The sequence below is a fragment of the Hevea brasiliensis genome, chromosome 5 (assembly GCF_030052815.1).
Source record: "Hevea brasiliensis isolate MT/VB/25A 57/8 chromosome 5, ASM3005281v1, whole genome shotgun sequence".
Classification (NCBI taxonomy): domain Eukaryota; kingdom Viridiplantae; phylum Streptophyta; class Magnoliopsida; order Malpighiales; family Euphorbiaceae; genus Hevea; species Hevea brasiliensis.
This window is the reverse complement of record NC_079497.1, coordinates 71,166,005-71,310,183: the sequence shown is the minus strand read 5'-3', so window position 1 is coordinate 71,310,183 and position 144,179 is coordinate 71,166,005. Positions and strand designations below refer to the sequence as shown.

Below are 144,179 nucleotides of genomic sequence, written 5' to 3'. Positions count from 1 at the left end.
GATTCTAGGGTAGTCTTCAGAGAGCCCTAGGAACTAGATTGAACTTCGATCAGATTCCATCCACGCATGCATGGCCAGTCTGAGAGGGTAATTCAGATTTTGGAGGACATGCTACGAGCTTGTGTAATTGAGTTTGAGGGCAGTTGGGATACACACTTGCCTTTGATTGAGTTTGCTTACAACAACAGCTACCAATCAAGCATTGGGATGCCTCTATATGAAGCTTTGTCTAGCAGAAAATGTAGAACCCCATTGTGTTGGGATGATGTGGGTGAAAGAAAGATGATTGGACCCAAAATTGTTCAGCAAAATGAGGAGAAGATCAAGGTGATCCGAGATCGACTTAAGACTGCATCGGACCATCAAAAGTCCTATATTGATTTGAAAAGAAGAGATATCGAGTATGGAGTGGGTGAGAAAGTATTTCTCAAAGTTTCTCCTTGGAAGAGAATTATGAGATTCGGCAGAAAGGGGAAACTGAGTCCTCGTTTCATTGGGCCATATGAGATTCTAGAAAGAGTGGGTCCTTTGGCATATCGGTTGGCACTACCTCCAGAGTTGGAAAAGATACATAATGTCTTCCATGCGTCTATGTTGGTATCGATCAGACCCATCTCATGTACTACCAGTAGAGAAAATTGAAGTAAATCCAGACCTCACATATGAAGAAGAACCCATAAAGATTCTGGCTTATGAGGTGAAGCAGCTACGAAACAAGCAGATACCGTTGGTAAAAGTGTTGTGGAACCATCATTCGGGCTAGGAGGCAACTTGAGAACGAGAAGAGGACATGAGGAGACAACACCCACAGCTGTTCAGAGATTAGTACCAGATAAAATTTCAAGACGAAATTTATTTTAAGTGGGGGAGAATTGTAACACCCCCGTTTGCATAGCCTGGTAGATTTCACTGTTCCGGTGACTGTTGTCGGTCCGGACAATTAAGGGGATTAGAACCACACTTAAGACAACTAGATAAACCATAAACACAAATAATTAGTAATGTTGAATTAGTTAAGTATAAATAACAAAAACAGAACATAAGAGGTTAAACGAGCCGAGAGTCACAGCGATGGGTGACCTCCTCAGGAATGACTGCGAAGCCATTTTAAACTCAAATTTCGAACCGTAAAAAGTGACGCTGCAGTCCTTAGGACCCTTATAAACACAGTGGAAAAGAGAAAATCAAGAAAAAGAACTGTTAAGCCAGTCAAATAATTAGGTTAGGGAGTCGGAAGAAATATGGAATTACTTGCAAACCGAGATGAACCGGCGAGGGGCAATTTGGTCAATTGACCCCGAGAGCTGACTCCTGACCTAACTGTCAAATAAAATAGGAGAAAAGAAAATTTCAGAATCGAGAATTAAATTAAAGAACAAATAGAAAAAAAAGAAAAAAAAAAAGAGAAAAATGAAAAAGTAAAAAGGGTGATGACATCATGCATGATGCCATAAAAGGTATAATTAATAAATTAATTAATTAGGTTTTTGTGGTCTTCCATAAGTCAAAATGCATAAAGAAAAGAAAAGAAAAAAAAAAATTTAACTAGTTATCTTCTTCTTCTCCCAATTGCCGCCCCATCTTCCTCCATAAACTCCCATGAAAATCCTTCATCTAAGCTTACATCTAAGCTTAAATTCCTTCACCCAATTTACATAACTCCCCTAAAAACCTCACTAGACCTTGCAATCTCAACTTAAGAATAAGAAAGAAAGAAGAAAGAAAGAGAACAATTGAAGATTTGGTGTTTAAGTTGAGGTTAGTTTGTTAACTTGTCATTTTTCCATTTTAAATGCATATGTGATGGTTGAAATGAGCTTAGAATTAATGAAATGAAATGAAAATATGGGGCAAGGACCATTATTGCATTTTCAGCCAGCTTGAAGGGGGCCATGATTTGCATGAATTTAATGGTTTTGAATGAGTTATGGACCTCCTTTAGTTGAATGATTATAGTTGGGAACTTTGAAATTACTAATGGTAATTAAGTAGTGAGATTAGGGTTTGGAGGCCTAGGGTTTTGAGGCAAATTTTGGAGAAATGCATAAATGATGACTTTGACCTATTGTGAAGTGAAAAATGGTCAATAATGACCAAAGGAGATGTGTGGGAATTGTGAGAATGAAAGTCAAATTCGTAGGGTAAATGGTCATGCTGCTAGCAGCATGACCATGCCAACTTTGAAGGACCAAAACGGAAATTTTACAAGCCCAATTGATATTCCACCAATTGGGGATGAAAATAGACATAAAATGACACAATTTTCGTTGAGGAACCATGCCCAAAAACTGACCAAAACCTAGTGAACCAATTGACCAAAGTTGGTTAAGAGCAGTCTGCCACTGCACAAACTGACCAAATGAACAATAATTGTTCATTTGGTCATAACTCGAGCTAGGCAGGTCAAAATGATCTAAAATTTTACTAGTAATTAGAAAGATATAGATCTAAAACTTTCATGAAGAACACCAACCCAAATTATGCCATTAACCTAATCAATTATTGAGCAAAGTTGAGTTACTGAACCTGCAAAACTACAGAATTGCCATTTGAACAGTAAAGTTTCAATGGCTATAACTCTCTCTAGAAAACTCCAATTTAGGAGAATCTTGAACCGATGGAAACCTAAGACATACTAGAACATTTCGTATGAAGGTAATTAGACCAAATTACGGACTTAACTTGATCAAATTATTGAACGAAGTTGGATCAAAAATCTGCCAGAAACAAAATTTGTAGCATGAACAGTGCACGTGAACAGTAACTGTATTTTGGCTATAACTTGAGCTACAAAACTCCAATTGGGGTGATTCAAAAAGGAGAATAAACTTAAGACAATGGGGAACATTTTCCATGAAGAAAGTTTTGCCAAATTCCAAGAATAAAGTGACCAATGGAACAGTGCAACTTAGGACTCCAAAACTGAAATTTACCAAATTTGCCTAAAAGACTTAGGATTGAGTAAACAACCAAAACCAACAAGTTAAGTGACCAAAATGTGGTATGTGGGTGAAGTTGGAGTTCCCATACCTATTAAGCCTTAGAAAGTCAATTATTTGACTTGAATAGTGTAGTGAATAGTAACCCAAAACACAAAAATTTCGAGAATGTCGAATTTAACACGTTAGAACTAGGTAAATGTGAAGCTAAATTTATTTTGGGATTTATGTTAAGTTCTAGTACTAAAATATTGTAAAATTGTGTGTTTCAGTTGAAAAGAATACCGGGAAAAAACCCGAGGAACCGAGTCAAGGCCAAGAGGCGACTCGCTTGAGGTTTGTACACAACATCACTACGCTTTAAAATTCATTGATAAAGTGAATGAAATATGTATTTTACTTTTGCTTTGAATTGTTGAAAGTTTATTTGTGACATTATTTATGATGTTTTGATTTAAACAGTGAAAGTTATTATGTATATTTGAAATAACAATGTTTAGCAAATTGTTAAGATAAGTTTTGAAACCACAGTGTCATAACCATATATTTGAACACCTCACTAGCATGACTAGTGGGGGTAATCAGTTTCGAATTTTGATTCCTTCTCTGGAGAAGTGTTGAGGTGTGCCAGTGGAAGAGGATGTGAATGGATATCTATATATTTGAGCTAGCTAGCCTTGTGATGTGATTTCTCTTTAGCCTCTGGCTATTGAGATTCTATTTGTTTCGAATGGCATGATTTAATTGTGGGTTTTATGAAATGTGTTTTGATACTTTGAAATGAACTTGGTTTGCATTTAAAATCTCATAATGCATGATTTGTACTTAATTCTCATGTTCAGCCAAATTTTTGAATAAATGTGATTTAAATTTTGCATAAAGATTATTTTAGTATGTTGTGCACCACTGAGTCCTAGTACTCAGCGATAGCTTCTATTGCTGTCGCAGATACAGAGACCAGAAGAGCAGCAGACTGAGCTGCTAAGGATTGAGGATCTTCCTGCTTTGAAGCTATCGGGTATAATTTATACCCTAATTGTAAATATTTCTTTTGATATATGTATTGCATATAAATGTATGGACATGTAAATGGGTCTTGAGCAGCTTGTACAAAAATTTGTATGAAGTTTGTAATAAAGTTTAGTTTGTGTTTCTTTTGATATAAATTTGTAAGGATGCATATAAATTGTTTTATCTTTAATGAAATATAAGTGGAACTATTTTATTTAAATTGAATGAAATGTATTGCTAGTATTTTGAGGATTATTGAATTTTGAACTTGAGAAATTGATTGAAATGGATTGAGTTTGATTGTGAAATTGAAGTAGTTGTTGAGAAAAATTTTTAGAAGTGCTTTTTACAGGTATTTGAAGAACTGTTTTCTCAAAATAAAGAGGGAACTCTGTCAAAATTTTTATAAAATTTGCGGAAAAATAAAATGGACTAAAAATATTAACTAGATTTACTTTTAATCATATGTTTGAAATACCTATTAGAAAATGCTCACCACTTAACAAAAGTAAGGAAATTGTTTTAAAATCCCTTGTAGGGTACTTAATGAGTTATCGATAGGTGAAGTGCAGTAGTTCATTAGGTATTCTACGGGATCATGTTATGCCTTACAGAGGGGTAAGGTGTGACAAATGGACCACATACATCACTATGTATTAGCTCCAAAATATTTTCAGCTCTTAGTTCTTGTCCAACAAAGGGTGATCTAGTGTAGGAGGGGGGCGTGAGGTGAAATATCATCCATTAGAATTATATAAAATGCACCAGGTAATGCCCAGGAAAGATGGTGGAGTCATAATGGTCTCACTTAAGTACCACCTCCTTAGACAACATTTCCTAGACATGCACTTCATACAATCCTAATAGAATCAAACCACTAGTAAGTACCGTCTTCCCATAACACTACCATAGTACTAAGGATTTATGTCATGAAGGCATAGATAGACAGAAGGCGCCACTCGGGTAATAACCGGGACATATTTAGTATTTCTTCCGAGGGTCATGGATGGCAACTTGCTCCTTATAGAGTTTCCACAACCGTTATTACCATAGCCCAATGTCTAGGTTCGGGATAGTGGGTACGTAAGGGGAAGGTGTTAGGCACCCCTTACGCCTAGTCTAACCTCGTTGATTCGAGTGCCAGTCCTCTACTAATGTTTCTAGAAGTCTTGTTTATTATTCCTTTATTAAACTTTATCCTAAAAAATGCAATTCTAATCTTACACACGCAAGTAATTCACAAAAGGGTTGTTGTTTACACACAATTTTCATGCACAAGTAATTCCTATCTATGGGGTTGTTAATTATTTAAATGATATTTACCAGATGACTAAAATTAATTTATTATTGGGAATTTAATTTACAAACAAATTCAATTTCGAATAACCCTACGTTTCTGTTTAATCTAATTAATTAATTTTCACCAAGTTACCTTAAGGATAATTGAACTAAGTTAATTATGTACATGTGTAATTTATTCTAATATCACATAAGGCCTAAACAATCACAACCTAATAAAGATTTCTATCATGCAAATTTATTTTATAATTACCAAGTATTAAATTAAATTTATTTTACATGCTAATGTTAGTTTAATTTACATACAAGATTAATTTTAATTTACAAAGTATTTTTAATTTATAAAGTATTTATTTAAATTAATTACATGCAAAAGTCAGTTAAATTAAAAACAAAGTTAATTTTAATTTACCAAATAAAAATTCTATTATTACTATAATTTCATGGCAATGGTTATTCGAGGAGTTTAGAGCTACTTACCTGTTGATAAATGCAGTTGCCATTGGGGCAAGCTACCCTTAAAAAAATATCTTCTCTTCTAGTGTAGCAATGATATCCCTGGCTTACTTCCGTTTAGCTCCACATAAGCTCCACGCAAATGTCCTCTTTGGTACTTACCTTAGGGCTACTTACCAATTTTGTTTGTAATAAAAAATAAAGAAACTAAAGAAAATAAAAGAAATAAAGAAAATATTAATAACAATTTACATTGGATTCTAAGTCTAGTTTCCTAAAGGGTTAAGATTTCTGATTAGTTACAACTACCTAATGGTCTAAGTTTTCTAACATGATCCAAACACTTCATAACACTACTTGAATTAAAAGAATATAGAAAAATAGATTAAATATCAATTAAAACCTAAGAAAATACAAGAACATACATAAATATACAATTTCCAAATTCTGATAGATTAATAGTAGCAAGAAATCTGATTTTTTAAAAATAATTAGACATGCCTAAAAATCATAAAAAATTTTACAAAACACAGCCTACATATCATACAAGAACATAAAATTTATAAATCAAACAAAACCCTAGCTGAATGGTCTACATAAATCGTAACTTTTGTAAGTGACAGAATCATACTACTTTTTTGTAAAATTCATAACTCATTAATCATAATAGATATGAATGCAAAGCCAATTGGAAAAGATTCATAAGATTCTGAAATTAATTTTAGGCACTAGATTTACACAAAAATATTAAGAAATAAGGGAGATATGGGCTCCACAAGTTGGGTATCCTGCAAATCAGATTTTACAGGAGCCCTAACTTCAAATAGCCATAACTTATAAAATATTAAAGCTTTTCTAGTGATTCTTGAGCCTAAAATTAATAGAATTTCGTATATAATATGAATATAATTTTTAAAATTTTTACAAATTCAGAAAATAATGAAAAATAATAAAAATATGAGAGACAGAAAACTGAACATTTACAGAGTTGTGTATCCCTTCATTAAACATGATTACATGATCTATATGAACATATAAAATAAATTAAAAACAAGAAACATAGAATTAAACATCACATGGCATAGATCTTGAAAACAAAATAAAAGAACTAACATTTAAGAAATATCGCTAGAAAAAAAAAAAAAGAAGAACTAAAAGAATTTTGGCTATTCCTCTCTTTAATTTTTTTTTTTTTTGTCTTCTCTTCCACCTTTTTTTTTTTCTCTTTTTCCCTCCTCTTTTTTTTTCCCCTTCCTTCCTTTTTTTTTCCCTTTTTTTTTTATCAGTGGGGTATTTATAGGGTTTTCGGAGAGAGGTGTGATAGGGTTTGGAGTCCTAGCGTGATAAAGTTAAGATAACTTAAACAACTAAGATTGCAGAATTTGGGTGAGACTGAAATATGGATGAGGTGTTTCAACCAATGGGAAGAGAAGAAAAGGGGAAGGCACCAATAGGGAGTAAGGAAGAGGTGTGGTAGAGTTTGAAGTCCTAGTGTGATAAGGTTCAGATAACTTAAACAACTAGGATCGAGGAATTTGGGTGAGACTGGGATGTGGGTGAGGTGTTCTAACTAATAGAAAGATAGGGATAGAGAAAAAGATATTTTCTTATTTTAATTTTCAAAAAATAAATTAAATAGGTCTTATTTAAAATTTCTAACTAGGCTTTCTTAGGCCCATGGTGCCCAATTAAACTCAATTAGGTCCATTTAAGAACTACCTATATTAAATTTAAACAAAACAAAATTTTATTTAAATTAAATTAATTTTCCAAAAAGCATATTATTATTATTATTATTATTTTTTAAAGATCATGCCACGGAATTAATAATTCAGTTCCATGCCTTCAATTATATCTTACAGTCATACAATTTTTCATCATCGGGTTTCCCACGGCCTCAATGCACATACTCATCACAAAATAAGGGTCTACATCTAGTCATTTTGCCTTGAAGGCAGGATTGACAAGTTGGAGAAGGTTTAGAACCCAATGAGGATAAAATCCCCATTTTCTCCAGCTTTGTAATCCTATCTTCTGCAACATGACCTAATCTTAAGTGCCAAATATATTTTGAACTTGAGTTGATTTTCATCATGGCATTACATTCATTTAGATTGCTTGCATTAGATTTGTATTTAACATTATTATCTAAATAATAAAGTCCATCATGCATATAACTCGAGCCAACATATTTATTTCTAAAATAAATGTTGCAAACATTATTTATGAACTGAAATTCATAGCCATTTCTAGTCAAACTAGATATAGAAATAATTTTCTTAAAAGCATTGGGTACATGCAAAACATTATTTAAATACAAAACATGTCCATTCATGTATAAAGATTTAGATCCTATGGCTAAAGTTTCAACAGTTGAGCCATTGCCAATCTAGAGTCTAATATCTCGTGACTGTAAGCTGCTACTACTTACTAGTTCCTGCATATCAAAAGTAATGTGAGAACTAGCACCAGTATCTAAAACCCAAGCTGTAGATGAACTATGCGTATCATCATAATCTAAATAACAAGACACATACATACCTTCTGAAGGTCTATTCTTCTTGTCCTTCAGAGAAGCAAGATACTCTAGGCAGTTCCTTTTCCAGTGCCCATTCTTCTGGCAATGGAAACACTTTCCCTTGCCTTTGTCAGCTTCGTTCTTGCCCTTTTGTTTGGCTATCTTCTTAAAAGGTCTAGGAATTTGAGGTTTCTTATTCTTATTACCCTTCTTCTTTTTGGACTTTCCAACAGAAGAATAAGATGCAATCAATGTAACATCCTCACTATAGCAATTTCGTACATTCTACTGTTCTAGTGACCGGTGTTGGTTTGGACAGCTAGAACATCTGGAAAAATATTTAGACTAGAGTGAGGAGTCATAAATAACTCAAATATTAATAAGAAAAATTAAGGAAAAATTTTAGAAATAAAATACAACCAAGTTAAATGAGTCAGTGCCCTAGCGATGGGTAACCTAGTGGGAAGTTGCGGTCTTCGCAGCTAGGAGCCCTAAACCCAGGGGAAAATTCATGAAATAATTTTTGGGACTCCAGAGAAGAGTCATTGAGGTTTCTATGGTATTAGAATGCCAAAAAAAGGCTTAGAAAAATTTTTCAATCAGTATAGACGATTTTGGCTCAATAAGCCAAACAGAGGGCATTTTGGTCATTTCGTCTTCAGAAATGATTTTTGACCAACTTGTCCAATTAATTAAATAATTATTATGACATAAAATGTGAATAAATATTGTTAAAAATTGAATTGAAAATGAGTAGAAAAGAAAAAGGAAAGAAAATGGATTAAATAGGAATTTTGACATCATTATGATGTCATTAAAAACCCTCCACCAATCATATTGCAACACACACCTTATAAACTAATTAAAAAGGAATAAAATGATTTAAAATGAAAAACAACAATCTGTTATCCATCACCTTCCAGCCGAAACACACCTCCCTCTCTCTTCCTCCATTAAAGCATCACCCAAGTTCCATTTCTCACTCAACTACACAATAAAACCTCATAACCTCTTCATGAAAAATTGATCTTACACCTTGGGCAAGTTAGAGGCAGCAATTTGAAGAGGAAAAAGTGAAGGAAAAATTGAAGTTACCTAAGGGAAAATTTTGCTCACAAGGTTAGTTCCATATCTCTTCCTTTTCTCTTTAAAATTGATGTTAGCAGTATGAAATGAGTTAGAAATTTAAAGAATTGAAAGAATATGTTGAGGAATTAAAAGCCATAAATTTCGGTAGCCAAGAGAGGGTAAGGGTTTTGATGATTTACTTATAATTAAACTTGTGTATTGATGTCAATTGATGTGTATATATGGATTGGAGTTGGGGATTTTAGGAGTTGCATGAGATTGAGACTTTGATTAATTAGGGTTTGTGATGAATTGAAGCTTATTATATTTTAATGTTAAGTGGAGTTTTAATGGTAAATTAGTGACCATTTAGCTTAGTATAATGAGGAATTGAAGTAAATTGTAGCTTTGGTTTTGAGGTTGGTTGTGTTGCCTTGAGTGCCCTGCAGGTCTGGATGTGAGTCCCGCAAGTTTGGGCATCTATAACTTGAGTTGTGTAGGTTCAATTTATGCAAGGCCAATTGAACATGAAATTAGACACATAATGGCACAACTTTGATGAAGGAAACCTATCCAGAAAACAAACTTAGGATGCCCTAAAAAATTGACCAAATCTAGGTAACACTAATTCTGCTTGGGCAAAATGACCAAATGAACAGTGTTTATTCATTTGGTCATAACTCAGTGTAGAAAGGTCCAATTGTCCTGAAATTTATATCAATGGAAAGCTGAGGCAATTTAGAACAACTTTCATGTGCAACACAAACTCAAATTTGAAGGAGCAGAAGCATGAAAAACACAAGTTTAGATCATTAAAATTCAAAATTTTTCATCTAGGGTCACATACATCATGCAAGATTTATTTTTATCTATTTGATTTCAATGATAAACAGCATATTAAAACTCTTTTAATATATTTTTGGATCTACATTTGCCATTTAAGATTTTAGAATTAACAGATTAATCCATTAGATCAAGAACAAGTGCACTAACCTTTTGATGCACTGCAGTGTGTTTGGCACCTTTGGGATGCGTCTTTAGGACACCAGATGTTGTCCCTCTAGCTTGTCTACACCAAGATCACCTATGACAGCCCTTGAACAGCTTCTAAAGCTTTTTCTATGAATTAGGAAATCAAGTTTTGCCTTTTGAGAGATTACAGATGTAAACAGAACACTAGAAACAATTTCTAGTATTTTTAATTTAAGAGACTGTTTGCTAATCTCTTTGAATTGATGAGTGATGAAGATGAAGAGGGGAGAGGGCAGCCAAGGGTGGTGGCACAAAGAGAGAATGGCAGGTTGTGTATTTTGTTCTTTCATCCTTACGCTTATATAGCTAGGTCACCACTTAAAACCCTTACCACATGTCACCTTCTGATTGGCTCTAGGTTTTAATTGACCCAATCACATTGTGCCAAGTGTCAAACCAATATTTAATCTTGACTTTAATCATCTTACATGATTAAAAGACATTTGGTAAGCTTATGTGTAGTGCCATGTGTCACCATCTCATGGTGACACATGTCACCCTGTGAAATGACCAAAATACCCCTGTGTCTTAATTTTAAGTTCTTAACCCAAAATAATTATTTCTCTTCTTCTAATCAATTTATATCAAATATAAATTAATTAATTAATCTCTATTAATTAATTTCTCATTAATTAAATTCATATTTAAACACTTTAAATATAAATTTAACTTATACTATACATCCAATAACCTAGATTTGGTTTCAAACCATGCTAAGGACTTTACAATCTAATTACAAACCAAACCTATTTAATTAATCAATTAAACTCTTTAATTAATTAATTAAATCATATTTAATTTGGTGATTACTGTGCATGTGTGTGACTTACTAAGCTCATCACTAATTGCCAATGAAACTTGATATCAACTGTTAATATCATCAAAACCCTTTCTTACCATAAATAATTTCTCTAAATCATTTTATGCACCTCATTGACTATGGTTAACACCTAGCATAGCATGCCATAGCCACCCAATTAGTAATAAGGTTTACCTTAAATGAACCTATAATCATATGTTACCATGCACTAGAATCTCTTTGTTACAAAATCTCAATTCGAGCTGGAGTCATGATTTATGTCAAACCCTATCTGCTATGAATATTATATTCTCTTTTAATTCTAGTTCTTGATTAAAAAGATTTTTCTCATCAGAAACTCTTTTCTGATTAAATCTATCTGTTTTGGCCAGGAACTTGAAACATTAAGAATAATTAAATAAACATAGGATTTTATCCCTATTTACTTAAAGGAATAAATTCCACCTTAATTAACACCTACCTCCATATATAACTAGTAAGAGCCAACACATGCCCATATACCCATACACAGTACAAGTATGAAAGCAGTATCAAACTCAAACCACCTATATACAAGATAACTGTGCTATCTCAGGTCTAAAGATTATATGCATTGATATAATTTATGACAATACATTGATAAGAGTAAACTCCATGTGCTTGTTATAAATGTCACTGGTTTGACCTACTTATCATGTATAATTGCCTATCATGTTTGTTATATGTCATGAGACTCACCATTCCATCTTATTTATATCTCATATAAATAACTTGGGAACAAACATTAATATAATCTTTCTGGATAAGTCATGTCTTTATAGTGAAGTATCCTCGATTGTGAACCTATTTATGATACTTTGTGCTAGAAATACTGTCACTCATATTCGTAACAACTTAAGAACAGAATTTCTAATAAAATATCAATGGGTCTTTTCTATTACACATAAATATATTATATAAATGTAAAAGTGAAAATGCCTTTTATTAATAAAACATGTACAAGATACATACTAAATGATATACTCTAGGGCATACTACTAACAATCTCCCACTAGCACTAGAGCCATTCATTAAAATACCTTAGACCCATCTTCTCATGATATTGGTCTAAATGTGCTTGTGACAAAAGCTTAGTGAATGGATTAGCTAGATTTTCAACTGATGCTATTTTCTGCATGGCTATATCACTTGCCCAACTATTTCTCTAACAATGTGGTAGCGCCTTTCTATGTGTTTGGATTTCTAGTGAGACCGGGTTCTCTTATATCCAAACAGCTTCTTTTATAGCATTTTATGCAGCAATATACTCAGCCTCTGTAGTGGAATCTGTAGTCGTACTCTGTTTGGAACTCTTCCAACTGACTGCACCTCCATTACAAATGAACACATATCCAGAGGTAGACTTTCTATCATCGATATCTGATTGGAAATCAGAATCAGTATAACCATCCAATTGCAAGTCTCTTCCTCCATATGTCAAGAATAAATCCTTAGTTCTTCTCAAGTACTTAAGGATATTCTTGACAGCTATCCAGTGTTCCAAACCTAGATTGGATTGATACCTGCTAGTTAAACTAACAGCATATTCTATATCTGGCTTAGTACACAACATTGCATACATCAAACTTCCAATAGCCAAAGCATATGGAATCTTGGCCATTTTATCTCTTTCTTCAGGTGTCTTTAGAGACATCTCTTTAGAAAGATGGATACCATGTCTCACTGATAACAATCCTCTCTTGGAATCAAGCATGTTAAACCTTTTTAACACCTTTTCCAAGTATAGACTTTGGGATAAACCAATTATTCTTTTTGCTCTATCTCTATAGCTGCGATTCCCAAGAATATAGGTTGCCTCCCCTAAGTCTTTCATGGAGAATGTATTTGACAACCATACCTTTATAGTTGTTAACATACCTGTGTCATTACTCATCAACAGTATGTCATCCACATATAAGACAAGGAAAGTTATTGCACTGTCACTAACCTTCTTATATACACATGGCTCATCCTTATTTTTGATACAACCAAATGATTTAATGGCTTCATCAAAACGGATGTTCCAATTCCTCGAAGGTTGTTTCAACCCATAAATGGATCACTTTAGCTTGCACACTTTGGAACCATCTTGGGATTCAAAACCCCTAGGTTGTTCCATGAAAATGTTTTCTTTAATGTATCCATTGAGAAAAGCTATTTTGACATCCATCTGCCAAATCACATAATCATAGTATGAAACTATTGCTAATAGAATCCTAATTGATTTAAGCATGGCAATAGGCGAGAATGTCTCCTCATAATCGATTCCTTGCCTTTGGCGAAACCCTTTCGCTACTAGCCTTACTTTATAGGTCTCTACCTTTCCATTAGAACCAATTTTCTTCTTGAAAACCCATTTGTTCTCTATAAGTATAATACCTTCAGGTGGGTCAACAAGATCCCAAACTTGATTCTTATACATGGAATCAATCTCGGATTTCATAGTATCAATCCATTTTGAATAGCCTATATCTGATATAGCTTCTTCATAGGTAAGTGGATCATCTCCATGATCTACTTCTTCATGAGTAGACAACTCTTGTTCTTCTTCATGAAGTAAACCATATCTCACTGGTGGGTGAGATACCCTGGTTGTTCTACAAGGAATAGCTGTAGATGTTTCATCAATAGGTGTAGGTTGACTAGATGGATTTATATCCATCTGATCTATTGGTTGGTTAGAATTCTCTAATTCCAACTCTATTTGCCTTCCTTTGCCTCCTTCTTCAACAAACTGTTGTTCAAGAAATGTGGCATCTCTACTTATCACAACCTTTTGTGATGTAGGCAAATAATATCCAAAACTATCTTTTGGATATTCAACAAATCGACCCTTTTCTGATCTGGTTTCCAATTTATCAGTGTTCAGCTTTTTAATATAAGCTGGACAACCCCAAATCTTAACATGCTTAAGACTTAGTTTTCTTCTATGCCATATCTCATAAGGTGTGAAAGATACTGATTTTGTTGGAATCCTATTCAGAATATACAAAGCTGATTCTAATGTAAATCTCCAAAAGGAGATTGGAATATCAGTATAGCTCATCATAATATGTACCCTATCCAATAAGGTACGATTTCCCCTTTCAGATATACCATTCGGCTGTGGTGTTCTTAGAGGAGTTAGCTGGGAAATAATGCCATGCTCTCTCAAGTATTCATCAAATTCAGTACTTAAGTATTCACCTCCACGATCTGATCGAAGAGCTTTAATACTTTTTCCTATTTGATTTTCTACTTCAAATTTAAATTCTTTGAACTTCTCAAAGGATTCATGTTTGTATTTCATCAAATACAAACACCCAAACCTTGATTTATCATCAAAGGTAATAAAGTAATAAAAATCGCCTCTAGCCATTTCTCTAAATAGACCACATACATCACTATGTATTAGTTCCTAAAGATTTTCAACTCTTAGTCCTTGTCCAATAAAGGGTGATCTAGTCATTTTGCCCTGAAGGCAGGATTCACAAATTGGAGTAGGCTCAGAGACCAATGAGGATAAAATCCCCATTTTCTCCAGTTTTGCAATCCTATCTTCTGCAACATGACCTAATCTTAAGTGCCAAATATATTTTGAACTTGAGTTGATTTTCATCATGGCATTGCATTCTTTTAGATTGTTATACTCTGGGTAGTTCCCTTTCCAGTGCCCATCCTGCTGGCAGTGGAAACACTTTCCTTTTCCTTTGTCAGCTTTGATATTTGTTTTTCTGTTTGGCTATCTTCTTGGAAGATCCTGGAACTTGAGGTTTCTTTTTCTAATTGCCCTTATTCTTATTGGACTTTCCAGCAGAAGAAGATGCAATCAAAGCTACCTCTTCTCCTTTATTGCCCGGCATAGTCTTTTGGGCAATAACCAGCATGTCGAGTAAACCAGTTAAGGTGCACTCCTATTTAGTCATATGGAAATTTGTCACAAAATTCCCAAATGTCTCAGGTAGGGACTGAAGGATCAAATCCGCCTACAGTTGGAAATCCATATTAAAGTCATGATGTTCCAGCTACTCAATTAGCCGAATCATCTTATGGACATGATCCCCATTCTGTCCCTCAGGCATCCTCAAGTAGAATAGCTGCCTAGATATGCATTCCTACTGTATTCACCATACAACTCTTGTAGGTGAAGAAGGATTTCACTCGCACTCTGTATGTTCTCATGATGCTTATGTAACTCATTACTCATAAAAGCAAGCATGTAACACTTAGCTCTCATATCATGCTCCTTCCACTTGTCTAAAGTTTCATGTTCCTCTTGAGTGGCCTCCGGAGGTAAGGGACCAGGAACATTTGAGTCTAGAACATATCCTATATGTTCAAGGTTCAAGACAAGTTTCAAATTTCTTAGCCAATCAGATAAATTAGGTCCTGTCAACCTATTGTGATCAAGTATGCTTGCAAGGATACTGGATGGTGGTGGTTGTTCTGTGCTCATTATTATCAAAAAATTAACTATAGAAAATAACCAGATTAATTAGTAAATATATCATGTAATTAACTAAAATGATTATCGTCTTTTAATCAAATTGGTCCTCCCACTAACTTAGCGAATCCTACACTTCTAAAGTAGAAAATAGAAATCCTAGTTGGATGGATTTCTAGTGGGTGATTGAATTCTTATAACCCTATTGATCATCCTTAGGTACATCCATTATTGGAATAACAATAAATTATAAGTGAGCAACTCCTTGCCCATCACATCTCATGTGAGGTTCAATCCTTTACCTAGCCCCTAATGCTTAAAATCTCAGGCACATCCATTATTGACTTATCGTGCATTAGTTAAGTTGATCCCATTGAGCCAGTAAATATGCAAATAATTTTAATGTGCTCAGGCACATCCATTATGTAACACCCTCTCGGTAGTAACTCCGTACATTCTACTGTTCCAGTGACCGGTGTCGGTTCGGACAGCTAGAACGTCCAGAAAAATATTTAAACTAAAGTCAGGAACCATAATTAACTCAAATATTAATAAGAAAAATTTAGTAAAAATTTTTGAAATAAAATACAACCAAGTTAAACGAGCCGGTGCCCAAGCGATGGGTAACCAGAGGGAAGTTGCGGTTCTCGCAACGAGGAGCCCTAGACCCGAGGAAAAATTCATAAAATAATTTTTGGGACTCCAGAGAAGGGTCATTGAGGTTCCTATGGCATTAGAATGCCAAGAAAATATTTAGAAAATTTTTTCAATCGGTACAGACAATTTTGACCCGTTAAGCCAAACGGAGGGCATTTTGGTCATTTCGCCTTCAGAGACGATTTTTGGCTGACTTGTCCAGTTAAGTAAATAATTATTATGACACAAAATGTGAATAAACATTACTAAAAATTAAATTAAAAAATGAGTAGAGATGAAAAGAAAAGAAAATGAAAGAAAATACCTAATAATGACATCATATGATGTCATTAAAAACCTATCCACCAATCACAATTTGTTAAACTCATTAAAAGAGATAAAAGTGACCAAAAATTTGAAAAACCAATCTGCATCTTCAACCTTTGGGCAGCCTAAAAAACGTTGAGAGAGAGAGAGAGAAGAGGTTCCACCATTAAAGCTCCCTTAAGCTTCATTTCCCACTTCAAACCCCCTCTAAACCTTGTCCTCCCTTCACTAAAAATTTCCCTTACCACTATAGCAAGACTTGGGCAGAAATTAGAAGAAGAGAAAGTGGAAGAAAGTGAGGTGTGAACAAGATTAGAAAATCACCAAAGAGGTTAGTGCCATAACCTTTGCTTTTACATCTTTCTAATCATGAATTTGAGCTAAGTTAAGTTAAAAATTTGACAAAAATTGAATTAATGAAGCATGGTTATATTCCATGAAGTTTTGGCAGCCTTGACATGAGTTAGGGTTAGGAGAAATCTTTGGTTTAAAGTGACATATTGCTGCCCCTCTTATAAATTATATGATTAGTATAGCAAATTAGGAGTGGGATGCATGAATTAGAGGCTTGGTCAATTAGGGTTAGGGTTTTGGAGAGAAACTTGGACCTTGTTTAGGTAATGGTGAATGAACATTTTAATGGTCAATTAGTGACCATTTGAGGCAAGTTAATCATAATTTGAAGTGAGCTAATGCATGGCAAAGTGAATGTGCAGTCGCCTAGAGACAAGAAAGAATGAGGTGTGATTCCACTTCACTTAGACAGCCATAACTTTGGCTGTGTAGGTTCAATTGGTGTTTGGCCAATTGGACATGAAACTAGACTTATAATGGCACATTTTTTTCTGAAGAAACCATGCCCAAAAGACCAAAGCAAGAGGACCAAAAGTTGGCCCCAATCCGGATACCCTGCAAACTGATTCTGCAGAATGACCAAATGAACAGTGGTCATAACTCACTGTAGATATGGTCAATTGACCTAAAATTTTTACAGCAACAAGTTAAGACATAGAAAAAAAACTTTCCTGAAGAAACCTACCCCAAATTATGACCAGAACCTATCCAACAAGGCAGTGGCAGTCACTGTTCATGGTACTGTAGATTTGGTAAATTCTGCAGAATTGAAATCCGGCCAGCTGTGGTTTTTGGACCATATCTGGAGCTACAAAACTCCAAATGGAGTGATTCAAAAAAGGAAATTCAACTAGACAAAATAAGGAACAACTTTCATGTTTACCATTTCCTCAAATTCCCACTGCAACAGGACCCAATAGAACAGTAAATTTGGGTCACAAAAACTAAAAATTCTGCCCTCTTGGTTTTAGATTTGGAAATGGATTTTGTGGTTAATTCCAACAAGTTTTAAATGTAAAATGTGGTACATTGGGAGTGCTAAAACCAATATACCTATTTTCTATCAAAAAGTCAACATTTTTGTTGACCAATGAGGTGAATAGTGACACCAAAACTTGAAATTCAAAATTTGAAATTAGAAATTCATCTAGGGGACTTTAAATTGCAATTGGCAATTAATACTAGCAAATGTAAAACTCAAAATGTGGGATCTTGGTGTAATTAGAATTAATATATCCACTAAGTATGAAAAAGTCAACATTTTGGTTGACTAGTAAGGTGAATAGTAATCAAAATGATTAGTAAATTAAGATGAAAACCTAGAACCAATTCTAAGCTTAAATGCTTAGAATTGTATGACAAATGTAGACTATGCATCCTAGTCAAAATTGTTAAAAAGAAATTAAGGCCATAAATTAGAAATCCATGAAATATTCATGGATTACTTGAAACATGAAAAATAAGTCACCTAATTGATGTGAATAGATAGTTAGGGCTTATATGCCCATCACAAGTGAAATTCATAAAATATTAATAACTCAACTTGAAATATAAAATTTGTAATTACATAAGTAGATTCTTGAATGTATAAATGAGAAAAGGGAAAATGTTCTGAATACAATGGTACGTGTGAACCATTGTTTAGAATTGTGATCAATATGAATAACATAATGAATGAATAAATGAACCATATTAATGTATGAATGAGACATTAGTTCTCATTATTGTAGAAAGGAGAAGTATTTTGAGTACAATGGTATAAAAAGGATAATTGATGTGAATTGTGATCATATAAATGATCAAATGAATGTATGAATTATAATTGAAATTTATTATGAAATAATGAAGTCATAAAACACAATATATTAATGTTTAATGATATTATGTACCCTTGTATTGCCTAGACATGTGTGTCAGATTGGATAGTTTGGCATGCCAATATGATATTGTTTTAGCAGTACTGCAAAAGGCTTTATGCCTGTATTTATGGCTTTGTGGCCGCATTCATGGCTTTATGCCCGCATTCATGGCATTATGCCAACATTCATGGCTTTTATGCCTGATTATGTGTATCATGGCTTTTTAGCCATACTGACTGCATACGTGGTTGACGTTCTACGTCCCATGGTATGACGGCCCGAGGCACCGCGGTGTCCAGTGCCAACGACCCGTTATCTAGTTTAGTCAGCCTATCGTAGGTTACTTGGGCAGTGTAATTTATTGAAATAAATTAAGACCATTAGTAATTAAAAATATTAGAAATCAAATAAATGAGTTAATAAGACTTCAAAAGAATTAGTTAGAATTATGAAATGATCCAAACCACATAAAAAAAAATTATTAAGTAAAATGATAAAAGAGTTGCAAAAATAGGTATAACTTAACTAAATATTTTAAATGTGCTTTCTATTGCCATATGAATATAAACTGAGTATTTTTATTAATTCTGTATATTGTACATTATCACTGTGAATTTAGGAATTAAACGCTTCCAAAGCAGAACAAATTAGAACAAAATATAATTAATATTAGACACATTGTATAAAATTAAATTGATTCTTAAATATTCAAATTATGCTTCATTCTTTCTTTATTGGTATATTATTTTCTTGTTCTATTATTGCACCACTAAGCAGCAATGCTTAGCGCGATGGATTTGTTTACTCGCGCAGGTACTTTGACTAAGATTTTTGGAGTCCAGATCTGCAGAAGTGCCTGAAGTAATCAAGGTTGTCACCTCCTTAGCAATGCATGTAGATAGGGCCCATATAGATCATATTTTGTATTTAGTATAAAATGCTAGATATTGTATTATAATGTAGATTATGAGCAGGTAATTAATAGAAATGTAATGTAATTTAATAAATTAGCTTTTTCATATGTAATTAATTTATATATCATATAAATTATGAAATTATGTAAATTAAAGAAATTTGAAAATTTTACTTATGTGATTTGAGCATGAATGAGATTGTATGGATTCGAAGACAGATTTGAAATATATAGATAATGCATGGACATGAATATGAAATTGAGATATATGAATGAGATGGTTATGAAAATAATTGATGAGATTTTATTTGTAAAATATTATTGAAACTTTCAAACAGGTAAATAGTAAAATACGTCAACTGGTAATAAAAAAGGGGAAACTTCGCTGGTTTCTCTTTCGAAACATAATTAATATTAAAATATAACGAGATCAAAATATGAAAGGAATAAAGTAAGATAAGATAGGGTGCTCCGGCACCGAATGTAGCACACTTTGCTCGGCTACACTGTAGTCGGGTGAGGGGTGTTACACATTATTGGCCACCAAACCATTTACATATTTACAACATCTCATGCTTAACAATTATTCTTAAGAAAATCTCTTAAATTAATTACATCATATGCAACTAGCCAGGATTCCATATGCTTCAACTATTGGAAGTTTAATGTATGCAATATTGTGTACTAGGCCGGATATCGCATATGTTGTTACTTTCACTAGTAAGTATCAATCCAATCCAGGTTTGGAACACTGGATAACTGTCAAGTGATGTCCCAAAATATGTCCAAGAGGGGGGGGGGGTGAATTGGACTTTAAAAACAATTTTCGGTTCTTGCTCAAAACCTTTGAAAATTGCAGCTAGGTTCAACTAAATTAACTAATGTGAAAAATGAACAATATAGCTCTATTGACAAGTTGACTCAAGGTTAAGCTGTATGCAATCAGTATACTGATATAACAGACTATATAAGCATTCAGTAAATATATCAGTAATCTGAATACGTTTTTAATACAGCAACCAGAGCAGTATACCAAATATTCCAACTGACAGCAAATCAAACAACATGCAGATTAAATCAGATATCAGCAGTTTTACCAGTAAAAGCAGATTTAGCAGTAAACTAATTTTCTCAGTTAACAGCAAGATCAACAGCATATGATATCAATTTTCAAATCAGCAAAAGCATATCAATCATAAAGCTAAATTGCATAAATGTAAAGAGCAAGGGTTGAGAAAATGAACACTGGAATTTTTATAGTGGTTCGGCTTTAACTAGCCTACATCCACTCTCTCAAAGATCCCACTTTGAGTCTTCACTCCACTATTCTTCTCTTTTCAAGGCAAGAGACAAAGCCCTTTACAAATCTTCTCAACAAAGCTTTTACAAGTAGCTTCACACTTCTACCAAGTGTTATCCCAAACACTTATCACAACCAAGCTTCAATAGGTGCTTGAATGACCTCTCACAAATGATAATAATGTGTTTAAAAACTCACTCTCACTCAATTACAACAGAATCTGTAAAGAAGAGTTGAGTAAATAAGCCAATGATGAGCAATAAATCACTTTGAGCACTTTGAATGAAAGCTTTAAAGATTTTTGAACAGTAGAGGGACTTTCATTAAGTGCAAAATGGCCAAAGGAAGGTGTATTTATAGCTTTGGAACGTTTTTTACCGTTGCAGAACTCATTTGAACGTTACAGATACGAATTTCAAGAAAATAACCATTATTTTGTCGTTTTCTGCGATGTTGTGGAGAGTTGAAATAGTTAGCGTACTTGAGAAAATAGCAAACCAGTTAGCATACCAAAATAAGTAGCAAACCAGTTAGCATACCAGGAAAACTTTTCTGCATAACTTTCAAAACTATAAAACTTCACACCAAATCATAGTTAAACATTTTTTAGGCCAATAATAATGATGTTTCAAAGAAAAAATCATTTGAGGGATTGAAAATAAGGATCATTGACTTTTACTCCTCAATTCTTTTCACAAGTAATCCTAAGAAATAAAACTAACTCTAATACTATATGTACCTTCAATTCTGATTTTCAATGTAGCCTTGGAAGGTAACCTTTTCTTCTTTTATCTCTTTTGCTTCGTCTTGTGTTATCCTTAGAATGTCATCCTTTCTTCATAAGCACGAATCCATCATGAAATCCTTTTGTCCTTTTTCTTTGAGATACACAACACTTAAAACAATGTTAGTTTGATTCTAGTTGAGTTTTGGTATCATCAAAATCTATGCTCCTTTGAGCTTGTGGGGTCAACAATCTCCCCCTTTTTGATGATGACAAAACTCAATTGAATCACCATGTAAATGTAAGTAAGTGTGAGTATGTGTATGAATGTGTATGTGAGAATAACTCCCCCTATGTATGTGCTTATATCAACAATTAATCACAAATAACTCCCCCTTAATAATTTCAATAAAATATTCATAAGCATTTTCTTAAAGAGTCAAGTGTGACTAAATATACTAACTAAATATGCACAATATACACACTAATCACAAACTGTATATATCATTCACAAGTGATATCAACAATATGCACATCATAAAATTATATCAACAATATACTATTCACAAACTATATCAACCATGAGTAATCACAAACTATATCAACCATAAGTAATATCAACAAGATTACTCATTCATTACTTTTCTCCCCCTTTTTGTCAGCATCAAAAGAATATGGGAGAAATCATGCATGTGTGAATAAGTCAAAATTCAGTTTAGGTGCAGTGAATAAACAGTCAAAATAGTAACTGATATAGCAAACTAATTTAAAGTTCAGAAAAACCAAAAGTAGCAGACTAAGTAGCAAACTAACAGACAGACTGTTAGACAAAATTCAATTAAAATTCAGTTCATCCTTTCAGCCTAGAACTTCTTTTGATTGGTTTTGGAGCACCCATTTTCAGCTTTTTGGGCTTAACAGGTTTGTCACTCAAGGTTTGAAGAATTGCAGCAGCCAATTCAGTCCCGGGTGTCAAAGGAACAATAGGCCCAGCTGCTAACTCAGTAGTACCAGACTCAGCTGCAGACTTTTTGCCAGTTTTAGTCTTTTTGCCAGTGGGTTTACCAGTTTCCTCTTTCTGCTTATGCCTTTGTTCTTGTTGAGCTGTTTTGCCCTTTCCTTTGCAGAGCAGCAGGAGGCGTGTGTCTCGTGTTACCTCAGACTCTGAGTCACTCATGTCTTTCCCACTACCATCTTTGCTGCCTCCATTACCATTCTTATCATCAGATTCATCTTCATCTTTTTCTGCTTCAGCTTCTTCCTCTTCTTCCTTTTCTTCCTCTTTCTCTTATTCTTCTTCAGTTTCTTTCTCTTCCTCTTCTTCTGTTTCTTCTTCCTCTTCCTCTTCTGTTTCTTCTTCTTCTTCTGTTTCTTTCTCTTTCTCCTTTTCTTTCAATTTCTCGGCTAGAGGAACAGAACCAGTAGCAAACTTACTGGTTTCTCCAAATTTCGATGGTTGAGATACCCAAATGGACTTTGATTTTAAACAACTCTTCAACAATCTTGTACATCAACATCAAAGATCCATCAACTTTAGAGTCTAGAGCATTCATAAGAATAGTTTGAAAACTTCTAAATTTTTGTAGCTCTCCAAGTTCCATTTCAACAAATTCTCTCAAGTTATTTACTTCCTCCAGAATACCTTCAAGATTGAAAGTACCACTTGCACTATCTTTGGAGCTAGCACCTTGCTCAAATCTAAGCTTTCTACCATCATCATCTTTTTGCAAGCTAGTGATTGGGATCATATTGGTCCTAAGTTTCTCAGTTTCCAAAGGTATCCCAAAGTCTCTAAATAGACCATTTAGAAGATGAGCATAGGGTAGCTTATAGGGTGGCTTCCATTTCATGATTTGTTTCAGCATAAAATAGGCAAGATTAAACTCAATTTGGTTCACTATATGCCAAATTATGCAGAGGTCAAGGGTACTCAAATAGTTGGGACTGCCGGTTCTAGGATTCAACACATAAATGATAAAACTATGAAGAATTTTAATGTGTTGATGAGCATGGGTAATGCTAGTCTTATCCTTCACTTCTCCTTTAAACACTTCACCCTCAAAATCTCGTTTGTTAAATCCACCAACAGCAAAAACATCTTTGTGGGAGCAGATTTTGTTCCCACTGTTTGGAATTCCTAGGGCTTTAGCTAATCTAGCTACTGTCACTTCATAAATTGTCCCTTTCATTTTTACTTTAAAAGACTCATCTTTGTCAGAATCATCAACCCTCAAATTTTTATAGAATTCTTGCACTAAGTCCACATACACTCCTTGATGTCGTAACACGCTTTATCCCATTTTTGATACTCAAACAAAGATTGCAAAGGAACGGAAATTTCAACAAAAGCAGCCGTTGAATGTACCTTGGCTCATGAATAGCCCTCTCCATATGCACAACTGGAGCTTTTGAAATCTTTTTCTTTTTGGTTCCCTTTTCTTGGACTGGCTCGCTTGTTCTTTTCTTGGTTGTTTCTTTTGGTTTACCAATTACCAGAGGAGCATCCTTTTGTGGAGGTGGTGACGCAGGGATACTTGTGTCAGTTGAGTTTGATGATGAGTATGTGGTGATTTTGGCTTTCCCTTTTCCTTTGTCTCGTGCCATAACCAATCTTAGAAACAAATTAGGCCGAAATGACAGAGAGAACTGAGATTATAAATTCAGTGATGTGAGCAGCCAATATATATATATTTATATATATAATCAATTTAAGCATATCAACATCCATTTTTCACAACAGAGCGCAATAAAAAAATTAGAACAGACAGCAAGAAAAAAAAATATTCGAGTTCTTATGAATCCATGGCAGTCGATTTATTATTATATACCATATTTCACGAAATGTTAATGCCCGAAAAAAAATTAACAACTGAGCGCTAAAACAGAACAAACAGGCGAGAGCAAATCAAGCAGAATAAAAAAAATTATCAGCATATTACGAAAGCAGAACAAACAGGCATAGAAGAATATGAAACACGATTCCATTAAAAGTTTAGACTTTATACCTGAAATATACTGAAACAGAGTGTGCGAATCGACAAAGAAAAATAACCAACAACAAATGATTTCTTTCGGCAGATTCAGTGAAATAAAGGAAACGAAAAATTTCAGGGATTTTCTTTCTGTAAATAATCGATTTAATCGATTCACTGCCAAAGGGTTTCGGAAGTATTTGAGAACGATGAAGGGAGACGATGGCTTGGAATGGTGCGACCGAAATGGGTTTGCAAGTGGAGAGAGAAATGCAGCCGTTCGGGTTCTGAGATACGAAACGACGGAAAGAGGAGTTTTGAATTTTAAAAACTGAAAAGACACAACTGTAGGTTTTTGCAGGGAATAGGTAGCGTGTAGGAGAGGAGAGACGGCGAGAAGACTGATGGTTCAGAAGAAAAATTGAATCCCGCGCAAATCAAAGTGTTAAAAAGTCCATTTTGCCCTTAAATGCTTAATGATGCAATACTTTAAGTAGAGGGGTATTTAAGTCATATGGGCTTTAAGCATGCAGAATAGGCGCTTCGGGAAAAAATAATTTTAGAGTTTTAGAGCAATCAGACCTAACTTCCAGTTTGCCAACGAAAAAGTAGGAGCAGTGGTAAAGCGTTTAGCAAACAAGAAAATTAGCAAACGGATTAGTATGCCACTGAGAGCAAATTCTGCAGATTACTGTTCATATCTGATATAATCCAGAATTTTTCAAATTGCACCAAAAATATCAGAATGCATTTTCAACACTGCAAATCAACATATATCACTTCATTTTCATATGGAAACATGAGAATACATCAAAACTTAATCAAAAGCATCAATCATACCAAGTTCTCTTCTTATTTTGCAAAAAATTTCCTCACTAAGTGGCTTTGTGAAAATGTCAGCAAGCTGTTTTTCAGAAGGGACAAATTCGATTTGAATATCACCATTTTGAACATGATCCCTAATAAAATGATGTCTAATTTCAATATGCTTGCTTCTAGAGTGTTGAACAGGATTTTTTGATAGGTTTATAGCACTAGTATTGTCACATCTTATGGGAATGTGATCAAATTTAATTTCAAAGTCTTCAAGCTGTTGTTTCATCCACAAAATCTGTGCAACACAACTTCCACCGCAATATATTCACCTGCAGTAGAAAGTGCAACAGAGGTTTGCTTTTTACTGTGCCATGAAACTAATGCATGACCTAGAAATTGACAAGTTCCAGAAGTGCTTTTTCTGTCTAATCTACTACCAGCAAAATCTGAATCACTATAACTAATAAGATCAAATGATTCACATTTGGGATACCACAAGCCAATATTGTGAGTGCCAATAAGGTATTTAAAAATTCTCTTAACTGCTACAAAATGAGATTCTTTTGGACATGACTGAAATCTTGCACATAAACATACACTAAAATGAATATCTGGTCTAGATGCTGTTAAGTAGAGTAAAGAACCAATCATACCTCTATAAAATTTGTTATCTACCTCTTTACCTTTTTCATCTTTCTCTAATTTAATTGTTGAGCTCATGGGAGTTCCAATACTCTTCATATCCTCCATTTTGAACTTCTTTAACATATCCTTTATGTACTTGGACTGATTTATAAAAATTCCATCTTTCATTTGCTTAATTTGCAATCCAAGGAAGAAAGTAAGTTCACCCATCATACTCATTTCAAATTCACTTTTCATCATGTTGGAAAATTTCTTACAAAGAGAATGGTTAGTAGCACCAAAAATAATATCATCTACATAAATTTGCACAATAAGCATGTCTTTTCCAATTTTCTTAATGAAAAGAGTAGTATCCACTTTTCCTCTTTTAAATTCATTTTGAAGCAAGAATTTACTAAGTCTCTCATACAATGCTCTAGGAGCTTGCTTTAAACCATAGAGAGCTTTAGTAAGCTTGTAAACATGATTTGGAAAGTGAGGGTCTTCAAAACCAGGAGGTTGAGCTACATAAACTTCTTCATCAATGTATCCATTTAAAAATACACTTTTAACATCCATTTGATAAAGCATGAAATTCTTAAAACATGCAAATGCACACAACATTCTAATAGCTTCAATTCTAGCAACCGGAGCAAAGGTTTCATCAAAATCAATACCTTCCTCTTGGTTGTATCCTTGAGCTACTAGTCTAGCTTTATTTCTAACTACATGTCCTTTTTCATCCATCTTATTCCTAAATACCCATTTAGTTCCAATAACAGTGTGCTTTTTAGGTTTAGGAACAAGTTTCCAAACTTTGTTTCTTTCAAACTGATTTAATTCCTCTTGCATAGCAAAAAGCCAATTTTCATCATTTTGAGCATCATCATATGTTTGGGGTTCAAATTGAGAAACAAAAGCAACATTACCAAAATATCTTCTAAGTTGAGCTCTTGTCATCATTCTTTGTGATGGACTATCAAGAATGTCATCTTTGGCATGATTTCTATGGTATCTCCATTCTTGTGGAATATCTTGATGTTGAGGTTCCTCAATTTGTAGTTCTTCCACATTTGGTTGGGAGTCTTCTTGAATTTCAATATTTGTGGAGCAAGGGAGTTCTTCTTCTTTGTCATTTTGATCATCCTCCACTTGTTCTTTTGATCCAAGCTCATCATTATTCGAATTCTTTGAATTTTGAATCTGCTCAAATTCATCATCACAAGAATCTTTCCTTTGCAAGGAAGTGTTAGCATCATCAAAAAGTATATGCATTGATTCTTCCATGGTCAATGTTTTTCTATTGAAGATCCTATATGCTTTGCTATTTGTTGAATACCCTAGAAATATTCCTTCACAAGATTTAGCATCAAATTTCTTGAGATTGCTGTCTTTGTTATTCAAAATGTAACATTTGCAACCAAAGACATGAAAGTATGCAATATTGGGTTTTCTTCCTTTCCAAAGTTCATAAGGAGTTTTCTTTAAAATAGCTCTAATGGAAACTCTGTTTAAAATGTAGCATGCTGTATTTACAGCTTCTGCCCAGAAATATTTTGGTAAACTGTTTTCATTCAGCATTGTTCTTGCCATTTCTTGCAAAGATCTATTTTTCCTTTCAACAACTCCATTTTGTTGTGGAGTTCTAGGAGCTGAAAATGTATGATAAATACCATTTTGAGAGCAGAAATTTTCAAACAAATTATTCTCAAATTCTTTTCCATGATCACTCCTTAAAGATGTAATGCAATATCCTTTTTCATTTTGAGTTCTTTTGCAAAAAGCTTCAAATATATCAAAGGTTTCATCTTTATGAGCAAGAAAGAAAGTCCATGTGAATCTTGAAAAATCATCAACAATTACAAATGCATATGCCTTGCCTCCTAGACTTCTAGGTGTGATTGGACCAAAAAGATCAAGATGCAACAATTCCAATGGTCTAGACGTAGTTACAACATTTTTTGATTTAAAAGATGATTTTGTATGCTTACCAAGTGCACAAGCTTTGCATTGAAATTCTTTCTCAAATCTTAACTTTGGAAGTCCTCTAACAAGGTTCTTTCTAGAAAGTTTAGCAAGTGTACTCATGCTAGCATGTCCTAATTTTCTATGCCATAACCATGCACTATCATCTGAAGTCATAAAATATGTTTCACAATTTTCTTCAAGACTTGTTAAATCAAGTAAGTAAATATTATCTATTCTAGCACCAGCAAACATAACATTATTTCCATGAATCTCACAATGTGTAGACGTAAAAATGACTTTAAAACCATTATCACAAAGTTGACTAACACTTAAAAGATTATACTTTAACCCTTGAACTAATGCAACATTCTCAATGCAAGGATTTTTACCAATAGTTCCACATCCAACAATTTTAGCTTTGCTTTTATCACCAAATTTCACATAACCTTCTTCTTTCAAGGTAAGAGAGGAAAACTTGCCTTTATTTCCTGTCATGTGCCTAGAGCAGCCACTATCAATGTACCAATGTTCTGTTTCCAGCATACTCCTTAGGCATACCTGAAATCAGTTAACTGTTCTTAGGTACCCAAGCAACTTTGGGTCCTTGAATGTTAGTAACATTAGGTAGGGTTCCTTTAGGCACCCATACTTTCTTTGCCTTAAAGGTTCCTTTCCTAATAGGACAAGCATTAATCATATGACCTCTATGATTACAATAAAAGCATGTAATACTCGGTTGAGAAAAGGATGTAGCTTTAACAAAAAATTGTTTGTATTTTCCATACTTCATAAATCCATCATATCCAATTCCAGATTTTTCATTTGTAAATCTTTGATTCCCAAGAAGTATATCAAGTGTTTCTTTTCCTTTTGTAAATTTAGATAAATCTCTTGTCAAAGATTCAACTTTTTCCTCAAGAATTCTGTTTTTCTCAAGAAGTTGTTCACATACTTCTTTTGATCTTTGAAGCTCATCATTAACTTCCTTAAATAATTTCATTTGAGATTTATAAAATTCATTTTCCTTTGAAACCATACTCAATGAAATATTTTCTGATCTTAAAGCACAATTTTCATGAACTAAAATTTTGCATTTCTTTTTAAAAGTTCTATACTTATCATATGTCTTCACAAATGCAAGTTCTAATTCATCAACATTAGAAAGTTCAAGATTTACCTCATTTTCACTATCTTCGATGTGTGAGCTTTCACCTTTTTCTTCAATTGCCATCATACAAGTGTTTGCAGCCTCTTTGTCACTTGTTTCATCATTTGATGAAGAATCACTGTCACTCCAAGTTGCTGCCATTGCCTTTTTGCTTTTGTCCTTTCTAAACTTATTTTTCTTCTTCAATGTAGGACATTTTGGCTTAATGTGGCCTGGTTTGTTACACTCATAACAAACTATTTCACTTGAATGATTTGGAGTCTTTGGAGCATATTTCTTTGTGAACTTCTTGTATTTGCTTCCACCTTTTCTAAATGCTCTTTTGAATCTTTTGACTATCATAGCCATATCTTCATCATCATCACTTGAAGCACTTGAATCATCACTTGAATTAGCTTTAAGAGCAACATTTTTCTTTTTCTCATCTACTTTTTTCGATATGAAAGCTATCCCTTTCTTTTTCTTTTGATCACCTTCATTCTCATCTTTCTTATAAATCATCTCATGTGCAATGAGAGAACCAATCAGCTCATCATAGGTGTATTTTCTGAAATCCTTGGTGTCTTGAATAACAGTAGTCTTTGCTTCCCATGTCTTTGGAAGAGACCTCAGAATTTTCTTTACAAGTTCTTGTTCTTCAAATCTCTTTCCAAGAGCTTTAAGTAGATTTACAAGGTCTGTAAATCTGGTACTCATCTCAGCAATAGTTTCACCAGGTTTCATCTCAAATAATTCATAATCACGGATGAGGAGGTTTGCCTTTGACTCTTTTACCACATCAGTTCCTTCATATGTGACTTCTAGTTTGTCCCATATCTCTTTTGCAGTTTGACATCCTGAAACACGATTATACTCATTAATATCAAGAGCACAATGAAGAATATTAATAGCCTTGGCATTTGTAGAAATTTTCTTTGGCATTTGTAGAAATTTTCTTCCAATCATTATCATCAAATTCAACTTCAGCTTTAGGAATTTGTACAGTTCCTTCACTGGTTTTATAAGGAATATAAGGACCATCTTTAACTATTCTCCAAGCATAAATGTCAACAGATTGTATAAAGTTTCTCATTCTAGTTTTCCAAAAGGAGTAATTTGTGCCATTAAAAAGTGGTAGTCTAGTGATGGAATAACCTTCACTAAGAGCGGAGTATACAGTGAGAATTTCTAGATGAACTAGCCATGTGTGTGGATCACTCTAAGGGGTTTAATCCTCAAGCAAGAGAGACAGGCTCTGATACCAAATTGATGTCCCAAAATATGTCCAAGAGGGGGGGTGAATTGGACTTTAAAAACAATTTTCGGTTCTTGCTCAAAACCTTTGAAAATTGCAGCTAGGTTCAACTAAATTAACTAATGTGAAAAATGAACAATATAGCTCTATTGACAAGTTGACTCAAGGTTAAGCTGTATGCAATCGATATCTTGATATAACGAACTATATAAGCATTGATAAATATATCGATGTCTGAATACGTTTTTAATACAAAGAACTTGAGCGAGATACCAAATATTCCAAGCGGCGACAAATCAAACAACATGCGATTAAATCGGATATCGCGATTTTACGATAAGCGATTTAGCGATAAACTAATTTTCTCAGTTAACAGCAAGATCAACAGCATATGATATCAATTTTCAAATCAGCAAAAGCATATCAATCATAAAGCTAAATTGCATAAATGTAAAGAGCAAGGGTTGAGAAAATGAACACTGGAATTTTTATAGTGGTTCGGCTTTAACTAGCCTACATCCACTCTCTCAAAGATCCCACTTTGAGTCTTCACTCCACTATTCTTCTCTTTTCAAGGAAAGAGACAAAGCCCTTTACAAATCTTCTCAGCAAAGCTTTTACAAGTAGCTTCACACTTCTACCAAGTGTTATCCCAAACACTTATCACAACCAAGCTTCAATAGGTGCTTGAATGACCTCTCACAAATGATAATAATGTGTTTAAAAACTCACTCTCACTCAATTACAACAGAATCTGTAAAGAAGAGTTGAGTAAATAAGCCAATGATGAGCAATAAATCACTTTGAGCACTTTGAATGAAAGCTTTAAATATTTTTGAACAGTAGAGGGACTTTCATTAAGTGCAAAATGGCCAAAGGAAGGTGTATTTATAGCTTTGGAACGTTTTTTACCGTTGCAAAACTCATTTGAACGTTACAGATATGAATTTCAAGAAAATAGCCGTTATTTTGTCGTTTTCTGCAATGTTGTGCAGAGTTGAAACAGTTAGCGTACTTGAGAAAATAGCAAACCAGTTAGCATACCAAAATAAGTAGCAAACCAGTTAGCATACCAGGAAAACTTTTCTGCATAACTTTCAAAACTATAAAACTTCACACCAAATCATAGTTAAACATTTTTTAGGCCAATAATAATGATGTTTCAAAGAAAAAATCATTTGAGGGATTGAAAATAAGGATCATTGACTTTTACTCCTCAATTCTTTTCACAAGTAATCCTAAGAAATAAAACTAACTCTAATACTATATGTACCTTCAATTCTGATTTTCAATGTAGCCTTGGAAGGTAACCTTTTCTTCTTTTATCTCTTTTGCTTCGTCTTGTGTTATCCTTAGAATGTCATCCTTTCTTCATAAGCACGAATCCATCATGAAATCCTTTTGTCCTTTTTCTTTGAGATACACAACACTTAAAACAATGTTAGTTTGATTCTAGTTGAGTTTTGGTATCATCAAAATCTATGCTCCTTTGAGCTTGTGGGGTCAACATCAAGAATATCCTTAAATACTTGAGAAGAACTAAGGATTTATTCTTTATATATGGAGGTGGAGACTTGCAATTGGATGGTTATACTGATTTTGGTTTTCAATCAGATATCGATGATAGAAAGTCGACCTCTGGATATGTGTTCATTTGTAATGGAGATGCAGTCAGTTGGAAGAGTTCCAAACAGAGTACGACTGTAGATTCCACTATCGAGGCTGAGTATAATGCTACATTAGATGCTGCAAAGGAAGCTATTTGGATAAAGAAGTTTGTGATAGAACTTGCAATAGTTCCTTCCATTGAGTCAGCAGCTCCATTACACTATAACAACAATGGAGCAATCATACAGGATAAGGAACCCAGGTCTCACCAGAAATCCAAACACATAGAAAGGCGCTATCACATTATCAGAGAAATAGTTAGACGATGCGATGTAGCCACACAGAAAATAGCATCAGTTGAAAATCCAGCTGATCCATTCACTAAGCCTATGTCACATATTCAGCTAGACCGATATCTTGAGAAGATGGGTATGAGATATTGTAATGAATGGCTCTAGTGTTAGTGGGAGATTGTTAGTAGTATGCCCTAGAGCATATCATTTAGTATGTATCTTGTACATGTTTTTATTAATAAAAGGCATTTTCACTTTTCTGTTTACATAATATATTTATGTGTAATATAAAAGGTCCATTGATATTTTATTAGAAATATTATTCTTAAGTTGTTAAGAATATGAGTGACAGTATCTCTAGCATAAAGTATTATAAATAAGTTCACAATCGAGGATACTTCATAATAAGGACATGACTTATCCAGAAAGATTGCATTCATGTTTGTTCCCAAGTTATTTATATGAGATATAAATAAGATGGAATGGTGAGTCTCATGCCATATGACAAACATGATAGGCACTTATACAGGATAAGTAGGTCGAACCAGTGACACTTATGACAAGTACATGGAGTTTACTCTTGTCAATGTATTGTCATAAATCATATCAGTGCATATAATCTTTAGACCTGAGATAGCACAGTTATCTTGTATATAGGTGGTTTGAGTTTGATACTGCTTTCATACTTGTACTGTGTATGGGTATATGGGCATGTGTTGGCTCCTACTAGTTATATATGGAGGTAGGTGTTGATAAAGATGGAATCTGTTTCTCTAAGTAAATAGGAATAAAATCCTATGTCCATTAATTGTTCTTGATGTTTCAAGTTCCTGGCCAGGACAGATAGATTTAATCAGAAAAGAGTTTCTGATGAGAAAATCTTTTAATTAAGAACTGGAATTAAAAGAGAACATAATATTTATAGCAAATGGGGTTTGACATAAACCATGACTCCAACTTGAGTTGGGATTTTGTAACAGAGAGATTCTAGTGCATGGTAACATATGATTATAGGTTCATTTAAGGTAAACCTTATTACTAATTGGGTGGCCATGGCATGCTATGCTAGGTGTTAACCATGGTCTATGAGGTGCATAAAATGATTTAGAGAAATCATTTATGGTAAGAAAGAGTTCTGATGATGTTAAGAGTTGATATCATATCCCATTGCCAATTAGTGATGAGCCTAGTAAGTCACACACATACACAAGTAATCACCAAATTAAATATGATTTAATTAAATAATTAAAGAGTTTAATTGATTAATTAAATAGGTTTGGTTTGCAATTAGATTGCAAAGTCCCTAGCATGACTTGAAACCAAATCTAGATGATTGGATGTATAATATAAGTTAAATTTATATTTAAAGTGTTTAAATATGAATTTAATTAATGAGAAATTAATTAATAAAGATTAATTAATTGATTTATATTTGATATAATTGATTAGAAGAAGAGAAATAATTATTTTAGATTGAGAACTCAAAATTAAGACACAGGGGCATTTTGGTCATTTCACAGGGTGACATGTGGCACCATGAGATGGTGACACATGGCACTACACATAAGCTTGCCAAATGTCTTTTAATCATGTAAGATGATTAAAATTAAGATTAAATATAGGTTTGACACTTGGCACAATGTGATTGGGTCAATTAAACCTAGAACTAATCAGAAGGTGACATGTGGCAAGGGTTTTAAGTGATGACCTGACCATATAAGTGTTGTTATGAAAGAACAAATAACATAAGCTACTGCCTCTTCTTTGTGCCGCCACTTTGAAAGGCTTCTCCCTTCTCTTCTTCTTCATCTCTCATATATTCCAAGAGATTAGCAAATAATCTCTTGTTTAAAAATACTAGAAATCATTTCTAGTGTTCTGTTTACATCTTTAATCTTTCAAAAGGCAAAACTTGATTTTCTAATTCATAGAAAAAGCTTTAGAAGCTGTTCAAGGGTTGCCATAGGTGAACTTGGTGTGGACAAGCTAGATGGACAACATCTGGTGTCCTAAAGATGAATCCCAAAGGCATAAATACACTGCAGTGCATCAAGAGGTTAGTGTATTTGTTCTTGATCTAATCTAGGGTTCTAAAATTAATCTGATTAATTCTAAAATCATAAATAGCAAATATAGATCCAAAAACATATTAAAAGTATTTTAATATGTTATTTATAATTGAAATCAAATAGATAAAAATAAATCTTGCATGATGCATGTGACCCTAGGTGAAAATTTTTGAATTCAATGGTATAAACTTGTGTTTTTCATGCTTTCGCTCCTTCAATTGGTATCAGAGCCACTTTATTTGCCATTTAGATTGTTCATTATATAATTTAATTATGTATTTTGATCATGAGATGATTTATCCATTGCTGGTTGCAATAGATGTGTGGCGGCATGCTTGATGAACTCCAACATGGTGCGCAAGGTTTGGCCTTCATGGGTGGCGCACGGTTTGGCTTTTTAATTCTACAATTGTTATATGATCTAAGGCCTATCCTATGACTAATTAAAGTGTTTAATTAGTAGTTTTAATCACATAATTAAATTTTGATTCAAATTAGAATTTTTAAAGTTGTTTGAATCATTTTTAAATCTGAATTTTTAAAGTGGTTTGAATCATATTTAAATCTGAATTTTTAAAACTTGTTTAAATGTGATTCAAATCTAACTTTTAAAAATTGTTTAAATGTGATTCAAATCTGAATTTTTAAGGTTGTTTGAATGTAATTCAAATCTAAATTTTTAAATTTGTTTGAATGTGATTCAAATATGAATTTTTAAATTTGTTTGAATCATATTCAAATCTAGATTTTTAAATTGAATATGAGATATTCAATTTAATTTAAGTATGTATGTTTTATTTAATTGTTAAATAGTGATATGAATGATGGATGATCATGGACTATAAAAGACCAATGTGATTGGATTTATTCTTTTATGTTTCTTTGGAATTGTAATTTAAAATAATTTATTTTAATTTATTTTGGGCATGTATTATTAAGGTTCTAATAATTTTTGGGTTGTAATTTCATTTATTTAATTCTTGTAAATTCGCCTTGGTATGCCAAGGATTACTATGTAATTGGATTGCAAGAAGATCAAGGAGGTCAAGAGCATTGATGGGACCAGTGGGAGGAATTCAATATCAAGTATTGATTATGTACTCCTTCAGCAACAATTGTAATATGAATGAATGAAATGCACCTAGGAATGCCCTGATTCAATTCTTGGTGGCTCAGAATTGAATCCCTTAGAAAGTCCATTATCATACCATATTTACTGTTTATCCATAAATGCATGAGATGCATGTGAATGTATGCAAGTATATGATATATGCATGCTAAATGGATAATGTGCAAAGTGAGACCTTAATAGTAATTAGGATGACCATAAAATCTTCCAAACAAATGATTAAGTTGAAAATGATATAATTAAAGTAATTATAACATGGGCCCTCCATTGAGGCAATTATTTTAAGAAATTTTAAATAGTTGCATATGATGTAATTAATTTAAGAGATTTTCTTAAGAATAATTGTTAAGCATGAGATGTTGTAAATATGTAAATGGTTTGGTGGCCAATATTGGATGTACCTGAGGACATTAAAATTATTTGCATAATTACTGGCTTAATGGGATCAACTTAACTAATGCAGGATAAGTCAATAATGGATATACCTAAGATTTTGAGCATTAGGGGCTAGGTAAAGGATTGAACCTTACATGAGATGTGATAGGCAAGGAGTTGCTCACTTATAGTTTATTGTAATTCCAGTAATGGATGTACCTAAAGATGATCAATAGAATTATAAGAATTCAATCACCCACTAGAAATCCATCCAACTAGGATTTCCATTTTCTACTTTGGAAGTGTAGGATTCGCTAAGTTAGTGGGAGGACCAATTTGATTAAAAGACCATAATCATTTTGGTTAAATACATAATACATTTACTAATTAATCTAGTTATTTTCTGCAGTTAATTTTCTGATAATAATGAGCACAGAGCAACCACCACCATCCAATATCCTTGCAAGCATACTTGATCGCAATAGGTAGACAGGACCTAATTTGTATGATTGGCTAAGAAATTTGAAACTTATCCTGAACCTTGAACATATAGGATATATTCTAGACTCAAATGTTCCTGGTCCCTTACCTCCAGAGGCCACCCAAGAGGAACATGAAACTTTGGACAAGTAGAAGGAGCATGATATGAGAGCTAAGTGTTACATGCTTGCTTCCATGATTAATGAGTTACAGAAGCAGCATGAGAACATGCAGAGTGCGAGTGAGATCCTCCTTCACCTACAAGAGTTGTATGGTGAGCACAGCAGGAATGCTAGGTATGAGATATCTAGGCAGCTGTTTCGCATGAGGATGTCTGAGGGACAGAATATTGGGGATCATGTCCACAAGATGATTCGGCTAATTGAGCAGCTGGAACATCTTGACTTTAACTTGAATTTCCAACTCCAGGCGGATTTGATCATTTAGTCCCTTCCTGAGTCTTTTGGGAATTTTGTGACAAATTTCCATATGACTAAACAGGAATGCACCTTGGCTGAGTAATGGTTTACTCAACATGCTAGTTATTGCCCAAAAGAATATGCTGGGCAATAAAGGAAAAGAGGTAGCTTTGATTGCATCTTCTTCTACTGGAAAGTCCAACAAGAAGAAGGGCAATAAGAAAAAGAAATCTCAGATTCCTTGTCCTTCCAAGAAAATAGCTAAACAGAAAGGGAAGACTAAAGTTGATGGAGGCAAAAGAAAGTATTTCTACTGCCAGAAGGATGGGCACTGGAAGAGGAACTGCCCATAGTATCTTGCTTCTCTGAAGGACAAGAAGGATAAACCTTCTGAAGGTATGTCTGTATCTTGTTATTTAGATTCTGATGATACTCATAGTTCATCTACAGCTTGGGTTTTAGATACTGGTGCCAGTTCTCACATTTCTCATGGTATGCAGAAACTAGCAAATATTAGCAGCTTGCGTTCTCAAGATGATAGAGTCCGGATTGGCAATGGCTCAATTGTTGAAACTTTAGCCATAGGATCTAAATCTTTTTACATGTTTGGACATGTTTGATGTTTGGATGATATTTTATATGTACCTAATGCTTTTAAGAACATCATTTCTATATCTAGTTTGACTAGAAATGGCTATGAATTTCAGTTCACAGATGATGTTTGCAATATTTATTTTGGAAATAAATATATTGGTTCGGGTTATATGAATGATGGTCTTTATTATTTGGATAATAATGACAAATACAAAATGAATGCAAGTGATCTAAATGAATGCAATGCGGTGGTGAAAACCAACTTAAGTTCAAAATATATTTAGCACTTAAGGTTATGTCATGTTGTAGAAGATAGGATTGCAAAATTGAAGAAAATGGGGATTCTATTCTCATTGGGCTCTGAGCTTACTCCAACTTGTGAATCTTGCCTTCAGGGAAAAATGACTAGATCACCCTTTGTTGGACAAGGGCTAAGGGCTAAAAATATTTTGGAGCTAATACATAGTGATGTATGTGGTCCATTTAAGGAAATGGCTAGAGGCGGCTTTCATTATTTTATTACCTTTACTGATGATAAATCAAGGTTTGAGTATTTGTATTTGATGAAATATAAACACGAATCCTTTGAAAACTTCAAAGAATTTAAATCTCAAGTAGAAAATCAAACAGGAAAGAGTATTAAAGCTCTTCGATCAGATCGTGGAGGTGAATATTTGAGTACTGAATTTGATGAATACTTGAGAGAGCACGGCATTGTTGTCACACCGTACTCCCCCATAAGATATAACATGATCCCGTAGTACACCTAATGAATTACCGTACTTCGCCTATTGATAACCCATTAGATATACTACAAGGGATTTTAAAACAATTTTCATGAAATTTAAATCATCGATTAAAATCTAGTGTTATAAAATTTTTTCTAAATTTCGGCAAAGTGCTAGCTGTGTTTTGAGAAAACAGTTCATCAAACCTGAAAAGGAAAACACTCCCAATATGTTTTCTCAAATACAACTCCAATAACTTCATTTCAACTCACAATTCAAATCTCAATAATCAAATCAATTCATTTTCAAACCAATCTCATCATAAAGAACATTTCATTGATTACAAGACTCAACATTTATATCACAATAATTTACATTTAATTACATACCAAAATATTTTACAAGAGTTTTTATACAACTGCTCAAATAATTTACATACATATTATTATATGCATATATCAAAACCTGTGTATATGGGTATACCTGGAGCTGATTTGAATGTATCTTCAAAGAAGCTTACTCAACTGCTCTATGTTCATTTCACCTGCGACAGCATACAAAGCTATCACTGAGTGTTGAACTCAGTGGTGCACAACTATAATTTAAAACATAGTACAATATGCCTTAACAAAAGTTACAGCAAATAATTTGGAAATCTGGATGCTCATCAAATTCCAAAAATAAAATTATTCATTGCAAATAACATAAATCATTTGTATGAAATGACTTTGATTATGAAATTCAATTTATCAAATCACAACCAAACATTTAAGGTAATTCCAACAAAATCAATTATACATAAATCATAATTGAAATCACCATTCTTTACTATTCAAAAACCATTCTTTATCTCAAAAACCATTCTTTATCTCACTAACTATGCAAGACTAATCCGAAAGGGCAATCTTCGGGGTGATTCTAACTCCCTATGGTCGGGGAGGTCGAATCATCGTGCACAGTATACATCATAATAATGAATCTTCCAAAAGGGCCATAACATAAAACTTATATCTAACCTCTAATAAGAGAAGAATCTAAGCCTGTGCACATATCATGGTAATCAAAACACAACTAACTCCATTGTCTTCTTAACAAATGAGAGACAGGTAATAACCTAGCCAAACATCTATAGTGAGAAATAAGAAAATATCACAATCCTTTTAGTGAGCATAAATCACAATACAATTCGATTCAAAGTCAATTCCAATATCCAATAATTTTTATGCTCATCACAATTCAAATCATAAATTTGTATTTTTCCATGCAAATTGCCCATCACAATTCAAAACATGTTCTATCACAATTTTCCAATATATAATTTATTCAATTCACAACAATGCTTAACACTTGTTGAAATACCATTTCATAAAGCTAAATTCATACATACTATAACAATTTCAATAATCATTGAATTAAATCCAATGCTTGTTACACATAATTCATAAGAAAAATATGTAATACCCTCCCGGTAGCAACTCCGTACATTCTACTGTTCCGGTGACCAGTGTCGGTCCGGACAGCTAGAATATCCGGAAAAATATTTAAACTAAAGTGAGGAACCATAATTAACTTAAATATTAATAAGAAAAATTTAGGAAAAATTTTAGAAATAAAATACAACCAAATTAAACGAGCCGGTGCCCTAGCGATGGGTAACCCAGAGGGAAGTTGCGGTTCTCGCAACTAGGAGCCCTAGACCCGGGGAAAAATTCATAAAATAATTTTTGGGACTCCAGAGAAGAGTCATTGAGGTCCCTATGGCATTAGAATGCCAAGAAAATATTTAGAAAAATTTTTCAATCGGTACAGACAATTTTGACCCGTTAAGCCAAATGGAGGGCATTTTGGTCATTTCGCCTTCAGAGGTGATTTTTGGCCAACTTGTCCAGTTAAGTAAATAATTATTATGACATAAAATTGAAGGAACGGAAGCGTGAAAAACACAATATTATACCATTGAATTCAAAAATTTTCACCTAGGGTCACATGCACCATGCAAGATTTATTTTTATCTATTTGATTTCAATGATAAACAACATATTAAAACTCTTTTAATATGTTTTTGGATCTGTATTTGCCATTTAAGATTTTAAAATTAATCAGATTAATTTTAGAACCCTAGATTAAATCAAGAACGATTACACTAACCTCTTGATGTGCCGCAGCGTGTTCATGCCTTTGAGATTCGTCTTCGTGACACCGGATGTTGTCCCTCTAGCTTGTCCACACCAAGAACACCTATGGCAGCCCTTGAACAGCTTCTAAAGCCTTTTCTATTAATTAGAAATTCAAGTTCTGCCTTTTAAGAGATTAGAGATGCAAACAGGACACTAGAAACAATTTCTAGTGTTCTTAATTCAAGAGATTGATGGCTAATCTCTTTGAATTGATGAGAGATGAAGAGAAATAGCTGGAGAGGCTCAAAGTGGCGTGACAATTGAGAGGAGAGGCTGCTGGTTGTGTTTTCTTTTCATAACCCCACTTAAATAGCTAGGTTAACACATTAAACCCTAGCCACATGTCACCTTTGATTAGCTCTAGGTTTAAGTGACCCAATCACATTGTGCCAAGTGTCAAACCTATATTTAATCTTGATTTTAATCATCTTACATGATTAAAAATATTTGGCAAGCTTATGTGTTATGCCATGTGTCACCATCTCATGGTGCCACGTGTCACACTGCAAAATGACCAAAATGCCCTCGTGTCTTAATTTTGAGTTCTTAACCCAAAATAATTATTTTCTTCTTCTAATTAATTTATATCAAATATAAATTAATTAATTAATCTCTATTAATTAATTTCTCATCAATTAAATTCATATTTAAACACTTTAAATATAAATTTAATTTATACTACACATCCAATAATCTAGATTTGGTTTCAAGTCATGCTAGGACTTTGCAATTTTATTGCAACCAAATCTATTTAATTAAACAATTAAACTCTTTAATTAATTAATTAAATCATATAAAAAAAGGTGATAACTTTTTTATTTGTGTTACTTAATAGTCTAATCACTAAATGGCAATGAGACATGATATCAACTCTTAATATCATCGAACTCTTTCTTACCATAAATGATTTCTCTAAATCATTTTATGAACCTCATAGACCATGGTTAACACCTAGCATAGCATGCCATGGCCACCCAATTAGTAATAAGATTTACCTTAAATGAACCTATAATCATATGTTACCATGCACTAGAATCTCTCTGTTACAAAATCCCAACTCAAGCTGGAGTCATGGTTTATGTCAAACTCCATTTGCTATGAATATTATGTTCTCTTTTAATTCCAGTTCTTGATTAAAAGATTTTTCTCATCAGAAACTCTATTCTGAATAAATCTATATGTCCTCCCAAGGAACTTGAAACATCAAGAACAATTAAATGAACATAGTATTTTATATCTATTTACTTAGAGTAACAGATTACTTCTTGATCAACACCTACCTCCATATATAACTAGCAGAGCCAACACATGCCCATATACCCATACATAGTACAAGTATGAAAGCGAGATCAAACTCAAACTACCTATATACAAGATAACTGTATATCTCGTGTCTAAAGATTATATGCATCGATATGATTTATGACAAAACATTGACAAGAGTAAACTCCATGTGCTTGTCATAAGTGTCACTTGTTCGGCCTACTTATCATTTATAAGTGCCTATCATGTTTGTTATATGGCATGAGACTCACCATTCCATCTTATTTATATCTCATATAAATAACTTGGGAACAAACATGAATACAATCTTTCTGGATAAGTCATGTCCTTATTATGAAGTATCCTCGATTGTGAACCTATTTATGATACTTTGTGCTAGAAATATTGTCACTCATATTCTTAACAACTTAAGAATAATATTTCTAACAAAATATCAATGGACCTTTTCTATTACACATAAATATATTAAGTAAACTAAAAGTGGAAATGCCTTTATTATTAATAATATGTACAAGATACATACTAAATGATATGCTCTAGGGCATACTACTAACAATCTCCCACTAGCACTAGAGCCATTCATTACAATATCTTAGACCTATCTTCTCAAGATGTCGGTCTAACTGAGTCTGTGACATAGGCTTAGTGAATGGATCAGCTGAATTTTTCAGCTGATGCTATTTTCTGCATGGCTACATCGCCTCGCCCAACTATTTCTCTGATAATGTGGTAGCGCCTTTCTATGTGTTTGGATTTCTGGTGAGACCTTGGTTCCTTAGCTCAGATGATCGCTCCATTATTGTCACAATGTAGTGGAACTGCTGACTCAATGGAAGGAACTACTGTAAGTTCTGTCACGAACTTTTTTATCCAAACGACTTCTTTTACAAAGATTCGATGCAAGAATATACTCACCTCGGTAGTGGAATCTACAGTCGTGCTCTGTTTGGAACTCTTCCAACTGACTGCACCTCCATTACAAATGAACACATATCCAGAGGTAGACTTTCTATCTTCGATATCTGATTGGAAATCAGAATCAGTATAACCATCCAATTGCAACTCTCCACCTCCATAAATCAAGAAAAAAATCCTTAGTTCTTCTCAAGTACTTAAGGATATTCTTGTGACTATCGATGTTTCAAACTGGATTGGATTGATACCGCTAGTCAAACTAACAGCATATGCGATATCCGGCCTAGTACACAACATTGCATACATTAAACTTCCAATAGCCGAAGCATATAGAATCCTGGCCATCTTATCTCTTTCTTCAGGTGTCTTTGGAGACATCTCTTTAGAAAGGTGGATACCATGTCTCACTGGTAACAATCCTCTCTTGGAATCAAGCATGTTAAACCTCTTTAACACCTTTTCCAAGTATAGACTTTGGGATAAACTAATTATTCTTTTCGCTCTATTTCTATAGATGCGAATCCCAAGAATATAGGTTGCCTCCCCTAAGTCTTTCATGGAGAATGTATTTGACAACCATACCTTTATAGTCGTCAACATACCTGTGTCATTACCTATCAACAGTATGTCATCCACATATAAGACAAGGAAAGTGATAGCACTGTCACTAACCTTCTTATATACACATGGCTCATCCTCATTTTTGATAAAACCAAAAGATTTAATGGCTTCATCAAAACGGATGTTCCAACTCCTCGAAGCTTGTTTCAACCCATAAATGGATCGCTTTAGCTTGCATACCTTGGAACCATCTTGGGATTCAAATCCCTTAGGTTGTTCCATGAAAATGTTTTCTTCAATGTATCCGTTGAGAAAAACTGTTTTGACATCCATCTGCCAAATCTCATAATCATAGTATGCAGCTATTGCTAATAAAATCCTAATTGATTTAAGCATGGCAACAAAGCAGAAAGTCTCCTCATAGTCTATTCCTTGCCTTTGGCGAAACCCTTTCGCTACTAGCCTTGCCTTATAGGTCTCTACCTTTCCATCAGAACCAATTTTCTTCTTGAAAACCCATTTGTTCCCTATAGGTACAATACCTTCAGGTGGGTCAACAAGATCCCAAATTTGATTCTTATACATGGAATCAATCTCGGATTTCATAGCATCAATCCATTTTGAAGAGTCTATATCTAATATAGCTTCTTCATAGGTAAGTGGATCATCTCCATGATCTACTTCTTCATGAGTAGACAACTCTTGTTCTTCTTCATGAAGAAAACCATATCTCACCGTGGGTGAGATACCCGGTTGTTCTACGAGGAACAGTGTAGATGTTTCATCAATGGGTATAGGTTGACTAGATGGATCTATATCCATCCGATGCATTGGTTGGTCGAATTCTCCAATTCTAACTCTATTTGCCTTCCTTTGCCTCCTTCTTGAACAAACTGTTGTTCAAGAAATGTGGCATCTCTACTTATCACAACCTTTGTGAAGTAGGCAAATAAAAATAATATCCAAAACTATCTTTTGGATATCCAACAAATCGACCTTTTCTCGATCTGGTCTCCAATTTATCGTTGTTCACTTTTGATATAAGTGGACAACCCCAAATCTTAACATGCTTAAGACTTGATTTTCTTCCATGCCATATCTCATAAGGTGTGGAAGAAACGATTTTGATGGAATCCTATTCGAATATATAAAGTGATTCTAATGCAAATCCCCAAAAGGAGATTGGCATATCAAGATAGCTCATCATACTACGTACCATATCCAATAGGGTACGATTTCTCCTTCGATACACCATTCACCGTGGCGTTCTGGAGGAGTCAGCTGAGAAACAATGCCATGCTCTCTCAAGTATTCATCAAATTCAGTACTCAAATATTCACCTCCACGATCTGATCGAAGAGCTTTAATATTTTTTCCTGTTTGATTTTCTACTTCAGATTTAAATTCTTTGAACTTTTCAAAGGATTCATGTTTGTATTTCATCAAATACAAATACCCAAACCTTGATTTATCATCAGTAAAGGTAATAAAATAATGAAAGCCCCCTCTAGCCATTTCTTTAAACGGACCACATACATCACTATGTATTAGTTCCAAAATATTTTCAGCTCTTAGCCCTTGTCCAACAAAGGGTGATCTAGTCATTTTGCCCTGAAGGCAAGATTCACAAGTTGGAGTAGGCTCAGAGCCCAATGAGGATAGAATCCCCATTTTCTCCAATTTTGCAATCCTATCTTCTGCAACATGACCTAACCTTAAGTGCCAAGTATATTTTGAACTTGAGTTGGTTTTCACCATGGCATTGCTTTCATTTAGATTGCTACACTCTGGCCAGTGGAAACACTTTCTTACTGGCAATGGAAACACTTTCCTGTTGGCAGTGGAAACACTTTCCTTTGCCTCCATCAGCTTTAGTCTTCCTTTTCTGTTTAGCTATTTTCTTGGAAGGACCAGGAATCTGAGGTTTCTTTTTCTTATTGCCTTTCTTCTTGTTGGACTTTCCAGCAGAAGAAGATGCAACCAAATCTACCTCTTTTACTTTATTGCCCAGCATATTCTTTTGGGCAATAACTAGCATGTTGAGTAATTCAGCTAAGGTGCATTCCTGTTTAGTCATATGGAAATTTGTCACAAAATTCCCAAAAGACTCAGGAAGGGACTGAAGGATCAAATCCGTTTGTAGTTGGAAATCCATGTTGAAGTCAAGATGTTCCAACTGCTCAATCAGCCGAATCATCTTGTGGACATGATCCCCAACATTCTGTCCCTCAGACATCCTCATACGGAATAACTGTTTAGATATCTCATACCTAGCATTCCTGCTGTGCTCACCATACAACTCTTGTAGGTGAAGGAGGATCTCACTAGCACTCTGCATGTTCTCATGTTGCTTCTGTAACTCATTACTCATGGAAGCAAGCATGTAACACTTAGCTCTCATATCATGCTCCTTCCACTTGTCCAAAGTATCATGTTCCTCTTGTGTGGCCTCTGGAGGTAAGGGACCAGGAACATTTGAATCTAGAACATATCTTATATGTTCAAGGTTCAAGACAAGTTTCAAATTTCTTAGCCAATCATACAGATTAGGTCCTGTCAACCTGTTGTGATCAAGTATGCTTGCAAGGATATTGGATGGTGGTGGTTGTTCTGTGCTCATTATTATCAGAAAATTAACTGCAGAAAATAACCAGATTAATTAGTAAATGTATCATGTATTTAACCAAAATGATTATGGTCTTTTAATCAAATTGGTCCTCCCACTAACTTAGCGAATCCTACACTTCCAAAGTAGAAAACGGAAATCCTAGTTGGATGGATTTCTAGTGGGTGATTGAATTCTTATAATTCTATTGATCATCCTCAGGTACATCCATTATTGGAATTACAATAAACTATAAGTGAGCAACTCCTTGCCCATCACATCTCATGTGAGGTTCAATCCTTTTACTAGCCCCTAATGCTCAAAATCTCAGGTACATCCAATATTGACTTATCTTGCATTAGTTAAGTTGATCCCATTGAGCCAGTAATTATGCAAATAATTTTAATGTCCTCAGGTACATCCAATATTGGCCACCAAACCATTTACATATTTACAACATCTCATGCTTAACAATTATTCTTAAGAAAATCTCTTAAATTAATTGCATCTCATGCAACTATTTAAAATTTCTTAAAATAATTGCCCCAATGGAGGGCTTATGTTATAATTACTTTAATTATAGCATTTCCAACTTAATCATTTGTTTGGAAGATTTTATAGCCATCCTAATTACTATTAAGGTCTCACTTTGCACATTATCCATTTAGCATGCATATATCATATAATTGCATACATTCCCATACATCTCATGCATTCATGGATAAGCAGTAAATATGGTATGATCATGGACTTTCTAAGGGATTCAATTCTGAGCCACCAAGAATTGAATCAGGGCATTCCTAGGTGCATTTCATTCATTCATTTTACAAGAGTTGCTGAAGGAGTACATAATCAACACTTGATATTGAATTCCTCCCACTGGTCCCACCAATGCTCTTGACCTCCTTGAACTTCTTGCAATCCAATATTACATAGTAATCCTTGGCATACCAAGGCGAATTTACAAGAACTTAAATAAATGAAATTACAACCCAAAAATATTACAAACTTAATAATACATGCCCAAAATAAATTAAAATAAATTAATTAATTTACAATCCCAAAGAAACATAAAAGAAATAAATCCAATCACATTGGTCTTTTATAGTCCATGATCATCCATCATGCATATCACTATTTAACAATTAAATAAAACATACATTCTTAAATTAAATTGAATATCTCATATTCAACTTAAAATTCCAGATTTGAATATGATTCAAATAAATTTAAAAATTCAGATTTGAATCTCATTCAAACAAATTTAAAAATTCAGATTTGAATCACATTCAAACAACTTCAAAAATTCAGATTTGAATCACATTCAAAAATTTTTTAAAAAATCAGATTTGAATCACATTCAAATATTTTTTATAAAATCAGATCTGAATTTTATTGAATCAATTTTAAAAAATCAGATTTAAATATGATTCAAACAACTTTAAAAATTCAGATTTGAATCTCATTCAAACAACTTTTAAAATTCAGATTTGAATCACATTCAAACATTTTTTAAATTCTGATTTGAATCATAATTTAATTGTGTGATTAAAACAACTAATTAAACACTTTAATTAGTCAAAGAATAGGCCTTAGATCATACAACAATTGCAGAATTAAAAGCCAAACCTTGAATCACCCATGGAACCATTGTTGCCGCCACCAATGGTGGCTTCTCCATGTGTGATGCCACATCTCATGATCCAACCAGCAATGAATCTCTTGATCTCATGATCAAACACACAATTAAATTATATTATCAACAATCTAAATGGCAAATATAGTGGCTCTGATACCAATTGAAGGAACGGAAGCGTGAAAAACACAATATTATACCATTGAATTCAAAAATTTTCACCTAGGGTCACATGCACCATGCAAGATTTATTTTTATCTATTTGATTTCAATGATAAACAACATATTAAAACTCTTTTAATATGTTTTTGGATCTGTATTTGCCATTTAAGATTTTAAAATTAATCAGATTAATTTTAGAACCCTAGATTAAATCAAGAACGATTACACTAACCTCTTGATGTGCTGCAGCGTGTCTGCGCCTTTGAGATTCGTCTTCAGGACACCAGATGTTGTCCCTCTAGCTTGTCCACACCAAGAACACCTATGGCAGCCCTTGAACAGCTTCTAAAGCCTTTTCTATTAATTAGAAATTCAAGTTCTGCCTTTTAAGAGATTAGAGATGCAAACAGGACACTAGAAACAATTTCTAGTGTTCTTAATTCAAGAGATTGATGGCTAATCTCTTTGAATTGATGAGAGATGAAGAGAAATAGCTGGAGAGGCTCAAAGTGGCGTGAAAATTGAGAGGAGAGGCTGCTGGTTGTGTTTTCTTTTCATAACCCCACTTAAATAGCTAGGTTAACACATTAAACCCTAGCCACATGTCACCTTTTGATTAGCTCTAGGTTTAAGTGACCCAATCACATTGTGCCAAGTGTCAAACCTATATTTAATCTTGATTTTAATCATCTTACATGATTAAAAATATTTGGCAAGCTTATGTGTTATGCCATGTGTCACCATCTCATGGTGCCACGTGTCACACTGCAAAATGACCAAAATGCCTCGTGTCTTAATTTTGAGTTCTTAACCCAAAATAATTATTTTCTTCTTCTAATTAATTTATATCAAATATAAATTAATTAATTAATCTCTATTAATTAATTTCTCATCAATTAAATTCATATTTAAACACTTTAAATATAAATTTAATTTATACTACACATCCAATAATCTAGATTTGGTTTCAATTCATGCTAGGGACTTTGCAATTTTATTGCAAACCAAATCTATTTAATTAATTAATTAAATCATATTTAAATAGGTGATAACTTGTGTATGTGTGTGACTTACTAGGCTCATCACTAATTGGCAATGAGACATGATATCAACTCTTAATATCATCAGAACTCTTTCTTACCATAAATGATTTCTCTAAATCATTTTATGAACCTCATAGACCATGGTTAACACCTAGCATAGCATGCAATGGCCACCCAATTAGTAATAAGATTTACCTTAAATGAACCTATAATCATATGTTACCATGCACTAGAATCTCTCTGCATACAAAATCCCAACTCAAGCCGAGTCATGGTTTATGTCAAACTCCATTTGCTATGAATATTATGTTCTCTTTTAATTCCAGTTCTTGATTAAAAGATTTTTCTCATCGTAAACTCTTTTCTCAATAAATCTATCTGTCCTGGCCAGGAACTTGAAACATCAAGAACAATTAAATGAACATAGGATTTTATCTCTATTTACTTAGAGGAACAGATTCCTTCTTGATCAACACCTACCTCCATATATAACTAGCAGGAGCCAACACATGCCCATATACCCATACATAGTACAAGTATGAAAGCAGTATCAAACTCAAACTACCTATATACAAGATAACTGTGATATCTCAGGTCTAAAGATTATATGCACTGATATGATTTATGACAAAACATTGACAAGAGTAAACTCCATGTGCTTGTCATAAGTGTCACTGGTTCGGCCTACTTATCATTTATAAGTGCCTATCATGTTTGTTATATGGCATGAGACTCACCATTCCATCTTATTTATATCTCATATAAATAACTTGGGAACAAACATGAATACAATCTTTCTGGATAAGTCATGTCCTTATTATGAAGTATCCTCGATTGTGAACCTATTTATGATACTTTGTGCTAGAAATATTGTCACTCATATTCTTAACAACTTAAGAATAATATTTTTAACAAAATATCAATGGACCTTTTCTATTACACATAAATATATTATGTAAACGGAAAAGTGGAAATGCCTTTTATTATTAAAAATATGTACAAGATACATACTAAATGATATGCTCTAGGGCATACTACTAACAAAAATATGAATAAACATTACTAAAAATTAAATTGAAAATGAGTAGTGATGAAAGGAAAAAAAAAATCAAAATAAAGCAAATTATGACATATGATGATGTCATTTAAAAAGCTACCACCAATCACATTTAAACAAACATTTAACTAACTAATAAAAAGAGATAAATATGACCAAAACAATTAAAAAAAACCAGCTGCCTTCTTCCTCCCAAACCAGCCGAAACCCATGCCTAGCCAAACCTCCATTGATTTTGCAACCGAAGCTTCATTTCTCCCTTTGTTTCACTACTAAACCCTAAACCCCTTTCATTAAAACTTGTCCACTCATCTTGGGAAAGTGTTTGGCAGCCTAGAAGAGGAAAGAAAGTGAAGTTTGAGCTTGGAAAATTCTGCCCTACAAGAGGTTAGTGCACCTATATACTTAAAACTCTTTATTTCCATGTTAGGGACTTGAATTTAGTATGAAATTGTAAATTAAATGGATTAAAACTCATGTCTATGTGTACCATAAATTTCGGTAGCCCTAAGGAAGGAATGAGTCTGATTGTTTTAATGGACTTAGAATGAATTAGAGATTATGGTTAAGGTGTATATACACATATATGATGAATGAAAGTGTTTAACTAGGTGAATGGGTGAATTGAAATGGGAAATTAGGGTTTTGGGAGTGAAAAATTAGACTTGGCTTATGAAATGATTAATGGACATTCTAATGGTCAATTAGTGACCATTTGAGGCAAGTTAATCATAATTTGAAGTGAACTAAAGTGTTACAAACCCAATTGGTAGGCTGCCTAGTGACAGCAGCAATGAGGCTGTGAGTCCAGCCTGTTTGGACTGCTATATCTTTGGCTGTGTAGGTCCAATTGGTTTTTGGCCAATTGGAAATGAAACTAGACTTATAATGGCACAATTTTTCTGAAGAAACCATGTCCAAAAGACCAAAGCAAGTGGACCAAAAATTGGCCCCAATCCGGATACCCTGCAAACAGGTTCTGCAGAATGACCAAATGAACAGTAACTTTTCATTTGGCCATAAATCACTGTAGATATGGTCAATTGACCTGAAATTTTTACAGAAACAAGTTAAGACATAGAAAAACAACTTTCATGAAGAAACCTACCCCAAATTATGACCAGAACCTATCCAATAAGGCAGTGGCAGTCACTGTTTATTGTACTGTAGATTTGGTAAATTCTGCAGTTTTATAATCCGGCCAGCTGTGGTTTTTGGACCATATCTAGAGCTAAAAAACTCCAAATGGAGTGATTCAAAAAACGAAATTCAACTAGACAAAGAAAGGAACAACTTTCATGTTTACCATTTCCTCAAATTTTCACTGTAACAGTCACCAATGGAACAGTAAAGTTGGGTTACAAAAACTGAAAATTCTGCTTCCCTTGGTTTAAACTTAGAAATGGTATTAATGCTTAATGCCAACAAGTTTTGAATGCAAAATGTGGTATGTTGGGAGTGTCAAAACCAATGTACCTATTTTCTATCAAAAAGTCAACATTTTTGTTGACCAATAAGGTGAATAGTGACACCAAAACTTGAAATTCAAAAATTAAAGAATTTAAAAGTATCAAATGCCCTAGTATACCTAACAAGATTGGTTTGGATAGTTTGGCATGCCAATAGGGTTCAGTTAGCAGTACTGCACATGGCATTATACCATTCTGTGATTTTATGACTTTTGGCCATTTTGATATTGTGTTGAGACTTGGCTTCGTGCCTAATATTATTTACAGCTTGTTATGTGACACCCTGTACCCGTGTACAGTATACCCGAGTAAGTAATGTCACACGGTGTACCGGCACACTCTAATATACCATAATTAATTTTCATCATAACTTTGAATATAACTTGTAAAATATAACTCATTTAAGTCATTTATTGAAGTCATAATTTATTTGAGGTTCCGAAAATTTTAAAGAAAATCCGGCACAGTACCGGCTAAAAATGGAGAAAACAGTTCTTCGGAACCTGTGAAAAACACTTCCAATAAACAAATTCATTCATTCTCAACTCCAATATCATCACAAAACTCAATATCAAGATCTCAACATTTCAATTTCAATTCTCAATCATCCATCACATGTGATGATCACATATAAATCATAAATAACCATTTACTTTTCCATTCACAAATACAATTTTCATAATTTACATAAACCTCAATATACATTACACTAGTTTAATTACATATGAGAAAATCAAAATTTAGTTACAAAATGTCAAAATGACACCTAGTGTCCTACCAATGCACTGCAGAAGTTGAGGTGACACGGACATCGTGCGAGTCGCAGGATGGACTCACCGATCACGTGGTCTACTGGGCTCACGATCTGTATCTCCAGTACCTACGCGTGGCAAAAGCAACGCGCTAAGCAATAATGCTTAGTAGTGCGATAATATAATAAAAGAAAATAGCAAGAAAATAAATGTGTATAGAATGTGTATGCTTTCTTTGTTTGGTGTTGGTATATTCATTATTTTATTAACTTTGTTCACTTTTATTCATTTGGTTGCCCCAAGTAACCTACACTAGACGATCGATCGATAACGGGTAACCGCACTGGTACCTAGTACTCGTGCCACACCATCGGTCACATATGCATCTCCAGGTAATGAGCAACTAACAAGTCAGAATAATATCAGGCACAAGGCCAAATCTCAATAAAAAGTCAGAATGACTAAAAGCCATAAAATCACAGAATGGCATATCGCCATGTGCAGTACTGCTAACTGAACCCTATTAGCATGCCAAACTATCCAAACCAATCATGTTAGGTATACTAGGGCATTTGAAACTTTTAAATTCTTCAATTTGTGCATTTCAAGTTTTGATGTCACTATTCACCTCATTGGTCAACAAAAATGTTGACTTTTGGATAGAAAATAGGTGTATTGGTTTTAACACCCCAAACATACCACATTTTGTATTTAAAACTTGTTGGAATTGATTGTCATTTCCATTTCTCAACTTAATTCTAAGAGGGCAGAAATTTCAGGTTTTGAGACCCAACTTTACTGTTCCATTGGGCCCTGTTGCAGTGGGAATTTGAGGAAATGACAAACATGAAAGTTGTTTATTATTTTGTCTAGTTGAATTTCATTTTTTGAATCACTCCATTTGGAGTTTTATAGCTTCATATATGGCTCAAAAACCACAGCTGGCCGGATTGCCAATCTGCAGAGTTGACCATATCTATAGTAACATGAACGGTGACTGTGATTGCATTTTTGAATTGGTTCTAGCCATAATTTGGGGTAGGTTTCTGCATGAAAGTTGTTTGTCTATGTCTTAACTTGTTGCTGTAAAAATTTCAGGTCAATTGACCAAATCTATAGTGAGTTATGGCCAAATGAACAGTTACTGTTAATTTGGTCATTCTGCAGAAATAGTTCCAGGGTATCCGGATTGGGACCAAGTTTTGGTCCTCTTGCTTTGGTCTTTTGGGCATGGTTTCTTTAGAAAAAATGTGCCATTATAAGCCTAGTTTCATGTCCAATTGGCCAAACACCAATTGGACCAACAAAGCCAAAGTTATGGCTGTGTAATTGGACTGAAATTTCAGTCCATTGCTGCTGTCCTAGGGCAGCTTACACCTTCACTTTGCCATACTATTTCTCAGTCCAAATTGTGGTCAACTTACCTAAAATGGTCACTAATTGACCATTAAAATGTCCTCTAACAATTTCCTAAGCCAAATCAATTTTTCACTACTCAAAACCCTAATTCCCATATGAGTTTTCACAAATTCCTTACTTAACTCTTTCTTTCTTTGTATATGTATAAGTATGCACTTTAAACATAAGCTCTAGTTCACTCTAAGTCCATCAAACCAATCAAAATAATTCCTTCACAAGGGCTGTCGAAATTCATAGTATGTATACACAAAATTCTTGTTCATTTTAGTTACAAATCTTACTCAATTTAAGTTACAAATCACAAAAATAAAGAGTTTTAAGTATCTAATGCACTAACCTTGAATAGGGCAGATTTTTCCCAACTCTAAACTTCACTTTCCTTCACTTTCTAGGCTGCCAAAAGGTTGTTTAAGGTGTGGGGTAAAATTTTAATGAAGAGAGGTTAGGGTTTTGTGGTGAAACAAAGTAGAAATCAAGCTTGAGAAGTGAGGTTTAATGGAGGTTGAGAGAGGGAGAGAGAGGCTGCCGTTTGATGAAGGAAGAAGAACATAATTTTTGTTTCAATTTTGCCTCATTTTGCCTTTTTAATGAAATTGCTTGATTGTCATTGGTGGAGAGAAAGTTTAATGACATCATGTGATGTCAAAAGTCCCTTTTTTTTATTTTTCTTTTCTTTTCTTTTCTACTTGATTTTAATTCAATTTTTAGTAATGTTTATCCATATTTTATGTCATATTAATTATTTACTCAACTGGACAAGTCGGCCAAAAATCACCTCTGAAGGCGAAATGACCAAAATGCCCTCCATTTGGCTGAACGGGTCAAAATTATCTGTACCGATTGAAAAATTTTTCTAAATATTTTCTTGGCATTCTAATGCCATAGGAACCTCAATGACCCTTCTCTGGAGTCCCAATAATTATTTTATAATTTTTTCCCCGGGTCTAGGGCTCCTCGTTGCGAGAACCGTAACTTCCATCTGGTTACCCATCGCTAGGGCACCGGCTCGTTTAACTTGTTTGTATTTTATTTCTAAAATTTTTACTAAATTTTTCTTATCAATATTTGAGTTAATTATGGTTCCTCACTTTAGTTTAAATATTTTTCCGGACATTCTAGTCGTCTGACCGACACCTGGCCACCGAATAAAGAGGATGTACGGAGTAGTTACCGGGAGGGTGTTACAACTCTTCCCCTCTAATTTAAATTTCGTCCTCGAAATTTACCTAAAGCAAAAAGTTGAGGGAACTGTTGCCTCATTGTTTCTTCACTTTCTCAAGTTGCCTCCTCGGTGTTGTGGTGCCTCCAAAGCACTTTCACCAGTGGAATCTGCTTGTTCCTTAATTCTTTTACTTCCCGAGCTAGGATCCGTAGAGGTTCTTCTTCATATGTGAAATCCGGTTGTATTTCAATTTCTTCCCTGGAGATGACATGTGAAGGATCTGAGCGGTATCTTCTACGCATGGACACGTGGAACACATTGTGGATCTTGTCCAGCTCTGGTGGTAAAGCTAGCCTATAGGCCACTGGACCCACACGTTCAATGACTTCATATGGGCCAATGAACCTAGGGCTTAACTTACCTTTCCTTCCAAACCTCAATACTTTCTTCCACGGTGACACCTTGAGGAACACTTTGTCGCCAACTCCATATTCTATTTCTTTTCTCTTCAGGTCGGCATAAGATTTACATCCGAGGCAACCTTCAAGTTGGCTTTGATTAGTTTCACTTTCTCCTCGATCTGTTTCACTGTGTCCGCCCTACCAGCTTGTTCGCCCAATTCGGCAAAGACACCTGAGTTCTACATTTTCTCCCATACAAAGGCTTCATATGGGGCCATTTGGATGCTAGCTTGGTAGCTATTGTTGTATGCAAATTCTGCCAGTGGGAGGTATCTATCCCAGCTTCCCTCAAACTCAATGACACAACTCCTCAGCATATCCTCAAGGACCTGACAAGTATTTCACGTTATTGTTATCATTTTAATTCAATATTTGTATCAATTTCATTGGTTTCAATTATTTACCTGGATTACTCTTTCTGATTGCCCATCCGTCTGAGGATGAAAAGCTGTGCTGAAATGGAGTTGTGTACCCAAGGACTCATGCAACTTCTTCCAAAATCTCGATGTGAACCTTGGGTCTCGATCAGATATGATGGAAAGTGGAATTCCATGCGATCTAACTATCTCATCGATATACAATTACGCTAACTTCTCTAGTGAGTAGTCGGTCTAATCGGCAGAAAGTGTGTCGACTTCACAATCTATCAACTATCACCCATGTCGCATCATGTTTCTTCCTGGTGAGTGGTAAAACACTTTCAAAATCCATGGTGAACCGATGCCATTTCCATTTAGGTATGCGTATAGGCTGTAGCAAACCTGATGGAACTTGATGTTCTACCTTGACTTGCTGACATGTCAAGCATTTAGTCACATAGTCAGCTATGTCCTTCTTCATACCAGGCCACCAATACTGAAGCTTCAGATCATGATACATCTTTGTACTTCCTGGGTGCATAGCATATACACTGGTGTGTGCCTCTTTTAGAATACTGGTCTTCAATTCCCCATCATCTGGTACACACAGTCTTACTTTGTAATACAGACACCCATCTGCTTTCACCTCATAATCAGTTGCTTTTCCCTCTGAGATTTTGCTCATAATAGCCATTAGCTTCTTATCTGCCTTTTGCCCATCTAAAATCTGCTGTAGCAGGTTTGGCCTCACCTGCAACTCAGCAAAAATAGCTCCATCTAGAATCAAAGTTAGACGGGCATTCAATGATCTCAAGGCTGTCATGGATTTTCTACTCAAAGCATCAGCAACTACATTTGCCTTCCCAGGATAGTAGTCAATTACACAATCATAGTCCTTCAAGAACTCAATCCATCGCCTCTGTCTAAGGTTGAGCTCCTTCTGGGTTGGCAAGTATTTCAGGCTTTTGTGGTCTGTGTAAATGTAGCACTTTTCACCATACAAGTAGTGCCTCTATATCTTCAGTGCGAAGATAATTGCTGCAAGCTCTAGATCATGGGTAGGGTAGTTCTGTTCATGTGGCCTTAGCTGCCTGGAAGCATAAGCGACCACCTTTCCCTCTTGCATCAATACACACCCTAACCCATTATGAGAAGCATCACTATAGACCACGAAGTCCTTTCTTGACACTGGCTGTGTTAACACTGGTGCCTCAGTCAACATAGCCTTCAACTTCTCAAAACTGGTCTGACACTTGTCATTCCAGTCAAATCTAACATTCTTGTGTAACAACTTGGTCATTGGAGCAGCTATTAAGGAAAATCCCTTTACAAATCTTCTGTAATACCCAGCTAGCCCCAAGAAGCTTCTGACCTCAGTTGTATTCCTGGGAGGCTTCCATTCCATCACTGCTTCTATTTTCTTAGGATCCACCCTAATCCCATCGGCTGACACTATGTGTCCAAGGAATGCAATTTCATTCAGCCAAAAGTCACACTTGGACAACTTAGCATACAGCTCCTTTTCTCTCAGGGTTTGCAGAACAATCCTCAAATGCTCATCATGTTCTTCACTGGTCTTGGAATACACTAAAATATCGTCAATAAAGACCACTACGAACCGATCTAGGTATGGATGGAAGATACGGTTCATAAGGTCCATGAATGCCGCTGGTGCATTTGTTAAGCCAAAGGGCATCACCAGAAACTCATAATGCTCATACCGGGTCCTGAATGCAGCCTTGGGCACATCTACATCCTTCACCCTCAGCTGATGATACCCTGATCTGAGATCAATCTTAGAAAATACTCCTGCTCCCTTCAACTGATCAAACAGATCATCAATTCTAGGCAACGGATATTTGTTCTTCACAGTCACTTTGTTTAACTGCCGGTAATCAATGCAAAGCCTTAAAGTCCCATCCTTCTTTTTCACAAACAGCACTGGAGCTCCCCATGGTGACACACTGGGGCGTATAAACCCCTTATCAAGCAACTCTTGCAACTGAGTTTTCAACTCCCTCAATTCAGTGGGTGCCATCCTATAAGGAGCAATGGAAATGGGTGCTGTACCCGGCAGTGTCTCAATAGCAAATTCAACTTCCCTTTCTGGTGGCAAACCAGGCAACTCTTCCGAAAATACCTCTGGGAAGTCTCTAACTGTGGGTATATTACTCAGGTTTAGCTTAGCCTGCCTAGTATCCACCACATGTGCTAGGTAGGCTTCACAGCCTTTTCTCATCATTCATCTTGCAACTGTGGCTAAGATGACATTGGACAAGAAATCTGTCCTTTCACCCACAACTGTAATCTCATTACCCTCAGGAGTTTTCAGAGAAATTCTCTTTAATTTGCAATCAACTTTTGCCTGATGACGTGACAACCAGTCCATTCCCAAAATCACGTCAAACTCGTGGAAGGGTAACTCAATCAGGTCGGCCAAGAATTCATACCCCTGAATCCTTAACGGGCAACCCTTGTACACTTTGTTCACTACCACACTGTGACCCAATGGATTAGTGACCAGAATGTCTTGGTCACTCTCCCCTACCAGTATCCCCCTTTCTACGGGTAGGTTGATGCAAATGTATGAGTGAGTGGATCCTGGATCCACCAATGCATGCACAGGAGTATTGTAGAGGGAGAACGTACCCCTGATGACGTCCGGGGCATCTTGCTGCTCCTGAGCTCTCAAGGCATAATTTCTGGCAGGTGGTCTGTTATCTGGCCTCTCTGCTGGCTCAGATGCAGGCCTCTGTGATGGTCCCACCGCTGCCGGACTTACTGCATTTTCTACCTCTACGTAGTGCGGAGCGTGTCCGCTCGCTTGTGTTGGAGCGATTGTAGTAGTTCTGCGTGGCGGTTCCTCACCGATGCTCATCGACCCACATCTCAAACAGCACCGCTACTCCAACATTCCCCCTTGTGCCATTTCAGACAGTGTGGACATGCAGAAGATGTTGGGGCTGGTTCCCTGAACCCCATCCCTGGAGAGCTGCCCACTGATGGTGTGGACTGACCTCTCCTAGGGGTGAACTATGGCCTGGGCCCCTCAGACTGACCCTGACCATGTGGCTGACCTAAACTCTGTGCAGGTGGACCTCTGAACTTCTTCCCAGGTGCAGGAGATGAGCTAGACTGACCCGGGCCCCTCTTCTGCTGTCTCTCCCTTCTGGTCTGCTCACTTATTCTTACTTTTTCAACCCGTATTGCAGCTTCCACTAACTTGCTAAATTCTGTGATTCCCAAGGTAGTGAGCTGGATCTTGATGTTGTCATTTAGTCCCTCTTCAAATCTCTTACACCTTTCAGCTTCATTAGGGACTATATCCCTTCCGTAGCGGCTTAATCGGACAAATTCCTTCTCATACTCGCCATCGATAGTGTCTCTACCTCGGGTTAATGAACTCTCTTCTTCTCTCTTCCAGTATACAAGACTACATATTTCTTCTTGAACTCGGAGAGAAAGAAGTCCCAAGTTACAGCTTCTGGCTGCACTTCACTGGACACCGTGTCCCACCACTCATAAGCATCATCTTACAACAAAGATATGGCAGCCTCTAGGTTTTGCTCTGGGGTGCAGTGGAGTTGTTTTAGAACTCTGCCTGTTCTGTTCAACCAATTCTCGGCTGCCACAGAATCATCTTCTCTCTTGCCATAGAAATCCACTACCCCAAACTTTCTTAACCTTTACAGGTGTGATTTCTGCTGTGGAGCTGGTGGTGGTGGTGGTGCTGGCATTACCCCGGCCATTTGTCTAAAGAAATCGGCCATTTGCTGAAACATGGCCTGTGGAGGCTGAGCAGGCTCTGCTTGAGCTGGTGGAGTAGGTTCTCCCCTACCCCCAGTCTCAGCTGCTGCAGGTGGAGCATGACTCTCCACTTGCTCCTCGACTGCTCTCTGAGATGAAGGATCCATATCCTATTCAAAATAAGAAAGACAAACAGATCTGCATTAGTGTCACCACGACTCTTACAAATGCAATGCATGGTATGGACTCAATCTAGGACCAAAAACGCCTAAACCGTGCTCTGATACCACTAAATGTGACACCCCGTACCTGTGTACAGTATACCCGAGTAAGTAATGTCACACGGTGTACCGGCACACTCTAATATACCATAATTAATTTTCATCATAACTTTGAATATAACTTGTAAAATATAACTCATTGAAGTCATTTATTGAAATCATAATTTATTTGAGGTTCCGAAAATTTTAAAGAAAATCCGGCAGAGTACCGGCTAAAAATGGAGAAAACAGTTCTTCGGAACTTGTGAAAAACACTTCCAATAAACAAATTCATTCATTCTCAACTCCAATATCATCACAAAACTCAATATCAAGATCTCAACATTTCAATTTCAATTCTCAATCATCCATCACATGTGATGATCACATATAAATCATAAATAACCATTTACTTTTCCATTCACAAATATAATTTTCATAATTTACATAAACCTCAATATACATTACACAAGTTTAATTACATATGAGAAAATCAAAATTAAGTTACAAAATGTCAAAATGACACCTAGTGTCCTACCAATGCACTGCAGAAGTTGAGGTGACACGGACACTGTGCAGAGCTGCAGGATGGACTCACCCAGTCTGTGGTCTACTGGGCTCACGATCTGTATCTCCAGTACCTACGCGTGGCAAAAGCAACGCGCTAAGCAATAATGCTTAGTGGTGCAATAATATAATAAAAGAAAATAGCAAGAAAATAAATGTGTATAGAATGTGTATGCTTTCTTTGTTTGGTGTTGGTATATTCATTATTTCATTAACTTTGTTCACTTTTATTCATTTGGTTGCCCTAAGTAACCTACACTAGACGACTGGACTGGATAACGGGTAAACTGGCACTGGGTACCTATTACCTCGGGCCGTCACACCATCGGTCACATATGCATCTCCGGCAGGCAACGTAATGTAACAACAAGCTGTAAATAATATCAGGTACAAGGCCAAATCTCAATACAAAGTCAGAATGGCTAAAAGCCATGAAATCACAGAATGGCATATCGCCATGTGCAGTACTGCTAACTGAACCCTATTGGCATGCCAAACTATCCAAACCAATCATGTTAGGTATACTAGGGCATTTGAAAGTTTTAAATTCTTCAATTTGTGCATTTCAAGTTTTGATGTCACTATTCACCTCATTGGTCAACAAAAATGTTGACTTTTGGATAGAAAATAGGTGTATTGGTTTTAACACCCCAAACATACCACATTTTGTATTTAAAACTTGTTGGAATTGATTGCCATTTCCATTTCTCAACTTAATTCTAAGAGGGTAGAAATTTCAGGTTTTGAGACCCAACTTTACTGTTCCATTGGGCCCTGTTGCAGTGGGAATTTGAGGAAATGACAAACATGAAAGTTGTTTCTTATTTTTTCTATTTGAATTTCCTTTTTTGAATCACTCCATTTGGACTTTTGTAGCTTCATATATGGCTCAAAAACCATAGCTGGCCGGATTGCCAATCTGCAGAATTGACCATATCTGCAGTAACATGAACAGTGACTGTGATTGCATTTTTGAATTGGTTCTGGCCATAATTTGGGGTAGGTTTCTTCATGAAAGTTGTTTGTCTATGTCTTAACTTGTTGCTGTAAAACTTTCAGGTCAATTGACCAAATCTACAGTGAGTTATGGCCAAATGAACAGTTACTATTCATTTGGTCATTCTGCAGAAATAGTTGCAGGGTATCCGGATTGGGGCTAAGTTTTGGTCCTCTTGCTTTGGTCTTTTGGGCATGGTTTCTTCAGCAAAAATGTGCCATTATAAGACTAGTTTCATGTCCAATTGGCCAAACACCAATTGGACCAACACAGCCAAAGTTATGGCTGTGTAATTGGACTGAAATTTCAGTCCATTGCTGCTGTCCTAGGGCAGCTTACACCTTCACTTTGCCATACTATTTCTCAGTCCAAATTGTGGTCAACTTACCTAAAATGGTCACTAATTGACCATTAAAATGTCCTCTAACAATTTCCTAAGCCAAATCAATTTTTCACTACTCAAAACCCTAATTCCCATATGAGTTTTCACAAATTCCTTACTTAACTCTTTCTTTCTTTGTATATGTATAAGTATGCACTTTAAACATAAGCTCTAGTTCACTCTAAGTCCATCAAACCAATCAAAATAATTCCTTCACAAGGGCTGCCAAAATTTCATAGTATGTATACACAAAATTCTTGTTCATTTTAGTTACAAATCTTACTCAATTTAAGTTACAAATCACAAAAATAAAGAGTTTTAAATATCTAATGCACTAACCTTGAATAGGGCAGATTTTTCCCAACTCTAAACTTCACTTTCCTTCACTTTCTAGGCTGCCAAAAGGTTGTTTAAGGTGTGGGGTAAAATTTTAATGAAGAGAGGTTAGGGTTTTGTGGTGAAACAAAGTAGAAATCAAGCTTGAGAAGTGAGGTTTAATGGAGGTTGAGAGAGGGAGAGAGAGGCTGCCGTTTGATGAAGGAAGAAGAACAGAATTTTTGTTTCAATTTTGCCTCATTTTCCCTTTTTAATGAAATTGCTTGATTGTCATTGGTGGAGAGAAAGTTTAATGACATCATGTGATGTCAAAAGTCCCATTTTTTTCATTTTTCTTTTCTTTTCTTTTCTACTTGATTTCAATTCAATTTTTAGTAATGTTTATCCATATTTTATGTCATATTAATTATTTACTCAACTGGACAAGTCGGCCAAAAATCACCTCTGAAGGCGAAATGACCAAAATGCCCTCCATTTGGCTGAACGGGTCAAAATTGTCTGTACCGATTGAAAAATTTTTCTAAATATTTTCTTGGCATTCTAATGCCATAGGAACCTCAATGACCCTTCTCTGGAGTCCCAATAATTATTTTATAATTTTCCCCCGGGTCTAGGGCTCCTCGTTGCGAGAACCGCAACTTCCCTCTAGTTACCCATCGCTAGGGCACCGGCTCGTTTAACTTGTTTGTATTTTATTTCTAAAATTTTTACTAAATTTTTCTTATCAATATTTGAATTAATTATGGTTCCTCACTTTAGTTTAAATATTTTTCCGGACATTCTAGCTATCCGGACCGACACCGGTCACCGGAACAGTAGGATGTACGGAGTAGTTACCGGGAGGGTGTTACATGTTAGCTGTTCTGATGCACACCGGGAGATACATATGTGACCGATGGTGTGACGGCCCGAGGTACTTAATACCCAGTGCCAGTTTACCCGCTTATCCAGTCCATTCATCCAGTATAGGTTACTTGGGCAACCAAATGAATGAAAGTGGACAAAGTTAACGAAATAAATGGATATACAAATACAAAACAAATAAGACATATACATTCAATGCATATTTATTTCTATTATTTCTTTCTATTTTATTATTGCACCACTAAGCATCATTGCTTAGCGCATTGCTTTTGCCACGCGTAGGTTCTGGAGATACTGATCGTGAGCCCAGTAGACCGCAGACTGGGTGAGTCCATCCTGCAGCTCTGCATAGTGTCCGTGTCACCTCACCCTCCACAGTGCATTGGTAGGACACTAGGTTTCATTTTGGTATTTTATAACTAACTTTTATTTTTTTCATGTGTAAATGAACTTATGGATGTATTTTGATGTTCATGTAAATAATGAGAATTGTGTTTGTGAATGGAAAAGTGAATGATTATCACATGAGACGAATGATTGAGAAATGAAATTGAAAAATGTTGAGATTTTGATATTGGAGTTTGGGATTGATTGAATATGAATATTGGAAGTGTTTTTCACAGGTTCCGAAGAACTGTTTTCTCCATTTTTAGCCGATACTCTGCCGGATTTTCTTTAAAATCTTCAGAACCTCAATAAATTATAATTTTGAAAAATGGCTCAAAGATATTATATTTCACAAGTTATATTCAAAAGCATGATAAAAGTTAATTAAGGTATAATAGAGTGTGCCGGTACACCGTGTGACATTGCTTACTAGGGTATACTGTACACGGGTAAGGGGTGTCACATTTAGTGGTATCAGAGCACGGTTTAGGCATTTCTGGGCCTAGATTGAGTCCATACCATGCATTGCATTTGTAAGAGTCGAGGTGGCACTAATGCATATCTGTTTATCTTTGTTATTTTGAATAGGATATGGACCCTACATCTCAGAGGGCAGTTGAGGAGGAAGTGGAGAGTCATGCTCCACCTGCAGCAGCTGAGACTGAGGGTAGGGGAGAACCTACTCCGCCAGCTCAAGCAGAGCCTACTCAGCCTCCACAGGCCATGTTCCAACAAATGGTCGAATTCTTCAGACAAATGGCTGGGATAATGCCAGCAGCAGCACCACCACCACCACCTCCACAACTAAAATCACACCTGGAAAATTTGAGAAAATTTGGAGCAGTGGACTTCTTCGGCAAGAGAGAAGATGATTCTGTTGCAGTTGAAAATTGGTTGAACAGAACAGGCAGAGTTCTAAAACAACTCCACTGCACCCCAGAGCAAAACTTAGAAGCTGCCATATCTCTTTTGCAAGATGATGCATATGAGTGGTGGGATACGGTGTCCAGTGAAGTACAGCCAGAAGCTATAACTTGGGACTTCTTCCTCTCCGAATTTAAGAAGAAATATGTGGGTACTGTATACCTAGAAAAGAGAAGAAGGGAATTCATTAACCTAAGGCAGAGACAGCTGTCAGTGGCCGAGTATGAGAAGGAATTCGTTAGATTAAGCCGCTAAGGAAGGGAGATAGTCCCTAATGAAGCTGAAAGGTGTAAGAGATTTGAAGAGGGACTAAATGACAACATAAAGATCCAGCTCACTGCCCTGGGAATCACAGAATTTAACAAGTTAGTGGAAGCTGTAATAAAGGTTGAAAAAGTAAGAATCAGTGAGCAGACCAGAAGGGATAGACAGCAGAAGAGGGGCCCGGGTCAGTCTAGTTCATCTCCTGCACCTGGGAAGAGGTTCTAGGGTCCATCTGCACAGAGTTTAGGCCAGCCACAAGGTCAGGGTCAGTCTCAGGGGCCCAGGCCACAGTTTACCCCTAGGAGAGGTCAGTCCACACCATCAGTGGGCAGCTCTCCAGGGATGGGGTTCAGGGGACCAGCCCCAGCATCTTCTGCATGTCCACACTATTTGAAATGGCATAAGGGGGAGTGTTGGAGAGTGGCGGTGCCTGCAGGTGTGGGTCAACAGAGCATCGATTGAAGAAGCATCCACGCTTGAGCTCTGACTACTCCAACACAAGCGACAGACCTACTCTGCACCACGGAGGGTAGAAAATCGGCAAATCGAGGTGTGGGACCATCACGAGGCACTATGCGAGCCAGCAGAGAGGCTTGACAGTAGACCACCTGCAAGAGCTTATGCCATTAGAGCTCAGGAGGAGCAAGATGCCCCGGACGTCATCAGGGGTACGTTCTCCCTCTACAATACATCTGTGCATGCATTGGTGGATCCAGGATCCACTCATTCATACATCTGCATCAACCTACCCGTAGAAAGGGGGATACTAGTAGGGGAGAGTGACCAAGACATTCGGTCACTAATCCACCGAGCCACATGTAGTGGTGAACAAAGTATACAAGGGTTGCCCGTTAGGGATTGAGGTATGAATTTTTGGCGGATCGATTGAGTTGCCCTTCCACGAGTTTGACGTGATTTTGGGAATGGGTGGTTGTCACGTCATCGTGCAATAGTTGATTGCAAATTGAAGAGAATTTCTTTGAAAACTTGGAGGGTAATGAGATCACGATTGTGGGGAAAGGGCGATTTTACGTCAATGTTATCTCAACCACAGTTGCAAGAAGAATGATGAGAAAAGGCTGTGAAGCCTACCTAGCACATGTGGTGGATACTAGGCAGGCTAAGCCAAACCTGAGTGATATACCCACAGTAAGAGACTTCCCAGAGGTATTTCCTGAAGAGTTGCCTGGTTTACCACCAGAAAGGGAAGTTGAATTTGCTATTGAGACACTGCCGGGTACAGCACCCATTTCCATTGCTCCTTATAGGATGGCACCCACTGAATTGAAGGAGTTGAAAACTCAGTTGCAAGAGTTACTTGATAAGGGGTTCATACGCCCCAGTGTATCACCGTGGGGAGCTCCAGTGCTGTTTGTAAAGAAAAAGGATGGGACTTTGAGGCTATGCATCGATTCTGTGATTGAATAAAGTGACTGTGAAGAACAAATATCCGTTGCCTAGAATAGATGATTTGTTTGATAAGTTGAAGGGAGCAGGAGTATTTTCTAAAATTGATCTCAGATCAGGGTATCATCAGTTGAGGGTGAAGGATGTAGATGTGCCAAAGACTGCATTCAGGACCCGATATGGGCATTATGAGTTCCTGGTAATGCCCTTTGGCCTAACAAATGCACCAGCGGCATTCATGGACCTTATGAACCGTATCTTTCATCCATACCTAGATCGGTTCGTAGTGGTCTTTATTGATGATATTTTGGTGTATTCCAAGACCAGTGAAGAACATGATGAGCATTTGAGGATTGTTCTGCAAACCCTGAGAGAAAAGAAGCTGTATGATAAGTTGTCCAAGTGTGACTTTTAGTTGAATGAGATTGCATTCCTTGGACACATAGTGTCAGCTGATGGGATTAGGGTGGATCCCAAGAAAATAGAAGCAGTGATGGAATGGAAGCCTCTCAGAAATACAACTGAGGTCAGAAGCTTCTTGGGGCTAGCTGGGTATTACAGAAGATTTGTGAAAGGATTTTCCTTAATAGCCGCTCCAATGACCAAGTTGTTACACAAGAATGTCAGATTTGACTGGAATGACAAGTGTCAGAGCAGTTTTGAGAAGTTGAAGGCTATGTTGACAGAGGCACCAGTGTTAACACAGCCAGTGTCAGGAAAGGACTTTGTGGTCTATAGTGATACCTCTCATAATGGGTTAGGGTGTGTATTGATGCAAGAGGGGAAGGTGGTCGCTTATGCTTCCAGGCAGCTAAGGCCACATGAACAAAATTACCCTACCCATGATCTAGAGCTTGTAGCAATTATCTTCGCACTGAAGATATGGAGGCATTACTTGTATAGTGAAAAGTGCTACATTTACACAGACCACAAAAGTCTGAAATACTTGCCAACCCAGAAGCAGCTCAACCTTAGACAGAGGCGATGGATTGAGTTCCTGAAAGACTATGATTGTGTAATTGACTACCATCCTGGGAAGGCAAATGTAGTTGCTGATGCTTTGAGCAGAAAATCCATGACAACTTTGAGATCATTGAATACCCGTCTAACTTTGATTCGAGATGGAGCTATTTTGGCTGAGTTGCAAGTGAGGCCAACCTTGTTACAGCAGATTTTAGATGGGCAGAAGGTAGATGAAAAGCTAATGGCTATTATGAGCAAAATCTCAGAGGGAAAAGCAACTGACTATGAGGTGAAAGCCGATGGGTGTCTGTATTACAAAGGAAGACTGTGTGTACCAGATAATGGGGAATTGAAGGCCAATATTCTAAAAGAGGCACACATCAGTGTATATGCTATGCACCCAGGAAGTACAAAGATGTATCATTATCTGAAGCTTCAGTATTGGTGGCCTGGTATGAAGAAAGACATAGCTGACTATGTGACTAAATGCTTGACATGTCAGCAAGTCAAGGCAGAACATCAAGTTCCATCGGGTTTGCTCTGACCTATCGCATACGAATGGAAATGGGATCGGGTCACCATGGATTTTGTAAGTGGTCTACCTCTCACCCGGAAGAAACATGATGCAGTATGGGTGATAGTTGATAGATTGACAAGTCAGCACACTTTCTGCCAGTTAGTACTGACTACTCACTGAAAAAGTTAGCAGAATTGTATATCAGTGAGATAGTTAGACTGCATGGAATTCCACTTTCCATCATATCTGATCAAGACCCAAGGTTCACATCGAGATTTTGGAAGAAGTTGCATGAGTCCTTGGGTACACAACTCCATTTCAAAGACAAAGATTCCATCCTCAGACCGATGGGCAATCCGAAAGAGTAATCCAGGTAAACAATTGAACCAATTGAATTAATACAAATAGTGAACTAAAATGATAACAATAACATGAAATATATGTCGAGTCCTTGAGGATATCTTTGAGGAGTTGTGTCATTGAGTTTGAGGAAGTTGGGATAGATACCTCCCATCGCGTAATTTGCATACAACAATAGCTACCAAGCTAGTATCCAAATGGCCCCATATGAAGCAATCGTATGGGAGAAAATGTAGAACTCAGGTGTCTTTGGACTAAATTGGGCGAAGACAAGCGGTGGGGCGGACACAGTGAAACAGACTGAGGAGAAAGTGAAACTAATCATAGCCAATCTAAAGGTTGCCTCAGACAGACAGAAATCTTATGCCGACCTGAAGAGAAAAGAAATAGAATATGTGGTTGTCGACAAAGTGTTCCTTAAGGTGTCACCATGGAAGAAGGTATTGAGGTTTGGAAGAAAAAGTAAATTAAGCCCTAGGTTCATTGGCCCATATGAAGTCATTGAACGTGTGGGTCAAGTGGCCTATAGGCTAGCTTTACCACCAGAGCTGGACAAGATCCACAATGTGTTTCACGTGTCCATACTCAGAAGATATGTTATCTCCAGTGGCCTTGATATGTTATCTCCAGGGAAGAAATTGAAATACAGCCGGATTTGACATATGAAGAAGAACCTCTACGGATCCTGGCTCGGGAAGTGAAAGAGTTGAGAAATAAGCAGATTCCACTGGTGAAAGTGCTTTGGAGGCACCACAACACCGAGCAGGCAACTTGGGAAAGTGAAGAGACGATGAGGCAACAGTTCCCTCAACTGTTTACATCAGGTAAATTTCGAGGACGAAATTTTAATTAGAGGGGAAGAGTTGTAACACCCTCCCGGTAGCAACTCCGTACATTCTACTGTTCCGGTGACCAGTGTCGGTCCGGACAGCTAGAACGTCCGGAAAAATATTTAAACTAAAGTGAGGAACCATAATTAACTTAAATATTAATAAGAAAAATTTAGGAAAAATTTTAGAAATAAAATACAACCAAGTTAAACGAGCCGGTGCCCTAGCGATGGGTAACCCATAGGAAAGTTGCGGTTCTCGCAACTAGGAGCCCTAGACCCGGGGAAAAATTCATAAAATAATTTTTGGGACTCCAGAGAAGGGTCATTGAGGTCCCTATGGCATTAGAATGCCAAGAAAATATTTAGAAAAATTTTTCAATCAGTACAGACAATTTTGACCCGTTAAGCCAAACGGAGGGCATTTTGGTCATTTCGCCTTTAGAGGTTATTTTTGGCCGACTTGTCCAGTTAAGTAAATAATTATTATGACATAAAATATGAATAAACATTACTAAAAATTAAATTGAAAATGAGTAGTGATGAAAGGAAAAGAAAAATCAAAATAAAGCAAATTATGACATATGATGATGTCATTTAAAAAGCTACCACCAATCACATTTAAACAAACATTTAACTAACTAATAAAAAGAGATAAATATGACCAAAACAATTAAAAAAAACCAGCTGCCTTCTTCCTCCCAAACCAGCCGAAACCCATGCCTAGCCAAACCTCCATTGATTTTGCAACCAAAGCTTCATTTCTCCCTTTGTTTCACTACTAAACCCTAAACCCCATTCATTAAAACTTGTCCACTCATCTTGGGAAAGTGTTTGGCAGCCTAGAAGAGGAAAGAAAGTGAAGTTTGAGCTTGGAAAATTCTGCCCTACAAGAGGTTAGTGCACTTATATACTTAAAACTCTTTATTTCCATTTTAGGGACTTGAATTTAGTATGAAATTGTAAATTAAACGGATTAAAACTCATTTGTATGTGTATCATAAATTTTGGCAGCCCTAAGGAAGGAATGAGTCTGATTGTTTTAATGGACTTAGAATGAATTAGAGATTATGGTTAAGGTGTATATACACATATATGATGAATGAAAATGTTTAACTAGGTGTATGGGTGAATTGAAATGGGAAATTAGGGTTTTGGGAGTGAAAAATTGGACTTGGCTTATGAAATGATTAATGGACATTCTAATGGTCAATTAGTGACCATTTGAGGCAAGTTAATCATAATTTGAAGTGAACTAAAGTGTTACAAACCCAATTGGTAGGCTGCCTAGTGACAGCAGCAATGAGGCTGTGAGTCCAGCCTGTTTGGACTGCTATATCTTTGGCTATGTAGGTCCAATTGGTGTTTGGCCAATTGGAAATGAAACTAGACTTATAATGGCACAATTTTGCTGAAGAAACTATGTCCAAAAGACCAAAGCAAGTGGGCCAAAAATTGGCCCCAATCCGGATACCCTGCAAACAGGTTCTGCAGAATGACCAAATGAATAGTAACTGTTCATTTGGCCATAACTCACTGTAGATATGGTCAATTGACCTGATATTTTTACAGCAACAAGTTAAGACATAGACAAACAACTTTCATGAAGAAACCTACCCCAAATTATGACCAGAACCTATCCAACAAGGCAGTGGCGATCCTTTGTTTATTATCGTAGATTTGGTAAGTGCAGAGTTTTACAATCCGGCCAGCTGTGGTTTTTGGACCATATCTGGAGCTACAAAACTCCAAATGGAGTGATTCAAAAAAAAAAAAAATCAACTAGACCAAATAAGGAACAACTTTCATGTTTACCATTTCCTCAAATTTTCACTATAACAGTCACCAATGGAACAGTAAAGTCGGGTTACAAAAACAGAAAATTATGCTTTCCTTGGTTTAAACTTAGAAATGGTATTAGTGCTTAATGCCAACAAGTTTTGAATGCAAAATGTGGTATGTTGGGAGTGTCAAAACCAATGTACCTATTTTCTATCAAAAAGTCAATATTTTTGTTGACCAATGAGGTGAATAGTGACACCAAAACTTGAAATTCAAAAATTGAAGAATTTAAAAGTATCAAATGCCCTAGTATACCTAACAAGATTGGTTTAGATAGTTTGGCATGCCAATAGGGTTCAGTTAGCAGTACTGCACATGGCATTATGCCATTCTGTGATTTTATGGCTTTTAGCCATTTTGATATTGTGTTGAGACTTGGCCTCGTGCCTAATATTATTTCTGACTTGTTAGTTACGATGCACACCGGGAGATACATATGTGACCGATGGTGTGACGGCCCGAGGTACTTGATACCCAGTGCCAGTTTACCCGCTTATCCAGTCCAGTCGTCCAGTATAGGTTACTTGGACAACCAAATGATTGAAAGTGGACAAAGTTAATGAAATAAATGGATATACAAATACAAAACAAATAAGACATATACATTCAATGCATATTTATTTCTATTATTTCTTTCTATTTTATTATTGCACCACTAAGCATCATTGCTTATCGTGTTGCTTTTGCCACGCGTAGGTTCTGGAGATACTGATCGTGAGCCCAGTAGACCGCAGACTGGGTGAGTCCATCCTGCAGCTCTGCATAGTGTCCGTGTCACCTCACCCTCCACAGTGCATTGGTAGGACACTAGTTTTCATTTTGGTATTTTATAACTAACTTTTATTTTTTTCATGTGTAAATGAACTTATGGATGTATTTTGATGTTCATGTAAATAATGAGAATTGTGTTTGTGAATAGAAAAGTGAATGTTTATCTGTGATTTATACATGATTATCACATGAGACGAATGATTGAGAAATGAAATTGAAAAATGTTGAGATTTTGATATTGGAGTTTGGGATTGATTGAATATGAATATTGGAAGTGTTTTTCACAGGTTCCGAAGAACTGTTTTCTCCATTTTTAGCTGGTACTCTGCCGGATTTTCTTTAAAATCTTCGGAACCTCAATAACTTATAATTTTGAAAAATGGCTCAAAGATATTATATTTCACAAGTTATATTCAAAAGCATGATAAAAGTTAATTAAGGTATAATAGAGTGTACCGGTACACCGTTTGAAATTGCTTACTCGGGTATACTGTACACGGGTAAGGGGTGTCACAAAATATGTCATTTAATCATATGAAATATTCAGAACAAAATCAGTTAAAAACTAGTTGTGCACAAACCTGATTTGAGTCGCCCCTAGGCCTTAACTCAATGTTCCTTATGCTTCCCAATATCCTTTTCAACTGAAACACACAATTTAAAGTGTTTCAGTACTCAATGAATTTATTTCTAATAATAAAATTCAATATTTAAATTTTCTTGGTACTATTCCCTTCAATTCATTTCATTAGTCAACCTATAATGTTGACCCTTGATGCACTCTAAGTGAGTCAATTCTAATATTACCAATATGTCACATTTTATCGCCCTTTAGTTTTGGTATATGTTACCAATTTCATTTCCAAGTGCATTGCATTTTATTGTAATTTACCGAATTTCTGTGTACTATTTTTACCTAGCTGGACGACCTAGTTCCCTCAGTTTTTGGGTTTCGATCCAAACTACAAACTTGTAGGTCTATGTCTTATTGCACGCGGGGCAAAATTTCAGGTCATTCTGAGTTGTGTAGACCAAGATATGGTCAATTTACTAATGCTGGACAGAATGAACTAAAATGATAGGCTTAGGTCATTTTTAGGTCATTTTCACTTTGGCCAATTTCGGTACCCAAACTTGTGCAAGCTATTTGGCTTGGTTCTAGCCATTTTTGGGCTTTGGTGTCTTCATAAGAATTGTAGATCTATATCTAAACTATTCATGGTAAAAATTTCAGTTCAATTGGACCTGTTTTGAGTGAGTTATAGTCATGCTAAAAGCTACTGTTCATATGGTCAAAAATTCTGGCCTGCACTTACCTATTCCGGATTTGGTCAATTCTTATGTCACTTTGTGGATAGATTTTAGGTAGGCTTCCTTCATGAAAGTTGGCACATTTTGTGCCTAGTTTCACCTGCAATTGGTCTCATACCAATTGAAATCACACACTGAAGGTTCTAACCTAAAACATACACTGCCCTACTACACATTTTTTATCACATACTAATTACACATTCTATACTTACCAAGCTAACCCTTTCATGCCAATTCTGGTTTGTACCATACAATTAACATACTTAACAACACATTTTGGTCATTTTGGACAGCTTGTAACCATTCTCAATATACATACTATAACACAGAATTTTTCCAAAGTCCATTTACACAATTTAACCACATGAACATACCCCATTTACATATCCAATTCCAAACTATTATACACATATACATGCTGCCACCATAACTAACATAATTCAATAAACCAAACCATAAAACAACACATTTCAACTATACTTTAAAGTTGCCGAATTACACATCTCCTTCAAATAGCTTCCAAGCTTCCAAAACCAAGTGCACTATCACACATACATTTAGTATACATTATCTAAATTATTTCTATACACTTAAACACCTATACCAACATCTTAAGCAACCATTTACAAGTGAAAAAAAAAACAACAAATAGTAAGTTTCCATGGCTACTGAAATGTTGTACCACCATTACTCCATCAAACTTCAAAATTTCTTCCACAAAACAACTCCCTACAATATCCACTCAAAGTTTAATGAAGCAAGATTGAAAAATACACATTTTCCTCTTTTGGACTTCTTCAAAACTCCACCAAAACTTATCTTTATTGCTCCTAGTATGCTGCCCAAGGTATGGTGGTCAAGTTTAATGAAGGGAGCTAGTGTAAAGGATGGCTAAATCAATGGTGGACTTAAGCTTTATGGTGGACGGCCATGGGAGAACTTGGGAGAGCTTGGGTTAGGCTGGTTCTCCACATGAGGTTGAAGATGAATTTTTAACATTCCAAGTGTCCCTTTAGGTTTCCAAAGGCTGAAGTTAGTGGAGCACTATTAAAACTTATAATGGTTATTTATTTAAAGTTTCCAATTTTTGCAATTTGGCCACCACACTTTCACAATTTACATAATGTATCTCATTTTAAATTTTCATGACATTTTCCAAGTCTAATATCATTTATTTTTAATGGAAATTTAGGTTAAAAGGCAACTTGGGATGTTAAATGACCACAATACCCCTATTCAGGTTGCATTCCCGATTTTTCGGTAACACCAAGTTTTGTCATTTTCTCGATTTCTCGTTTTTCTTTGTACTAATTAATTAATTTTTCTTTGATATTTATAATGACATTTATACTTCAATAAGTCTTTAATTATGTCTCAAAACTAAATTTCGAGGGTTCCCTGCAGTCTTGGGGTCGGCTATTACCTGCGCCGTAACTTTTCCTTGCGGTCACCCATCGTTGCAGTGTGGCTTGTTTAACTTAGTTTCATTTTGTTGCTATTATTTTTTCTTTGTTTTTCTTGTATTTTCTTTTCTTCTATTTGATTATTTTATGTCTCCTCACTAACAATTAAATGTAGTTCTAGGCATCCTAGCTATCCGGACCTACACTAGTCACCTGAACAGTAGAATGCACTACCGAACATAGGGGTGTTACAATTCTCCCCCCCTTAAAATAAATTTCATCCGCGAAATTTTACCCAATAGCCATCTTACAATATTCACACATTTATTTTCTCCTTTCTATATGATCGTATAATCTTCTTTCCTCTGAATTTGTGTAAGACTTTTAATAATCTAATATAACATTTACTTTGTTTATACAGCACTAATCTTTTCTTACTATCGTTCTGTCTAATATTTCGATTCATGTTCCCTTCTTGAATGACCATTATGGTCATATTAGAATTACTTATCTAATCATGGGTCCTTTGACCATTCTAGTCAATAATCTTACTCACATTCCAACTATTCAAATTTTTACTTCCACAACTCTTTTATCTATTAATATTCTATAACTTTGTAACACCCTCACTGTAGCAATTCCGCACATTCTACTGTTCCGTGACCAATGTCGGTCCGGACAGCTAGAACGTATGGAAAAATATTTAGACTAGAGTGAAGAGTCATAAATAACTCAAATATTAATAAGAAAATTTTAGGAAAAATTTTAGAAATAAAATACAACCAAGTTAAATGAGCTGGTGCCCTAGCGATGGGTAACCCAGTGGGAAGTTGCAGTTCTTGCAACTAGGACCTAGACCCGAGAGAAAATTCATAAAATAATTTTTGGGACTCTAGAGAAGAGTAATTGAGGTTTCTGTGGCATTCAAATGCCAAGAAAAGGCTTAGAAAATTTTTTCAATCAGTACATACAATTTTAGTCTGTTAAGCCAAACGGCGGGCATTTCGGTCATTTCGCCTTCAAAGGTGATTTTTGGCCGACTTGTCCAGTTAAGTAATTAATTATTATGACACAAAATATGAATAAATATTGCAAAAAATTAAATTGAAATTGAGTAGAAAAGAAAAGAAAAAGTAAATGGAATTAAATTAGATTTATGACATAGGATGACATCATTAAAAAGCTCTCCACCAATCCCCATGAGTCAACCATTTAATAAACAAATAAAAAAGAGATAAATGAGTGAAAAAAAAATGAAAAATCTATCTTCTTCTCTAGCATTCTCCCGTCCAACCCTCTTTTTCTCCATTTCCTCTCAAATTCTTTCATTTTCCTATCATTAAAACACCAATTCAAGCTTCCAAATCATTACCTTCCTTCACAAAAATAGTTGGTAGCCCTGATAAACCTCTAGAGCCAGCCATAAAACCCAAGGAAAGTGGGAAGAAAAGTGAAAGGAAAATCTGGTTGGCAGCCCCAAAGAGGTGAATCAAGTGTTGGGTTGATTGAAGGTTTCTTGGAGCTAGAAGAATAAGGTTAGTGCTAGAAATTCTCTTGGAATTTAAAATTTATGCAAGTTGGTTTAGGGTTTGCTCAAATATGGAATTTTGTGTTGTGACTTGAATTTGATGATGTTGAGGTTGATTATTAACTATTAGAAGTGCTATAAATGTGAATTGAAGTTTGGAAGTTGGGTGGAATTGAAAATTGGGAGTGCTTCTCTTATGCAAGAAATTCAGACCTATGAGTCTAGGGTATTGTTTGACCTATAACTGAAGTTGTGTAACTCCAATTGGTATAAGGCCAATTGGAGGTCAAACTAGACTCAAAATGCCCCATTTTTCATGAAGAAACTCTGCCCAAATTCTGTCCATAAGTTGACCAATTTGCTGGTCCAATCCGGATATTAAAACACTGAACCCAGAAAAATGACCAAATGAACAGCACATGTACATTTGGCCATAACTCTCTTTAGACAGGTCCAAATGACCTGAATTTTATACATTGGAAAGCTTAGACATAGTAATACAACTTTCATTGAGAACACCAAGCCCAGAAATGCTTCTAACCTAATGAAATTGTTGACTCAAATTAGGACACCAAACTGACGTGAACCATTCTTGTGACACCCCTTACCCGTGTACAGTATACCCGAGTAAGTAATGCCACACGGTGTACCGGCACATTCTAATATACCTTAATTAATTTATATCATGCTTGTGAATATAATTTATGAAATATAATTTATTTTAGCCATTTATCAAAAGTATTATTTATTTGAGGTTCCGAAAATTTTATAGAAAATCCGGCGGAGTACCGGCTAAAAATGGAGAAAACAGTTCTTCGGAACCTGTTAAAAAACACTTCCAAATAATTTTCAAACAATCCCAACTTTAATTCATCAATAGAATCTCAATATCAAAATCTCAACATTTTTTTTTTTTTTTCAGTTTCAGTTCTCAATCATCATTTCTCAGGGTTCTCATATATAAACAACAATTAAATACTCAAATTACTTCCATACATAACCATAAATCTTTATTATTTACATGAACCTCAAAATACATTACATAAATCCAAATACATATGAGAAAATAAAAATTTAATTACGAAATGACAAAATGATACCTAGTGCCCTACCAATGCACTGCAGGTAGTGAGGTGACACGGACACTGTGCAGAGCTGCAGGATGAACTCACTCAGTCTGCGGTCTACTGGGCTCACGATCTGTATCTCCAGAACCTACGCGTGGCAAAAGCAACGTGCTAAGCAATAATACTTAGTGGTGCAATAATAAAATAAAAGAAATAGCAAGAAAATAGATATGTGGTGAATGTATATGTTTCATTTGTTTTGAATTAGTATATCATTAACTTTATACACTTTTATTCATTTGGTTGCCCAAGTAACCTACACTAGATGACTGGACTGGATAACGGGTAAACTGGCACTGGGTATCTAGAACCTCGGGCCGTCACACCATCAGTCACATATGCATCTCCCGATGTGCAACAGAACAGCTACCAAGCTGTAAATAATCTCAGGCACAAGGCCAAATCTCAATGCAGGGTCAGAATGACGAAAAGCCATAAAATCACAGAATGGCATATTGCCATGTGCAGTACTGCTAACTGAACCCTATTGGCATGTCAAACTATCCAAACCAATCTTGTTAGGTATACTAGGGCATTTGAAACTTTTAAATTCTTCAATTTGTGAATTTCAAGTTTTGGTGTTATTATTCACCTCATTGGGCAACAAAAATGTTGACTTTTGGATAGAAAATATGTACATTGACTTTGGCACTCCCAACATACCACATTTGGCATTCAAAACTTGTTGGCATTAAGCATTTACACCATTTCAAAGTTTAAACCAAGCGAAGCAGAAATTTCAGTTTTTGTAACTCAATTTTACTGTTCCATTGGACATTGTTGCTGTGGGATTTTGAGGAAATGGCAAACATGAAAGTTGTTCCTTATTTTGTCTAGTTGAATTTCCTTTTTTGAATCACTCCATTTGGAGTTTTGTAGCTCCAGATATGGCTCAAAAACCACAGCTGGCCGGATTGCCAATCTGCAGAATTGACCATATCTACAGTAACATGAATAGTGAATGTGATTGCATTTTTGAATTTGTTCTGGCCATAATTTGGGGTAGCTTTCTTCATGAAAGTTGTTTGTCTATGTCTTAACTTGTTGCTGTAAAAATTACAGGTAAATTGACCATTTCTACATTGAGTTATGGCCACTGTTCATTTGGTCATTCTGCAGAATTGGCTTGCAGGGTACCCGGATTGGGGCCAACTTTTGGTCCTCTTGCTTTGGTCTTTTGGGCATGGTTTCTTCAGAAAAAACGTGCCATTATAGTTCTAGTTTCATGTCCAATTGGGCAAACACCAATTGGACCAACACAGCCCAAGTTATGGCAGTCCAAGTGGACTGAAATTTCAGTCACCCTGCTGCTGTCCTAGGGCAGCCTACACATTCACTTTGCCATGCTATATTTCACTCCAAATTGTGGTCAACTTACCTAAAATGGTCACTAATTGACCATTAAAATGTTCTCTAACAATTTCCTCAGCCAAGTCAAATTTTCACTTCTCAAAACCCTAGTTTTCATTATAAGTTTTCACAATATACTTTAATTACTAACTCATTCACTATATATGTGTATATATACCTTAAACATCATCTTAAGTCCACTCTAATTCCATTAAAAACAATCAAAGTCATCCTTCCTTAGGGCTGCCGAAATTCATGTACACATACACATGAGTTTTTGTCCATTTGAATTACAATTTCTTAGTAAACTCAAGTCCCTAATCATGAAATTAATGAGTTTTAGGGATATAGTTGCACTAACCGTTAAGTGGCAGAATTTTTCCCAAGCTTAACTTCACTTTCCTTCTTCTTCTTGGCTGCCAAAAGCTTCCCCAAGAGATATGGTCAAGTTTTAATGAAAGGGGTTTAGGGTTTAGTGGTGTAACAAAGGGAGAAAGGGAGCTTGCTTGAAGCTTTAATGGAGGTTGGGATAGGTCAAGGGTTTTGGCTGGTTGGGAGGATGAGGGTGGCTGCTGTGTTTTTTTACTTATTTTGGTCTTCATTTATCTCTTTTATTAGTTAATGAATTAGTTGTTTGATTGCAATTGGTGGTGGCTTTTAATGACATCACCTTATGTCATAATTAAGCCTTTTTTTTCTCATTTTCTTTTCTTTCCTTCACTACTCATTTTCAATTTAATTTCTAATAATGTTTATTCATATTTTATGTCATATTAATTATTTACTCAACTGGACAAGTCGGCCAAAACTCACCTCTGAAGGCGAAATGACCAAAATGCCCTCCGTTTGGCTTAACGGGTCAAAATTATCTGTACCGATTGAAAAATTTTTCTAAATATTTTCTTGGCATTCTAATGCCATAGGAACCTCAATGACCCTTCTCTAGAGTCCCAAAAATTATTTTATAATTTTCCCCTGGGTCTAGGGCTCCTAGTTGCGAGAACCGCAATTTCCCTCTGGGTTACCCCTCGCTATGGCACCGGCTCGTTTAATTTGGTTGTATTTTAATTCTAAAATTTTTACTAAATTTTTCTTATCAATATTTGAGTTGATTATGGTTCTTCACTTTAGTTTAAATATTTTTCCGGACATTCTAGCTGTCCGGACCGACACTGGTCACCAGAACAATAAGATGTACGGAGTAGTTACCGGGAGGGTGTTACAACTCTTCCCCTCTAATTTAAATTTCGTCCTCGAAATTTACCTGATGCAAACAGTTGTGGGAACTGTTGCCTCATTGTCTCTTCACTTTCCCAAGTTGCCTCTTTTGTGTTGTGGTGCCTCCAAAGCACTTTCACCAGTGGAATCTGTTTGTTCCTCAATTCTTTTACTTCCCGAGCCAGGATCCGTAGAGGTTCTTCTTCATATGTCAAATCCGGTTGTATTTCAATTTCTTCCCTGGAGATGACATGTGAAGGATCTGAGCGGTATCTTCTGAGCATGGATACGTGAAACACATTGTGAATCTTGTCCAGCTCTGGTGGTAAAGCTAGCCTATAGGCCACTGGACCCACACGTTCGATGATTTCATATGGGCCAATGAACCTAGGGCTCAACTTACCTTTCCTTCCAAACTTCAATACCTTCTTCCATGGTGACACATTGAGGAACACTTTGTCGCCAACCACATATTCTATTTCTTTTCTCTTCAAGTCGGCATAAGATTTCTGTCTGTCCGAGGCAACCTTCAGATTAGCTTTGATCAATTTTACTTTGTCCTCAGTCTGTTTCACCAGGTCTGGCCTTACCAGTTTATCTTCGCCCAATTCAGTCCAGCACATTGGAGTTCTACATTTTCTTCCATACAGTGCTTCATATGGGGCCATTTGAATGCTAGCCTGGAAGCTATTGTTATATGCAAATTCTGCCAGTGGGAGGTATCTATCCCAACTTCCCTCAAATTCAATGACACAACTCCTCAGCATATCCTCAAGGACCTGACATATATTTCATGTTATTGTTATCATTTCAGTTCAATATTTGTATTAATTCAATTGGTTCAATTGTTTACCTGGATTACTCTTTCTGATTGCCCATCCGTCTGAGGATGGAAAGCTGTGCTGAAGTGGAGTTGTGTACCCAAGGACTCATGCAACTTCTTCCAAATTCTCGATGTGAACCTTGGGTCTCGATTAGATATGATGGAAAGTGAAATTTCATGCAGTCTAACTATCTCACTGATATACAATTCTGCTAACTTTTCCAGTGAGTAGTCAGTCCTAACTGGCAGAAAGTGTGCTGACTTCGTCAATCGGTCCACTATCACCCATGCTGCATCATGTTTCTTCCGGGTGAGAGGTAGACCACTTACAAAATCCATGGTGACCCGATCCTATTTCCATTCAGGTATGCGTATAGGCTGTAGCAATCCTGATGGAACTTGATGTTCTGCCTTGACTTGCTGACATGTCAAGCATTTAGTCACGTAGTCAGTTATGTCCTTCTTCATACCAGGCCACCAATACTGAAGCTTCAGATCATGATACATTTTTGTACTTCCTGGGTGCATAGCATATACACTGGTGTGTGCCTCTTTTAGAATACTAGCCTTCAATTCCCCATCATCTGGTACACATAGTATTCTTTTATAATATAGACACCCATCTGCCTTCGCCTCATAGTCAGTTGCTTTTCCTTCAGGGATTTTGCTCATAATAGCCATTAACTTTTCATCTGCCTTTTGTCCATCTAAAATCTGCTGTAGCAGGTTTGGCCTCACTTACAACTCAGCCAAAATCGCTCCATCTCGAATCAAAGTTAGACGGGCATTCAATGATCTTAAAGCTGTGATGAAATTCTGCTCAATGCATCAGCAACTACATTTGCCTTCCCAGGATGGTAGTCAATTACACAATCATAGTCTTTCAGGAACTCAATCCATCGTCTCTGTCTAAGGTTGAGCTCCTTCTGGGTTGGCAAGTATTTTAGGCTTTTGTGGTCTGTGTAAATGTAGCACTTTTCACCATACAAGTAATGCCTCCATATCTTCAGTGCGAAGATAATTGCTGCAAGCTCTAGATAATGGGTAGGGTAGTTCTGTTCATGTGGCCTTAGCTGTCTGGAAGCATAAGCGATCACCTTCCCCTCTTGCATCAATACACACCCTAACCCATTATGTGAGGCATCACTATAGACCACAAAGTCCTTTCGACACTTGGTGTGCTGCTGGTGCCTCTGTCAACATAGCCTTCAATTTCTCAAAACTGGTATGACACTTCTCATTCCAGTCAAATCTGACATTCTTGTGTAACAACTTGGTCATTGGAGCAGCTATTAGGGAAAATGCCTTCACAAATCTTCTGTAATACCCAGCTAGCCCCAAGAAGCTTCTGACCTCAGTTGTATTTCTGGGAGGCTTCCATTCCATCACTGCTTCTATTTTCTTGGGATCCACCCTAATCCCATCAGCTGACACTATGTGTCCAAGGAATGCAATCTCATTCAGCCAAAAGTCACACTTGGATAACTTAGCATACAGCTTCTTTTCTCTCAGGGTTTGCAGAACAATCCTCAAATGTTCATCATGTTCTTCACTGGTCTTGCAATACACCAGAATATCATCAATAAAGACCACTACGAACCGATCTAAGTGTGATGGAAGATACAGTTCATAAGGTCCATGAATGCTGCTGGTGCATTTGTTAGGCCAAAGGGCATCACTAGAAACTCATAATGCCCATATCGGGTCCTGAATGCAGTCTTTGGCACATCTGCATCCTTCACCCTCAACTGATGATACCCTGATCTGAGATCAATCTTAGAAAATACTCCTGCTCCCTTCAGCTGATCAAACAGATCATCAATTCTAGGCAATGGATATTTGTTCTTCACAGTCACTTTATTCAACTGCTGGTAATCAATGCAAAGCCTCAAAGTCCCATCCTTCTTTTTCACAACAAGACCGAGCTCCCCATGGTGACACACTGGGGCATATGAACCCCTTATCAAGCAACTCTTGCAACTGAGTTTTCAACTCCCTCAATTCAGTGGGTGCCATCGTATAAGGAGCAATGGAAATAGGTGCTGTACCCGGCAGTGTCTCAATAGCAAATTCAACTTCCCTTTCTGGTGGCAAACCAGGCAATTCTTCAATAAATACCTCTGGGAAGTCTCTCACTATGGGTATATTACTCAGGTTTGGCTTAGCCTGCCTAGTATCCACCACATGTGCTAGGTAGGCTTCACAGCCTTTTCTTATCATTCTTCTTGCAACTGTGGCTGAGATGACATTGGATAAGAAATCCGTCCTTTCACCCACAACTGTAATCTCATTACCCTCAGGAGTTTTCAGAGAAATTCTCTTCAATTTGCAATCAACAATTGCCTGATGACGTGACAACTAGTCCATTCCCAAAATCACGTCAAACTCGTGGAAGGGAAACTCAATCAGGTCTGCCAAGAAATCATACCCCTGAATCCTTAACGGGCAACCCTTGTATACCTTATTCACCACTACACTGTGGCCCAATGGATTAGTGACCAGAATGTCTTGGTCACTCTCCCCTATTAGTATCCCCCTTTCTACGGGTAAGTTGATGCAAATGTAGGAATGAGTGGATCCTGGATCCACCAATGCATGCACAGGTGTAGTGTAGAGGGAGAACGTACCCCTGATGACGTCCGAGGCATCTTGCTCCTCCTGAGCTCTCAGGGCATAATTTCTGGCAGGTGGTCTGTTATCTGGCCTCTCTGCTGGCTCGGATGCAGGCCTCTGTGATGGTCCCACTACGTCAGATCTGCCAGATTTTCTACCTCTTTGTGGTGCAGGAGCAGGTCTTTCTACTTGTGTTGGAGCAGCTGTAGTAGTTCTGCGTGGACAGTTCTTCAATTGATGCTCTGTTGACCCACATCTCAAGCAGGCACCAGTCACTCTCCAACACTCCCCCTTGTGCCATTTCAGACAGTGTGGACATGCAGAAGATGTTGGGGCTGGTCCCCTGAACCCCATCCCTGTAGAGCTGCCCACTGATGGTGTGGACTGACCTCTCCTAGGGGTGAACTGTGGCCTGGCCCCCTGAGACTGACCCTGACCTTGTAGCTGACCCGAACTTTGTGTAGATGGACCTCTGAACTTCTTCCCAGGTGCAGGAGATGAGCTAGACTGACCCGGGCCCCTCTTCTGCTATCTCTCCCTTTTGGTCTGCTCACTTATTCTTACTTTTTCAACCCTTATTGCAGCTTCCACTAACTTGCTAAATTCTGTGATTCCCAAGGCAGTGAGCTGGATCTTGATGTTATCATTTAGTCCCTCTTCAAATCTCTTGCACCTTTCAACTTCATTAGGGACTATCTCCCTTCCGTAGCGGCTTAATCGGACAAATTCCTTTTCATACTCGGCCACTGATAGCTGTCTCTGCCTCAGGTTAATGAACTCTCTTCTTCTCTCTTCCAGGTATACAGTACCCACATATTTCTTCTTGAACTCAGAGAGAAAGAAGTCCCAAGTTATAGCTTCTAGCTGCACTTCATCTGACACGAGATCCCACCATTCGTAGGCATCATCTTGCAATGGGATATGGCGGCCTCCAAGTTTTGCTCGAGTGCAAGTGGAGTTGTTTTAAAACTCTGCTCTGCTTCAACCAATTCTCGGCAACAGAATCATCTTCTCTCTTCAAAAAGTCCACGCTCCAAACTTTCTTAGCCTTTCAGTGTGATTTACTGCTGTGGAGGTGGTGGTGGTGGTGGTCGCATTACTCGGCCATTTGTCTAAAGAAATCGGCCATTTCTTTGGAACATGGCTCTGTGGAGGTGGCGAGCTCTGCTTGAGCTGGCGGAGCAGGTTCTCCCATGCCCCCAGTCTCAGCTGCTGCAGGTGGAGCATGACTCTCCACTTCCTCCTCGACTGCTCTTTGAGATGAAGGATCCATATCCTATTGAAAATAAGAAAAACAAACAGATCTGCATTAGTGTCACCTTGACTCTTACAAATGCAATGCATGGTATGGACTCAATCTAGGCCCAAAAACGCCTAAACCGTGCTCTGATACCACTAAATGTGACACCCCTTACCCGTGTACAGTATACCCGAGTAAGTAATGCCACACCGTGTACCGGCACATTCTAATATACCTTAATTAATTTATATCATGCTTGTGAATATAATTTATGAAATATAATTTATTTTAGCCATTTATCAAAAGTATTATTTATTTGAAGTTCCAAAAATTTTATAGCAAATCCGGCAGAGTACCGGCTAAAAATGGAGAAAACAGTTCTTCGGAACCTGTTAAAAAACACTTCCAAATAATTTCCAAACAATCCCAACTTCAATTCATCAACAGAATCTCAATATCAAAATCTCAACATTTTTTTTTTTTTCAGTTTCAATTCTCAATCATCATTTCTCAGGGTTCTCATATATAAACAACAATTAAATACTCAAATTACTTCCATACATAACCATAAATCTTTATTATTTACATGAACCTCAAAATACATTACATAAATCCAAATACATATGAGAAAATAAAAATTTAATTACAAAATGACAAAATGACACCTAGTGCCCTACCAATGCACTGCAGGTAGTGAGGTGACACGGACACTGTGCAGAGCTGCAGGATGAACTCACTCAGTCTGCGGTCTACTGGGCTCACGATCTGTATCTCCAGAACCTACGCGTGGCAAAAGCAATGCGCTAAGCAATAATGCTTAGTGGTGCAATAATAAAATAAAAGAAATAGCAAGAAAATAGATATGTGGTGAATATATATGTTTCATTTGTTTTGAATTTGTATATCATTAACTTTATACACTTTTATTCATTTGGTTGCCCAAGTAACCTACACTAGATGACTGGACTGGATAATGGGTAAACTGGCACTAGGTATCTAGTACCTCGGGCCGTCACACCATCGGTCACATATGCATCTCCCGGTGTGCAACACAACAGCTACCAAGCTGTAAATAATCTCAGGCACAAGGCCAAATCTCAATGCAGGGTCAGAATGGCTAAAAGCCATAAAATCACAGAATGGCATATTGCCATGTGCAGTACTGCTAACTGAACACTATTGGCATGCCAAACTATCCAAACCAATCTTGTTAGGTATACTAGGGCATTTGAAACTTTTAAATTCTTCAATTTGTGAAATTCAAGTTTTGGTGTTACTATTCACCTCATTGGTCAACAAAAATGCTGACTTTTGGATAGAAAATATGTACATTGACTTTGGCACTCCCAACATACCACATTTGGCATTCAAAACTTGTTGGCATTAAGCATTTACACCATTTCAAAGTTTAAACCAAGGGAAGCAGAAATTTCAGTTTTTGTAACTCAATTTTACTGTTCCATTGGACACTGTTGCTGTGGGATTTTGAGGAAATGGCAAACATGAAAGTTGTTCCTTATTTTGTCTAGTTGAATTTCCTTTTTTGAATCACTCCATTTGGAGTTTTGTAGCTCCAGATATGGCTCAAAAACCACAGCTGGCGGGATTGCCAATCTGCAGAATTGACCATATCTCTGATAACATGAGCAGTGTTGTGATTGCATTTTTGAATTGGTTCTGGCCATAATTTGGGGTAGCTTTCTTCATGAAAGTTGTTTGTCTATGTCTTAACTTGTTGCTGTAAACATTTCAGGTAAATTGACCATTTCTACAGTGAGTTATGGCCAAATGAACAGTTACTGTTCATTTGGTCATTCTGCAGAATTGGCTTGCAGGGTACCCGGATTGGGGCCAACTTTTGGTCCTCTTGCTTTGGTCTTTTGGGCATGGTTTCTTCAGAAAAAATGTGCCATTATAAGTCTAGTTTCATGTCCAATTGGCCAAACACCAATTGGACCAACACAGCCCAAGTTATGGCAGTCCAAGTGGACTGAAATTTGATCACCTACTCTTTGTCCTAGGGCAGCCTACACATTCACTTTGCCATGCTATATTTCACTCCAAATTGTGGTCAACTTACCTAAAATGGTCACTAATTGACCATTAAAATGTTCTCTAACAATTTCCTCAGCCAAGTCAAATTTTCACTTCTCAAAACCCTAGTTTTCATTATAAGTTTTCACAATATACTTTAATTACTAACTCATTCACTATACATGTGTATATATACCTTAAACATCATCTTAAGTCCACTCTAATTCCATTAAAAACAATCAAAGTCATCCTTCCTTAGGGCTGCCGAAATTCATATACACATACACATGAGTTTTTGTCCATTTGAATTACAATTTCTTAGCAAACTCAAGTCCCTAATCATGAAATTAATGAGTTTTAGGGATATAGTTGCACTAACCGTTAAGTGGCAGAATTTTTCCCAAGCTTAACTTCACTTTCCTTCTTCTTCTTGGCTGCCAAAAGCTTCCCCAAGAGATATGGTCAAGTTTTAATGAAAGGGGTTTAGGGTTTAGTGGTGTAACAAAGGGAGAAAGGGAGCTTGCTTGAAGCTTTAATGGAGGTTGGGATAGGTCAAGGGTTTCGGCTGGTTGGGAGGATGAGGGTGGCTGCTGTGTTTTTTTACTTATTTTGGTCTTCATTTATCTCTTTTATTAGTTAATGAATTAGTTGTTTGATTGCAATTGGTGGTGGCTTTTAATGACATCACCTTATGTCATAATTAAGCCTTTTTTTTCTCATTTTCTTTTCTTTCCTTCACTACTCATTTTCAATTTAATTTCTAATAATGTTTATTCATATTTTATGTCATATTAATTATTTACACAACTGGACAAGTCGGCCAAAAATCACCTCTGAAGGCGAAATGACCAAAATGCCCTCCGTTTGGCTTAACGGGTCAAAATTGTCTGTACCGATTGAAAATTTTTTCTAAATATTTTCTTGGCATTCTAATGCCATAGGAACCTCAATGACCCTTCTCTGGAGTCCCAAAAATTATTTTATAATTTTTCCCCCGGGTCTAGGGCTCTTAGTTGCGAGAACCGCAACTTTCCTCTGGGTTACCCCTCGCTAGGGCACCGGCTCGTTTAATTTGGTTGTATTTTAATTCTAAAATTTTTACTAAATTTTTCTTATCAATATTTGAGTTGATTATGGTTCTTCACTTTAGTTTAAATATTTTTCCGGACATTCTAGCTGTCCGGACTGACACTGGTCACCGGAACAGTAAGATGTACGGAGTAGTTACCGGGAGGGTGTTACAATTCTGCCCAGAATTTTCTGGACATAGACTACCCGACTAGTTTTGGGAAAATAGCCTTAACTTGGCCTATAAAAATTTAAATGCAATGAAACCAATGGAAAATTTTTTATAAGAAATAGGTCTACAATATTTGTTTTTTGACCAAAGCCCAGAACCCAAAGGAATTAGGTCAAATGCTTAAAAGAACTTAGTACATCCAAACCTAGAAATTTAGCCAATTTCATCTAACCCCGGATTAGTGTTTATAGCATATCTTCCACTAGAAAACTCCATTGAGGATGAGCCATACGTTTTCAGAATCCTAAGATAGAGGGATCTAACTTTGTTTTAGAAACCTTCCTCAAATTATGAATGTAAGAACCCCAAAAATCCACTCGTAGTCACTGACCTAAATCTGGACCCTGAAGACACAAGGGACTGGAGTCTAGGCCAATTAAATTGGTATAATAAATTCTACAAAACTTGAAAAATTGTGATTCAAAATTTTAAGTGACCATAAGACATAGGGAAACAAACTCTATGAGGAGTACTAGACCTAAATGTGACTGCAACTTGGTCAATAAAATTTGTAAAATGTAACTACAAAATCTACCTAGCTAAGGAACCAGAACTAGGAAATGAACCAGTTATGGTTATTTGATCATAACTTGAGCTACAAAACTCCAAATGGAGTGATTCAAAAAAAAAAAATTAAACTAGATACATAAAGGAACAACTTTCATGAAGAAAGATTAGCAAATTCCACTTTAGCATAAACCAATGAAACAGTAAACATAGGATATAAAAATTGAAAATTTTGAAATAGTTTTAGAAGGCTTTGAATCGCAATTGGCAATCAATGCCAACAAATTTAGAACAAAAAATGTGGGATCTTAGTGCAATTGGAATTAACACACCTATTATATATGAAAAGTCAACAATTTGAGTAAATAGTAATGTGTAAATAGTAACCTTAAAGACATAAGAAATAATAAAAGAAATTGAAGAAGTCATTATGAGTAATGTATAAATATTTATTGTAATTGGTGAATTTGAATGACTTAATGAATACCAAAAATTTTGTAATTGAGACTTATACTCCCAACACCAATGGACTTCATAATCTATTAGCAATACAACTTGAAGTATGAAATGTACCTTACATGAATAGATTGTTGAATGAATAAATGTGATAAAAGTGTCATTTGGGATTTAGGTTTCCATCAAGAGAAAAAGGAAAGATGTTTTGAATTTGAATGGTAGGTCAAATGAATATGAATTGTAATCAATATGAATGATGTAAGGAATGCATGAATATTATGATGAATGTATAAATTATGGAATTTGTCATGAAATAATGAAGTCATAAAACACAATATATTAATATTTAATGATATTATGTGCCCTTGTATTGCCTAGACATGTGTGTCAGATTGGATAGAATGGCATGCCAATAGGGTATTATTTTAGCAGTACTGCAAAAGGCTTTATGCCTGTATTCATGGCTTTATGCCCGCGTTCATGGCTTTATACCCGCACTCATGGCTTAATGCCCGATTATGTGTTATCATGGCTTTTTAGCCACACTGACTGCATACGTGGTTGACGTTCTGCATCCCATGGTATGACGGCCCGAGGCACCGCGGTGTCTAGTGCCAATGACCCGTTATCCAGTTTAGTTAACCTGTCATAGGTTACTTGGGAAGTGAAATTTATTGAAATAAGTTAAGAATATTAGTAATTAAAAATATTAGAAATTAAATAAATGAGCAAGATGACCTAAAAAAAAAAATTAGAATAGTTATTTATTAGAAAGAATCGAAATGAACTGGACCGATATTAAAATTTACTTATTATGAAATAATCTAAGACAACCTAGAAAGTATTGAGAAAATGCTAAAAGATTAGCAAAGAAAATTATGACATACATAAATATTGCAAATGTGACTTACATGATAATATAAGCATAAATTTATTATTTTTAGATCATTTTTCTATGTACATTATTACTGTACATTGGCGAAATAAACACTTCTAAAGAAGACTAAATTAGGGTAAAACATATTAAATTTTAGAAACCGCATGTGAAGTATAAATAAATCTTAATTATTTAAATTATGTTTTATTTCTATCTTTATTTGTATATTATTTCCTTGTTATATTATTACACCACTAAGTGGCAATGCTTAGCGCGATGGAATTGTTTCCTCGCGCAGGTACTGAAGTTAAAGCCCAGCGAATACTAGATAGAGATTTTGGAGTTCTGATCTGCAAAGCGTTCAAGGTTGTCACCTCCTCAGCAATGCATGTAGATAGGGCTCACATTAAGCATATCATGTATTTTATGTATGTTTTTTATTTCTTATATTGTAATGTAAATTAGCAAATTGTAATTAATTTGTATATCATGTAAATTAAAGATTTATTTAATTATTGCAAATGATGTAAATTAATGCAAATTTGAGAATTTTGCTATAAGAATGAAGCATGAATGAATTTGTACAAATGAGTATAGATTTGAATTACATAATGATTTTTCAAATGATGATATGAGTATGGATGAGATTATACTTGGAAAATATTGGTGAATTTTCAAACAGGTGAATAGTAAAACACGTCAAACGAAAATAAAATAGGGAAAACTTCGTTAGTTTCTCCGTCAAAAAATAATCGATATTAAATATAACGAGAACAAAATTTTTAAAGAAATAAAGTAAGATAAGTTAGGGTGCTCCAGCACTGAATATAGCACGCTTTGCTCGGCTACACTATAGTCAGGTGAGGGGTGTTGCATTTATTAGTATCAGAGCGCGGTTTAGGCCTTTCTGGACCTAGTTAGATTGCATATCATGCAATTCATTCATAAGAGTTGAGGTGACACTATTGCAGATCTGTATTTCCCGTTTATTTTAGGTTAAGGTATGGAATAAGAGAGTAAAGAGACATTGAGATAGTGAATGGAGATGAGAAGGAGACTGTATTTAAGATGAAAAAGAATGAGTACAGAACTGTTTGAGGATAGGATTGAGACTAAGGAGAAAGTGAAGTATGATAACACGGAAAGGTGTAGTAAGTAAGGAGGTAGTAGTTCGTTGATTACTTATATCGGGTAAATTTCGAGGACAAAATTTTTGTTAGAGGGGAAGAATTGTAACACCCTCACTGTAGCAATTTCGCACATTCTACTGTTTCAGTGACCAGTGTCGGTCCGGACAGCTAGAACGTCTGGAAAAATAATTAGACTAGAGTGAGAAGTCATAAATAACTCAAATATTAATAAGAAAAATTTAGGAAAAATTTTAAAAATAAAATACAACTAAGTTAAATGAGCTGGTGCCCTAGCGATGGGTAACCCAGTGGGAAGTTGCGGTTCTCGCAACTAGGACCCTAGACCCGAGAGAAAATTCATAAAATAATTTTTGGGATTCCAGAGAAGATTCATTGAGGTTTCTATGGCATTCGAATGCCAAGAAAAGACTTAGAAAATTTTTTCAATCGGTACAGACAATTTTAGTCTGTTAAACCAAACGGAGGGCATTTCGATCATTTCACCTTCAGAGGTGATTTTTGGCCAACTTGTCTAGTTAAGTAATTAATTATTATGACACAAAATGTGAATAAATATTGCTAAAAATTAAATTGAAATTGATTAGAAAAGAAAAGAAAAAGAAAATGGAATTAACTTAGATTTATGACATAGGATGACATCATTAAAAAGCTTTCCGCCAATCACCATGAGACAACCATTTAATAAACAAATAAAAAGGAGATAAATGAGTCAAAAAAAAAAAAGAAAAATCCATCTTCTTCTCCAGCATTCTCTCGTCCAACCCTCTCTTTCTCCATTTCCTCTCAAATTCTTTCATTTTCTTATCATTAAAACACCATTTCAAGCTTCCAAATCATTACCTTCCTTCACAAAAATAGTTGGCAGCCCTGATAAAACTCCATAGCCAGCCATAAAACCCAAGAAAAGTGGGAAGAAAAGTGAAAGGAAAATCTGGTTGGCAGCCGCAAAGAGGTGAATCAAGTGTTGGGTTGATTGAAGGTTGCTTGGAGCTAGAAGAATAAGGTTAGTGCTAGAAATTCTCTTAGAATTTAAAATTTATGCAAGTTGATTTAGGGTTTGCCCAAATATGGAATTTTGTGTTGTGACTTGAATTTGATGATGTTGAGGTTGATTATTGACTATTAGAAGTGCTATAAATGTGAATTGAAGTTTAGAAGTTGGGTGGAATTGAAAATTGGGAGTGCTTCTCTTATGCAAGAAATTCGGACCTATGAGTCTAAGGTATTGTTTGACCTATAACTGAAGTTGTATGACTCCAATTGGTATGAGGCCAATTGGAGGTGAAACTAGACTCAAAATTCCCCAGTTTTCATGAAGAAACCCTGCCCAAATTCTGTCCATAAGTTAACCAATTTGCTGGTCCAATCCGGATATTAAAACACTGAACCCAGAAAAATGACCAAATGAACAGCACATGTTCATTTGGCCATAACTCTCTTTAGATAGGTCCAAATGACCTAAATTTTATACATTGAAAAGCTTAGACATAGTACTACAACTTTTATTGAGAACACCAAGCCCAGAAATGCTTATAACCTAATGAAATTGTTGACTCAAATTAGGACACCAAACTGACCTGAAGTTTTATAAGAAATAGGTCTACAATATTTGTATTTTGACCAAAGCCCAGAACCCAAAGGAATTAGGTCAAATGCTTAAAAAAACTTAGTAAATCCAAACCTGGAAATTTAGCCAATTTCATCTGACCTCGGATTAGTGTTTATAACATATCTTCCACTAGAAAACTCCATTGAGGATGAGCCATACGTTTTCAGAATCCTAAGATAGAGGGATCTAACTTTGTTTTAGAAACCTTCCTCAAATTATGAATGTAAGAACCCTAAAAATCCACTCGTAGTCACTGACCTGAATCTGGACCCTGAAGACACAAGGGACTGATGTCTAGGCCAATTAAATTAGTATAATAAATTCTACAAAACTTGAAAAATTGTGATTCAAAATTTTGAGTGACCATAAGAGATAGGGAAACAAATTCAATGAGGAGTACTAGACCTAAATGTGACTACAACTTGGTCAATAAAATTTGTAAAGTGTAACTACAAAACTACTTAGCTAAGGAACCAAAACTAGGAAATGAACTAGTTATGGTTATTTGATCATAACTTGAGTTACAAAACTCCAAATGGAGTGATTCAAAAAAAGAAATTAAACTAGATACATAAAGGAACAACATTCATGAAGAAAGATTAGCCAAATTCTCACTTTTGCATAGACCAATGAAACAGTAAACATAGGATATAAAAACTAAAAAATTGGAAATACTTTTAGAAGGCTTTGAATTGCAATTGGCAATCAATGCCAACAAATTTAGAACAAAAAATGTGGGATCTTAGTGCAATTGGAATTAACACACCTATTATATATGAAAAGTCAACAATTTGAGTGCATAGTAATGTCACACCTTACCCCTCGGTAAGGCATAACATGATCCCGTAGAATACCTAATGAACTACCGAACTTCACCTACCGATAACTCATTAAGTACCCTACAAGGGATTTTAAAACAATTTTCTTATCTTTGACAAGTGGTGAGCATTTCTAATAAGTATTTAAAACATTTAGTTGAAATTAAAACTAATTAATATTTTTGGCCATTTTAGTTTTCCGCAAATCTTATAAAAATTTTGACAGAGTTTCCTCTGTATTTTGAGAAAACCGTTCTTCAAATACCTGAAATAAAAGCACTTCCAATAATTATCTAACCACTGCTTCAAATTCATACTCAATCTCAACCAATTTCTCAAATTTTACAAGTTCAAAAATTCTCAAAATACTGTCCATCAATATCATTTATTCATATTCCATTCAAGATAAACAATTTATATATTCATCATACTAAAATTTACATTCAAAAAGTCCAAATTAAAATTTATTACAACTTTTATACAAACTTTGTACAAGCTGCTCAAGACCCATGTACATGTCCATACATTTATGTGCAATATATACATCAAAAGAAATATTTACAGTTAGGGTATAAATTATACCCGAAAACTTTAGGCTGGTAGCTTCTCACACCTCAACATTTCCATCTGCTCCTCTAGTCTCTGATCTGACAAAGAATAAAGCTATCGCTGAGTACTAGGACTCAGTGGTGCACAATATACTAAAATAATCTTTATGCAAAACTTAAAGCACATTCATTCAAAAATTTGGCTAAACATGAAAATTAAATACAATTATGCATTGTAAGATTTTACATGTAAACCAAGTTCATTTCAAAGTATCAAAACACATTTCATAAAACCCACAGTTAGATCACGCCATTCGAAACAAATAGAATCTCAATAGCCAGAGGCTAAAGAGAAATCACATGAATCTCAATAGCCAGAGGCTAAAGAGAAATCATATCACAAGGCTAGCTAGCTCAAATATATGGATATCCATTCACATCCTCTTCTACTGGCACACCTCAACACTTCTCCAGAGAAGGAATCAAAATTCGAAACTAATTACCCCCACTAGTCGTGCTAGTGAGGTGTTCAAATATGTGGTCATGACACTGTGGTTTCAAAACTTATCTTAACAATTTGCTAAACATTGTCTTTTCAAATATACATAATAACTTTCAATAATTTAGATCAAACATCATAAAAATGCCATAATCCAATATTTCATATTGTTCAAAACGAGCAAAAGATGATTATAAAAGTATATGTTGTGCACAAACCTCAAACGAGTCGCCTGTTGGCCTTGACTCGACTCCTCGGGTTCTGTCCCGGTATTTTTTTCCACTGACACACGAAATTTTCCAATGTTTCAGTACTAAAACTTAAAATAAATCCAAAATAAACTTAACTTCACATTTAGCTAGCTCTAACGTGTTAAATTCGACGTTCTCAAAATTTTGTGTTTCGGGTTACTATTCACTGCACTATTCAAGTCAAATTATTGACTTTCTAAGGCTTAATAGGTATGGGAACTCCAACTTCACCCACATACCACATTTTGGTCACCAAACTTGTTGGTTTTGGTCATTTGTTTAAAGCTTAGGTCATTTTGGCAAAATTGCCAATTTTCGGTTTTGGTTCTCCGAAGTTGCACTGTTTCATTGGTCGGTCTACTATTGGAATTTGACAAAACTTCCTTCATAGAAAATGTTCCTTATTATCTTAAGTGTATTCTCATTTTTGGATCACCTCAATCAGAGTTTTGTAGCTCAAGTTATGGCCAAAATAAGTTTCATCGCTCACGCAATCGCTCATACTGCATTTTTGGGTTCTGGCAGATTTTGGTCCAACTTTGGTCAGTAATTTGATTAAGTTAAGTTCATAATTTGGTCTAACTTTCTTCATATGAAATGTTCTACTATGTCTTAGGTTTCCATCGGTTCAACGCCTAAATCCGAGTTTTCTAGAGAGAGTTATAACCATCCAAACATTGCTGCTCAATGAAAATTCTGCAGAATCTCAGTACAGTAAATTTAACTTTGCTCAATGATTTGAATGAGTTAATGGCCTAATTTGGGTTGGTGTTCTTCATGAAAGTTTTAGGTCTATATCATATCTAATCGCTGGTAAAATTTCAGGTCGATTTGACCTACCTAGCTCGAGTTATGACCAAATGAACAGTTACTATTCATTTGGTCAGTTTAGTGCAGTGGCAGCCTGCTATCAACTCACTTTGGTCAATTGTTTCACCAAGTTTTGGTCAGTTTTTGGCTATGGTTCCTTAATGAAAATTGTGCTCTTTTATGTCTATTTTCATCTCCAATTGGTGGCATATCAATTGGACTTGTAAAATTTGAGTTTTGGTCCTTCAAAGTGGGTTTGGTCATGCGCCAAAGAAGATGACCATTGACCTACGAATTTAACTTAGTTTCCTATCATTCCCACACAAGTTATTTGGTCATAATTGACCATTATTTCACTTCACAATAGGTTAAACATGCCATTTATGTATTTCTCCAAATTTTGGTTCATAAACCCTAGCATTGAAAACCCTAACTCATCATTTTCATGCCTTTAACTAGTTCTAATGGTTTAAATGTTAATCATTTAACTATGTAAAGTTTCTAAACTCATTCAATTGCATCATATTCATGCAAACCATACTCCTCCCAACCAGGCCAAATTTCAGCAATGGTCATTCTCCCATGTTTGTTTCATTTAATCAAGTTCTAAGCTCACTTTCAACCATCACATGTGCATTTGAATGGATAAATGAAGAGTTTAGCATACTAACCTTTGTGTAGCAATTTTCTTCCTCCTTTCCTTCAAATTTTCCTTCTTCTTTCTTGCTCAATCCTCTTCTCAAGTTGCCTAGATAAGCTTTAACTATGGTGGCTAATTTTTCTATGGTGAAATCTTATGATTTTCAAGCTCAAAATTGAGCTTTAATGGAGGTTTTGGGTGAGGGAGAGGGTGAAGGAGAGAGAGTCACGTTTTTGATGAAGAAGATGACTTTATTATATATTTTTTTTCTTTTCTTTTCTTTTATGTCTTAGGAAGACCAAAATTCCCAAATTAATAAAATAAATCAATTAAGCCTTTATGACATCATGCATGATGTCATCACTTTGACTTTTCCATCTTCTTTTTTTTTTTCTATTAGTTCTTTAATTTAATTCTCGTTTCCGAAATTTTATTTTCTCCAATTTTATTCGACAGTTAGGTCAGGAGTCAGCTCTCGGGGTCAATTGACCAAATTGCCCCTCGCCGGTTCATCCCGGTTTGTAAATAATCCAATATTTCTTCCGGCTCCCTGACCTAATTATTTGACTGGCTTAACAGTTCTTTTTCGTGATTTTCTCTTTTCCACTGTGTTCATAAGGGTCCTAAGGACCGCAGCGTCACTTTTTACGGTTCAAAATTTGAGTTTAAAATGACTTCACAGTCGTTCCCGAGGAGGTCACTCATCGCTGTGACTCTCGGCTCGTTTAACCTCTTATGTTCTGTTTTTCTTATTTGTAGTTAACTAATTAAACATTACTAATTATTTGTGTTTATGGCTTCTCAAATTGTCTTAAGTGTGGCCCTAATCCCATTAATTGTCCGGACCGACACCGGTCACCGGAACAGTGAAATATACCAGGCTATACAACGGGGGTGTTACAAGTAATGTATGAATAGTAACCTTAAAGACATAAGAAATAATAAAAGAAATTAAAGAAGTTATTATGAGTAATGTACAAATATTTATTGTAATTAGTGAATTTGAATGACTTAATGAATACCAAAAATTTTGTAATTGAGACTTATACTCCCAACACCAATGGAATTCATAATCTGTGACACCCCTTACCCGACTACAGTATAGCCGAGCAAGTTATGCCACTCAGTGTGCCGGAGCACTCTATTTTATCTTAATTTGTTTTTATCATAGTTTTGAAATAACTTGTGAAATATAATTCATTTATTGAAATTGTAATTTATTTGAGGTTCCGAAAATTTTATAGAAAATCCGGCGGAGTACCGGCTAAAAATGGAGAAAACAGTTCTTCGGAACCTGTGAAAAACACTTCCTATGATCATATTCAGTCATCTCATCACTCTCAAACTTCAATATCAAAATCTCAATATTTTTCACCATTCATTTCTCAATCATTCATCTCATGTGATAATCATGTACAAGTCACAGTTATGTATTCACTTTTCCTTTCACAAACACAATTTTCTAAACAATTCCTCTTTATTTGTCATTCAATCATTTCACATCATCATTAGACTCAAATCATAAATAAATTCTCACATATGATTCATAATCACAAATTACAAGTACTTACATTAATACAAAATTATATTACATTTGTTCAAATACATATGATAAAATAAGAGTTTAATTACAAAATTTACAAAAATCTCAAAATACAAAATGGGACCTAGTGTCCTACCAATGCACTGTGGATGGTGAGGTGACACGGACACTATGCAGAACTGCAGGATGGACATACCCAATCTGTGGACTACTGGCTCTCGATCAGTATCTTCAGTACCTACGCGTAGCAAAAGCGACGCGCTAAGCATAAAGCTTAGTGGTGCAAATAATAAAATAGAAAGAAATAATATGCAAATAAAAATCATAATTTCTTAGCCATTGTGTTCACAAGAACTGAATAATTACTAACTTAATGTTTAGTCGAGGGCTAATTACGTTTTATGATATTAACTTCTTCATGCATTTTGTTTATTTATTTTCTTCATGATCTTGAGTTTCTTTGTATTCTATCGTAATCATTTCTGATATTTAATTTTCGTATTTTCTTTAACAATCAGTTCAATTACAGTTATACTTTTTCATGCCCAAGTAACCTATACAAATTGACCGGACTGGATAAACGGGTAAACTAGCACTGGGTACCAAGTACCTCGGGCCGTTACACCATTGGTCACAATGTGTCTCCCGGTGTGCAAACAGAATGGCTAATAAGCCATATAAGCAATAAGGCATAAAGCCAAGTAAAACATCATAATCAGTATAGCCATAGGCTATCACATCACAGAATGGCAATGAAGCCATACATCATGCGCAAGATCGCTATCGTAACCCTATTGGCATGCCAACCTATCCAAACCAATCACATTAGGCCTACTAGGGCATTTGATACTTTTGAATTCTTCAATTTTTGAATTTCAAGTTTTTATGTCACTATTCACTTCAATAGTCAACAAAAAGTTGACTTTTGCATAGATCATAGGTGCATTGGTTTTAACACTCCCAATGTACCACATTTTACATTTAAAACTTGTTGGTTTTGGTCACTTTCTCAAAGCTTAGGTCATTTTGGCAAAATTGCCAATTTTCGGTTTTGGTGCTCCGAAGTTGCACTGTTCTATTGGTCGATCTACTGTTGGAATTTGACAAAACTTCCTTCATAGAAAATGTTCCTTATTTTGTCTAGTTGAATTTCTTTTTTTGAATCACTCCATTTGGAGTTTTGTAGCTCAAGTTATGGCCAAAATAAGTTTATCGTTCACGCAATCGCTCATGCTGCACTTTTGGGTTTTGGCAGATTTTGGTCCAACTTTGGTCAGTAATTTGACCAAGTTAAGTTCATAATTTGGTCTAACTTTCTTCATATGAAATGTTCTACTATGCCTTAGGTTTCCATCGATTCAAGAATCGCCTAAATCTGAGTTTTCTAGAGAGAGTTATAGCCATCCAAACATTACTGCTCAAATCAAAATCTGCAGAGTTGCAGGTTTGAACAATGACTGTGACTGCCATTTCGGTTAGGTTCTGGTCATAATTTGGGGTAGGTTTCTTCATGAAAGTTGTTTTTCTATGTCTTAAGTTGTTGCTGTAAACATTTCAGGTCAATTGACCATATCTACAGTGAGTTATGGCCAAATGAACAGTTACTGTTCATTTGGTCATTTCGCAGTGTCACAGGTGGTATCCGGATTGGGGCCAACTTTTGGTCCACTTGCTTTGGTCTTTTTGTTAGTAGTATGCCCTAGAGCATATCATTTAGTATGTATCTTGTACATATTTTTAATAATAAAAGGCATTTCCACTTTTCCGTTTACATAATATATTTATGTGTAATAGAAAAGGTCCATTGATATTTTGTTAGAAATATTATTCTTAAGTTGTTAAGAATATGAGTGACAATATTTCTAGCACAAAGTATCATAAATAGGTTCACAATCGAGGATACTTCATAATAAGGACATGACTTATCCAGAAAGATTGTATTCATGTTTGTTCCCAAGTTATTTATATGAGATATAAATAAGATGGAATGGTGAGTCTCATGCCATATAACAAACATGATAGGCACTTATAAATGATAAGTAGGCCGAACCAGTGACACTTATGACAAGCACATGGAGTTTACTCTTGTCAATGTTTTGTCATAAATCATATCAGTGCATATAATCTTTAGACCTGAGATAGCACATTTATCTTGTATATAGGTAGTTTGAGTTTGATACTGCTTTCATACTTGTACTATGTATGGGTATATGGGCATGTGTTGGCTCATGCTAGTTATATATGGAGGTAGGTGTTGATCAAGATGGAATCTGTTCCTCTAAGTAAATAGAGATAAAATCCTATGTTCATTTAATTGTTCTTGATGTTTCAAGTTCCTGGCCAGGACAGATAGATTTATTCATAAAAGAGTTTCTGATGAGAAAAATCTTTTAATCAAGAACTGGAATTAAAAGAGAACATAATATTCATAGCAAATGGAGTTTGACATAAACCATGACTCGGCTTGAGTTGGGATTTTGTAATGCAGAGATTCTAGTGCATGGTAACATATGATTATAGGTTCATTTAAGGTAAATCTTATTACTAATTGGGTGGCCATGGCATGCTATGCTAGGTGTTAACCATGGTCTATGAGGTTCATAAAATGATTTAGAGAAATCATTTATGGTAAGAAAGAGTTCTGATGATATTAAGAGTTGATATCATGTCTCATTGCCAATTAGTGATGAGCCTAGTAAGTCACACACATACACAAGTTATCACCTATTTAAATATGATTTAATTAATTAATTAAAGAGTTTAATTGATTAATTAAATAGATTTGGTTTGCAATTAAATTGCAAAGTCCCTAGCATGACTTGAAACCAAATCTAGATTATTGGATGTGTAGTATAAATTAAATTTATATTTAAAGTGTTTAAATATGAATTTAATTGATGAGAAATTAATTAATACAGATTAATTAGTTAATTTATATTTGATATAAATTAATTAGAAGAAGAAAATAATTATTTTGGGTTAAGAACTCAAAATTAAGACACAGGGGCATTTTGGTCATTTTGCAGTGTGACACGTGGCACCATGAGATGGTGACACATGGCATAACACATAAGCTTGCCAAATATTTTTAATCATGTAAGATGATAAAAATCAAGATTAAATATAGGTTTGACACTTGGCACAATGTGATTGGGTCACTTAAACCTAGAGCTAATCAAAAGGTGACATGTGGCTAGGGTTTAATGTGTTAACCTAGCTATTTAAGTGTGGTTATGAAAAGAAAACATAACCAGCAGCCTCTCCTCTCAATTGTCACGCCACTTTGAGCCTCTCCAGCTATTTCTCTTCATCTCTCATCAATTCAAAGAGATTAGCCATCAATCTCTTGAATTAAGAACACTAGAAATTGTTTCTAGTGTCCTGTTTACATCTCTAATCTCTTAAAAGGCAGAACTTGAATTTCTAATTAATAGAAAAGGCTTTAGAAGCTGTTCAAGGGCTGCCATAGGTGTTCTTGGTGTGGACAAGCTAGAGGGACAACATCTGGTGTCCTGAAGACGAATCTCAAAGGCGCAGACACGTTGCAGCACATCAAGAGGTTAGTGTAATCGTTCTTGATTTAATCTAGGGTTCTAAAATTAATCTGATTAATTTTAAAATCTTAAATGGAAAATACAGATCCAAAAACATATTAAAAGAGTTTTAATATGTTGTTTATCATTGAAATCAAATAGATAAAAATAAATCTTGCATGGTGCATGTGACCCTAGGTGAAAATTTTTTGAATTCAATGGTATAATCTTGTGTTTTTCACGCTTCCGTTCCTTCAATTGGTATCAGAGCCACTATATTTGCCATTTAGATTGTTGATTATATAATTAATTGTATGTTTGATCATGAGATCAAGAGATTCATTGCTGGTTGGATCATGAGGTGTGGCGGCACACATGGTGAAGCTACCATTGGTGGCGGCATCAATGGTTCCTTGGGTGGTTCAAGGTTTGGCTTTTAATTCTGCAATTGTTGTATGATCTAAGGCCTATTCTTTGACTAATTAAAGTGTTTAATTAGTTGTTTTAATCACACAATTAAATTATGATTCAAATCAGAATTTTAAAAATTGTTTGAATGTGATTCAAATCTGAATTTTAAAAATTGTTTGAATGTGATTCAAATCTGAATTTTTAAAGTTGTTTGAATCATATTTAAATCTGATTTTTTAAAATTGATTCAATAAAATTCAGATCTGATTTTTTAAAAAATATTTGAATGTGATTCAAATCTGATTTTTTAAAAAATGTTTGAATGTGATTCAAATCTGAATTTTTGAAGTTGTTTGAATGTGATTCAAATCTGAATTTTTAAATTTGTTTGAATGAGATTCAAATCTGAATTTTTAAATTTATTTGAATCATATTCAAATCTGGATTTTTAAGTTAAATATGAGATATTCAATTTAATTTAAGTATGTATGTTTTATTTAATTGTTAAATAGTGATATGTATGATGGATGATCATGGACTATAAAAGACCAATGTGATTGGATTTATTTCTTTTATGTTTCTTTGGGATTGTAAATTAATTAATTTATTTTAATTTATTTTGGGCATGTATTATTAAGTTTGTAATATTTTTGGGTTGTAATTTCATTTATTTAAGTTCTTGTAAATTCGCCTTGGTATGCCAAGGATTACTATGTAATATTGGATTGCAAGAAGTTCAAGGAGGTCAAGAGCATTGGTGGGACCAGTGGGAGGAATTCAATATCAAGTGTTGATTATGTACTCCTTCAGCAACTCTTGTAAAATGAATGAATGAAATGCACCTAGGAATGCCCTGATTCAATTCTTGGTGGCTCAGAATTGAATCCCTTAGAAAGTCCATGATCATACCATTTTCTTTATTTATCCATGAATGCATGAGATGTATGGGAATGTATGCAATTATATGATATATGCATGCTAAATGGATAATGTGTAAAGTGAGACCTTAATAGTAATTAGAATGGCTATAAAATCTTCCAAACAAATGATTAAGTTGGAAATGCTATAATTAAAGTAATTATAACATAAGCCCTCCATTGGGGCAATTATTTTAAGAAATTTTAAATAGTTGCATGAGATGCAATTAATTTAAGAGATTTTCTTAAGAATAATTGTTAAGCATGAGATGTTGTAAATATGTAAATGGTTTGGTGGCCAATATTGGATGTACCTGAGGACATTAAAATTATTTGCATAATTCTTCGCTCAATGGGATCATCTTATCTCATGCACGATAAGTCACTCATGGATGTACCGTAGAATTTGAGCATTAGGGGCTAGTTAAAGGATTGAACCTCACATGAGATGTGATGGGCAAGGAGTTGCTCACTTATAGTTTATTGTAATTCCAATAATGGATGTACCTGAGGATGATCAATAGAATTATAAGAATTCAATCACCCACTAGAAATCCATCCAACTAGGATTTCCGTTTTCTACTTTGGAAGTGTAGGATTCGCTAAGTTAGTGGGAGGACCAATTTGATTAAAAGACCATAATCATATTTGGTTAATTACATGATACATTTACTAATTAATCTGGTTATTTCGCAATTAATTTTACGATAGTAATGAGCACGTAACAACCACCACCATCCAATATCTTTGCAAGCATACTTGATCACAATAGGTTGACAGACCTAATGTCATGCGATTGGCTAAGAAATTTGAAACTTGTCTTGAACCTTGAACATATAGGATATGTTCTAGATTCAAATGTTCCTGGTCCCTTACCTCCAGAGGCCACTTAAGAGGAACATGAAACTTTGGACAAGTGGAAGGAGCATGATATGAGAGCTAAGTGTTACATGTTTGCTTCCATGAGTAATGAGTTCTGACGTATAAGATGAAAACTTGCAGAGTGCAAGTGAGATCCTCCTTCACCTACAAGAGTTGTATGGTGAGCACAGCAGGAATGCTAGGTATGAGATATCTAGACAGCTATTCCGTATGAGGATGTTTGAGGGACAGAATGTTGGGGATCATGTCCACAAGATGATTCGGCTGATTGAGCAGTTGGAACATCTTGACTTCAACATGGATTTCCAACTACAGACAGATTTGATCCTTCAGTCCCTTCCTGAGTCTTTTGGGAATTTTGTGACAAATTTCTATATGACTAAACAGGAATGCACCTTAGCTGGTTTACTCAACATGCTGGTTATTGCCCAAAAGAATATGCCAGGCAATAAAGGAAAAGAGGTAGCTTTGGTTGCATTTTCTTCTGCTGGAAAGTCCAACAAGAAGAAGGGCAATAAGAAAAAGAAACCTCAAATTCCTGGTCCTTCCAAGAAAATAGCTAAATAGAAAAGGAAGACTAAAGCTGATAAAGGCAAAGGAAAGTGTCTCCACTGCCAACAGGAAAGTGTTTCCATTGTCAGTAAGAAAGTGTTTCCACTGGCCAGAGTATAGCAATATAAATGAATGCAATGCCATGGTGAAAACCAACTCAAGTTCAAAATATATTTGGCACTTAAGGTTATGTCATGTTGTAGAAGATATGATTGCAAAATTGGAGAAAATGGGGATTCTATCCTCATTGGGCTCTGAGCCTACTCCAACTTGTGAATCTTGCCTTCAAGGCAAAATGACTAGATCACCCTTTGTTGGACAAGGGCTAAGAGCTGAAAATATTTTGGAGCTAATACATAGTGATGTATGTGGTCCATTTAAAGAAATGGCTAGAGGGGTTTTCATTATTTTATTACCTTTACTGATGATAAATCAAGGTTTGGGTATTTGTATTTGATGAAATACAAACATGAATCTTTTGAAAAGTTCAAAGAATTTAAATCTGAAGTAGAAAATCAAACAGGAATGAATATTAAAGCTCTTCGATCAGATCGTGGAGGTGAATATTTGAGTACTAAATTTGATGAATACTTGAGAGAGTATGGCATTGTTTCTCAGCTGACTCCTCCAGGAACGCCACAGCTGAATGGTGTATCTGAAAGGAGAAATCGTACCCTATTGGATATGGTACGTAGTATGATGAGCTATACTAATATGCCAATCTCCTTTTGGGGATTTGCATTAGAATCAACTTTGTATATTCTGAATAGGATTCCATTAAAATCAGTTTCTTCCACACCTTATGAGATATGGCATGGAAGAAAACCAAGTCTTAAGCATGTTAAGATTTGGGGTTGTCCAGCTTATATCAAAAAGCTGAACACTGATAAATTGGAGACCAGATCAGAAAGAGGTCGATTTGTTGGATATCCAAAAGATAGTTTTGGATATTATTTTTATTTACCTACTTCACAAAAGGTTGTGATAAGTAGAGATGCCACATTTCTTGAACAACAGTTTGTTCAAGAAGGAGGCAAAGGAAAGCAAATAGAGTTAGAATTGGAGAATTCTGACCAACCAAGCATCAGATGGATATAGATCCATCTAGTCAACCAATACCCGTTGATGAAACATCTACAGCTGTTCCTCGTAGAACAACCAGGGTATCTCACCCACCAGTGAGATATGGTTTTCTTCATGGAGAAGAACAAGAGTTGTCTACTCATGAAGAAGTAGATCATGGGGATGATCCACTTACCTATGAAGAAGCTATATCAGATATAGACTCTTCAAAATGGATTGAAGCTATGAAATCCAAGATTGATTCCATGTATAAGAATCAAGTTTGGGATCTTGTTGACCCACCTGAAGGTATTGTACCTATAGGGAACAAATGGGTTTTCAAGAAGAAAATTGATTCTGATGGAAAGGTAGAGACCTATAAGGCAAGGCTAGTATCGAAAGGGTTTCGCCAAATGCAAGGACTAGACAATTAGGAGACTTTCTCTCCTGTTGCCATGCTTAAATCAATTAGGATTTTATTAGCAATAGCTGCATACTATGATTATGAGATTTGGCAGATGGATGTCAAAACAGCTTTTCTCAATGGATACATTGAAGAAAACATTTTCATGGAACAATCTAAGGGATTTGAATCCCAAGATGGTTCCTAGGTATGCAAGCTAAAGCGATCCATTTATGGGTTGAAACAAGCTTCGAGGAGTTGGAACATCCGTTTTGATGAAGCCATTAAATCTTTTGGTTTTATCAAAAATGAGGATGAGCCATGTGTATATAAGAAGGTTAGTGACAGTGCTATCACTTTCCTTGTTTTATATGTGGATGACATACTGTTGATGGGTAATGATACAGGTATGTTGACGACTATAAAGGTATGGTTGTCAAATACATTCTCCATGAAAGACTTAGGGGAGGCAACCTATATTCTTGGGATTCGCATCTATAGAGATAGAGCGAAAAGAATAATTGGTTTATCCCAAAGTCTATACTTTGAAAAGGTGTTAAAGAGGTTTAACATGCTTGATTCCAAGAGAGGATTGTTACTAGTGAGACATGGTATCCACCTTTCTAAAGAGATGTCTCCAAAGACACCTGAAGAAAGAGATAAGATGGCCAGGATTCCATATGCTTCGGTTATTGGAAGTTTAATGTATGCAATGTTGTGTACTAGGCCGGATATAGCATATCTTTATTAGTTTGACTAGCGGTATCAATCCAATCCAGTTTGGAACATCGATAGTATCAAGAATATCCTTAAGTACTTGAGAAGAACTAAGGATTTATTCTTGATTTATGGAGGTGGAGACTTGCAATTGGATGATTATACTGATTCTGATTTCCAATCAGATATCGATGATAGAAAGTCTACATCTGGATATGTGTTCATTTGTAATGGAGGTGCAGTCAGTTGGAAGAGTTCCAAACAGAGCACGACTGCAGATTCCACTCATCGAAGGTGAGTATATTCGCATCGAATCTTTGCAAAAGAAGTCGTTGGATAAAGAAGTTCGTGAGAACTTACAGTAGTTCCTTCCATTGAGTCGGCGGTTCCATTACCTTTGTGACAACAATGGAGCGATCATCTGAGCTAAGGAACCAAGGTCTCACCGAAATCCAAACACATAGAAAGGCGCTACCACATTATCGGAGAAATAGTTGGGCGGCGATGTAGCCATGCAGAAAATAGCATCACTGAAAATCCGGTGATCCATTCACTAAGGCTATGTCACGCTCGATTAGACCGACATCTTGAGAAGATAGGTCTAAGATATTGTAATGAATGGCTCTAGTGCTAGTGGGAGATTGTTAGTAGTATGCCCTAGAGCATATCATTTAGTATGTATCTTGTACATATTTTTAATAATAAAAGGCATTTCCACTTTTCCGTTTACATAATATATTTATGTGTAATAGAAAAGGTCCATTGATATTTTGTTAGAAATATTATTCTTAAGTTGTTAAGAATATGAGTGACAATATTTCTAGCACAAAGTATCATAAATAGGTTCACAATCGAGGATACTTCATAATAAGGACATGACTTATCGGAAAGATTGTATTCATGTTTGTTCCCAAGTTATTTATATGAGATATAAATAAGATGGAATGGTGAGTCTCATGCCATATAACAAACATGATAGGCACTTATAAATGATAAGTAGGCCGAACCGGTGACACTTATGACAAGCACATGGAGTTTACTCTTGTCAATGTTTTGTCATAAATCATATCGATGCATATAATCTTTAGACTGAGATAGCACAGCTTATCTTGTATATAGGTAGTTTGAGTTTGATCTGCTTTCATACTTGTACTATGTATGGGTATATGGGCATGTGTTGGCTCCTGCTAGTTATATATGGAGGTAGGTGTTGATCAAGATGGAATCTGTTCCTCTAAGTAAATAGAGATAAAATCCTATGTTCATTTAATTGTTCTTGATGTTTCAAGTTCTGGCAGACAGATAGATTTATTCGTAAAAGAGTTTCGATGAGAAAAATCTTTTAATCAAGAACTGGAATTAAAAGAGAACATAATATTCATAGCAAATGGAGTTTGACATAAACCATGACTCGGCTTGAGTTGGGATTTTGTATGCAGAGAGATTCTAGTGCATGGTAACATATGATTATAGGTTCATTTAAGGTAAATCTTATTACTAATTGGGTGGCCATGGCATGCTATGCTAGGTGTTAACCATGGTCTATGAGGTTCATAAAATGATTTAGAGAAATCATTTATGGTAAGAAAGAGTTCGATGATATTAAGAGTTGATATCATGTCTCATTGCCAATTAGTGATGAGCCTAGTAAGTCACACACATACACAAGTTATCACCTATTTAAATATGATTTAATTAATTAATTAAAGAGTTTAATTGATTAATTAAATAGATTTGGTTGCAATTAAATTGCAAAGTCCTAGCATGACTTGAAACCAAATCTAGATTATTGGATGTGTAGTATAAATTAAATTTATATTTAAAGTGTTTAAATATGAATTTAATTGATGAGAAATTAATTAATAGAGATTAATTAGTTAATTTATATTTGATATAAATTAATTAGAAGAAGAAAATAATTATTTTGGGTTAAGAACTCAAAATTAAGACACAGGGGCATTTTGGTCATTTCACAGTGTGACACGTGGCACCATGAGATTGTGACACATGGCATAACACATAAGCTTGCCAAATAAATTTTAATCATGTAAGATGAAAAAAATCAATATTAAAAATAGGTTTGACACTTGGCACAATGTGATTGGGTCACTTAAACCTAGAGCTAATCAACAGGTGACATGTGGCTAGGGTTTAATGTGTTAACCTAGCTATTTAAGTGTGGTTATGAAAAGAAAACATAACCAGCAGCCTCTCCTCTCAATTGTCACGCCACTTTGAGCCTCTCCAGCTATTTCTCTTCATCTCTCATCAATTCAAAGAGATTAGCCATCAATCTCTTGAATTAAGAACACTAGAAATTGTTTCTAGTGTCCTGTTTACATCTCTAATCTCTTAAAAGGCAGAACTTGAATTTCTAATTAATAGAAAAGGCTTTAGAAGCTGTTCAAGGGCTGCCATAGGTGTTCTTGGTGTGGACAAGCTAGAGGGACAACATCCGTGTCTCAAGACGAATCTCAAAGCGCACATGCAAAGACATCAAGAGGTTAGTGTAATCGTTCTTGATTTAATCTAGGGTTCTAAAATTAATCTGATTAATTTTAAAATCTTAAATGGCAAATACAGATCCAAAAACATATTAAAAGAGTTTTAATATGTTGTTTATAATTGAAATCAAATAGATAAAAATAAATCTTGCATGGTGCATGTGACCCTAGGTGAAAATTTTTTGAATTCAATGGTATAATCTTGTGTTTTTCACGCTTCCGTTCCTTCACTTTTGGGCATGGTTTCTTCAGCAAAAATGTGCTATTATAAGTCTAGTTTCATGTCCAATTTGCCAAACACCAATTGGACCTACACAGCCAAAGATATGGCAGTCCAAACAGGCTGAACTCACAGCCTTAATTCTGCTGTCTCTAGGCAGCCTTCCCATTTTAGTTTACCATGCATTAGCTTACTTCAAATTATGATTAACTTGCCTTAAATGGTCACTAATTGACCATTAGTATGTCCATTAATCATTTCATAAGCCAAGTCTAATTTTTCACTCCCAAACCCTAGTTTCCCATTATGATTCACAAATACACCTTAGATACACACTTTCATTCATCACATATGTGTATATGCACCTTAAACGTAATCTCTAATTCATTTTAAGTCCATTAAAACCATCAAAAACACTCCATCATTGTTCCTTCCTTAGGGCTGCCAAAATTTATGGTACACATACACATGAGTTTTAGTCCATTTAACTTACAATTTCATACTAAATTCAAGTCCTTAACATGGAAGTAAAGGAATATTAGCATAAGTAAGCACTAACCTCTTGTAGGGCAGAATTTTCCAAGCTTAAACTTCCCTTTCCTTCACTTTCTAGGCTGCCAAACACCTTCCCAAGATGAGTGGACAAGTTTTAAGGAAGAGAATTTAAGGTTTAGTGGTGAGAATTCAAGGTTTGGAAGAGAGAAAATGAAATGAATTTTAATGGAGGAAGAAAGGTTCACGTATGGAAATTGGGAAGAAGAAGAAAGCTGCATTTTTCTCTCATTTTCTGCCCATTTTATTGATTTTAAATGGGTTATAGCCATGTGTCACCATATAATTGGGTGAAGGTACACTAATGACATCATGTGATGTCATAAATTCCCATTTAATTCATTTTTTTTTCTTTTCTTTTCTACTCATTTTCAATTCAATTTTTAGTAATATTTATTCACATTTTAGATCATAATAATTATTTACTTAACTGGACAAGTCGGCCAAAAATCGTCTCTGAAGGCGAAATGACCAAAATGCCCTCCGTTTGGCTTAACGGGTCAAAATTGTCTGTACCGATTGAAAAATTTTTCTAGGTATTTTCTTGGCATTCTAATGCCATGGGAACCTCAATAACCCTTCTCTGGAGTCCCAAAATTTATTTTATAATTTTTTCCCCGAGTCTAGGGCTCCTCGTTGCGAGAACCGCAACTTCCCTCTGGTTACCCATCGCTAGGGCACCGGCTCGTTTAACTTGGTTGTATTTTATTTCAAAAATTTTTACTTAATTTTTCTTATTAATATTTGAGTTAATTATGATTCCCGACTTTAGTTTAAATATTTTTTCGGACGTTCTAGCTATCCGGACCGACACCGGTCACCGGAACAGTAGAATGTACGGAGTTGCTACGGGGAGGGTGTTACAACTCTTCCCCTCTTATTTAAATTTCGTCCTCGAAATTTACCTGACTCAAGTAATCGGGGAGTTACTACCTCCTTGTTTCTTCACTTCCTTGTATTACCTCATCAGTGTCTGGGTTTGGCTCTTCCTGAGCTTCCATTGCATATACTTGTGGTGCCACCCTGACTTCGGGCTTTTCAACGGTCTCAGAAACAATCTTCTGTGAAATGTCAGCCGTTTCTGCTCTACCCAATCTTTTACCCCTTTGAACTACAGGGGAAGGTCCATCAACTTGTACCAGAGCTATTGAACCACTCCTCTGAGGGCAATCTCTTATGAAATGATCCGTAGCCCCACATTTGAAACACTCTCCGCTAACAAATGACACTCCTCTGTGTCTTCTACCACAATGCATACATTCAGGCTTTGGGGTTGATCCCCTTGTTATTGTGCCCAGGGAACTAGCTATAGATATTCCAATCTGGCCTCTGTGGCCCTGTGTCTGATCTTGTGAACTAGAACCCTTAAACTTCTTACTATCAGTTGGTATACTTGACTGTCCTGGGCCCCTCTTCTGCTGTCTCTCCCTTCTGGTCTGCTCACTGATTCTTACCTTTTCAACCTTTATTACAGCTTCCACTAGCTTGGTAAATTCTGTGATTCCCAAGGCAGTGAGCTGGATCTTGATGTTGTCATTTAGTCCCTCTTCAAATCTCTTGCACCTTTCGGCTTCATTAGGGACTATCTCCCTTCCATAGCGGCTCAATCTTACGAATTCTTTCTCATATTCGCCACCGACAACCTGCCTCAGGTTAATAAACTCTCTTCTTCTCTCTTCTAGGTATACATTACCCACATATTTCTTCTTAAATTCTGAAAGAAAGAAGTCCCAAGTTACAGCTTCTGGCTCCACTTCACTGGACACAGTGTCCCACCATTCGTAGGCATCGTCTTGTAACAAGGATACAACAGCTTCTAAGTTACGCCTGGGTGCAGTGGAGTTGTTTTAAGACTCTGCCCATTCTGTTCAACCAATTTTCGGCTGGAACAGAGTCATCTTCTCTCTTGCCATAGAAATCCACTGCTCCAAACTTTCTTAGCCTTTCCATATGTGATTTCTGCTGTGGAGCTGGTGGTGGTGGTGGTGCTGGCATTACCCCGGCCATTTGTCTAAAGAAATCGGCCATTTGCTGAAACATGGCTCGTGGAGGCCGAGCAGTGCTCGCTTGAGTCGGGCGGAGCAGATTCTCTCATGCCCCCGGGCCTCACCGCCGGGTGGAGCATGACTCTCCACTTCCTCCTCGACTGCTCTCTGAGATGAAGGGTCCATATCCTATTCAAAATAAGAAAGATAAACAGATCTGCATTAGTGTCACCTCAACTCTTACAAATGCAATGCATGGTATGGACTCAATCTAGGCCCAGAAACGCCTAAACCGTGCTCTGATACCACTAAACGTGACACCCCTTACCCGACTACAGTGTAGCCGAGCAAGTTATGCCACTCAGTGTGCCAGAGCACTCTATTTTATCTTAATTCATTTTTATCATAGTTTTGAAAATAACTTGTGAAATATAATTCATTTATTGAAATTGTAATTTATTTGAGGTTCCGAAAATTTTATAGAAAATCCGGCGGAGTACCGGCTAAAAATGGAGAAAACAGTTCTTCGGAACCTGTGAAAAACACTTCCTATGATCATATTCAGTCATCTCTTCACTCTCAAACTTCAATATCAAAATCTCAATATTTTTCACCATTCATTTCTCAATCATTCATCTCATGTGATAATCATGTACAAGTCACAGTTATGTATTCACTTTTCCTTTCACAAACACAATTTTCTAAACAATTCCTCGTTATTTGTCATTCAATCATTTCACATCATCATTAGACTCAAATCATAAATAAATTCTCACATGTGATTCATAATCACAAATTACAAACACTTACATTAATACAAAATTATATTACATTTGTTCAAATACATATGATAAAATAAGAGTTTAATTACAAAATTTACAAAAATCTCAAAATACAAAATGGGACCTAGTGTCCTACCAATGCACTGTGGATGGTGAGGTGACACGGACACTATGGTCTACTGGCTCTCGATCAGTATCTTCAGTACCTACGCGTTGCAAAAGCGACGCGCTAAGCATAAAGCTTAGTGGTGCAAATAATAAAATAGAAAGAAATAATATGCAAATAAAAATCATAATTTCTTAGCCATTGTGTTCACAAGAACTGAATAATTACTAACTTAATGTTTAGTCGAGGGCTAATTACGTTTTATGATATTAACTTCTTCATGCATTTTGTTTATTTATTTTCTTCATGATCTTGAGTTTCTTTGTATTCTATCGTAATCATTTCTGATATTTAATTTTTGTATTTTCTTTAACAATCAGTTCAATTACGGTTATACTTTTCCATGCCCAAGTAACCTATACAAATTGACCGGACTAGACAAACGGGTAAACTAGCACTGGGTACCAGGTACCTCGGGCCGTCACACCATCGGTCACAATGTGTCTCCCGGTGTGCAAACAGAATGGCTAATAAGCCATATAAGCAATAAGGCATAAAGCCAAGTAAAACATCGTAATCAGTATAGCCATAGCCTATCACATCACAGAATGGCAATGAAGCCATACATCATGCGCAGTACTGCTATCAGAACCCTATTGGCATGCCAACCTATCCAAACCAATCACATTAGGCCTACTAGGGCATTTGATACTTTTGAATTCTTCAATTTTTGAATTTCAAGTTTTTATGTCACTATTCACTTCAATAGTCAACAAAAAGTTGACTTTTGCATAGATCATAGGTGCATTGGTTTTAACACTCCCAATATACCACATTTTACATTTAAAACTTGTTGGTTTTGGTCACTTTCTCAAAGCTTAGGTCATTTTGGCAAAATTGCCAATTTTCAGTTTTGGTGCTCCGAAGTTGAACTGTTCTATTGGTCAATCTACTGTTGGAATTTGACAAAACTTCCTTCATAGAAAATGTTCCTTATTTTGTCTAGTTGAATTTCTTTTTTTGAATCACTCCATTTGGAGTTTTGTAGCTCAAGTTATGGCCAAAATAAGTTTACTGTTCACGTGCACTGTTCATGCTGCACTTTTGGGTTTTGGCAGATTTTGGTCCAACTTTGGTCAGTAATTTGACCAAGTTAAGTTCATAATTTGGTCTAACTTTCTTCATATGAAATGTTCTACTATGCCTTAGGTTTCCATCGGTTCAAGAATCGCCTAAATCCGAGTTTTCTAGAGAGAGTTATAGCCATCCAAACATTACTGCTCAAATCAAAATCTGCAGAGTTGCAGGTTTGAACAATGACTGTGACTACCATTTGGGTTAGGTTCTGGTCATAATTTTGGGTAGGTTTCTTCATAAAAGTTGTTTGCCTATGTCTTAACTTGTTGCTGTAAAAAGTTCAGGTCAATTGACCATATCTACAGTGAGTTATGGCCAAATGAACAGTTACTGTTCATTTGGTCATTTCTGCAGGTGCTGTTGCAGGGTATCCGGATTGGGGCCAACTTTTGGTCCACTTGCTTTGGTCTTTTGGGCATGGTTTCTTCAGCAAAAATGTGCCATTATAAGTCTAGTTTCATGTCCAATTGGCCAAACACCAATTGGACCTACACAGCCAAAGATATGGCAGTCCAAACAGGCTGAACTCATAGCCTTAATTCTGCTGTCTCTAGGCAGCCTTCCCATTTTAGTTTACCATGCATTAGCTTATTTCAAATTATGATTAACTTGCCTTAAATGGTCACTAATTGACCATTAGTATGTCCATTAATAATTTCATAAGCAAAGTCCAATTTTTCACTCCCAAACCCTAGTTTCCCATTATGATTCACACATACATCTCAGATACACACTTTCATTCATCACATATGTGTATATGCACCTTAAACATAATCTCTAATTCATTTTAAGTCCATTAAAACCATCAAAAACACTCCATCATTGTTCCTTCCTTAGGGCTGCCAAAATTTATGGTACACATACACATGAGTTTTAGTCCATTTAACTTACAATTTCATACTAAATTCAAGTCCTTAACATGGAAGTAAAGGAATATTAGCATAAGTAAGCACTAACCTCTTGTAGGGCAGAATTTTCCAAGCTTAAACTTCCCTTTCCTTCACTTTCTAGGCTGCCAAACACCTTCCCAAGATGAGTGGACAAGTTTTAAGGAAGAGAATTTAAGGTTTAGTGGTGAGAATTCAAGGTTTGGAAGAGAGAAAATGAAATGAATTTTAATGGAGGAAGAAAGGTTCACGTATGGAAATTGGGAAGAAGAAGAAAGCTGCATTTTTCTCTCATTTTCTGCCCATTTTATTGATTTTAAATGGGTTATAGCCATGTGTCACCATATAATTGGGTGAAGGTACACTAATGACATCATGTGATGTCATAAATTCCCATTTAATTCATTTTTTTTTCTTTTCTTTTCTACTCATTTTCAATTCAATTTTTAGTAATATTTATTCACATTTTAGATCATAATAATTATTTACTTAACTGGACAAGTCGCCCAAAAATCGTCTCTGAAGGCGAAATGACCAAAATGCCCTCCGTTTGGCTTAACGGGTCAAAATTGTCTGTACCGATTGAAAAATTTTTCTAGGTATTTTCTTGGAATTCTAATGCCATGGGAACCTCAATAACCCTTCTCTGGAGTCCCAAAATTTATTTTATAATTTTTTCCCCGAGTCTAGGGCTCCTCGTTGCGAGAACCGCAACTTCCCTCTTGTTACCCATCGCTAGGGCACCTACGTTTAACTTGGTTGTATTTTATTTCAAAATTTTTACTAAATTTTTCTTATTAATATTTGAGTTAATTATGATTCCCGACTTTAGTTTAAATATTTTTTCAGACGTTTCTAGCTATCCGACCGACACCGTCACCGAAAGAGAATGTACGGAGTTGCTACGGGGAGGGTGTTACAACTCTTCCCCTCTTATTTAAATTTTATCCTCGAAATTTACCTGACTTAAGTAATCGGGGAGTTACTACCTCCTTGTTTCTTCACTTCCTTGTATTGCCTCATCAGTGTCTGGGTTTGGCTCTTCCTGAGCTTCCATTGCATATACTTGTGGTGCCACCCTGACTTTGGGCTTTTCAATGGTCTCAGAAACAATCTTTTGTGAAATGTCAGCCGTTTCTGCTCTACCCGATCTTTTACCCCTTTGAACTACAGGGGAAGGTCCATCAACTTGTACCAGAGCTATTGAACCACTCCTCTGAGGGCAATCTCTTATGAAATGATCCGTAGCCCCACATTTGAAACACTCTCCAGTTAACAGTCGACACTCCCCTCTGTGTCTTCTACCACAATGCATACATTCAGGCTTTGGGGTTGATCCCCTTGTTATTGTGCCCGGGGAACTAGCTATAGATATTCCAATCTGGCCTCTGTGGCCCTGTGTCTGATCTTGTGAACTAGAACCCTTAAACTTCTTACTATCAGTTGGTATACTTGATTGTCCTGGGCCCCTCTTCTGCTGTCTCTCCCTTCTGGTCTGCTCACTGATTCTTACCTTTTCAACCTTTATTACAGCTTCCACTAGCTTGGTAAATTCTGTGATTCCCAAGGCAGTGAGCTGGATCTTGATGTTGTCATTTAGTCCCTCTTCAAATCTCTTGCACCTTTCGGCTTCATTAGGGACTATCTCCCTTTCATAGCGGCTCAATCTTACGAATTCCTTCTCATATTCGCCACCGACAACCGTCTCGCCTCAAAGTTAATAAACTCTCTTCTTCTCTCTTCTAGGTATACATTACCCACATATTTCTTCTTAAATTCTGAAAGAAAGAAGTCCCAAGTTACAGCTTCTGGCTCCACTTCACTGGACACAGTGTCCCACCATTCGTAGGCATCGTCTTGTAACAAGGATACAGCAGCTTCTAAGTTCTGCTCTGGGGTGCAGTGGAGTTGTTTTAAGACTCTGCCCATTCTGTTCAACCAATTTTCGGCTCCAACAGAGTCATCTTCTCTCTTGCCATAGAAATCCACTGCTCCAAACTTTCTTAGCCTTTCCAGATGTGATTTCTGCTGTGGAGCTGGTGGTGGTGGTGGTGCTGGCATTACCCCGGCCATTTGTCTAAAGAAATCGGCCATTTGCTGAAACATGGCCTGTGGAGGCTGAGCAGGTGCTCGCTTGAGCCGGCGAGCGCATTCTCTCATGCCCCCGCCTCATTCCGCCGGTGGAGCATGACTCTCCACTTCCTCCTCGACTACTCTCTGAGATGAAGGGTCCATATCCTATTCAAAATAAGAAAGATAAACAGATCTGCATTAGTGTCATCTCGACTCTTACAAATGCAATGCATGGTATGGACTCAATCTAGGCCCAGAAACGCCTAAACCGTGCTCTGATACCACTAAACGTGACACCCCTTACCCGACTACAGTGTAGCCGAGCAAGTTATGCCACTCAGTGTGCCAAAGTGCTCTATTTTATCTTAATTCGTTTTTATCATAGTTTTGAAAATAACTTGTGAAATATAATTCATTTATTGAAATTGTAATTTATTTGAGGTTCCGAAAATTTTATAGAAAATCCGGCGGAGTACCGGCTAAAAATGGAGAAAACAGTTCTTCGAAACATGTGAAAAACACTTTCTATGATTATATTCAGTCATCTCATCACTCTCAAACTTCAATATCAAAATCTCAATATTTTTCACCATTCATTTCTCAATCATTCATCTCATGTGATAATCATGTACAAGTCACAGTTATGTATTCACTTTTCCTTTCACAAACACAATTTTCTAAACAATTCCTCTTTATTTGTCATTCAATCATTTCACATCATCATTAGACTCAAATCATAAATAAATTCTCACATGTGATTCATAATCACAAATTACAAGTACTTACATTAATACAAAATTATATTACATTTGTTCAAATACATATGATAAAATAAGAGTTTAATTACAAAATTTACAAAATCTCAAAATACAAAATGGGACCTAGTGTCCTACCAATGCACTGTGGATGGTGAGGTGACACGGACACTATGCAGAACTGCAGGATGGACTTACCCAATCTGTGGTCTACTGGCTCTCGATCAGTATCTTCGCACTCTACGCGTTGCAAAAGCGACGCGCTAAGCATAAAGCTTAGTGGTGCAAATAATAAAATAGAAAGAAATAATATGCAAATAAAAATCATAATTTCTTAGCCATTGTGTTCACAAGAACTGAATAATTACTAACTTAATGTTTAGTCGAGGGCTAATTAAGTTTTATGATATTAACTTCTTCATGCATTTTGTTTATTTATTTTCTTCATGATCTTGAGTTTCTTTGTACTCTATCGTAATCATTTCTAATATTTAATTTTCGTATTTTCTTTAACAATCAGTTCAATTACGATTATACTTTTCCATGCCTAAGTAACCTATACAAATTGACCGGACTGGATAAACGGGTAAACTAGCACTGGGTACCAGGTACCTCGGGCCGTCACACCATCGGTCACAATGTGTCTCCCGGTGTGCAAACAGAATGGCTAATAAGCCATATAAGCAATAAGGCATAAAGCCAAGTAAAACATCATAATCAGTATAGCCTAGGCTATCACATCACAGAATAGAAATGAAGCCATACATCATGCGCAGTACTGCTATCAGAACCCTATTGGCATGCCAACCTATCCAAACCAATCACATTAGGCCTACTAGGGCATTTGATACTTTTGAATTCTTCAATTTTTGAATTTCAAGTTTTTATGTCACTATTCACTTCAATAGTCAACAAAAAGTTGACTTTTGCATAGATCATAGGTGCATTGGTTTTAACACTCCCAATGTACCACATTTTACATTTAAAACTTGTTGGTTTTGGTCACTTTCTCAAAGCTTAGGTCATTTTGGCAAAATTGCCAATTTTCGGTTTTGATTCTCCGAAGTTGCACTGTTCTATTGGTCGATCTACTGTTGGAATTTGACAAAACTTCCTTCATAGAAAATGTTCCTTATTTTGTCTAGTTGAATTTCTTTTTTTGAATCACTCCATTTGGAGTTTTGTAGCTCAAGTTATGGCCAAAATAAGTTTACTGTTCACGTGCAATCGCTCATGCTGCACTTTTGGGTTTTGGCAGATTTTGGTCCAACTTTGGTCAGTAATTTGACCAAGTTAAGTTCATAATTTGGTCTAACTTTCTTCATATGAAATGTTCTACTATGCCTTAGGTTTCCATCGGTTCAAGAATCGCCTAAATCCGAGTTTTCTAGAGAGAGTTATAGCCATCCGAACATTACTGCTCAAATCAAAATCTGCAGAGTTGCAGGTTTGAACAATGACTGTGACTGCCATTTGGGTTAGGTTCTGTTCATAATTTTGGGTAGGTTTCTTCATAAAAGTTGTTTGTCTATGTCTTAACTTGTTGCTGTAGAAATTTCAGGTCAATTGACCATATCTACAGTGAGTTATGGCCAAATGAACAGTTACTGTTCATTTGGTCATTTCTGCAGGTGCTGTTGCAGGGTATCCGGATTGGGGCCAACTTTTGGTCCACTTGCTTTGGTCTTTTGGGCATGGTTTCTTCAGCAAAAATGTGCCATTATAAGTCTAGTTTCATGTCCAATTGGCCAAACACCAATTGGACCTACACAGCCAAAGATATGGCAGTCCAAACAGGCTGGACTCACAGCCTTAATTCTGCTGTCTCTAGGCAGCCTTCCCATTTTAGTTTACCATGCATTAGCTTACTTCAAATTATGATTAACTTGCCTTAAATGGTCACTAATTGACCATTAGTATGTCCATTAATCATTTCATAAGCCAAGTCTAATTTTTCACTCCCAAACCCTAGTTTCCCATTATGATTCCCACATACACCTTTGATACACACTTTCATTCATCACATATGTGTATATGCACCTTAAACGTAATCTCTAATTCATTTTAAGTCCATTAAAACCATCAAAAACACTCCATCATTGTTCCTTCCTTAGGGCTGCCAAAATTTATGGTACACATACACATGAGTTTTTGTCCATTTAACTTACAATTTCATACTAAATTCAAGTCCTTAACATGGAAGTAAAGGAATATTAGCATAAGTAAGCACTAACCTCTTGTAGGGCAGAATTTTCCAAGCTTAAACTTCCCTTTCCTTCACTTTCTAGGCTGCCAAACACCTTCCCAAGATGAGTGGACAAGTTTTAAGGAAGAGAATTTAAGGTTTAGTGGTGAGAATTCAAGGTTTGGAAGAGAGAAAATGAAATGAATTTTAATGGAGGAAGAAAGGTTCACGTATGGAAATTGGGAAGAAGAAGAAAGCTGCATTTTTCTCTCATTTTCTGCCCATTTTATTGATTTTAAATGGGTTATAGCCATGTGTCACCATATAATTGGGTGAAGGTACACTAATGACATCATGTGATGTCATAAATTCTCATTTAATTCATTTTTTTTTCTTTTCTTTTCTACTCATTTTCAATTCAATTTTTAGTAATATTTATTCACATTTTAGATCATAATAATTATTTACTTAACTGGACAAGTCGGCCAAAAATCGTCTCTGAAGGCGAAATGACCAAAATGCCCTCTGTTTGGCTTAACGGGTCAAAATTGTCTGTACCGATTGAAAAATTTTTCTAGGTATTTTCTTGGCATTCTAATGCCATGGGAACCTCAATAACCCTTCTCTGGAGTCCCAAAAATTATTTTATAATTTTTTCCCGGAGTCTAGGGCTCCTCGTTGCGAGAACCGCAACTTCCCTCTGGTTACCCATCGCTAGGGCACCGGCTCGTTTAACTTGGTTGTATTTTATTTCAAAAATTTTTACTAAATTTTTCTTATTAATATTTGAGTTAATTATGATTCTCGACTTTAGTTTAAATATTTTTCCGGACGTTCTAGCTGTCCGGACCGACACCGGTCACCGGAACAGTAGAATGTACGGAGTTGCTACTGGGAGGGTGTTACATAATCTATTAGCAATACAACTTGAAGTATGAAATGTACCTTACATGAATAGATTGTTGAATGAATAAAAGTGATAAAAGTGTCATTTGGGATTTAGGTTCCCATTAAGAGAGAAAGGAAAGATGTTTTGAATTTGAATGGTAAGTCAAATGAATGTGAATTGTGATAAATATGAATGATGCAAGGAATGTATGAATATTATGATGAATGTATAAATTATGGAATTTGTCATGAAATAATGAAGTCATAAAATACAATATATTAATATTTAATGATATTATGTGCCCTTGTATTGCCTAGACATGTGTGTCAGATTGGATAGATTGGCATGCCAATAGGGTATTGCTTTAGCAGTACTGCGAAAGGCTTTATGCTTGTATTCATGGCTTTATGCCCGCATTAATGGCTTTATGCCCGCACTCATGGCTTAATGCCCAATTATGTGTTATCATGGCTTTTTAGCCATACTGACTGCATACGTGGTTGACGTTCTGCATCCCATGGTATGACGGCCCGAGGCACCGCGGTGGTCAGTGCGAACGACCCGTTATCCAGTTTAGTCAACCTGTCATAGGTTACTTGGGCAGTGAAATTTATTGAAATAAGTTAAGAATATTAATAATTAAAAATACTAGAAATTAAATAAATGAGTAAAATGACCTAAAAAAAAAAATTTGAATAGTTATTTATTAGAAAGAATAAATGAGTAAAATGACCTAAAACAAAAAAATTTGAATAGTTATTTATTAGAAAGAATCGAAATGAACTGGACCGATATCAAAATTTACTTATTATGTAATAATCTGAGACAACCTAGAAAGTATTGAGAAAATGCTAAAAGATTAGCTAAGAAAATTATAACATACATAAATATTGCAAATGTGACTTACATGATAATATAAGCATAAATTTATTATTTTTAGATCATTTTTCTATGTACATTATTACTGTACATTGGCAAAATAAACACTTCCAAAGATGACTAAATTAGGATAAAACATATTAAATTTTAGAAACCGCATGTGAAGTATAAGTAAATCTTAATTATTTAAATTATGTTTTATTTCTATCTTTATTTGTATATTATTTCCTTGTTATATTATTGCACCACGAAGCAGCAATGCTTAGCGCGATAGAATTGTTTCCTCGCCCAGGTACTGAAGTTAAAGCCCAGCGAATACTAAACAGAGATTTTGGAGTTCTGATCTACAGAGCGTTCAAGGTTGTCACCTCCTCAGCAATACATGCAGATAGAGCTCACATTAAGCATATCATGTATTTTATGTATGTTATTTATTTCTTATATTGTAATGTAAATTAGCAAATTGTAATTAATTTGTATATCATGTAAATTAAGGATTTATTTAATTTTTGCAAATGATGTAAATTAATGCAAATTTGAGAATTTTGCTATAAGAATGGAGCATGAATGAATTTGTACAAATGAGAATAGATTTGAATTACATAATGATTTTTCAAATGATGATATGAGTATGGATGAGACTATACTTAGAAAATATTGGTGAATTTTCAAACGGGTGAAAAGTAAAACACGTTAAACGAAAATAAAATAGGGAAAACTCCGTTAGTTTCTCCGTCGAAAAATAATTGATATTAAATATAACGAGAACAAAATTTTTAAAGAAATAAAGTAAGATAAGTTAGGGTGCTCCGGCACCGAATGTAGCATACTTTGCTCAGCTACACTATTGTCGGGTGAGGGGTGTTACAAACTTACTTCCTTTTGTACTAAACTATAACCTTTTGATATTCTAACTTTTGAGTTTTAAATCCCTAATTAGGATTTCCAAACTCTTTTCTAATAATAAAATTTTGTCCTAACGTAACTATACCAATACAGATGCCATTGGCAACTATCCTCATCTTGGTGTACTATCCAGTAGTACGTAGCTTTATACAATAATCTCAAGTCAGTACTATAATCTGCAGCTTACAGTATAAACATCAAGAACATTGCATAGTTACTACGATACATCCCAATAGATCAAATTTTCCTATATTTTATCCTTTTCGAATTTACTGATATTTGAATCTTATTCTAATTACAATATCCATTAATAATTACTAACAGTAACATCTTTGCCCTCATCTAGAGCAATTATATTACTATAACTTACTTTTACGTCCTCTTGCCTTACATTAAGTAGGCTTGCCATTTAGCTTTATAATTTATGGTATATTAGAAAATACTTTTCGCTAATAAACTCTTCCAAAACTAATTTCACTTATTATCACAATCCTTATCTTAAAGGACTAATCACTACTGCATCAAAATTTATTCCCATGTAAAGGAATAACAACAGAACATATAGTTCTAACACTAACATACAACTAAGTAGTGCTGGGATCACATAATAAATTTTTTTTTTTTAAGAACTTACCAGCAGCTACATCCGAAGTTTTTGTTCTTTCCCCTTGGCGCATAGTGGACGCTCTAACTGATGCACTACTATGTTCGAGTTGATTCACTATGTTATGGTTGTGAGGAGTACCAACTCTATTTCTATCTCGACCTCTACTGACTATCTGTGAACTTTTGAGAGCAGATCGAGGTACTCTAGTACAATTTCTAACAAAGTGTCCAAGCTTTCCACAATTGTAGCAGGCTCCAGAGGCCTTGCGACAAATACCTCCATGTAGCTTACCACAAACATGGCAGAAACGGGCAGAATAGGAACTTCTGGTTGTTCGACGACTAGATCTTGGTGTTCTCTGCCCTGATGAGCTGCCTCTGTCATATCCCTGAGCTCATGGTTCCTCAAATTCTTTTCTCTTCCCCAAATTACTGTTCGAGCTCTGACCCATAGGTTTCTCCCTCTTCTCTATTTCACACTACCTTTGTGGGGGTTGGGTTTGTGCTTAAGCTTGAGGTGACAGAGTATCAGCCATTTATTGAAAGAAAGTGGCCATTTACTGGGCCATTTGTGCAGTAATTTGTACCGGTAAAACTGGTACAGTCAAGCCTTCGACACTTTGTGAAGCTGGGGCCTCAACTTGTACTTTTGCTATCACATACTGTTCTATTGTCTCATTTTTCTCTTTCATATCTTTTCACAGGATTTTCTATTTCCTATACAACCAACACAAGGAGATTTCTCTCCATTAGTTCATATTTATGATGTAAATGTACTATATGTATCAAACATTTGAGCAGTTGTATTTTTCGAAAAAAAGATTTCAAATTCACAGTTCAAAATTTACTTTAAAACCATTACTCTGATACCACAAAACATGTCATACCCTACTCCCCCGTCAGATGTAACATGATCCGGTAGTACACCTAATGAATTACTGTACTTCGCCTACCGATAACCCATTAGATATACTACAAGGGATTTTAAAACAATTTTCGTGAAATTTAAATCATCGATTAAAATCTGGTGTTATAAAATTTTTTCAAAATTTCGGCAAAGTGCCGGCTGTGTTTTGAGAAAACAGTTCTTGAAAACTAAAAAGGAAAACACTCCCAATATGTTTTCTCAAATACAACTTCAATAACTTTATTTCAATTCACAATTCAAATCTCAATAATCAAATCAATTCATTTTCGAACCAATCTCATCATAAAGAACATTTCATGGATTACAAGACTCAGCATTTATATAACAATAATTTACATTTAATTACATACCAAAATATTTTACAAGAGTTTTTATACAACTGCTCAAAAAATTTACATACATATTATTACATGCATACATTAAAACCTATGTATATGGGTATACCTGGAGCTGATCTGAATGTCTCTTCAAAGAAGCTTACTCAACTGCTCTATGCTCTTTTCACTTGCGACAACATACAAAGCTATCGCTGAGTGGTGAACTCAGAGGTGCACAGCTATAATTTAAAACATAGTACAATATGCCTTAACAAAAATTATAGCAAATAATTTGGAAATCTGGATACTCATCAAATTCCAAAAATCAAATTATTCATTGCCAATAACATAAATCATTTGTATGAAATGACTTTGATCATGAAATTCAATTAATCAAATCATAACCAAACATTTAAGGTAATTCCAATAAAATCAATTATACATAAAACATAATTGAAATCACCATTCTTTACTATTCAAAAACCATTCTTTATCTCAAAAACCATTCTTTATCTCACAAACTATGCAAGACTAATTCGAAAGGGCCATCTTCGGGGTGATTCTAACTCCCTATGGTCAGGGAGGTTGAATCATCGTGCACAGTACACATCACAATAATAAATCTTCCGAAAGGGCCATAACAAAAAACTTAGATCTAACCTCTAATAAAAGGAGAATCTAAGCCTGTGCATGTATCATGGTAATCAAAATACAACTAACTCAATTGTCTTCTCAACAAATGAGAGAGACGGGTAATAACCTAGTCAAGCATCTATAGTGAGATATAAAATAATATCACAATCCTTTTAGTGAGCATAAATCACAATACAATTCGATTCAAAGTCAATTCTAATATCCCATAATTTTTATGCTCATCACAATTCAAATCATAAATTTGAATTTTTCCATGCAAATTGCCCATCACAATTCAAAACATGTTCTATCACAATTTTCCAAAATATAATTTATTCAATTCACAACAATGCTTAACACTTATTGAAATTCCATTTCATAAAGCTAAATTCATACATACTATAACAATTTCAATAATCATTGAATTAAATCCAATGCTTGTTAAACATAATACATAAGAAAAATATGTCATTTAATCATACGAAACATTTAATCATATGAAATATTCAAAACAAAATTAGTTAAAAACTAGATGTGCATAAACCTGATTTGAGTTGTCCCTAGGCCTTAACTCAATGTTCCTTATGATTCCCAATATCCTTTTCAATTGAAACACACAATTTAAAGTGTTTTAGTACTCAATGAATTTGTTTCTAACAATAAAATCTAATATTTATATTTTCTTGGTACTATTCCCTTCAATTCATTTCATTAGTCAACCTATAATGTTGACCCTTGATGCACTCTAAGTGAGTCAATTCTAATGTTACCAATATGTCACATTTTATAGCCCTTTAGTGTTGGTATATATTACCAATTTCATTTCCAAGTGTATTGCATTTTATTGCAATTTACCAGATTTCGGTGTACTATTTTGACCTAGCTGGACGACCTAGTTCCCTCAGTTTTCGGGTTTCGGTCCAAACTACAAACTTGTAGGTGCATGTCTTATTGCATGCGGGGCAAAATTTCACGTCATTCTGAGTTGTGTAGACCAAGATATGGTCAATTTACTAATGCTAGACAGAATGCACTAAAATAGTAGGCTTAGGTCATTTTTAGGTCATTTTCACTTTGGCCAGTTTTGGTATCCGAACTTGTGCAAGCTATTTGGCTTGGTTCTGGCTATGTCTAAACTATTAATGGTAAAAATTTTAGGTCAATTGGACCTATTTGAGTTATGGTCATGCTAATGACTACTGTTCATATGGTCAAAAATTTTGGCCTGCACTTACCTATTCCGGATTTGGTCAATTCTCATGTCACTTTGTGGACAGATTTTAGGTAGGCTTCCTTCATGAAAGTTGGCACATTTTGTGCCTAGTTTCACCTGCAATTGGTCTCATACCAATTGAAGTTACACACTTAAGGTTCTAAGCTAAAACATACACTGCCCTGCTACACATTCTTCATCACATACCATTTACACATTCTATACTTACCAAGCTAACCCTTTCATGCTAATTCTGGTTTGTACCATACCATTAACATACTTAACAACACATTTTGGTCATTTTGGATAGCTTGTAACCATTCTCAATATATACATTATAACACAGAATTTTTCCAAAGTCCATTTACACAATTTAACCACATGAACATACCCCATTTACATATCCAATTCCAAACTATTATACACATATACATGCTGCCACCATAACCAACATAATTCAATAAACCAAACCATGAAACAACAAATTTCAACTAAACTTTAAAAGTTTCCGAATTACACATCTCCTTCAAATAGCTTCCAAGCTTCCAAAACCAAGTGCACTATCATACATACATTTAGTATACATTATCTAAATTATTTCTATACTCATAAACATCTATACCAACATCTTAAACAACCATTTACAAGTGAAAACAAACAACAAATAGTAAGTTTCCATGGCTGCTGAAATGGTGTACCACCATTACTCAATCAAACTTCAAAATTTCTTCCACAAAACAACTTCCTACAACATCCACTCAATGTTTAATGAAGCAATATTGAAAAATACACATTTACCTCTTTTGGACTTCTTCAAAAGTCCACCAAAACTTGTTTTTCTTGCTCCTAGTATGCTACCCAAGGTATGGTGGTCAAGTTTAATGAAGGGAGCTAGTGTAAAGGATGGCTAAATCAATGGTGGACCTAAGCTTTATGGTGGACGGCCATGGGAGAACCTGGGAGAGCTTGTGTTCGGCTGGTTCTCCACATGAGGTTGAAGATGAATTTTTAACATTCCAAGTGTCCCTTTAGGTGTCCAAAGGCTAAAGTTAGTGGAGCACTATTAAAACTTATAATGGTTATTTATTTAAAGTTTCCAATTTTTGTAATTTAGCCACCACACTTTCACTATTTACATAATGTATCTCATTTTAATTTTTCATAACATTTTCCAAGTGTAATATCATTTATTTTTAATGGAAATTTAGGTCAAAAGGCAACTCGGGATGTCAAATGACCACAATGCCCCTATTCGGGTTCCATTCCCTATTTTTCTATAACACCGAGTTTTGTCGTTTTCTCGATTTCTCGTTTTTCTTTATACTAATTAATTAATTTTTCTTTGATATTTCTAATGACATTTACACTTCAATAAGTCTTTAATTATGTCTCGAAACTAAATTCTGAGGGTTCCCTGCAGTCCTGGGGTCGGCTATTGCCTGCGCCGTAACTTCCCCGTGCGGTCACCCATCGCTGCGGTGCTGGCTCGTTTAACTTAGTTTCATTTCATTGCTATTATTTTTCCTTTATTTTTCTTGTATTTTCTTTTCTTGTATTTCATTATTTTATGTCTCCTCACTAACAATTAAATGTAGTTCTAGGCATCCTAGCTGTTCAGACCGGCACTAGTCGCCGAAATAGTAGAACACACTACCGAACATAGGGGTATTACAATTGTTTCCCAGCTGACTCCTCCAGGAACACCACAACTGAATGGTGTATCTGAAAGGAGAAATTGTACCCTATTGGATATGGTACGTAGTATGATGAGCTATACTGCTATGCCAATATCCTTTTGGGGATTTGAATTAGAATCATCTTTGTATATTCTGAATAGGATTCCATCAAAATCAATTTCTTCCACACCTTATGAGATATGGCATGGAAGAAAACCAAGTCTTAAGCTTGTTAAGATTTGGGGTTGTCCAGCTTATATCAAAAAGCTGAACACTGATAAATTGGAAACCATATCAGAAAAGAGTCGATTTGTTGGATATCTAAAAGATAGTTTTGGATATTATTTTTATTTTCCTACTTCACAGAAGGTTGTGATAAGTAGAGATGCCACATTTCTTAAGCAACAGTTTATTCAAGAAGGAGGTAAAGGAAGGCAAATAGAGTTAGAATTGGAGAATTCTGACCAACCAACAGATCAGATGGATATAGATCCATCTAGTCAACCTACACCCATTGATGAAACATCTACAGTTATTCCTCGTAGAACAACCAGGGTATCTCACCCACCAGTGAGATATGCTTTCCTTCATGAAGAAGAATAAGAGTTGTCTACTCATAAAGAAATAGATCATGGAGATGATGTGACACCCCTTACCCGTATACAGTATACCCGAGTAAGTAATGCCACACGGTGTACTGGCACACTCTAATATACCTTACTTAATTTGTATCATGCTTTTGAAGCTAATTTATGAGATATGATTTATTTAAGCCATTTATCGAAATTATTATTTATTTGAAGTTCCGAAAATTTTAAAGAAAATCCGGCGGAGTACCGGCTAAAAATGGAGAAAACAGTTCTTCGGAACCTGTTAAAAACACTTCCAAATAATTACCAAACAATCCCAACTTCAATATCATCACAAAACTCAATATCAAGATCTCAACAATTTTTCAATTTCAGGTCTCAACAACCTTTTCATTTCTCAAACATCCCTTTCTCAGGGTTCTCATATATAAACAACAATTAAATACTCAAATTACTTCCATACATAACCATAAATCTTTATTATTTACATGAACCTCAAAATACATTACATAAATCCCAAATACATATGAGAAAATAAAAATTTAATTACAAAATGACAAAATGACATCTAGTGTCCTACCAATGCACTGCAGGTGACGAGGTGACACGGACACTGTGCAGAACTGCAGGATGGACTCACCCAGTCTGTGGTCTACTGGGCTCACGATTGGGATCTCCAGTACCTACGCGTGGCAAAAGCAACGCGCTAAGCAATAATGCTTAGTGGTGCAATAATATAATAGAAGAAAATAGCAAGAAAATGAATGTGTATAGAATGTGTATGCTTTCTTTGTTTGGTATTGGTATATCCATTATTTCGTTAACGTTGTTCACTTTTATTCATTTGGTTGCCCCAAGTAAACCTACACTAGACGACTGGACTGGATAACGGGTAAACTGGCACTGGGTACCTAGTACCTCGGGCCGTCACACCATCGGTCACATATGCATCTCCCGGTGTGCAACAGAACAGCTAAAAAGCTGTAAATAATATCAGGCACAAGGCCAAGTCTCAATACAAAGTTAGAATGGCTACAAGCCATGAAATCACAGAATGGCATATTGCCATGTGCAGTACTGCTAACTGAACCCTATTGGCATGCCAAACTATCCAAACCAATCTTGTTAGGTATACTAGGGCATTTGAAACTTTTAAATTCTTTAATTTGTGAATTTCAAATTTTTAGTGTCACTATTCATCTTATTGGTCAACAAAAATGTTGACTTTTAGAATAAAAATATGTACATTGACTTTGGCACTCCCAACATACCACATTTGGCATTCCAAACTTGTTGGCATTAAGCATTTATACCATTTCAAAGTTTAAACCAACACAAGCAGAATTTTAAGTTTTTGTGAGTCAACTTCACTGTTCCATTGGACACTGTTGCTGTGGGAATTTAAAGAAATGTAAAACATGAAAGTTGTTCCTTATTTTGTCTAGTTGAATTTCCTTTTTTGAATCACTCCATTTGGAGTTTTGTAACTCCAGATATGGTCCAAAAACCACAGCTGGCCGGATTTGCATTCTGCAGAAATTACCATATCTACAGTAACATGAACAGTGACTGCCACTGCCATTTGGGTTAGGTTCTGGCAATAATTTGGGGTAGGTTCCTTCATAAAAGTTGTTTGTCTATGTCTTAACTTGTTTCTGTAAAAATTTCAGGTCAATTGACCAAATCTACAGTGAGTTATGGCCAAATGAACAGTTACTGTTCATTTGGTCAATTCTGCAGGGGCTGTTGCAGAGTGTCCGGATTGGGGCCAAGTTTTGGTCCTCTTGCTTTGGTCTTTTGGGCATGGTTTCTTCAGAAAAAATGTGCCATTATAAGCCTAGTTTCATGTCCAATTGGCCAAACACCAATTGGACCAACACAGCCAAAGTTATGGCAGTGCAAGTGGACTGAATTTTTAGTCCTTCTGCTGCTGTCCTAGGGCAGCCTGCAACTTCACTTTGCAATCCTATTTTTCAGTCCATTTGATGGTCAACTTACCTAAAATGGTCACTAATTGACCATTAAAATGTGCTCTAACAATTTCCTAAGCCAAGTCAATTTTTCACCCTCAAAACCCTAGTTTCCATTCCAATTTACCCATGCACCTTGGTTAAGCACACTAAATCATTATCTATATAAATATATAGCTTAAACATAATCTCCAATTCATTCTAAGTCCATTAAAATCATCAAGACACTCCATTATTGTTCCCTCATTAGGTCTGCCGAAATTCAAGGCATGCATAAACACAAATTTCAGTCATTTAAGTTACAAATTCTTGCTCACTTTAAGGCTTTAACATGGAATAAAGGAGATTTAAGTATATATATGCACTAACCTTGAATAGGGAAAATTTTTACCCACTTAAAACTTCACTTTCCTTCACTTTCTAGGCTGCCAAACACTTCCCCAAGAGGTGTGATTAAGTTTTAATGAAGGGGTTTAGGGTTTAGTGGTGGAAACAAAGGAGAAAGGGAGCTTGGGAAGTGAGGTTTAATGGAGGTTGAGAGAGAGAGAGATTTCGGCTGGAATTGGAGAGGAAGAAGGCAGCTACAATTTAATTATTTTGGTCTTAATTTTGTCTCTTTTAAGTATTTAAGAAAGTTTATTAGCTTGTGATTGGTTGGTGAGTTTTAAATGACATCACAATGATGTCATAAATAAGCTTTTCTTTGATTTTTCTTTTCTTTTCATCACTACTCAATTTCAATTTAATTTCTAGTAATGTTTATTCATATTTTATGTCATATTAATTATTTACTCAACTGGACAAGTCGGCCAAAAATCACCTCTGAAGGCGAAATGACCAAAATGCCCTCCGTTTGGCTTAACGGGTCAAAATTATCTGTACTGATTGAAAAATTTTTCTAGGTATTTTCTTGGCATTCTAATGCCATGGGAACCTCAATAACCCTTCTCTGGAGTCCCAAAAATTATTTTCTAATTTTTCCCCCGGGTCTAGGGCTCCTCGTTGCGAGAACCGCAACTTCCCTCCGGTTACCCATCGCTTGGGCACCGGCTCATTTGACTTGGTTGTATTTTATTTTTAAAATTTTTACTAAATTTTTCTTATTAATATTTGAGTTAATTATGATTCCCAACTTTAGTTTAAATACTTTTCCGGACGTTCTAGCTGTCCGGACCGACATCGATCACAAGAACAGTAGAATGTACGGAGTTGGTACAGGGAGGGTGTTACAGATGATCCACTTACCTATGAAGAAGTTATATCAGATATAGAATCTTCAAAATGGATTGATGCTATGAAATCCGAGATTGATTCCTTGTATAAGAATCAAGTTTGGGATTTTGTTGACCCACCTGAAGGTATTGTACCTATAGGGAACAAATGGGTTTTCAAGAAGAAAATTGGTTCTGATGAAAAGGTAGAGATCTATAAGGCAAGGCTAGTAACGAAAGGGTTTCGCCAAAGGCAAGGAATCGACTATAAGGAGACTTTTTCGACTGTTGCCATGCTTAAATCAATTAAGATTCTATTAGCAATAGCTGCATATTATGATTATAAGATTTGGCAGATCGATGTCAAAATAGCTTTTCTCAATGGATACATTGAAGAAAACAATTTCATGGAACAACCTAGGGGTTTTGAATCCCAAGATGGTTCCAAGGTATGCAAGCTAAAGCGATCCATTTATGGGTTGAAGCAAGCTTCGAGGAGTTGGAACATCCGTTTTGATGAAGCCATTAAGTCATTTGGTTTTATCAAAACTGAGGATGAGCCATGTGTATATAAGAAGGTTAGTGACAGTGCTATCACTTTCCTTGTCTTATATGTGGATGACATACTGTTGATAGGTAATGATACAGGTATGTTGACAACTGTAAAGGTATGGTTGTCAAATACATTCTCCATGAAAGACTTAGGGGAGGCAACCTATATTATTGGGATTCGCATCTCTAGAGATAAAGCAAAAAGAATAATTGGTTTATCCCAAAGTCTATACTTGGAAAAGGTGTTAAAGAGGTTTAACATGCTTGATTCCAAGAGAGGATTGTTACCAATGAGACATGGTATCCACCTTTCTAAAGAGATGTCTCCAAAGACACCTGAAGAAAGAGATAAAATGGCTAGGATTCCATATGCTTCGGGTATTGAAAGTTTAATGTATGCAATGTTGTGTACTAGGTCGGATTTCGCATATGCTATTAGTTTGACTAGCAGGTATCAATCTAATCCAGGTTTGGAACATTGGATAGTTGTCAAGAATATCTTTAAGTACTTGAGAAGAACTAAGGATTTATTCTTGATATATGGAGGTGGAGACTTGCAATTGGATGGTTATACTGATTTTGATTTTCAATCAAATATCGATGATAGAAAGTCTACCTCTGGATATGTGTTCATTTGTAATGGAGGTGCAGTCAGTTGGAAGAGTTCCAAACAGAGTACGACTACAGATTCCACTATCGAGGCTGAGTATATTGTTGCATCAGATGTTGCAAAGGAAGCTATTTGGATAAAGAAGTTTGTGACAGAACTTGTAGTAGTTCCTTCTATTGAATCAGCAGTATCACTACACTGTGACAACAATGGAGTAGTCATACAGGCTAAGGAACCCAGGTCTCACTAGAAATCTAAACACATAGAAAGGCGCTACTACATTATCAGAGAAATAGTTGGACGAGGCGATGTAGCCATGTAGAAAATAGCATCAGCTGAAAATCCAGCTGATCCATTCACTAAGCCTATGTCATAGACTCAACTAGACCAACATCTTGAGAATATGGGTCTAAGATATTGTAATGAATGGCTCTAGTGCTTGAGGGAGATTGTTAGAAGTATGCCCTAGAGCATATCATTTAGTATGTATCTTGTACATGTTTTTATTAATAAAAGGCATTTTCACTTTTCTGTTTACATAATATATTTATCTGTAATAGAAAAGGTCCATTGATATTTTGTTAGAAATATTACTTTTAAGTTGTTAAGAATATGAGTGACAGTATCTCTAGCACAAAGTATCATAAATAGGTTCACAATCGAGGATACTTCATAATAAGGACATGACTTATCCAGAAAGATTGTATTCATGTTTGTTCCCAAGTTATTCATATGAGATATAAATAAGATGGAATGGTGAGTCTCATGCCATATGACAAACATGATAGGCACTTATACATGATAACTAGGTCGAACCAGTGACACTTATGACAAGCACATGGAGTTCACTCTTGTCAATATATTGTCATAAATCATATCAGTGCATATAATCTTTAGACTTGAGATAGCATAGTTATCTTGTATCTAGGTGGTTTGAATTTGATACTGCTTTCATACTTGCACTGTGTATGGGTATATGGGCATGTGTTGGCTCCTACTAGTTATATATGGAGGTAGGTGTTGATCAAGATGGAATCTGTTCCTCTAAGTAAATAGCGATAAAATCCTATGTTCATTTAATTGTTCTTGATGTTTCAAGTTCATGGCCAGGACAAATAGATTTAACCAGAAAAGAGTTTCTGATGAGAAAATCTTTTAATTAAGAACTGGAATTAAAAGAGAACATAATATTCATAGCAAATGGGGTTTGACATAAACCATGACTCCAGCTTGAGATGGGATTTTGTAACAGAGATATTCTAGTGCATGGTAATTTATGATTATAGGTTCATTTAAGGTAAACCTTATTACTGATTGGGTGGCCATGGCATGCTATGCTAGGTGTTAACCATAGTCTATGAGGTGCATAAAATGATTTAGAGAAATCATTTATGGTAAGAAAGAGTTCTGATGATATTAAGAGTTGATATCATATCTCATTGCCAATTAGTGATGAGCCTAGTAAGTCATACATATACACAAGTAATCACCGAATTAAATATGATTTAATTAATTAATTAAAGAGTTTAATTGATTAATTAAATAGGTTTGGTTTGCAAATAGATTGCAAAGTCCCTAGCATGAATTGAAACCAAATTTAGATTATTGGATGTATAGTATAAGTTAAATTTATATTTAAAGTGTTTAAATATAAATTTAATTAATGAGAAATTATTAATAAAGATTAATTAATAGATTTATACTTTATATAAATTGATTAGAAGAAGAGAAATAATTATTTTGGGTTGAGAACTCAAAATTAAGACACAAGGGCATTTTGGTCATTTCACCGGGTGACATGTGGCACCATGAGATGGTGGCACATGGCACTATACATAAGTTTGCCAAATGTCTTTTAATCATGTAAAATGATTAAAATTAAGATTAAATATAGGTTTGACACTTGGCACAATGTGATTAGGTTAATTAAACCTAGAACCAATCAGAAGGTGACATGTGGCAAGGGTTTTAAGTGATGACCTAACTATATAAGTGTTGTTATGAAAGAAGAAATAACATAAGCTGCTGCCTTTTCTTCTTACAGCCACCTTGAAAGGCTTCTTCCTTCTCTTCTTCTTCATATCTCATATATTCCAAGAGATTAGCAAACAATCTCTTGAATTAAAAATACTAGAAATCGTTTCTAGTGTTCTATTTACATCTTTAATCTTTCAAAAGGCAAAACTTGATTTTCTAATTCATAGAAAAAGCTTTAGAAGCTGTTCAAGGGCTGCCATAGGTGAACTTGGTGTGGACAAGCTAGAAGGACAACATCTGGTGTCCTAAAGATGCATCCTAAAGGCACAAATAAGCTGCAGTGCATCAAAAGGTTAGTGTATTTATTCTTGATCTAATCTAGAGTTCTAAAATTAATCTGATTAATTCTAAAATCTTAAATGGCAAATGCAGATCAAAAAACATATTAAAAGTGTTTTAATATGTTGTTTATCATTGAAATCAAATAGATAAAAATAAATCTTGCATGATGCATGTGACCCTATGTGAAAATTTTTGAATTCAATGGTATAAACTTGTATTTTTCATGCTTCCGCTTCTTCATGCACATTATCCAATTAGCATGCACATATCATATAATTGCATACATTACTATACATCTCATGCATTCATGGATAATAATAAATATGGCATGATCATGGACTTTCTAAAGGATTCAATTATGAGCCACCAAGAATTGAATCAGGGTATTCCTAGGTGCATTTCATTCATTCATTTTACAATAGTTGCTGAAGGAGTACATAATCAACACTTGATCTTGAATTCCTCTCACTGGTCCCACTAATGCTATTGACCTCCTTGATCTTCTTGCAGTCCAATTGCATACTAAGATGAATTTACAATAACTAAATAAATGAAATTACAACCCAAAATTCTTACAACCTTCATAATACATGCCCAAAAATAAATTAAAATAAATTAATTAATTTACAACCCCAAGAAAACATAAAAGAAATAAATCCAATCACATTGGTCTTTTATATTCCATGATCATCCATCATGCATATCACTATTTAACAATTAAATAAAAAATATATACTTAAATTAAATTGAATATCTCATATTCAACTTAAAAATCCAGATTTGAATATGATTCAAGCAAATTTAAAAATTCAGATTTAAATCACATTCAAACAAATTTAAAAATTCATATTTGAATCACATTCAAATAACTTTAAAAATTTAGATTTGAATCATATTCAAATAACTTTAAAAATTTAGATTTGAATCACATTCAAACAATTTTAAAATTCAGATTTGAATATGATTTAAACAACTTTAAAAATTTAGATTTGAATCACATTCAAAAAACTTTAAAAATTTAGATTTGAATCACATTCAAATAACTTTTAAAATTCAGATTTGAATCACATTCAAACAATTTTTAAAATTCAGATCTAAATCAAAATTTAATTATGTGATTAAAATACCTAATTAAATACTTTAATTAGTCATGGGCCTAACTATGGGCCTTGGAACAAAGCCCACAAACATACCCAAACAGCCATGCACATGGTTGAATGAATCAAACCAAGCGCATGGTGGTGTAGTTCATCAAGCCGCCACCTTTGTTGGTCCAACCAGTAATGAAACAATCATCTCATGATCAAATCACACAATTAAATCATATAATCAACAATCTAAATGGCAAACATAGTGGCTCTGATACCAATTGAAGGAGCAGAAGCATGAAAAACACAAGTTTAGATCATTGAAATTCAAAATTTTTCATCTAGGGTCACATGCATCATGCAAGATTTATTTTTATCTATTTGATTTCAATGATAAACAGCATATTAAAACTCTTGTAATATATTTTTAGATCTATATTTGCCATTTAAGATTTTAGAATTAACAGATTAATCCATTAGAACCCTAGATTAGATCAAGAATAAGTGCACTAACCTTTTGATGCACTGTAGTGTGTTTGGCACCTTTGGGATGCGTCTTTAGGATACCAGATGTTGTCCCTCTAGCTTGTCCACATCAAGATCACCTATGGCAGCCCTTGAACAGCTTCTAAAGCTTTTTCTATGAATTAGAAAATCAAGTTTTGCCTTTTGAGAGATTACAGATGTAAACAGGAGACTGGAAACAATTTATAGTATTTTTAATTCAAGAGATTGTTTGCTAATCTCTTTGAATTGATGAGTGATGAAGAAGAAGAGGGGAGAGGGCAGCCAAGGGTGGCGGCACAAAGAGAGAATGGCAGCTTGTGTATTTTTTTCTTTCATCCTTATACTTATATAGCTAGGTCACCACTTAAAACCCTTGCCACATGTCACCTTCTGATTGGCTCTAGGTTTTAATTGACCCAATCACATTGTGCCAAGTGTCAAACTAATATTTAATCTTAACTTTAATCATCTTACATGATTAAAAGACATTTGGCACGCTTATGCGTAGTGCCATGTTTCACCATTTCATAGTGCCACATGTTACCCTGTGAAATGACCAAAATACCCCTGTCTTAATTTTGAGTTCTCAACCCAAAATAATTATTTCTCTTCTTCTAATCAATTTATATCAAATATAAATTAATTAATTAATCTCTATTAATTAATTTCTCATTAATTAAATTTATATTTAAACACTTTAAATATAAATTTAACTTATACTATACTTCTAATAACCTAGATTTGGTTTCAAGCCATGCTAGGGACTTTGCAATCTAATTGTAAACTAAACCTATTTAATTAATTAATTAAAATCTTTAATTAATTAATTAAATCATATTTAATTTGATGATTACTTGTGTATGTTTGTGACTTACTAGGCTCATAACTAATTGGCAATGAGACATGATATCAACTGTTATTATCATCAGAACTCTTTCTTACCATAAATGATTTCTCTAAATCATTTTATGCACCTCATATACTATGGTTAACACCTAGCATAGCATGCCATAAGCACCCAATTAGTAATAAGGTTTACCTTAAATGAACCTATAATCATATGTTACCATGCACTAGAATCTCTCTGTTTCAAAATCCCAATTCGAGCTGGAGTCATGGTTTATGTCAAACCCCTTTTGCTATGAATATTATGTTCTCTTTTAATTCCAGTTCTTAATTAAAAAGATTTTTCTCATTAGAAACTCTTTTCTGATTAAATCTATCTGTCCTGGCTAGGAACTTGAAACATCAAGAACAATTAAATGATCATAGGATTTTATCCCTATTTACTTAGCGGAATAGATTCCATCTTGATCAACACCTACCTCCATATATAACTAGTAGGAGCCAACACATGCCCATAAACCCATATACAGTACATGTATGAAAGTAGTATCAAAATCAAACCACCTACATACAAGATAATTATGCTATCTCAGGTCTAAAGATTATATCCACTGATATGATTTATGACAATACATTGACAAGAGTAAACTCCATGTGCTTGTCATAAAAGTCACTAGTTCGACCTACTTATCATGTATAAGTGCCTATCATGATTGTTATATGGCATGAGACTCACCATTCCATCTTATTTATATCTCATATAAATAACTTGGGAACAAACATAAATACAATCTTTTTGGATAAGTCATGTCCTTATAGAGAAGTATCCTCGATTGTGAACCAATTTATGATACTTTGTGCTAGAAATACTGTCTCTCATATTCTTAACAACTTAAGAATAGAATTTCTAATAAAATACCAATGGACCTTTTCTATTACACATAAATATATTATGTAAATGGAAAAGTGAAAATGCCTTTTATTAATAAAACATGTACAAGATACATACTAAATGATATGCTCTAGGGCATACTACTAACAAAATTTTGGACTTAACTAAATGAAATTGCTAGCCAAAGTTGAACTGCCAAATCTAGCAGAACCAAAAATTACCCAGAAATTCTGGGTAAAGGCAATCAGACCAGTTATGGTGAAATAGCCATAACTTGAGCTAGAAAACTCCAAATGGGGTGATTCAAAAAATGAAATGTAACTAGAGACAATAAAGAACAACTTTGATTGAGAACACTTGGCAAAATTCTCACTGTAGAATGGCCTAATGGAACAGTGAACTCTAGCACCCAAAAACTGAAATTTTGATTTATTCTCTATTGGTTAGAAGTATGGATCGGCAACTAATGCCAACACTTTTGGGAACCAAAATGTGGTAAATTTATGTGATTAGGACTCATGTAACTATTATGCATTGGAAAGTCAATAATTTGACCTAAATAGTAAAATGAATACTAACCTCTAAATTATGTGAAGTAGAAAAACAAATTATAAGAACCATTGTAGTTGTTAATATATGATGTGGTAGGTAAAATGGTGAATGGTGAAGTTGAGTGACCCCAATGATATAGGAAAGGGTATAATAAATTAGAAAGCTATTGTAATGGTTAAGATATAGATAATGTAAATAGTTTATTTAAATTTTTGAATTTGAGTGACACTAGGATTTAAGGAAAATTTAGCTAAATTTGAAATCCATGAAATATTCATGGACTACTTGGAATATGAATAATAATTTATATAAATAGGGCAATGACTAAATGAATGTACAAATAAGACTTTAGTTCCCATTATTGGAGAAAGGACAGGAAAAAGTATTTTGAGTATAATGGTGCATGAGAACCATTGTTTTGAATTGTGATCATTATGGATAACATAATGAATATATAAATTACGATGAATGCATAAATTATGTAAATATTAGACTTAGAGATTTATATTTTTATTATGAAAAAAATTAAAATGCTAGAAATTATAATTAAAACCTATAATGAAATAATGAAACTTATGAACACTTAATGGTACTATGTGCCCAAGTATCGCCTAGACATGTGTGTTAGATTGGATAGATTGGCATGCCAATAGGGTATTATTTTAGCAGTACTGCAAAAGGCTTTTTGCTTGTAATCATGGCTTTATGCCCGCACTCATGGCTTATGCCTGATTATGTGTTATCATGGCTTTTTAGCCATTCTGACTGCATACGTGGTTGATGTTCCACGTCCCATGGTATGACGACCCTAGGCATTGTGGTGTCCTGTGCCAACGACCCGTTATCCAGTTTAGTCAGCCTATCATAGGTTACTTGGGCAGTGAAATTTATTGAAATAAGTTAAGAATATTAGCAACTGAAAATATTAGCAATTAAATAAATGAGTAAGAATATTTAAAATAAATTAGATTAGTTATTTAGCAGAAAGAATTAAAATGAATTGGAACGATATTAAAATTTAATTATTATGAAAGAATTAGGCACTTCTAAAGAGGAATAAATTAGAACAAATGATAGTTAATACTAGAAGTATCATATGAAATTAGATTAAATTCCAGAGTATCCAAATTTTGATCCATTTCTTTTTTTTTTTTATTGTATCTTATTTTCTTGTTATATTATTGCACCACTAAGCAACAATGCTTAGCGCGATAGATTTGTTTCCTCATGTAGGTAGTAAAGGTAAAGCCCAGTGAATATTAAACAGAGATTTTGGAGTTCTGATCTGCAGAAGTGTCTGAAGTATTCAAGGTTGTCACATCTTCAGCAATGCATGTAGATAGGGCCCATATAGGTCATAATTTGTATGTTATATAAAATGCTTAATTATATTATTGTAATGTAGATTATGAAAATGTAATTAATAGGTATGTGATGTAAATTAATAAATTGATTAGTTCATATGTAATTAATTTATATATCATGTAGATTATGAAATTATGTAAATTAATGAAATTTGAAAATTTTGCTTATGTGATTTGAGCATGAATGAGATTGTATAGGTTTGAAGATAGAATTGAAATGTATAGATGATGCATGAAATGATGAGATTATTATTGTAAACATATTATCATAAATTTTAAGCAGGTGAATAGTAAAATACACCAAATGGTAATAGAAATAGGGGAAACTCCGCTGGTTTCTCCTTAGAAAAATAATTGATATTAAAATATAATGAGAACAAAATTTTTAAAAGAATAAAGTAAGATAAAATAGGGTGCTCCAGTACCAAATGTATCACACCTCGCTTGGCTACATTGTAGACGCATAAGGGGTGTTACAATCAACGTCACCTCTTTTCCTTTATTGCCCAGCATAATCTTTTGGGCAATAATTAGCATGTTAAGCAACCCAGCTAAAGTACACTCTTGCTTTGTCATATGGAAATTTGTCACAAAATTCCCAAATGACTCAGGCAGGGACTGAAGGATCAGATCCATCTGTAGTTGGAAATCCATGTGAAAATCAAGATGTTCTAGCTGCTCAATAAGTCGAATCATCTTGTGGACATGATCTCCTAAATTATGTTCCTCAGACATTCTCATGCGGAATAGCTGTCTAGAGATCTCATACCTAGCATTCCTGCTATGCTCACCATACAACTCTTGCAGGTAAAGGAGGATCTCACTTGTATTCTGCATATTTTCATGCTGCTTTTGTAACTCATTAGTCATGGAAGAAAGCATGTAATATTTGGCTCTCATATCATGCTCCTTCCACTTGTCCAAAGTGTCTAGTTCCTCTTGAGTGGCCTCTAAAGGTAAGGGACTAGGAACCTTTGAGTCTAAAACATATCCAATACGGTCTAGGTTCAAGATAAGTTTTAAATTTCTGAGCTAATAAAAAAGATTAAGTCCCATCAACCTATTGTGATCAATTATGCTCGCAAGAATACTAGATGGTGGTGGTTGTTGTGTGCTCATTATTATCAGAAAAATTAACTGTAGAAAATAACTAGATTAATTAGTAAATGTATCAAGTAATTAACCAAAATGATTATAGTCTTTTAATCAAATTGGTCCTCCCACTAACTTAGCCAATCCTACACTTCTAAAGTAGGAAACGAAAATCCCAGTTGGATGGATTTCTAGTGGGTGATTGAATTCTTATAGTCTTATTGATCATCCTCAGGCACATCCATTATTGGAATTGCAATAAACTATAAGTGAGCAGCTTCTTGTTCATCACATCTCATGTGAGGTTCAATCATTTATTTAGCCCCTAATGCTCAAAATCTCAGGCACGTCCATTATTGATATATCTTGCATTAGTTAAGTTGATCCCATTGAGCCAGTAAACATGAAAATAATTATAATGTTCTCAGGCACATCCATTATTGGCCACCAACTATTTACATATTTACAACATCTTATGCTTAACGATTATTCTTAAGAAAATCTCTTAAATAAATGCATCACATGCAAGTATTTAAAATTTCTTAAAATAATTACCTCAATGGAGGGCCATGATATAATTACTTTAATTATACCATTTCTAACTTAATCATTTGCTTGAAAGATTTTTTGGTCAACTTAATTACTATTATGGTCTCACTTTGCACATTATCCAATTGGCATGCATATATCATATATTTGCATACATTCACATACATCTCATGCATACATGGAAAACAAATAATATGGTATGATCATGGACTTTCTAAGGGATTCAACTCTGAGCTACCAAGAATTGAATCAAGGCATTCCTAGGTGTATTTCATTCATTCATTCATTTTACAAGAGTTGCTGAAGGAGTACATAATCAACACTTGACCTTGATTTCCTCCCACTGGTCCCACCAATGCTCTTGACCTCCTTGATCCTTTTGCAATCCAATTACATTGTAATCCTTGGCATACCAAGGCAAGTTTACAAAAATATGAACTTTAAAGTCCGTAAATAAATGAAATTACAACCTAAATTATTACAACATTTATAATACAAGCCACTAAAATAAAACTAATTATTTAACATCCCAAAGAAAAATAAAAGAAATAAATCTAATCACATTGGTCTTTTATTGTCCATGATCATCCATCATGCATATTAAAATTTAACAATTAAATAAAATATACATTCTAAAAATTAAATTGAATATCACATATTCAACCAAAATTAAATTTGAATCTCATTCAAATAATTTTAAATTTAGAAACCTTTTTCCAAAATTAATACCTTGAAAACAATTTTCAAAAATTAATTGCGAGATAGAATTCCTAATTAAACAATTTAATTATGTATGGGCTTAATTATGGGCCTTAAGATATATAACAATTACATAAAGGGCCCAAAAACCAATATGTCCCTAAAGGGTGTATCTCGCCCAACACGCCATGGTGAGCACCCAATCAGCTTCAAATCAATCCAAATTTCATCCAATCACACAATTAAGCCTCATAAACAATCATAACGGCAAATATAGTGGCTCTAATACCAGTTGAAGGAGTGGAAGCGTGAATAAAGGGCATTAGAACCTTTAATTTCAAAATTATTTCTAAGGTTACATGCACCTTACCAAGTATCTTATAATCCTAATTAATTTCCAAGGCCCAATTGCATACCAAAACATATTTTAGCATGCTTTAAAATTTCATTTGCCATTAAAGATTATGAATTAATATTTAATTCAATTAAACCCTAACTAAAAGAGGGATTTTTAGGTACTAATATCTTGATGCACAATTGAAGCCTCTTAGGATGTTCTTAAGGACCCAAATGTTATCCCTCTAGTTTGTCCACCACAAGCACACACCAAAGTTACAATGGCAGCCCCTAGATTGGCTTCTCAAGCCTTGTCAACCAATTATGAGATGGGGTTTATGCTTTGTGAAGGTTATATAAATGTATTGGGTGTTAGAAATACTTTCTAATAATTTTAATTCAAGCGGAAATCAAAGTTTTTCCCTTTGAATCAATTGAGAAATTGAAGAGGAGAAGAAGACTCTATATTGCCATCCAACATAAGAGAAAAGAGAGGAGTGGTTGATTTTCTTTATAACCTTTCTTTATATACTTAGGTCAAACCCTAACTCCCTTGCCACATTTCATCACAAGATCCCATCTTGTTATTAATTGATTTAATCCTATGAAGCCAAGTGTCAAGCTCCATTTAAATCATGACATGTGGTCTTCCATCATAAGAAGACAAGTGGCAAGATCATATGGTGCTATGTGTCACCATCTCATGGTGCCACATGTCACCATGTGAAAAGACCAATTTACCCTTACTTTTTAATTTGAGTTCTCAACCCAAAATTATAATTTCTCCTCTTTAAATCAATTTGTATCAAATATAAATCAATTAATTAATTAATCTCCATTAATTAATTTCTCATAATTAAATTCCTATTTAATCAAATTAAATATAAATTTAATTTATACAATACATCCAACAACCTAGATTTGGTTTCAAGTCATGCTAGGGACTTTGCAATCTTATTGCAAACCAAACCTCTTTAATTAATTAATTAAACTCTTTAATTAATTAATTAAATCACATTTTAAAGGGTGATTAGCTTGTGTAGATGTGTGACTTACTAGGCTCATTACTTATTGGCAATGAGAAATGATATTAACTCTTAATATCATTAGAACTCTTTCTTACCGTAAATGATTTCCCTAAATCATTTCAGGCATCTCATAGACCATGGTTGACACCTAGCATAGTATGCCATGGCCGCCCAATCAATAATAAGGAATACCTTAAATGAACCTTTAATCATATGTTATCATGCACTAGAATCTCTCCATTACAAAATCCCAATTCGAGCTGGAGTCATGGTTAATGTCAAACCCCATTTGCTATGAACATTATGTTCTCTTTTAATTCCTGTTCTTGATTAATTAGATTTTCTTATCAGAAACTCTTTTTTAACTAAATCTGTCTGTCCTGGCCGAGAACTTGAAACATCAAGAATAATTAAGTGAACATAGGATTTTATCCCTATTTACTTAGGGTAACAGATTCCATCTTGATCAACACCTATCTCTATATATAACTAGTAGGAGCCAACACATGCCCATATACCCATATACAGTACAAGTATGAAAGCAGTATTAAACTCAAACCACTTATATATAAGATAACTGTGTTATCTCAGGTCTAAAGATTATATGTACTGACATAATATATGACAATGCATTGACAAGAGTAAATTCCATGTGCTTGTCATAAGCATCACTGGTTTGACCTACTTATCATGTATAAGTGCATATCATGTTTGTTATGTGGCATGAGACTCACCACTCCATCTTATTTATATCTCATATAAATACCTTGGGAACAAACATTATTACAATCTTTTTGGATAAGTAATGTCCTTTGTGAAGTATCATCGATTGTGAACTAATTTATGATACTTTGTACTAGAAATACTGTCACTCATATTCTTAACAACTTAAGAATAGAATTTCTAACAAAATATCAATGGACCTTTTCTATTATACATAAATATATTATGTAAATGGAAAAGTGAAATTACCTTTTATTAATAAAATATGTACAAGATACATACAAAATGATATGCTCTAGGGCATACTACTAACAATATCATCCACATATAAGGCTAGAAAGGTAGTCATACTTCCACTAGTTTTCTTATACACACATGCCTCTTCAATGTTTTGAATAAAACCAAAAGATTTAACGGCTTCATCAAAACATTTATTCTAGCTTCTAAAAGATTGCTTAAAACCATAAATGGATCTCTTAAGCTTGCACATGTAGGAACTTTCTTTGGATTCAAAACCCTTGGGTTGTTCCATATATATGTTTTTCTTAATAACACCATTGAGAAAAAGCGATTTTGATATCCATTTGCCAAACCTTATAGTCATAATGTGCGGTAATAGCTAGAAGAATCCTTATGGATTTAAGCATGGCTACGGGAGATAATGTTTCTTCATAATCAATTCCTTCCCTTTGGCAAAACTCTTTCGCTACAAACCTAGCTTTGAAGGTCTCTACCTTTCCATCGGGACCAATCTTTCTCTTGAAAACCCATTTACATCCTATAGGTACAATACCCTCAAGTGGGTCTATAAGATCCCAAACTTGGTTCTTATGCATTGAATTCATTTCAGATTTTATGGCTTCTAGCCACTTTAAAGAATATATATCTGATATAGCTTCTTCATAACTAGCAGGATCATCTCCATGATCAACTTCTTCATGAATAAACAACTCTTGTTCATTCTCATGAAGAAATCCATATCTCTCTTGTGGATGAGATATTCTACTAGATTTACGAAGAACCAGTGTTGTGGATGTATTATCTATAGGTATAGGCTCTCCCACTGGATCAACATCCATGGGTGTAGGTTGTTGGTTATTTGTGGAATTCTCTAATTTTAATTCTATTTTCGTTCCTTTGCCACCTTCTTGAATAAACTCTTTTTCCAAGAAAATTGCATCTTTAATATCACAACTCTTTGTGATTGTGGAAAATAGAAATAATATCCAAAA

The 144,179-nt window shown here is 35.3% G+C and overlaps 1 long non-coding RNA gene across 1 annotated transcript; it reads right to left on the bottom strand.

Annotated features, from left to right (window-relative positions):
* Window positions 1-59,588: 59,588 nt before the first annotated feature.
* LOC131180238 (uncharacterized) lies at window positions 59,589-127,351 on the bottom strand. Its single transcript, XR_009149041.1, has 2 exons — window positions 127,104-127,351; window positions 59,589-59,696 (listed from the first exon to the last, which is right to left on the bottom strand). It is a non-coding gene; the product is annotated as an uncharacterized LOC131180238 (long non-coding RNA).
* Window positions 127,352-144,179: the final 16,828 nt, after the last annotated feature.